General features: G+C 35.8%; 5 protein-coding genes and 1 long non-coding RNA gene across 8 annotated transcripts in view; 1 reads left to right on the top strand and 5 right to left on the bottom strand.

Annotated features, from left to right (window-relative positions):
- The window catches only part of usp16 (ubiquitin specific peptidase 16), a 24,972-nt gene extending 3,401 nt beyond the window's left edge, over window positions 1–21,571 (bottom strand). Inside the window, 17 exon segments of the mRNA XM_056474091.1 lie at window positions 311–458; window positions 2,289–2,375; window positions 2,464–2,558; window positions 6,069–6,675; window positions 7,273–7,443; window positions 10,607–10,752; window positions 11,365–11,416; window positions 11,418–11,447; window positions 11,539–11,626; window positions 12,174–12,304; window positions 12,387–12,482; window positions 12,572–12,780; window positions 14,652–14,767; window positions 14,878–14,978; window positions 17,314–17,498; window positions 20,836–20,916; window positions 21,445–21,571. Of these exon segments, the coding sequence (XP_056330066.1) occupies window positions 311–458; window positions 2,289–2,375; window positions 2,464–2,558; window positions 6,069–6,675; window positions 7,273–7,443; window positions 10,607–10,752; window positions 11,365–11,416; window positions 11,418–11,447; window positions 11,539–11,626; window positions 12,174–12,304; window positions 12,387–12,482; window positions 12,572–12,780; window positions 14,652–14,767; window positions 14,878–14,978; window positions 17,314–17,498; window positions 20,836–20,896 (2,323 nt within the window). The 5' untranslated portion in view covers window positions 20,897–20,916; window positions 21,445–21,571.
- A 1,067-nt stretch (window positions 21,572–22,638) lies between these two features.
- LOC130242351 (NACHT, LRR and PYD domains-containing protein 3-like) lies at window positions 22,639–49,085 on the bottom strand. 3 transcript variants are annotated; one of them, XM_056474434.1, is made up of 10 exons: window positions 48,939–49,085; window positions 47,594–47,675; window positions 47,063–47,176; window positions 43,169–43,282; window positions 42,864–42,977; window positions 39,319–41,124; window positions 37,838–38,008; window positions 25,799–25,969; window positions 23,510–23,688; window positions 22,639–23,294 (listed from the first exon to the last, which is right to left on the bottom strand). In XM_056474434.1, coding segments are annotated over exons 2-10 (2,721 nt in total). In that variant the 5' UTR covers window positions 47,644–47,675; window positions 48,939–49,085; the 3' UTR covers window positions 22,639–23,292. The 3 variants fall into 3 exon arrangements, with proteins under 3 accessions (XP_056330409.1, XP_056330410.1, XP_056330412.1); XM_056474435.1 differs by lacking the exon at window positions 48,939–49,085 and having other exon boundaries at window positions 47,594–47,719; XM_056474437.1 differs by lacking the exons at window positions 22,639–23,294; window positions 23,510–23,688; window positions 25,799–25,969 and having other exon boundaries at window positions 37,868–37,958.
- An 11,466-nt stretch (window positions 49,086–60,551) lies between these two features.
- LOC130242050 (NACHT, LRR and PYD domains-containing protein 3-like) lies at window positions 60,552–75,929 on the bottom strand. Its single transcript, XM_056474070.1, has 10 exons — window positions 75,925–75,929; window positions 70,993–71,106; window positions 70,655–70,708; window positions 68,736–70,538; window positions 67,552–67,722; window positions 66,790–66,960; window positions 65,186–65,356; window positions 63,279–63,449; window positions 61,024–61,201; window positions 60,552–60,767 (listed from the first exon to the last, which is right to left on the bottom strand). The coding sequence occupies exons 1-10, from the start codon at window positions 75,927–75,929 to the stop codon at window positions 60,732–60,734; spliced, it is 2,874 nt and encodes a 957-aa protein (XP_056330045.1). The 3' UTR covers window positions 60,552–60,731.
- A 10,491-nt stretch (window positions 75,930–86,420) lies between these two features.
- Window positions 86,421–87,416, bottom strand: LOC130241613 (uncharacterized). The gene is made up of 3 exons (XR_008838892.1): window positions 87,375–87,416; window positions 86,951–87,048; window positions 86,421–86,845 (listed from the first exon to the last, which is right to left on the bottom strand). It is a non-coding gene; the product is annotated as an uncharacterized LOC130241613 (long non-coding RNA).
- Window positions 87,417–92,435: 5,019 nt separating this feature from the next.
- LOC130242048 (NACHT, LRR and PYD domains-containing protein 3-like) lies at window positions 92,436–101,689 on the bottom strand. Its single transcript, XM_056474066.1, has 9 exons — window positions 101,629–101,689; window positions 100,840–100,894; window positions 100,513–100,626; window positions 99,808–99,921; window positions 97,916–99,721; window positions 96,558–96,728; window positions 94,211–94,381; window positions 93,558–93,728; window positions 92,436–92,637 (listed from the first exon to the last, which is right to left on the bottom strand). The coding sequence occupies exons 2-9, from the start codon at window positions 100,866–100,868 to the stop codon at window positions 92,436–92,438; spliced, it is 2,778 nt and encodes a 925-aa protein (XP_056330041.1). The 5' UTR covers window positions 100,869–100,894; window positions 101,629–101,689.
- Window positions 101,690–128,400: 26,711 nt separating this feature from the next.
- clstn2b (calsyntenin 2b) overlaps window positions 128,401–144,179 on the top strand; it is a gene marked incomplete at its 5' end in the record, with an annotated part of 106,412 nt that continues 90,633 nt past the window's right edge. The window contains 2 exons of the mRNA XM_056473731.1: window positions 128,401–128,515; window positions 143,741–143,936. Coding sequence (XP_056329706.1) covers window positions 128,401–128,515; window positions 143,741–143,936 — 311 coding nt within the window. The remainder of the gene's footprint in view (window positions 128,516–143,740; window positions 143,937–144,179) is intronic.

Raw genomic sequence — 144,179 nt, 5'->3', positions numbered from 1 at the left:
ACTATTGTATGTTCTATTCTTGGCAGGGCTGTGGGGTTTGTCAATGTGTATACTTGAATATCTATATAAAATACTCAAACAAAATACTAAAACACTTAGGATTTAAGATACTGATGACAGTGAAACACATCATCAAAAAAATAGAGGAGTGACCACTCAATATGCCCGCTCTGACCATCTGTTTTAGAGGAAATTAAATCAACACTGAACATCTTGTGCATTTCAAGGCACTTCAATGAGACTATAATAACACATGCTTATGTAAATTCATGAAGGTCATTAAAGTCTTTGTTTCAGCACTGATACTTACTAGCAGCAGCAGTCCCGTTTTGTACACAATTGTGTGTGGAGGGTCGTGATTTAACATAGGCAGTGTAATGTCCAGAGCGCATGGTGCCGCTGTGCTCCACTATGCCATAGAGACTGTACAGCACCTGCGTCTCGCCCTCTTTTACACCCTGAAACACAAAGAAAGTTTTAGCACAGCTGAAGTACACAATACATGATTTCATGTTTTCCTTTGTCTATGAAGGTGTTTTTGCATATTTAGAATTAGGGCTGCATGATATTGGAAAATACTGACACTGCAATATTTTGTTTTTTTTTTTGCAATATTCAATTATTCTCTAATCTCTACTTCTGCCCAATAGTATTTTTTTTTCAGCTCTGCTTTGAGGCTTTGAGTTCACCTTTAGGCTAGGCCTACACGGAATCTGCGCGCGCAGAATTCCGCAGATTTCCATAGATTTTTAGCCCATCATTGATTCTGTTCATTTACTTGTGTAAATGTGTGTAAATTTATATTTATTCAGTTTTTAAATTAATTTCAGTAATATTATTGACCAATATGTAAATGTTAATATAATTTATTCACAATACAGTTTGTAAAGTCATTTTTTGTCTCTTTTGGTAGATATATTATATAGAAGACCTGCTGTGTTTACCAAATAAAGTGGATCTAATTGGATTTGCATTGTAAACATTAAATACGAGTTAAAAAGGTATTACTTTTTAAGTTCTTATATTAAGGTTTCAGTTATCATACCCCCAAAATCATTCCGCATAAATACACAGATTATTAACAAAATTCTGCGCAGGAATAGCAAAAAATGTCCGCAGATTCCGTCTGGCCCTACTTTGGGCCTCTCTAGCCAATAGCAGAACAGCACTACAGCACTGGTGGGGTAGTAATCAGATAGTAATCTGTAATCATCATCTGATTGATTACATTTGGGTAAACTCTGCATGCAACACACAAATGTGTTGTACATAAAATACTTGGCAAATGCATAACATTAAAAAAACTGTGATAATTTATCATACCTCCCTGCAATACGGATATTACACATACTATCATCTAGGCATGAGCAGGTATAAGATTCTGATGGTATGATAACCTCGGATAAAAATATCACGGTTTAACGGCATGATGGTATTGTGCTCACAGCTCTAAAATATATTCTTTTTAAATGTCTGGGTAAAAAACAAAAACTTTTCCCCTTTGAAAACAACAGATTTTATTTTTTGAAAGATTTATAATATTGAGCTACAGTAAAACATGTCAGGCTAAATAATTCAAATGATTAATTGACTTCTGCTGTCTTCATGTGTTTCAAAAACACAGATTTCTTTACAATTTAAAACAGCATCTTTGAATATTTTTTCTGCCGAAGATACTGTTGTCCTAAAAACCTAAAAGAAATGCAAATAAAAAATCTTACACATACCTTAGGAAATGTAGAACAGTCAATTTTGGTGGTTTTAAAACCTTGACTTTTCCAAACCACGGTATACCTTGAAAACAGTTATCATGCCATGTCTACTATTATCACGATGCAGCTCTGCAGCTTTATCTTTTATACTCACATTACTTATTTATTAAGGGTTTTATTAAGGTAATATTAAAGTTTATTATAAATAAATCTTACAAATGTGCTTTGATCAGTTTTGTCATTGCATTTTCTAAATTAAATTCAGCCTTTAAATAGGTAAGGTAGTAAAAGCATGGGATTTCCATCACACGCTGGAGGTATTCAGCCAATCAACGAACACAGTGTATAAATGATCAATCAGAACTGCACTGTACCATTCAGAATGATTAAAAATAACAAACAATAATGTACAGTATGTGGGAAAAAAATTAAACCTCAAACCACATTGCCATAAATTAAGTACACAAAATAATGCTCTAGCTCTTAAGAATGGTAATATGAGGCCTTCGAATTGATTTACTCAAAGCAATAGCACGATGATGGATGACATGAAATGAATGATGATGATTTGCTCACCGTGCAGTTTAAAGAGCAGAATGGAGCGAGATCCAGGATCTGAGGGAACTGCACGTGTCTGTTGACCTTACAAACACTGTATGCAACCTGGAGAAAAATAAATGACAGGATGAAGGGTCTAAATGGCAGATTTATAAGTGATGAGATCTGGCAGAGCAGGAGTCAGGTGTTTTACCTGCTGGAATCTCTTCAGGTGGAGGGTGAGCACCGCAGGAGGATCAGAGATCAGCATCTGCTTCAGTGCGTCTCTGTAAACAGCTTTCTTACAACCTGAATCAGGAGAAAAATCACAGATGAGGCTTACAATGAATGCAAAATTCATCCAAATTCAAAACTAGATTAAAGACCTATCTGTTTAGTAAAGCATACACTCAGTGCACCACTTAGCGGGTTTCCACACAGGTTTCTGCATCTTGTTTATATACACTATTAACAGCAGCTACGCTAATTATTCTCTTTATTCTCCATTTCCACCTGGGGATACTCTTCCAGAGGCCCTCAGACTATGCAGAGTCACTGATTCGATCCATGACCAACGATGAGATGATCCCAAGGTTTCCATATCCTGGACCAGGCCGTATCCTGAGCAGCTACTGTGGTGGTCATGGAGGAGTGGAGAACATGAGACTGATTCCTGTGACGCTCCAGAGACAGACGAGTCTTCACTGAGGCCAGCTTCCAGCCTCCGCCGCTGAGACTGCAGCTCTGCACAAGACGTTCGGCCAGCGGAGAAATTAAAATGGTCGTGCCCAACTGAGTCTGGTTTCTCTCAAGGTTTTTTTTCCCTCTCCGCTGTCGCCTCTAGCTTGCATGGTTTGGGATCTGTAAAGCTGTGCATCGTTAGATTTGCTCTTCAGTGTTTGGACTCTCAGTAGTGATTATTAAACCACACTGAACTGAGCTAAACTGAACTTAAACACTGAAAACTGAACTACACTGTTCCTATTTACTATGACCTTTCATGTGAAGCTGCTTTGACACAATCTACATTGTATAAGCGCTATACAAATAAAGGTGAATTGAATTGAAAATGAAGATTTGTCTTCATAACTCATCACAGGCAATAAAAAACTAGATGGTGCCAAATACATATAAATCGTGTGCATGTTGTTCTTGTAACGTATCGTGATCATTTACATTTTCATCACATTTGAAAGTGGCTGGAATATTTTTATACACTTAGTGAAAGTAAATGTTTTGTTATAAAATAGAAATTTAATATATTTATCATAATAGTTACTAATAATTCACTAAACATTAACAGTATGTTTAATTGACTTTCCAATGCTTATCAAATGGGGTTTGGGAGTTCATGAAAAGAAATGACTATTAAATTAAATCTAATGTTTCATGAAAATTTCTAAATATGGAGAAACTATTGTTTAAAAAATAATACTGATATTTTTCAATCACAAAAATAGGCAGCGATTTTATTTTTTAAAAAGTATACCACAAAGTGCATTAAGTTCAATTTATCTGTGTTCCCATTCATGCAAGTGTTATATTGCCATAATATATTAATAACATTTTAATTTCTGGTAATTTTTTTTTATTGTGTATACTTTGTTAATTTCTTACTCATATTTTAGTTCTGTGTGCCATTTTCACTTTGTTTTCATTCATAAACTACATTTTAAATCATTTTTTTCTTTTAAGATTGATTTCAGGCTAAACTAAATCTCATCTCATTTTCATCTGCTTTTCCGGGGCCAGGTCGCGGGGGCAGCAATCATAGGAGAGAACCCCAGACACTTCCTCCAGCTCCTCCGGGGAAATCCAGAGGCATTCCCAGGCCAGCCAAAAGACATATTCCCAGCATATTTCCAGGATGTCCTGGGTCTTCCCCAAGGCCTCCTCCCAGTGGGACATGCCTGTACCATCTCCCTAGGTAGGCGTCCAGGAGGCATCTGAAAAAGATGCCCGAGCCACCTCAGCTGACTTCTCTCGATGTGGAGGAGCAGCGGCTCTACTCCAAGCTCCTGCCGGTTGTCAGAGCTCCTCACCCTGTATATAAAGGTGCATCCTGCCACCCTGCGAAGGAAACTCATTTCGGCCGCTTGTATTCGAGATCTTGTCCTTTCGGTCATGACCCAAAGCTCATGACCATAGGTGAGAGTAAGAATGTAGATTGACCAGTAAATCGAGAGCTTTGCCTTTCGGCTCAGCTCCTTCACCACAACGGACCGGTACATCAACCACATTGCTGCTGCAGCTGCACCAGTCCGCCTGTCAACCTCATGCTCCGTCCTTCCCTCACTCGTGAACAAAACCCCAAGATACTTGAACTCATCCAAGGTAAGGACTTTCCTCCAACCTGGAGATGGCAAACCATCTTTTTCGGTGGAGCACCATGGCCTTGGATTGGAGGTGCTGATTCTCATCCCAGCCACGTCACACTCTGCAGCAAACCGCCCCAGTGCATGCTGAAGTTCCATGTTCGATGAAGCCAACAGAACAACATCGTCTGCGAATAACAGATGAAATCCTGTGGTCCCTGAACCGGACGCCGTCCAGCCAAAGGCTGCTCTTTGAAATTCTGTTCATAAAAAGTCCAACAGAGTCCAACATGCACTGGAAACAAGTCTGACTTATTGCCGGCAATGAGAACCAAGCTCCTACTCTGTTCATACAGGGATGAGACAGCCCTTAGCAGAGCGCCTCTGACCTCATACTCCCAGAGCACCCTAAACTAAATGAAAACTAAAAATTAAATAACAACATTAAATAAGATTTATGTTTTACTTACTAACTTTTTTTAAGCAATGAAATTTTATAAAGTTTTAGTTATCAATAACAACCATAATAGGGGTTGATGAAGTCCTTAATTCACAAAATCACAATGCTTTTGATTATTACCAATAATTTACCAAAATAAAAGCCAAGGTATCTGAAGCTGTAAAACATAGCTAAACTGCAATATAACATATTATAACTGTGACATTTACACATAGATTTAGAAACAAAATGTCAAATAAAACAAGATTTAAAGAGCAAAACACAAGGTTTTTCAGAATAGCTGTTAAGAGTCTTCTCACTAATGGCATCTCTGATTTGTAATGAGAATAGCAGTGTATCTGACAAGAACACCATTAAGAAGATAATAAAGTCAGCTGAAAGGTCTGTTGGAGTCAAAATGACATATATCGAGAAACTGTATCAACAAGATTATCTATCTAGGGCGAAATAGCATTTTAAGGGACGCAACCCACCCTGGCCATAGTCTGCTCATTCTCATGCCATCAGGCAGGCATTGCAGAAGCCTGAGGAGCAAATCAGTGCAGCTTCATGATAGTTTTAATCCTGTCATTATATGACTTTTAAATAATACTGTATATTAAATACTATTAAATAGCTGGTGTGTTATAATAAATCAATCAATAGTTAAATTAGCACAAAATGTTAATATTCTAACTATTATAACAAACTGTGCAATAGTTATTTAAGTATTACTTTATTCTCTTAAAATTGGGTTATTATTGTCTTTGATGTTTTTTATGTTCTTGTTGGGTCAGATGCAACGTATTTTCCTTCTGCAATACAATTTATTGTGATGTTTTGAATGACAAAATAAAGGAAACTAAACTGAAACTGAACTGAAAAAATTATTATTAGACTAAATATTAATCGCAATAATAATTGGAGCAAATAAGAGGTCATGTAAATGTATTACTTCTAAAAATTCATCTGACAAAAAGACAAAATGCCAGTTCATAATGCAAATTTTGTTTAAAATAAATAAATAATTAAATAAATAAATAAATATATAAGGCATAACATTACCATCTTTATATCCCGGCTGTTGTTTAGTGCATGTAACGCACATCAGTCTGTTGTTCTCAGTCAGATGCTCCACCTCAGTGAACTGATAAAGGCAGGACTCCACTGAACACTCCTGTTTCACTGGTGCCGTCCTGAAGGCCAGCGCTCGAAAGGCCAACTCAGGGTCTCGATTTACCACTGTATACTCTTTAACATCCTCTGAGGCGTCTTCTCCATTCTCTACATCACTTTCTGATGGTGTTGTCAGAGACAGTGTATTCAGTTCTTCTACTAGCTCTTCCTCTTCAGCACAATTCTGCTCAGTTTCATCCTCATCTTCATTCACTTTTTCTGCTACATCTTCAGTTGTTTGGTCTTCAGATAAGGCAGTGAAGCGGTTGTTGACTGATGCAGGTTGTTCTTGCTCTGGTTCCTCATCATCTTGATCCCCATTTTGTTTCTCGAGGCTCAAATCCTCTTGGTTGGTTTCTGCTGGTTGTGCATCAGCGCTGCCATTTACTGAGACCGTCTGAGTCTGCATGGAGCTGTCTGCTGGATCTGTGGAGCTCTGATTGGTTATAGCATCTAGGGTGACTTTACCACCCTGTTTCTGCTGTCGTCTCTGATTCTGTAAATATACACAAACACAAATATGTAAATACATATATATACACATTTATCCATATATACATATAACATATACATATAATATAACATATATATATATATATATATATATATATATATATATATATATATATATATATATATATATATATATATATATATATATATACACATATATATATATATATATATATATATATATATATGTATTTATATATATATATATATAAAAATACATATACATATAATATAATATACATACATACATATGTATACATATGTATATATACATACATATCTATATATATATATCTATATATATATATATCTATATATATATATATATATATATATATATCTATATATATATATATATATATATATATATATCTATATATATATATATATATATATATATATATATCTATATATATATATATATATATATATATATATATATATATATATATATATATATATATATATATATATATATATTATATATATATATATATATATATCAAACATTTCTCAACCAATTACTATCACTCTCTCAAAACCTATATAAAAAATGTCTCCATCACAGTGCTTGTTTTACCTTGGCTTGTTTCTTGGCCTGCTTTTTGGCTTTCTTCTGCTGATATTTGCTTCCAGTTCCTGTAGGCATGTCTTCATTCCCATTGGCCAGAGAACTTGTGCTTTGGTCTTCATCATCACTGACACTGTGGCGATGCTGGACTGCTTTCTTCTGATTCTTCTTCCTGTAGGCCTAAAAGAGGCACTCAGATCAGTTCATTGCTCAAGAACACACACGTGCACACATACCAGCAACTACGAACATTTCCTCAAAGAGTCTCAGTGTTACAGCAGACATATGAACGTTATACGTTTTATGATGTCGGGCAGACTTTTCTATCTTTCAATAAATGCTCAGGAGTTACTATATCCTAATTGAAAGTTTACCCCCCAATTATCTATCAATAATAACTTTATAATAACTTGTTTTTTTTTTCTCAATTTGATTATTTTTCCCCCTGCCCCTCCTCTTTATTTATGGGGTGTATATTCATAGCCAAGTACTATGGTTAATATGTTGTTCAATATGTGTGTGTGTGTTGTGAAAAATTTATAATTGGTTATAAGTCTCTGATGCCCCTAGAGCAGGTGTAACCAACCCTATTCCTGGAGATCGACCTTCCTGCAGAATTCAGTTGCAACCCATATCAAACACACCTGCATGTAATTATCAAGTGCTGTTCAGGTCCTAATTAATTGGTTCAAGTGTGTTTGATGAGGGTTGGAGCTGAACTTTGCAGGAAGGTCGATCTCCATGAACAGGGTTGAGCACCACTGCCCTAGAGTGTGTATGTGAAGTCTTATCTCAAAATACCAAATAAATATTGTTTTATAACTCTTTAAATCTGACACTTTTAGGCTTTGATCTTAATTGTTATGTTTGGATGACTGTCGCTTTAAATTTTAATGAGATGCAAAAGAGGGTGGAGCTACAAATGCCTATGTGTCAGTATAGTGGCAGATTCAAAAACAAGACTAGTGTCCTATGTGCTATTGAGGCAGGTATGGTCACTAATGGGCGCTCTGATGACATGTAAAAAGGCAGAATGTCAATCAAAGTGTTTCTGCAGACTGTTTTTAATCAAGCGTGATTATACAAAATAAATTAAATACATTTTTACCATTAGAAGCTGGCTATATTCACAGACTGTTGCCCCACAACTGTGATTAAACCGCTTATACTTGTATGTTTGTAGCAAAGTACTATGTCAAAGGTTTAAGAAACCCTCAAGATGAACATGCTAACAGATTTGTGTGTGTTGAGCATCAGTTAAGATAGTGTTAGCCCCTGTCAGCTTTAATTGTGGGGAAAACTGGATAATTTTGAGCTTCTGTCAGCTAATTTCATCTTCCGGGTTTAAAATAATTGTTGGGGCGGATCAAAATTGGTGATGTAACGAAAAACTGCAAGCGGAGTGATGTCGGTTTCTCATTATTATTATTCATAGCAGAGTTTTCTTATCCTATGACAAGACCCTGCTTCTTAATTATTCATGACTGCACGTGCTTTCTGAAGGCAAAACAGACCTGCCAAGCTGTGAGACCCTTTGACAGGGCTATTCAATTGGCGGCCTGCAGGCCACATGCGCCCCAGAATCAACCTCCGAGCGGCCCAGCCCATGGTTCCACCCATAGATAATAAATTAATATATAATATTCATTAATTGTTATTTAATATATTATATTAATATAAATATAAAGTATTTATTATGTCTATGTCTAAACGCAAATTCCTATGTAAATTACGTAGCCTGCAACACGCAAACAATGCAGAGCGTGCCCGATTGGAAGCGGTGTGCCTGAGCACGATTCACTCGGGCTCAGGCGCGGTACACTTGTAGGGTGCAAAGCGTACCTGAGCCCGAAACTGAAGATGAGACGTGACTTTTAAGGGCCTGTTTCATATAAATTTATTAATCATTCTTACAGTTTAACGAACGCAAACTGTCGTAGATTATTAAAGATGCAAACCCCTCACTGCACCACAGCTGCACCTTCTAATTCCAGCAGTATGAGGATTTTATGATTGTTTATGAGCGTCAAAAGTGGCTGATCTGTTCGAAATATTTGACTGCGCGTCATTGCATCCTAAACCACTAAAATGATATAACGGTATAAAGAAATCTTGACTGTGCTGAGCGAGAGCGCTTCTTAAACTGAACAGCGTATCATCGATGACGTAAGCGTACTCAGGCCTGAATGCAACGTGAGTGCGGGCCGTCGGGGGAGACGGGAGGGGGGACAAGCGTGCTTCAGCCCAGTTCAAGGCAACTGTACATCGTGTGAGTACACCCTCAGATTCTGTTAATTCAGCTCTTTTTGTATGCACCTTTTGCTCTGCAAACTGACCAAAGTTTAAAAAGAAACAACAAATAAACCTTGTTTTTCAATAAATTTGTTTGTGTTGGTTTTAAAATTTGTCCATATGAGCTGCTTTGCCGCTAAAATGACTGGCCCAGCTAACCTTCTTGGTTTACAATCTGACCCAACTAAATTTGTAATTGAATAGCCCTGCCCTATGATGATGACTGGGTGAGACCGCATCCTCGGACTCTGCATACTGCACGCAGCATTTAGCCGCTCATAAAGGCTCGTATGTGTTTTTTTCCATGATCCACAGGGTTTGTTGCATGTTTTTTCCCCGCGATCCTGTCAGGGCCGATACAGCAAAGCTGTTTGTGTGCAGCAAGCAATCTTGTTGAGTGAGCAGTATGATAATCGGGGAATGGCAGACTTTGTCTTTTATCAGATGAGTTTGTTTACATTTAGACACATCGCCGTGCTGCTGTCTTCACCTAAATGCTCCAGATTACCAGCTAATAGTTAAAATAGGCAGGGCAAGAGACCTGCTGCACTGAGTCTGCATTCAGACCCGGGGATTGAGGGAGAAGTCCTCATTTATAGTGTTTATATAAACATGATTATCTTCATAATGATATAAATTGTGGTTATGTGTATATGAAATTACGAATGACAAATGTAGCAGGGCATTAAATTATTGGTTATTTATTTGCATTTTAACTTTGTAAACTATAAAATAATGCGTCTCCTCACGGTTTGTGATTCATTTTGTGAGCCAACTGACAACAGTTGTTCGCTCCCCTCCTTCTTCCCCGCTCTGCTGGCCACGTCCCACTCCTGTCTCTGCTCGCGGAGCTCCACGCCCATTATGATGCATTTTTTAAAAATATTCTGAGGTAGACTTGAACTAAACCAGGGGGGTTTCATAGCCCTTTAACAAGTTGTTTAATATGTGCGTTGTGGAAAAGTTATAATTGGTCATGGGGTTGTGGCCATTGAAAACTATTCAACAACAAATAAAGTAATATTTGACCAATAATAAATATGAAGCTCACCTCATCGGCTACAGGAAGAGAAAGATCCAGAAACATCTCAGTGACCAGAGACACAGTTTTGCACTCTTTACACATCACCGTGCTGCTCATCGCTCCACCAAACACTCGGTCCACAAAGTTCCTGGGCGCTCCATTTTTCTCATACTCTGATGAAAACGATGTGGGAATAAGTCAGTGTTATTGATTTTATATAATTCATTCCTTGTGTTTAATAATGACTTGTTACATTAAGGCGGACCTATTATGACCCTGATGTTCATAGAGTATGAATGTAAGGTTTCAGCTCAAAAATACCACACAAATAATGTTTTCTAACTCTCTCGGATCTGCCCCTTTTAGGCTTTGACACAAATTCTGTCATTTTGGTTACTGTTGCTTTAAATTCAAACTAGATTGTGCACTTTTCAAAAGAGGGCGGAGCTACAAATGCTAATGTGTCAGCATAGTGGCAGATTCAAAAACAAGACTAACATCCTTTGCTAATGAGGGAGGGATCATCACTAAATGGCGGGGCTTTCTCCCTCTGATGACACGTACAAGAGGAAAATGTCAATCAAAGTGTTTCTGCAGACTGTTTTTATCAAGTGTGATTATAAAAATTAACATTTATAAATTAACCATTAGAGGCTGGTTATATTCACAGACTGTTGCCTCACAACTGTGTTTAGACGCCTTATAAAAGTGATTTTTGCATAATAGGCCCCTTTTAAAGTATATAATTTTTCATTTTGTTAATCCAGCAATGATTGTAATTATACCTTTAATTATCTTCTTCATCTGCTCAGCCTCAAAGTTTTTGCCAGAAGGTTTTTAAAGCCTCCAGAATTCCTGAATTTACTCTCTGAAAAATAAAGGAAACAAATAAATAACTAAAGGATTATTCTGATATGAATGACAAGAAAACAATAAGCCATTAGCTTATTGGTTCATACTTTAGCTTCTTCAGCCCTCATGCCATCCAGAAGGTACCGCAGAAGCTCTTGACTGTCCTGCTGCTGGAAGCCTTTAAAACGTGGAGCTCTGTGAACAACCAATGAGAAGAATGTCAAAAATACAGTAAAGCCAATCAGATTAATCTTATCTATTTGTAAAATGTTGTTCTTCACTTTCACATGACCGTTCAAAAATAATTGTAATATTAATTCATTCATCCATTTTCCTTCAGCTTAGTCTTTTCTGGTATATGTTTTAAGCAGCGGATGCCCTTTCAGCCGCAACCCAGTACTGGGAAACACCCATACACTCTTGCATTCACACTACGGCCAATTTAGTTCACTCAATTCACCTTTAGCACATGTTTTTGAACTATGTGGGAAATCGAAGCACCTGGAGGAAACCCACGCCAACACAGAGAGAACATGCAAACTCCACACAGAAATGCCAACTGACCCAGCTGAGACTCAAACCAGTGACCTTCTTGCTGTAAGGCGATTGTGCTAACTACTGTGGCACTGTGTTGCCTTGTTCAGACCATATAGATTTAAACTATTATCTACAAATAATCAATCATCCATCCACTGATTATATGAAGTGCCTGTGCTGAGAACATTTTAATGCAACTACTTACTTTTTACACACTTGTGTGAAGAGCTCTTTAGGAGTCACAACACCTTTCTTGGTCTCCTGGATTTCATTCATTAGCTGACACATAGCCAGTGTGAGCGATCCAGGTCTGTCCAGCTGAATCTGAAGAGGATCCTGAAAACATGATGTGAACACGTCCTGTCAGATGAAGCTTTATGTATAAAATGAGGAACATGATGAGTGTGAGCTTCAGTACCAGCTCAGATGACAGTGCAGGAGTGATGGAGAAGCTGCTCTTCTCCTCTGTAATCTGCTTCAGCAGCTCCCGCAAATACTGTGTCTGTGATAAACTCTGAGAGGGAGACGAAAGAAAAGAGCTTGTTTACTCACAATAAGAGTTTGTGTTTGACATGTGTAGCGTCTCCCACTCTGACTCTGTACCTGCACGACTGCATTGAAGAAACAGGTGTTTCCCAGATTACTGAGACCCCTGACAGACACCACAGCTGAGCTTCCAGCGGCGGCTGAATTCTGGATTTTAGTACTGTCCTCTTGTTTCGAGCTGCTCTTCTGCTTCCCCTTCTTGCCCTTCTCTTCATCCTGTGTTTGCTCTGCAGGATTCATCACGGAGATCTCTTCTTTCCTACTTTCTGTAGAGTTAGCGTGAAAGGAAAATCATGTTTGAGGCAAAACCATTGTTATAATTCATTCACTTAGATCCATTTTACTTCCTAAAGCATGTCTACTTCAGACTACTAGAAGGAAAACATCCAAAATCCAGATTTATTTATTTATTATTTTCCTACTTCATCTATTTTGTATCACATTTTTACACGTATCCTTACTCAAACTGAGACAGACATCTCTATAGCAGCACTTTACAATTTTATTCGGCTCTATAAGTCCAAGTTTTTAGTTAATGTTAACAATTTAAATAATATTTAAGTACAAAAATAAGGCTGTTGACAGTTTTTACCGATACAGTGGGGAAACTAAGTATTGAACACGTCATGTTTTTCCTGGGAATAATATTTCCAAAGGAGCTGTTGACATGGAATTGAACCAGATTTTGGTAAAAACCTAAACAATACAAACATAAAAATATAACTTGAAAATCTGAAAAATGAGTAATAACAATGAAATGACACAAAGATGGGGCGAAGCAGTGGCGCAGTAGGTAGTGCTGTCGCCTCACGGCAAGAAGGTCGCTGGGTCGAGCATCGGCTCAGTTGGCGTTTCTGTGTGGAGTTTGCATGTTCTCCCTACGTTCGCGTGGGTTTCTTCCGGGTGCTCCGGTTTCCCCCACAGTCCAAAGATATGCAGTACAGGTGAATTGGGTAGGCTAAATTGTCCGTAGTGTACGCGTGTGTGAATATGTGTATGTGTGTTTCAGTGATGGGTTAGAAGGGCATCCACTGCATAAAATAAAATGCTGGATGAGTTGGCGGTTCATTCCGCTGTGGCAACCCCAGATTAATAAAGGGACTAAGCCAAAAAGAAAATGAATGAATGAATGACACAAAGAGAAAGTGTTGAACTACTGAAACATATTTAATACTTTATATAAAAGGCTTTTTTGGTGATGGCAGCTTAAAGATGCCTCTTATATGTAGAATGAAGTCATGCATTGCTCCGGTGTGTGTTTGTCCACAGACTTCAACAGAGTGTAAAAATCTTGATGGTTTTGTGTGTCTTGTCTGTCAAATCTGATCTTTATTTTGTATTTTATAATGAATCAGGTGACTGTCTGGGCCATTCTACAGCTTGATTTTCTTTCTCTGAAAGAATCTGAGAGTTTCCTTGGCTGCGTTTTGGATTATTGTCTTGCTGAAATGCCCACCCTGGTTTCATCTTCAGCATCCTGCTAATGTAGATGTTGAACTGAAATCAGCTGATATTCATTTACACTGAGTAAGGGCAGTTTCACAACCTTTCTACACCTTCCTTTATTCCTGTGTTCAATACTTTTTCCCTGCGTCATTTCATTTTATTACACATATCTTCATTTGTAAACTATTTAGATTTGTTTTCTTTGCATATATGGATTTCTTTGATTGTTACCAACATCCGGGGAAAAGTCAAAAGCACCTTTAGAAAAATGTTTCCTGAGAAAATTGGTGACGTGTTCAGGCAGATAAAAAATCCTCTCTGCTAAAAACCTTTAATATGACAGAATAAAACAAGATTTTTAAATCTGTTTAGGAAATGTATAGTAAACACTGATCAACTAAAGCTGACATAATATACAATATACAGTGCCTATAGAAAATATTCATTACTCTTTTGAAATAATTACTTTATTTGTCATACAGCCTGAAATTAAATCACATTCCAAATAACCTTTACAGTCTTAGAAATGTTTTTGCACCATTGTCCTAATCTGTGCCTTTCTATACATTTATCCTGGAGGACTCTTGATAGCAGGGTGTAATGAGAGCAAAGGTATTGATTTTCACAGGGCATGATGATTTTCTATAGGCACTGTCCATGCATACAGCATTAAACACTCTTCAACACCTACTTTTGCTGGCGTTCCTCTTGTCAGGAGCCGTCAGCACTTGTTTTCTGATATTAGTGATCAGCTGTGCCAGCTGCCCCGTGCTGGAATACTGTACTTCATCATCACAGATGTAACACCTGCAGCACATCAGAGCAGAAGATCAGAGTCTGAACACACACACCTGCACATTTCACTGAGGAGCACGTGTGTGTGTGTGTGTGTGTGTGTGTGTGTGTGTGTGTCTGACCAGACGCTCCAGACGTCCAGGCTGAGTACTAAACAGTGTGGCTCAGAGCGAGGGGTCTCGTAGTGCTTGATAGCGTGCTGATTCCCTGATCTCCCGCATCCCTGATGAGGAGCACAACAGTGTTTTCATGGTACATACAGACATCAGAGAGTGAAATTCAATACATTTTAAGAGTTTTCCATACATTTTAAAACCACTTTAGCGATTTTACATTTTGACCGGTAACATTGGTGACATTTTAACTTATATTTACTAAATACTAATCGTAAAGAAGCTAATCCAAAAGTAAAACGTTATTCATATACTAAGTAATGCTGATCCAGCAGGTGGCGTCTATAGAACAGCAGAAATAATAGTGAGTATGTTTACATGGACACCAATAATCTGATTTTAATATGATTAGGACAATACTCTGATTAAGAGTCTACCATGTAAACAGCGATTTTTGATGACCTTAATCCAACTAAAGTCATAATCGAACTAAACAGAAAACGAATTAAGACATGAAAGTCTGCTGATTTCAGTCGCATTATTGAAGTGCAGTACAGACATGTAAACACCACAGTCAAACTATTACTGTTGTGTAGGATTTTTGCCACATTTTGACAGGATATCCCATACACATGACTGTTTGACACTATTCTCTGCACCTACCGAGGCAGTGAAGAACCACAGACACCTACATCGCAAAATGTGGAGGTTTTTTCCCCATATGATATGCGGTATCAAATTCTACTAAACTACACTCTTCCAGCAGTTCATACTCGCATCCAATATCTCGTTTGTCGTGGGGGGCATGCATGAAATGTATCTGAATAAAGATGAAACTGCCAAACTGCTGTTAAAGTTGCCAAATTAAAAATGAAACACCCGAAATTACATGAAACTCCAGAGAAGGAAACGTGGATAGCACGATGACACAAAGATCGAACTATAGGCTATAACATGTAAAACTGGGTCATGAAAGGAACATTCAAAAATCAACTCATGTACTGTAAACACCTTAATCATATTATTGTCTTATTCCGATTAAAACAAATAATTTGATTACTGATGATAATATCCATGTAAACGTAATCATTGTCGCCTTGGGTTATAGGAGTAAACAAAGCAGCGTTGTGTCAAATCTAGCAGGATTTTATCGATTTCATAAACTACTCAGCATCCCAATAAATTAGGGCAAACTTTAGAATACAACTCTATATTGTATATTAAAAAAATGATACAAAATTGAATATCTTGTAAAATAGCATTTAAAACTTCTTAATACTTTTTAAGGGCCTTAAATTTCTTTAAATTGATTCATCAACGTTTAATAGTTTTTAAGGTCCCGCAGACACCTGGTACCCTGGCTACAGGTTTTAAGAAAGCATTTCTTTATGAATTGCATCATTAAAATAGCATTTAAATAACATTTCTAGTTACTTTATTTATAAACTACATTTAACAAAGCAGCCAGGCTGACCAAAGTGCTTTACAGCAGGGTAGATTTAAAATAAATATAATTGAAAATTCAACAGTGTTTTTGTGCGGCTGCTCAACAGTCTCATTATCAGAGTTACTCATATCATCATTTTTACATCATTAATAGATTATTGTATTTATATTAAATTTCTTGTTACTTTGTCTGAAAATTCATTTAATTACTGAATAATACTACAAATGTCAATGTATAGGTAACTGAAAATAAAGAGAGAGAATTTTGAGTTTATTGCCATATCAGCTTCTATGGCAATGTCATAGCAAAAAAAGAAAATATCAAGTTTACCACATTTTATAAATAACAATTCTAACATATAAAAGTCATCAACAGCAATAAATATTTACCATATATACCATAAATACCATATATTGTCATCAACTAACTTTTCACTCAATTCATTTATTTCCTTGCATGAGCAATGGTCTTGATAAATGTAAATTTCTTTGATTGTAAAATATATTTGTATAACAAAAAAATCAATTACTCCGCTTCTCTGAATTGATTTATAGACCATTTTGAGGGATGTAAATAATAACACTGGTCCTAATGTATTTCCTGTTTAACATTTTTATTTTCTATAGCTTCCGAGAATCCAAAAAAGTCCACATATTGATAAATAATCTTATGATAGATGTATTAATGTAAAAATATAATTGAATTGCCTCTTGTTGCAGTTATTATATAGTATGAGAACAAGCAGGAAATGTTCTAGGGCCAATGACATGACCACATTGAAATGGTCTGAACAGTAGAGTAAATTCAGGAAATTTTAGCCATTGATCCAAGGAAAAGTGTCTCAATTGACCTGAATTCACCTTAACTGTAATTACCCAAACATGAAAATAAATCCCATACTTTACTTTTTCAGTGGATAAGAACTTTCATTACAGTATTAAGTTATTTCGTGACTAACTCCACCAACACTGGTCACTAGTGAGCTGATGATCACTTACTCTGTGTCCGCATTTCAGACACATCCACACAGCTGGACTCTCTCTGTCAGTCTGATCCTCTAAGATCTGCTTTTCTTCAGGCTTGTCCTGCTCACAGTCTTGACAGGAGCTCCAGTGCTCATTCAGACAGGCTTTCTTCAGTACGCTGTGCTCTGTTCCTTTACGGATGTGAGTGCAGGAGGGCCCTGATAAAGCAGCAGGAGAATCATCAGTGGGGTTTAATGTTAACGCTTGTGTGCTGTTGGGGATGTGTTCATCCACTCTATGGGGATTTGCCACAACTTTCTCTGTGCTTCAGCAAACGGGATGATTTTTGCTGACTAATCTAATCTTGACACATATTTTGGAAAAATGCTTTGAAAATAGACTCTGGGCAAATTGACTACCATTTCATTATGTTCATGTCTGATTTTGTCCCATTGACTTTCATTATAACCTTGACACCATATAATCATGCATTCTTGATTGTTGGGAAGAGGTACAATTTTTATTTTTTTCCTGTTGATCATCAGTTGCAGTGCAAAGACTTTGAAGTTATAGAGATTATAGGGGACATTCTAAAACTTAACGTGGCTTAATGTACCTAAACATCAACCAGAGAAACCCAAATTTCTGTCAAACATTTCTTGTAATTATCCCTAACTACTGTAAAAAGAACGAGTCCGAATTCCATAGATAAAGAGAGAGAGAGAGTTTTAATTTTATTGCCATTTCAGCTTCTATGGCTATGTCATGGCAAAAAATAAAAATAGATCAATTTTACCACGTTTTATAAATACTAATTTTCTATAATTATAAAAATATTCTAACAATTAAAAGAAATCAACAGCAATAAATAATACACAAGGTGAAATACATAAATAATAACGATAATATATAAGATAAAAATCTAAAACAGTTTTTTAAGGTTTCCTTTTGATAAAAATTGTACAATTTTAGAAGGATTTACATTTAAAAATATTTCATTTAAAGTCTCTCTAGATAAAAATTGTTGTCTGATAACATTAAAAATGGGGCACTCCACAAGAATATGTTGACCAGTTTGGTTTCTGTTGCAATATTGACATTTTGGTGGTTCTTCTCCTTTCAGTAAATGTTCATGTCTTGACTTATAAAATAAATTAGATTTTCTTCCTATTTCTGGCTGAATTTCAAAAAGTTTATAATCTGGGCACTGATCCCATTCGGTTTGCCATTTGTTGAGAATATCCATAGATAAAGTAAAAAACCACCATGTTAAGCGTTTTCTCTCCTATTAAAATCTATTATAAGGAAAAAGCTTAACGTGGCTTAATGTACCTTAAACAACAAGCAGTGAAAAAAAAAAATCACATTTCAATCAGAATTTACCTATGGTTAGCACTAACCACAAGCAAAAGAATGAGATGCGTTTTCCACAGCTAAAGTGAACAATATTGTGTTAAGTGTTTCTGCCTATTTTGTTGTTGTGGGCGTGCCAATGACTACGTTTACATGGACATCAGTAATTGAATTATTTGCCGTAATCTAATTAAGACAATAATAAGATTAAGGCGTTTACATGAATTGCCTTTTTAAATGTTTCTTTCATGATCCCGTTTTACATGTTTGTTTTTTTTTTTGTTTTTTACGTGAAAAAAGAGAATATACAATCACAGTACATTAAAAAGAAAATGGAAAGACAAAAAGAAACCATTATTGGAAAAAGAAACAACACAAAAAACAAAAGGAAAACAAAAACAAACAGGAGGGGTATATACATTACACATTAAAACATGTTTTTAAAGCCTGTTTTGTAAAAGAGTTAGAAACTGTTTCAAAGTAATCCTGCATTTCAGTAAGCAAAATATAAAAAAAGGTTTTTAGTTTGAAAATTTACATTTGTGTATATAAAATTTCATTAATAAGATAAGAAGATTAAGAAAATATATTTTCTTTTTATGTAAAGCTTTTTTAAATAACAAAACCAAACAAAACAGTTTCCCATAGTAAGGAAAATTCTTTATAAACATTCTCAATTATAAAAAGAGAAAAATCTTTAAAAAACACCGTTTTACATGTTATAGCACATAATTAGATTGACGTCATTGCGTCAGCACGATCTTTTGCTAGTAGCTAATTACAGTAGTTAATTACAAGTAATTTCATAGATTTTTGATGTGCCCCAATTGTTGAGGTACAATAAGCCATGTTACGCTTTTTCCTTTAATAATGGACTTCAGTGGGGAAAAACATAATATTTGACAATTTTCACTCACTGAAATGAGAGCTCATTCTTTTGACATCGGAAAGTAATGGTCATGAGTAAAATTTGATAGAAATGTGACTTTCCCTGCTTGTTGATAGAGTACATTAAGCCATGTTTTCACTTTATATATGGAATTGGGACTTCTTTTTCCTGTAGGGTTAATTACAAGAAATGTTTGACAGAAATGTGGGTTTCTCTGGTTGATGTTTAGGTACATTAAGCCACGGTAAGCTTTTTTCCACGTTAAGCGTTTTAGAATGTCCCGATGAAAGAGTGTGATGTTTGTACACTTACTTTGATATGTCTGAAAAAAATCAAAACAAGCAGCTCAGCTTTCAGAACAAAGTAAACATATTAAGTGTATTTATGCACACTATAATTTGCTATTTTACTCCATATAAACGCAGAAACATTTTTTTGCACAGGCCTATCTAAACGGTTAGTGGTGCCAACTGATGATCAACAGTAAAAATTACACAATTTACTTCTTCCCTAAAGGGAAAACCATCAACAATCAGGAATGCCTGATTATGTGGTGTCAAGGCTTTGCGATCAAAAAATGTGATTATTATAATGGAAGTCAATAGGGCAAAAACAGCCACCAACATAACAAAAGTGGAATTAAGGTAAAGTTGGTTTTGTATTTGCACATTCGTTCAGTGACATTTTATGACATGCTGCTCACTATGTTGTTTACAATGGTACTTTAAATATTCGGACTAAAATCACATGTAAGTATGACTTCAAAACAACATTACTACTATTTAATTGACTGTGAACAATGTTGTACTTTGACAGTCATTGGCTGCTAATATGATTTCACTATGTAAAATTTGCAAATAATACATTTCTGAAATTATATTATTAAGGAGAAAGTCTGAGTGTGTAAATAAAAAACCAACTGTACCTATAGAGGCAAAGCTGGTTTTATATTCGCACATTCGTTTATTTAGGAGTCTCTATATTGTTTACCATGTTACTTTGAATATTCGATTGGAATTGGCACGTAATATATATATATATATATATGACTTCTAAACAACATTAACACAAATTCACTGTAAACAATGTTGTACTTTGATAGTGATTGCTGCTTATATGATTTCCCTATTTAGAATTTGCAAAGAATACCTTTCTGAAATTATGTTATCAAGGAGAATGTCTGAATATCCGAATATAAAACCAACCTAACCTCTATACTTTACCTCAATAAAAGAGGAGACAATGAGAACATTACACAAGAGTTAAAGTCACTCTTAGCATTTGATTGTTCATCGGTCAATCAAGTACTGTACCTGCAGTCTCAGAGCTGCTGTCTGCTCCAGCACTTCTGTCCTTCACCTTCTTCTTTCCCATTTCACTTCAAACAGCAGCTCCTGAATAAAGGGTAGAAATGTGACAAATATAAATAAAGAAAGCAGTAACACATCATAATACTTAATGAAGTTGGTTTATATTCTCACATTTGTTAAGTGACACGGCTCCTATATGATTCTACCATGCTACTTTAAACATTGGGTCTGAATTCGCATGTATTGATGACTTCAAAACAACATTAGCGTTATTAAATTGACTGTGAACAATGTTGTACTTTGATAGTCATTGGCTGCTAATATGATTTCACTATTTAGAGTTTGCAAATACTTTTCTGAAATTATATTATTAAGGAGAAAGTCCGAATGTGTTAATATAAGCCATCTTAACCACAATACTTCAAATAATAAACACCAACGATTAACACGTGTCATCTGTATAACACAAACTGATTTCAATCATATACAGAATTCAGCGACATTAATTTAAAGATGAAGTTTAAAGTGAGGAATATCAAATGAACACTAGACGACTAATCAGTTGAAACTATTTTTATGATGAAAACCATGAGTTTAAATCAACTTACGAACCAGCAAATCCCTTAAAACATTATATATTGAATTACATCCATTCAAGTAGCAGCAATTTAATAATTAGTGGTGAAATGTACTGCAATAAAAGCAACAGCATAAAGCATGTTCACCGACTGCTCTTAGTATTTCCGGATGACGCTGCACGCCGAGGACAAATTCAAAATAAGAGTCTTTGATAATAAATAAATAAATAAATAAATAAATAAATAAATAAATAAATAAATAAATAAATAAATAAATAAATAAATAAATAAATAAATAGAGCATGAGATAAGAGTAAAAGTAAAACGCTGTTTGAAGCATATATTGCTTCATAGTTCATATAGTTCATTTGTAGTTTACAAGTTAAATACTTTTCTTAAAACTGTTTCAGAGTCACAGCCACGGATTGATGCAGAAAAGAAAGTGAAAGTAAGTTATTGTTATAAACCAAATGTACAATTCGGTCTGAGCCTACAATTCACTCAGGCTCACCAAAATTGGACAATAGAAGATTGGAAAAACATTGCCTAGTCTGATGAGTTTCGATTTCTGCTGCGACGGTAGGGTCAGAATTTGGCATCAACAACATGAAAGCATGGATCTATCCTGCCTTGTATCAACTGTTCAGGCTGGTGGTGGTGGAGTAATGGTGTGGGGGATATTTTCTTGGCACACTTTGGGCCCATTATTACTAATTGAGCATTGTGTCAATACCTGAGTATTGTTGCTGACCATGTCCATCCCTTTATGACCACAGTGTACCCATCTTCTGATGGCTACTTCCAGCAGGATAACACGCCACATCATAATGCGTGAATTATCTCAGACTGGTTTCTTGAACATGACAATGAGTTCACTGTACTCAAATGGCCTCCACAGTCACCAGAGCTCAAACACCTTAAGGATGTGGTGGAACGATAGATTCATGTCATGTACGTGCAGCCGACAAATCTGCAGTAACTCAGTGATGCTATCATGTCAATATGGACCAAAATCTCTGAAGAATATTTCCAGTACCATGTTGAATCGATGCCACAAAGGATTAAAGCAGTTTTGAAGGCAAAAGTGGGTCCAACCTGGTAAGTGGCAAGTGAGTGTGTAAAGACATTAAGACAAAGACTTCACTTTTAATAAACAGCATTTAGTAAAAACAAACAAACAAACAACAACAACAACAACAAAACACTGAAAATATTTATTTGTAGCCATCAGTAAAAACACGTCTTTCAATCAGCTCAACTTTCCAAAATATTTTAGTCTTCAATCAACTCCAAATCTTTGGAAACAGATATCTGTAGATATTTATCAAGTCTTCAACAGTGACTGATTCAGCTCGTGTGTCCAATGCGGCATCTTGTATAAACAATCTCATCATGTCTTGACTTATAAAATAAATTAGATTTTCTTCCTATTTCAGTTTTGTTGTGACCGTCAGGGATGTTTGTCATCAAGAAAAGTAGAGCGGGAACATTAATAGATGAGCATGTTAAATCTGCTAAATGATTACAGATCTCTTCTGTAGTTAAAATTTGGACTTTCTCTGAGTAAACCAAGTTTAAACTAAAAACATAAAAATAAAAATCTTATTTTTCTAATATTCATATTTACATCTAACATTCATATTTACATCATGTCAATGGCTTACTGATTACAATAGGAGTGTTTTATTTTTTTTCAATATAATCAATATCTGGACAATGTGAAAAATAATGAGTAATTTACATTCTTCTGGCCATTTGATATAAAAACAAGCCAGTGTTGTGCAGTTAGTGTGAGTCTGTGTGTCTTCAGTGTGTTTATTGTGTCTGTGACGTTTCTCTTTATTCACCATCGGCTGATCCTGAGCAAATTTAACACTGAGAATCCTGCAATAAACACACACACACACACACACACACACACACACACACACACACACACACACACACACACACACACACACACACACACACACACACGTTAGACAAATCAGATCAGCACATCCATTTCACAAAAACTCAAGCAGATAGATAAGGGTTTATTTCACACATGAGTTACTGAACTTCAACCAACTTGACAGTTTATATAAAAACATACTCACAAAAGAAAAATGTGTTCAGTTTAAAATGTGGGTTGTCCTTCATAACAGAGAACAGCTTCCCTGTGGATTTTGATAGTTTATTCCAGGACAGATCCAGATATCCCAGGTGTTCAGGGTTTGATATCAGAGCTGAAGCCAAAGCAACACAACCTTCATCTGTGAGACCACAATCAATCAACCTGTGGAGAGCAATGACACACTCTTCACTCTCTCAGATCACACCAGTTTAAAAGAGAATCAGTTATTACAGCACAAACTAGCAACACAAATATATTTATTTTTTTAATTATTGGACTGACGTCTAAAATTTCACAAAATATGACCATAAAATTAAAACATTATACATCTGATTCAGGCTGAATAAATAGTTGTTCATATCTGTGCAGTGTAAACGCAATTTTTTGTTCAAATTTCTCCTATGTTAAGTCCTTTATAATTAATGGCACTGTTTACAGCACTGATATTTATATCTGTAGCAATAACTATTTAAAAGGTTGAGATATATATAGCATCATTACTCTAGTCTTCAGTCACACAATTTTTCTATGATCATTATAATATGCTGATTTGTGGCTCAAAAAAAAAATTATTTTTATGAAAGTTGAATCAGTTTTGCTCTTTCATATTTAAAATATAATCAGCATTCAAAAGTACCATTGAAGATGTAAATTTACATTAATTCCTTTAGCAGACACTTTTGTCCAAAACAATTTAGTGATTCAACAAGAAGAGGCAATACACAAAAGAAATGCTAGTTATACAAAGTAGCTTGTTTGTGTTAAGAGAATTTATTGCTAGAGGTTTTTTTTTGAGAGAGAGAGAGAGAGAGAGAGATTTATTTTATAGAGAGAAAGTATTTTCTACAGGTGGTTCGTTAAGCCTAGCCATCTGTGTGCGGCACCCTCAGAATTTATAGTATTTTGGGTTGGTGAATGAAGAGGTGGTGGAGAGAAGAGAGTTTTCGTTTCGTTTTATTCATCAGGGTTCAGGTGATCAGGTGAAGGTTTAGGAAAGTGACTTAAAGCTTTTATGTGATGGTACCACCAGGCGGTGCTCACTTCCCAACTGGAGGGGATGTAGATCTACAGGAGCACGTGGAGGTAGGAGGGTGCAGCGCCAGTGGCTGTCCTGCAAGCAGGCATTAGTGATTTAAACTTGATCTGAGCTTTAACCGGTAACCAATGCAGTGGGATAAAGAGAGGTGTTACATGGGCTCTCACTGAAGACCAGACAAGCTGCAGCATTCTGGATGATCAGTAGAAGCAAGAGCGTAGGATGGGAGACCAGCTAGAAGAGCATTGCTTGAAATGACAAGAGCCTGGACTAAAAGTTGTGCAGCATGATCAGTTAAGAAGGGTCTAATCTGTTGGATATTGAACAATGCCTATCTGACAAGAAGTTCAGCTTTTGTTGTAAATAATATTTTGATTCATTAAAGTCACACCAAATGCATTAAGAAACAACTGTAATAGCATTGTTGAAAATATTGTCAAACAGTTGTAGTTATTTTGAACTTTGTTCATCAAAGGATCCTGAAAAGTGAAATATATTGCAGTTTCCACTAAAATATTAAGCAGAATAAAATGTTTCAAATGTTTTCAACAATCAACTCTCAGATGATCAAAATCATATGAATAATTCTTTATAAAACAAGTAAACAACTTTAGTCTGATAATGTAAGTGATGATAAAACACAAATCATTCATCAGTTTAATTACTGCAGTCAGCCAATGGCGCTTGACTAAAAGAGCTTTCAGTCTCTGAGATCTGAAAAACAAAAGGCCTGTCTGATACTGAAGAGATTACAATGAAATCAAACTGGCTGCAATGTTGATTTGTCAATCTTGTCCACTGTAAATCTCTAGATGAGAGCTCAGTGCTGCTGTGTGTTCAGCTCTATTAGCATAATAACACTGAGCTCATGTTGATTGTGTTTCTCCAACAGAAACAATAATGGATATCAGTTAAATCAGCCTGTCTGAGTCACAATCTGGACATCAACACCTCCTGTATCCTACTGTACATTTACTGTATTATTCCTGCTCTTCAGTCACAGACTGTTGGATAAAATGCCCACTGATGAATTAAAACACTCTTATAACTAAAATAAACTCACCATCCCATTCCTCCTTCATCAGCAATTTGTGTTTTTATCATTGCTTATTTCATAAAAACAGACAAAAAGAAAATAAATGTTGCAATAATGAAGAGCAGAGAAGCTGCAGAAAGAGACTCAACACTTCAGATACTTTACACTGTTACACATGTGAAAATCAAATATGATCTTACCACAGTTTCTCCAGTTGACAGAAAGGATCCTCTAGTAGAGCAGAGAAAAGAGTCACTGAATCTCCAAGTTTATTCTCAGACAAATTCAGTTCTCTCAGGTGTTCAGGGTTTGATATCAGAGCTGAAGCCAAAGCAGCACAACCTTCCTCTGTGAGACCACAATCACTCAACCTGTAGAGAACAATGACACTCTTCACTCTCTCACATCACATCAGTTTAACATGTAAAAATTACAGTTCATTCACTCATTAATGTAGCCTTTGCTGTGACACTCCTATATTTAACTCAGGTGCTGTCCATTTCTTCTGATCATCCTTGAGAGATGGTTCTAAACCTTCAGCTGCGGTCACACTTGGCTTTTCCTCCCATAGACTTCCATTCATACGCACACGAATACGTCAGACCGGAAATGCGGAGTCATGCGTTAAGTTTTGCAGGTTGCAGCAGTGCAAAGTTCAAGCTTGGTGAACTCTGACCTGCGAAATCTCGCCACTTGACTGCGTGAGACCAATCGAGGATCAAAACAGCACCTCTCTGGACAGAAATTTAAAACATGGACCAATGGCTGGCTTTTTTAAATGTCTAATCATCATGTTTAATCCCGCCCCTTTTCGCAGCGCCGCACGACAGAATTTCGCACACACAAAGCCCGGTGTGACCGTAGCTTAAAGCTGCGGTCACACTGAGCTTTTCCTCCCATAGACTTCCATTCATACGCACGCGAATGCGTCAGACCGGAAACGCAGGGTCATGCGTTAAATTTCGCATGTTGCTGCAGTGCAAAGTTCAAGCTTGGTGAACTCTGACCTGCGAAATCGCATCACTTGACTGCGTGAGACCCATCGAGGATCAAAACAGGACCTCTCTGGACAGAAATTTAAAACATGGAGCAATCACTTGCTTTTTTAATGTCTAATCATCTTGTTTAATCCCGCCCCTTTTCGCAGCGCCGCACGACAGAATTTCGCACACACAAAGCCCGGTGTGACCGTAGCTTTAAGGTGCGGTCACACTTGACTTTTCCTTCTATAGACTTCCATTCATACGCACGCGAATGCGTCAGACCGGAAACGCGGGGTCATGCGTCAAGCTTCGCATGTTGCTGCGGTGCAAAGTTCAAGCTTGGTGAACTCTAACCTGCGAAATCGCATCACTTGGCTGCATGAGACCAATCGAGGATCAAAACAGGGCCTCTCTGGACAGAAATTTAAAACATGGAGCGATCGCTCGCTTTTTTAATGTCTAATAAGCTTGTTTAATCCCGCCCCTTTTCGCAGCGCAGCACGACAGAATTTCGCACACACAAAGCCCGGTGTGACCGCACCTTCACACCGGGCTTTGTGTGTGCGAAATTCTGTCGTGCGGCGCTGCGAAAAGGGGCGGGATTAAACAAGATGATTAGACATTAAAAAAACGAGCGATAGCTCCATGTTTTAAATTTCTGTCCAGAGAGGTCCTGTTTTGATCCTCAATTGGTCTCATGCAGTCAAGTCATGCGATTTAGCAGGTCAGAGTTCACCAAGCTTGAACTTTGCACCGCAGCAACCTGCGAAATTTAACGCATGACCCCGCGTTTCCGGTCTGACGTATTCGCGTGCGTATGAATGGAAGTCTATGGGAAGAAAAGTCAAGTGTGACCGCACCTTAAAGCTATGGTCACACCAGCGTTTGTGTGTGCGAAATTCTGTCGTGTGGCGCTGCGAAAAGGGGCGGGATTAAACAAGATGATTAGACATTAATAAAGTGAGCGATTGCTCCATGTTTTACATTTTTGCCCAGAGAGGTCCTGTTTTGATCCTCAATTGCTCTCACGCAGTCAAGTGATGCGATTTAGCAGGTTAGAGTTCACTAAGCTTGAACTTTGCACCGCACCAACTTGCGAAACTCGACGCATGACCCCGCGTTTCCGGTCTGACGCATTCGCGTGCGTATAAAGCTACGGTCAAGGTGCGGTCACACTTGACTTTTCTTCCCATAGACTTCCATTCATACGCACGCGAATGCGTCAGACCGGAAACGCGGGGTCATGCGTCAAGCTTCGCATGTTGCTGCGGTGCAAAGTTCAAGCTTGGTGAACTCTAACCTGCGAAATCGCATCACTTGGCTGCATGAGACCAATCGAGGATCAAAACAGGGCCTCTCTGGACAGAAATTTAAAACATGGAGCGATCGCTCGCTTTTTTAATGTCTAATAAGCTTGTTTAATCCCGCCCCTTTTCGCAGCGCAGCACGACAGAATTTCGCACACACAAAGCCCGGTGTGACCGCACCTTCACACCGGGCTTTGTGTGTGCGAAATTCTGTCGTGCGGCGCTGCGAAAAGGGGCGGGATTAAACAAGATGATTAGACATTAAAAAAGCGAGTGATTGCTCCATGTTTTAAATTTCTGTCCAGAGAGGTCCTGTTTTGATCCTCGATGGGTCTCACGCAGTCAAGTGATGCGATTTCGCAGGTCAGAGTTCACCAAGCTTGAACTTTGCACTGCAGCAACATGCGAAATTTAACGCATGACCCTGCGTTTCCGGTCTGACGCATTCGCGTGCGTATGAATGGAAGTCTATGGGAGGAAAAGCTCAGTGTGACCGCAGCTTAAATGGAAGTCTATGGAAGGAAAAGTCAAGTGTGACCGCTCCTTTACCAGTGGGCCGGTCTGTTTTTTGGCCACGAGGGCCAGTGTCCCTAGCTGCCTGCACTCTCAGCAGTCGCACTTTTTTTTTTCATTCTTTTATTTATTTATTTATTTTAGCATACCCTCCCTTTTTATCCATTATTTTACCACAGCTCCACTCATTTTATTTCCTTGCAGCATCAGAATGCAACCCGCAGGTTAATTACGTAATTATCATTCGACTCCCCAGCAGCAACACCTTGCTTATCAGCAAAATCATTTGTTAAGAGATACGCAAGAGATGAAAAACCACACAAAGGTGGTGCTGAAACGGACAGAATTAAAGAAGCTTACAACAACAGATAAAGACGATGAAACGATCGGAAAGTTAACGTTAAGCTAGTTAGGAGCAGTGCGAAACAACAATGTCTGCAAACCACCGTTTATGTACCGAACTTTTTCTTGTACGGTAGCTCTTCATTAGCAGAAGCCTCTTGTCCAGTTTGCTGTCAACAGTGAACCAAGCACATGTCATGAGCCCAACACAATGGGCGGGTATGATTATCACTGAATATAAGAATTTGAAATATTAATATTAATGAATATTACACCTGCTTGATGAAAAATGCCAAGAGACAATTAATGAAATCAGGTGATTCACGACACTAATAAATCTGACTTAACTTAATCAGAAAGCTAAAAAGTGGGAAACAGATGAAGCCATATTTAGAAAGTAAGACTGTGGTTTAAAATGTCAGATAACAGTGCAGTACTTGTTTTATTCTTTTTTTTTAATGTTTAAGGACTGGATATCTGTAAACAATTTTGCACAGAATATATATCCAGATATTGCAGGAAAGGACATAATTGTGTTTTAAAGAATCGTGTTGGAAATTTAGCTACCCTTTAATGTTCTTATATTTATGAAAAAATATTTGAAGTTATAAAGCAGCCATTTCCTTAAAAAAGACATGATAGTGTCATTAGAAAATTCAATACATTTAATTTGAATCTTTATTTTATACATATAGCTTAATGTGTATATATTGATTTGATATTTTTTCATTTCAAGGTTTGGATATTTATGAGCACTAATTCTTACAGAAAATAGATTCTGATACTGTTAAACATTACATTGTGTAAATATTTACTGTGAAGTACTGAAGTGCAAATGACTTTATCTTAATATAGTCAGTCATGAACTGAAGTGGGCCGGTCTAAGGCTTGAAACTCCAGGGCTGAAAAGGAGTCCCAATCGGGCCCTACCTAGAGCTGGCTGTCTGGCCAAACTGAGCTATTGGGGGACAAGAGCTTTGGTGAGAGAGGTAAAGAAAAACCCAAAGATCACTGTGGCTGAGCTCCAGAGAAGCAGTCAGGAGATGGGAGAAAGGAAAGAAAGTCAACCATCACTGTAGCCCTCCACACCAGTTGGGGCCAGAGGCGCAAAAAGGGGGTATGCACTAAATGTGGCACATGGGGGAGGAGGGTGCCAATTGTGCCAAAACTATTTTTGAATTTAAAAGTTTCAAATAATCAAAATAAATATTTTTTGTTAATATTAATTTAGCATTTTATACGAGTATAATATTGTATTTTATTAAATAAAAAAATCATACCACCCCTCCCCCTCCGTTTACCATTTGATTGATCCATTGCAGCTGGATAAAAAATTAGAAAATAATATTTGGATTTAAAAAAAATTTCTTTATAATTTGTATAATGATTATAATGTTTCTTAAGCCTGTTAAAACTCTAAATCACTAAATTTAGTGAGTCTAAATCACATGCATTTGTTTCCATGTCTTTTTAACCAAAGAAGGCTCACGCAAATTTCAAAGGCAGATACTGGTAAGATCAGGGCCTGGTATGTGGACTTTGGGGGTTTTACGATGTGGTCACACGTTGATTGGTCAGTTTGAATGTTTCAGCATTTGGGCTTTAGTCACATGGTCAAGAAAGATACAAAATAGGTGGTAAAACACTGCTCTGCCTCTTTTCTGTCTCTGCGCTTTCCTGCTCTGCTCCCCTCCTCCTCTGGAGTCTATCTTCTCTGATTCTACTGCAATCAGGCCAACTTCTGGGCCTGCTCTCTTTGTTTCTCTCTCCTTCTACCTCTGGTAACTTTAATTTTACATTTAAGCTGGATACAATTATTTTCACATGTTTTTTTGATTTCATATTTTATAATTTTATACAGTTATTTGTAATTAATTCAGCTGTAACCATAGAGAATTATTGTCATTAAATCATTTCATTTTCAAGTATTTGTGAATTACTTTAGATTTATTTATTCATTACATATTTATTGCCACATCAGCAACTTGTGGCTATTTCGTGGCCAAATGGATATACATTAAAATATTACATGATAAAAACAAATTCATATTACACTAAAAAAGTGACTCAGACAAATATATAAAATATGAATAGATAAAATTCACACAAAAATTTACTCAAAGTTAAATATGATTTCTCAGTTCTATTTTTGATACAAAATGTAAAACTCTTCCTGGTGGTACCTTTTTAAAAATGTCCATCAGAGTGCTCTCCTTATAAAAATGTTGTCTAATGGAATTTAAACTTTAAAATTTTTCAATTTTAAAATTCCAACAAAATATGTTTGAAGGTAAGAGCAGTCTGGCAGTAATTATATTTAGGTGATTCTTCGTTATTTAATAAATATGAATGTGTCAACCTAGAATGTCCAATTCGACATCTGGCATAAAGCGTCTGATCATGCCTGGTCTCAAAATTATAATTTGCTAAATGTCTTTCATTTATTTTCAGGTTAATTTCATGTAATTTGTTGTTGATGCAGTTGTCCCATTCTCATTGCCATGTTTCGTTTATGTACAAATTGATGGTGGGTTTTAATTCCTTAGGCGGAATTAAACATACGATTACATTCAAGGAGATAGCCTGTTTTGCAGCTTCATCTGCCAGTTCATTTCTACGTAATTCCATATGATCTGGAATCCAACAGAAGATAATGTTGAACTTCTGATTTTCTAGTGTTGTCATTTTCTTTAAAATCATGGACATGGTGGGGCGATCACACTTAGAAGCTTCAAGTGCTTGAAGACAGGATTTGGAATCTGTGCAAATTAAAAAGTTACGATGCTGTGTCCTTTCCATTCGATCTAAAGCCATATTTATTGCGTAAGCTTCTGCTGTGTAAATCGAACTTTCTCCTGGAATCTGAGTACCAAAGACATCATCTTTAAACAGTACTGCTGCTGTTACTCCTTTGTCTGTTTTTGATCCATCTGTATATATGTGTTCATGATGAGGGAGACTGTCTGTTATTTGTTTGAATTCCTGTTTGTATTCATTTGGGTGAGTCAAGGACTTCTTCTGTTTGGTTAAGTTCCATAAGATTCTTATTTTTGTGTTGCACCAGGTGGGGTTTCATACGAATTCCAAAAGGACTGTTATAATTGGGTCCGTCTTCATAAAATTCTAAATATTCAGGGTGGAAAACTGATGGATAAGCTGGGTTACCTCTTTTTGATTTCAGTTTAACAGCATATTGGAGTGCTAATTTTAAACGTCGTCTTTCAAGGGATGGTTCTTTTGCTTCAATATATAAACTTTGAACAGGAGATGTTCTGAATGCTCCCAATGAGATTCGTAGTCCCGTGTGATGTACAGTGTCATCCATACACTATACTTCCATAATCCATTTGGGATCTGATCATGGTTCTATAAAGGGGAAGCATTGTAGTACAATCTGCACCTCGTTTTGTTGAGGTCAGAATTTGAAGGATATCAATTTTTTTTCAAGGTTTTTGTTTTTAGGAGTTTAATGTGTGGAATAAAGGAGAGCTTATTATCCACGGTGAGTCCAAGAAATTGAGTTTCCTTTACAATTTTTATAGGTTCTTCTTCCAAGAAGAGACTTGGTTCTGGGTGAAGAGAACGTAATTGACAAAAATGCAGGCATACAGTTTTTGATCTGGAGAACTTAAATCCATTTTTGACTGACCAGTCAAGCATTTTATTAATACAGAGTTGCAATTGTCTTTCAATAGTATTCAAGTTTCTTCCTCTGTAACAGATGCACAAATCATCCACATAAAGACTACAGAATACATTTAAACCAATAGCATTTACAATACTATTGATTTTGATGTTAAATAATGTCACTGATAATATACTTCCTTGTGGCACACTAAGGTCTTGAATATATTTATTTGACAGAGTTGTTCCTATCTGAACTCAAAAACACCTGTTTGTTAAAAAATAAGAGATAAAAACAGGTAGATGTTCTCTAAAACCTATTTCATACAAGTCTTTTAAAATGCCATATCTCCAAGTGGTGTCATAGGCTTTTTCCAAGTCAAAGAATATTGCTACAGTGTGTTCTTTTTTAATAAAACCATTTCGCACATAGGATTCTAGTCTTACAAGATGATCTGTTGTGCTTCTTCCTCTTCTGAATCCACACTGATAATTACTAACATTTTGGTCCTTCTCCAGTGACCATACAAGTCGATCATTTATCATTCTTTCCTTTGTTTTACACAGACAGATGGTAAGGGCTATGGGGCGGTAACTATTGGCATCTGAGTGGTCTTTACCTGGTTTAGGTATAGGTATGATTAAAGATTCTTTCCAACAAGATGGTACCTTTCCAAATGTCCATATATAGTTAAAAGTATTTAAAAGGAGATACAACACATCATAGGGTAAGTGCTTTAGAAACTGATAATGGATTTTATCAGGACCAACTGCAGTGTCTTTTGAATTTTTCAAAGCTTTTTGTAGTTCTTCAATTGTAAAGGATTTGTTGTATATTTCAGCATTATCAGAGGAAAAGTCAATGTGGTTTTGTTGTTGTTGTATTTGTATTATTTGGAATTGAGGAAGACAATTTTCTATGGATGAGTTTCTCCACATTGTTGGCAATTTCTTGTTCGGTACTTAGTTGGGTGCTACCACTATTTATGTGACATATTTGTGATCCACCTTCTTTGTTCTTTATTTTTCGGATCATATCCCAGATTTTCTTAGTTGGCGTCTGTGATGTTAAATTTGATATATATTGTTTCCAGCTCTGTTTCTTGGTTTCATTAATAGTCCTTCTTGCTTTTGATCTTAATATTTTCAATTTAATGAGGTTTTCATTCGTAGGATGTTTGTTAATTTTTTTTTGCCTTTTTCTGTTCTTTGATGATCTTTTTGTAGTGTTTGTTTGTGTTGTCCTTCCTCTTGATGAAACGTTTGGTTCCATTATCTGCCATTGATCTTCATCCATTTGAGTCTGGTTTGAAGCATTTTGGGTTTTCTTTTTATTCAATTTTAGTTTTTTTGTTCAGGCATTGAGGTTTATCATTATTTAACCAAGTCAAATCTGTTTGGCATTCTATAGAGTTCAAGGTTGGTTTTACCACAGATGCATGTGATCGTTTGAGTTTAAACATTGGGGATTCTTCAATCTTTCTTCTTGCTTCTGTATAGCTTACGTTCTCTGTACATTTAACTCTATGAATTTCTTTTTCTTTTATCCATACAGGGCACTCTTTTGATGAAGATGGATGGTCCGCTTTACAGTTGCTGCATTTTGCTGTTTTATTACAGCTTGGTCCATGTCCTTCTTCTCCACAGTTGGTACATAATGGTTTATTTTTACATCCTGCAGAACCATGTCTGAATTTTTGACAGTTGAAACATCTTAATGGATTTGGGATAAATGTGTTGACTGGTACACTCTGGTATCCCAAATGGATCTTTTCTCGTAGATGTGGTTTATTGAAAGTCATGAAAGTCATTAAAAGTTTATTGAAAGTTCACTAATTACAAGACACCGTCCCCCAGTATCGACAGCAATAAACATATTGCAAACGAGCTGAATATGTTCTACTGTAGGTTTGACACCTATGCCCAGACACCTCACACCCGCCCGGACCATCTCCCTACACAGCCATCAACACCACATCAACACAGCCCGGACCGTCTCCCTACACAGCCATCAACACCACATCAACACAGCCCGAACCATCTCCCTACACGGCCATCAATACCACATCAACACAGCCCGGACCATCGCCCTACACAGCCATCAACACCTCCAGCCATCTTCCTCTCCCCCCCTGCACTTCAGATCAGTGAGGATGATGTGCGTCAGATCTTCAGTAAACAGAAGAGAAGGAAAGCACCAGGGCCAGATGGTGTCTCACCAGCCTGTCTGAGAACCTGCGCTGACCAGCTGGCTCCCATTTTCTCACATATCTTCAATAGATCACTGGAACAGCGCAAAGTTCCATCCTTCTTTAAGCGCTCCACCATCATCCCAATCCCAAAGAAGCCAAAGATCACAGGACTCAATGACTACAGACCTGTGGCCTTAACATCTGTGGCCATGAAGTCATTCGAAAGACTGGTGCTAGCATATCTGAAGGACATCACTGGACCCCTGCTGGACCCCCTGCAGTTCGCCTATAGAGCAAACTGGTCTGTGGATGATGCAGTCAACATGGGACTGCATTATACCCTACAACATCTGGACAAACCAGGGAACTACGCAAGGATTCTGTTTGTGGACTTCAGTTCTGCCTTCAACACCATCGTCCCATCACTGCTCGAGTACAAACTGGCCCAGCTCTCTGTTCCTAGCTCTGTCTGTCAATGGATCACCAGCTTTCTGACAGATAGACAGCAGCTAGTCAGAATGGGCAAAATCACATCCGACAGCCGCACTATCAGCACTGGGGCCCCCCAGGGATGTGTTCTCTCCCCACTGCTCTTCTCCCTGTACACCAATGACTGCACTGCAAAAGACCCCTCCATCAAACTCATTAAGTTTGCAGACGACACTACTGTTATCGGCCTCATCCAGAACGGTGACAAGTCTGCATACAGACAAGAGGTGGAGCGGCTTGCGTTATGGTGCAGATACAACAACCTAGAGCTGAACACGCTCAAAACAGTGGAGATGATAGTGGACTTCAGGAGAAACCCCCCTGCACTCCCCCCACTCACCATCATGAACAGCACTGTGGCTGCAGTAGAGTCATTCAGGTGCCTGGGCACCACCATCTCTCAGGATCTGAAGTGGGATATTCATATAGACTCTATTGTGAAAAAAGCCCAGCAGAGACTGTACTTCCTTTGTCAGCTGAGGAAGTTCAACCTGCCACAGGAGCTACTCGTACAGTTCTACTCAGCTGTCATCCAATCCATATTCTGCACTTCAATCACCGTCTGGTTCGGCTCAGCTGCCAAAACCGACCTCCATAGACTACAGCGAATAGTCTGGACTGCTGAACGAATCACTGGCACAACCCTTCCTACACTTCAAGAACTGTACTCTTCCAGAGTGAGTAAAAGGGCTAGCAAAATCACTCTGGACGCCTCACACCCAGCACACTACCTGTTCGAACTGTTACCGTCTGGTCGGCGCTTCAGAGCACCAAGCACAAAAACAGCCAGACACAGAAAAAGTTTCTTTCCTCAGGCTGTCTACCTTATGAACAGTTAAATATTCCCCTACTGTGCAATAAATATGTGCAATACTTTCTCATACGCACTTGTACACAGCACCTTATAACCTGTATATTTATAACAATCTGTACATACAACTTAACATCCAGGTTTCTTGACTAACCGCATCTGTTTAATGTTTATCTTTTTTATTTTTAAATTTATTTTGTGTTGTCACTTTATGTACACTGGAAGCTTCTGTAGCCAAAACAAATTCCTTATGTGTGTGTGAAGCACACTTGGCAATAAAACTGATTCTGATTCTGATGATGTAGGTTCCAGTTTTGATAATCTGCTCTTTTCTCCTGATTGTAATTCTTTTTACATGAATTACACCCTGTTGCATTAATTCCATTTGGATCTCATCCATCTCTTGCAGCTCTCTCAAACGTATTACACCTTTACTACTGTTAAGGGAAGGATGATAGAAAGTCTTCATAGGTACATTGGCCAGCATATTCGCATGTATCAAGTTTTCCGCTTGAGTTTTTTTCAAACATTCAACTAGTATTAGTCCAGAGTTTTTTCACATCTTTAACTGTTCCTGCAATTCCAGCGATACCTTTTTTTATAGCAAAAGGTTATAGTTTTGTGAGATGCATTTCCGTTTGGGTTGATTCTAAAATTATGAATCTTTGCCATGTATCACCTTTTTAAGGAGTCATTCATGATGTGCAGCACCTGAAACTACGGATACTGGAAGCCTGTGCTGGTATTTCTCCTGCGGTGTTGTGAAGTGTGGGAGAAGAGGATTTTAAATTTTTTTTAAAAACACTTTAAGGTCAAAATTATTATCCCCCTTGAGCTATGTTTTTTTCGATAGTCTATGAAGCAAACAATCATTATATAATGATTGCCTAACTACCCTAACCTGCCTAGTCTCTTTAAGCTGTACAGAAGTGTCTTGAAAAATATATAGTTATTAAAAATATTATGTTTAGAAATGTGTTGAAAAAAACATTTAACATTTCTGTTAAACAGAAATATATATATATATATATATATATATATATATATATATATATATATATATATATATATATATATATATATATATATATATATATATATATATATATATGAAGAGTTTAGATGCAGGCAACGCAGTGGCGCAGTAGTTAGTGCTGTTGCCTCACAGCAAGAAGGTCGCTGGTTCGAGCTTCAGCTGGGTCAGTTGGCGTTTCTGTGTGGAGTTTGCATGTTCTCCCTGCGTTCGTGTGGGTTTCCTCTGGGTGCTCCGGTTTCCCCCACAGTCCAAAGACATGCGGTACAGGTGAATTGGGTAGGCAAAATTTTCTGCAGTGTATAAGTGTGAATGAGTGTGTATGGATGTTTTCCAGAGATAGGTTGCAGCTGGAAGGGCATCCGTTGCGTAAAACATATGCTGGATAAGTTGGCAGCTCATTCTGCTGTGGCGACCCCGCATTAATAAAGAGACTAAGCCGAAAAGAAAATGAATAAATGAATGAAGTTTAGATGCAAAAACCTCTAAATGCCATCTGAAATTTTCCTCTAAAATTATCATTTTTATAGGTCTCCTGTCTGTATGTTCAGTAATATCACTTTTATGGCAAAGAATAAGTCCTTTTCCTGATCTTGAAAGTAAAATATCTCAACATAAACAAAGAATTAAAAAAAAGATATAAATAAAAAATAAAACAAATAAGACTTTCTCCAGAAGAAAAAATATTATCAGTCATACTGTGAAAATGTCCTTGCTCTGCTAAACATCATATGGGAAATATTTAAAACAGAAAACACAATTCAAAAGCTAATAATTCTTCAACTGTAAATACCCAAACCAGTATAAATGTGTTCACTTTATAACAAAGACAGTTATGAGATTTATTTTTTAAATAAATATGTTGTGGTAAATAAGGAGACAAAATGTAAAGCTCTCACAGATACATCAGACTGTTTCACATGTGTGAGTCAAATATGATCTTACCCCAGTTTCTCCAGTTTACAGTGAGGATCCTCCAGAAGAGCAGTAAGAAGAGTCACTGAATCTCTTAGTTTATTTTCAGACAGATTCAGTTCTCTCAGGTGTTCAGGGTTTGATCTCAGAGCTGAAACCAAAACAGCACAACCTTCATCTGTGAGACCACAATTACTCAACCTGTAAAGAACAATGACACACTCTTCACTCTCTCACATCACATCTGTTTATCATGTACAAAATCACAGTTCAAAACACAATAATTATGTCTACATTTCAACTTGAAATCAGTTTGTTCTGATCTGTATGACTTAAAGGGCACCTATTTACCCCTTTTTCAAGTTTTAAGATAAGTCTTTTGTGTCTCCTGAATGTGTCTGTAAAGTTTCAGCTCAAAACAAGGAAGCAGATCTCACGTACATTTTGTAAGAAATACTACCGTTAGAACTTTCCTAATGATTATTTGATGTGGAGTTAACTAAAGTCTTTCGGTGAGTCACACACAGTATCATTACAGAGTTCACGCACTCACAGAGTGGACACACACTACACACACAGAGAGCATGTGCGTTTAACACTGTTTTTGTATGGCAAATGTAACAGGATACATGTTAATATCCACTGCTGTATGGACATCAGTTATGTTAATGTACAATAATAAACCTGATTTAATGTCCACAAACCAGGATTGAAGCGTCTTCTTTTACAATTGTACTGACATGTGGCTGTGGTGATGAAGACAGTAAAATCGCTGTAATTCATTACAAACATGCACCGTTTTTAAGACGTTGTAAACTTGTAAAACTCATTCTTGGTCACATTTAATGATGATTGATGATCACAGAGAGCTGAATAGATCTTTTTTCCAGTTGCTTTGCGCACATCCTGTCTTGTTGATATGATTATGCGTTACTACGAAGACATGTTAATACATCAAAAAGGGACTTGTTGACTTTATATCAGCCCAATATGACTGTGGACACACTATAACTAGACACAGTTCTGTCCAAACAGCTTACAAAAGATGATTTTAGTAATAGGTGCCCTTTAATCTACCAGCTGTTGAACAGTTATAAAAATGAAGTCAATATTTAATCAAATATTACTTGTTTATGAATTTACTTGGCATTGCTAACCTAATAACTAACCTAACAAGAAACATGACAAGCAAAATGAAGAAAAGACTCAAATTCATAACGACTAAGTGTTATAAAGGTCCATGCAGTGCAGCTTGTAATCACTGTAAAGCTTCTGTATGCACAGACATTGTCAGAAACAGCAGATGAGTAATGTGGATTTAATGTTCACTACATCAGAATTTATTCAGCAACTGATTATCCATCGACCATTATTAAATCTGAGTCAATAAACAACTTGAGTGAGTGTAAAAAATGAAAGGGTTTATTTTGGCTCTTCCATTACTTGTTTCTGATGTGATACTTTAAAATGTGGATTAAAACAGGGATGAAAACAGAGCTGGTAATACTTACTGGACTGATCTGCATTCTCTAATCACAGGCAGCAGCTTCTTAAAAATGAACAGTTTTTCAGTTTTATTGTTTCCAGCAACAAATTCATTAATATCAAACTCCTCCAGCTTCTTCTCTGATGTCAACAACACAAAAACTACAGCTGACCACTGAGATGAAGAGAGTTTGGCTTCATTTAATGTTCCAGACTTCAGATACTGCTGTATTTCCTCCTCTAGTGAATGATCACCCAGTTCATTCAGACAGTGAAACAGATTGATGGATTTCTCTGGAGAGTCGATGGTCCTGATCTTCTTCTTGATGTACTCGACTGTTTTATTATTCTGGATTGATTTGCTTTTCATTTTCATTAGTCCTTGTAGGAGAATCTGATGAGACTCCACTGACTGACCCAGAAGAAACCGCAGGAAAAGATCCAGATGGCCATTTTTACATTGTAGAGCCTCATTTACAGCTCGCTGATGCAGCTCAGATAATGGAACAGGTTGTGAGGAATTTAAGTACAGATAGTCCCTAACTTTAGACCACAAATTCTGTTTGTTAATTTCCTCAAACTCATATCTGTTGTGGTTTATACAGGAGAGGTGCACATATAGAGCTGCTAGATGTTCTTGAATGCTCAGATGAACGAAGCTGAAGACTTTCCCCTGATACAAGCCAAACTCCTCTCTGAAGATCTGAGTGCACAATCCTGAGTAAACTGAAGCTTCTGCCACATCAATGCCACACTCTCTCAGGTCTTCCTCATAGAAGATTAGATTGCCTTTCATGAGCTGCTGAAAAGCCACTTTCCCCAGTTTGAGGATCATGTCTTCATCCGTCACCTTCTCCTCATAGTCCTTCTGATGTTTGTTGTTGGTCTGCAGGATTAGGAAGTGTGTGTACATCTGAGTGAGAGTCTTGGGGATCTCTGCAGTCTCTGCTTCACTCAACATCTTCTCCAGAACAGTGGCTGAGATCCAGCAGAACACTGGGATGTGGCACATGATGTAGAGGCTCCTGGAGGACTTCAGGTGTGAGATGATTGTATTGGCCAGACTCTGATCACTAATTCTCTTGCTGAAGTATTCCTCCTTCTGAGGGTCATTGAAGCCTCGTACCTCTGTCACTCGATGGACACACTCAGAGGGGACGAGATCTGCTGCTGCTGGTCTGGAGGTGATCCAGATGAGAGCAGAGGGAAGCAGATTCCCCACAATCAGGTTCGTCAGCAGCACGTCCACTGAGGCGGATTCACTGACGTCACACAACCTCACAGCACTCTGAAAATCCAGAGACAGACGACACTCGTCCAGACCATCAAAGATAAACAGCACTTTATATTTGTCACTGGATATTTCCATTTCTTTAGTTTGAGGGAAAAAGAGCTGAAGAAGATCTGACAGACTGAGTGTTTTGTCCTTCATCAGATTGATCTCTCTGAACGGAAGTGGAAATATGAGCTGGACGTCCTGATTCTCCTTCTGTTCAGCCCAGTCCAGGATGAACTTCTGCACAGAGACTGTTTTTCCAATGCCAGCGACTCCCTTCGTCAGCACAGTTCTGATGGCTTTGTTTTGTCCAGGTAAAGGTGTAAAGATGTCTCTGCATTTGATCGCTGTGTCCTCTGTTGCTGATCTCCTGGATTGTGTCTCAATCTGTCTCACCTCATGCTCATGACTGATCTCTCCACTCTCACTCTCTGTGATGTAGAGCTCTGTGTAGATTTCATTCAGGAGTGTTGGGTTTCCCTGCTCCGCTGTTCCCTCATACAGACACTCAAACTTCTTCAGCAGATTTGATCTAAAAGCGTTGATAAGATTTTGTCTGGAAAATACCACATTACAACATGAGTTAGTAAGCATTTTATCTACTAATGAACTACAACAAATACAATCATATTCTCATTTTCAGAAAATTACATTCTCTGTCATAAATAAAAGCTTATTTCAAACAACAGTAAATTGTTGATGTGGGATTGGATGTTCGCAAGACCTTTCTAATGAGCATTTCTAAAAATGTTTTTAAGACAATCTCAAATTTGTTCTTAAGAACATTTTTTTCTTATAAAAATTTAAATCAAGTATAGCTACAACACATTCACAATCTCTACATTTTAATATTTTATATTTATTATCCTGTTTAAAAAGTAGCAAGCACATCCCCCGGACGAGTTCTTCAATGTAAGCATCAAAAGTCAATTTTGCTCACAGGAAAGAGTAAACTGTTCATCTGTGGTAAAATCAGTTGATTGGACATGATTTGAAAAGGCATACACCTGTCTATATAAGGTCCCAGGGTTGACAATGCATGTCAAAGCACAAACCAAGCATGAAGACAAAGGAATTGTCTGTAGACCTCCGAGGCAGGATTGTCAGCACAGCGGTCTCCATCATCCGTAAGTGGAAGATGTTTGGAACCACCAGGACTCTTCCTAGAGCTGGCCAGCCATCTAAGCTAAGTGATCAAGGGAGAAAGGCCTTAGTCAGAGTGGTGATCAATAACCTGATGGTCACTCTGTCTGAGCTCCAGCGTTCTTCTGTGGAGAGAGGAGAACCTTACAGAAGGACAACCATCTGTGCAGCAATCCACCAATCAGGCCTGTATGGTAGAGTGGCCAGACAAAAGCCACTCTCCACCTAGAATTTGCCAAAAGGCATCTGAAGGACTCTCAGACCATCAGAAACAAAACTCTCTGGTCTGATGAGGCTAAAATGGAACTGAAGTGAATGCCAGGCGTCGTTTGGAGTTTGGAGAAATCTAGGCACAGCTCATCATCAGGCATCAGGTGGTGGCAGCATCATGCTGTGGGGATGTTTTTCAGCAGCAGGAACTGGAAGACTAGTCAGGATAGAGGGAAAGATGAATACAGCAATGCACAGAGACATCCTGAATGAAAACCTGCTTTAGAGTGCTCTTGACCTCAGACTGGGGCGACGGTTCATCTTCCAGCAGGACAATGACCCAAAGCACACTTATATCAATGGAGTGGCTTCACAACAACTCTGTGAACGTCCTTGAGTAGCCCAGACCTAAATCCTATTGAACATCTCTGGAGAGATCTGAAAATGGCTGTACACTGTCGCTTCCCATCCAACCTGATAGAGCTTGAGAGGTACTGCAAAGAGGAATGGGCAAAAACTCCCAAAGACAGGTGTGCCAAGCTTGTGGCATCATATTCAAAAAGACTTGAGGCTGTAACTTCTGACAAAGGTGCATCAACAAAGTATTGAGCAAAGGCTGTGAATACTAATGTACATGTGATTTCTCAGGTTTTTATTTTTTAATAAATTTGCAACAATTAAAAAAAAATCTTTTTTTCTACATGGTCATTATGGTGTATTGTATGGAGAATTTTGAGGAAATAAATGAATTTAATCCATTTTGGAATAAGGCTGTAACATAAACAAATGTGGAAACAGTGAAGCACTATGAATACTTTCCAGATGCACTGTATATGTTAAAATATTAGAAAACAATAAAAAAATATAGAGATAACATAATATATAACATAAAAATACTGTAACAAATAAGTTTCTATAGTATCTTTAGTAGAACTCGTATACCTAAGATTAGTCTGTTTCTCTCTACATTTAAAATGTACTGGATGACCCATAGACCCGTCACTCCTCATAGACACACAGCTGAGCTCTGGATCTGATCTCTTCTGATGAAACGAACTATAACACAGTTAGATCAAAGTTAGTGGTTTGATATTGATATTGTTTAACATTCAAACTATTTGTCCATGTGTAAGAAATATAACATGCACAAAAAAAATCAATTACCTAGATAAAATGATATCACAAACATAACACAAATACACTGAAATATAGAAGTTTCTATGGTATCTTATGTTGAAATCTTATACCTGAGATCAGTCTGTGTATCTCCACTGTTAAAATGTACTGGATGACCCATAGACCCGTCACTCCTCAAAGACACACAGCTGAACTCTGGCTTTGATCGCTTCGGATGAACTGAACTATAACATAGATTGAAGTTAGTGGTTTGAAATTATTAGAGTTTAACATTAATTTTTCTTAAAAAAAAAACCCCAAAAAACAGTTTTTTGTTACAATATATTAATACGAAACAAATAAATTATGTTAATGTGGTCCAGGCTCTGATTTTTTTTTTTTTTTTGTTCTTTATAAAAACACTTTACCAATGTACAAACCCTATCATTGTCCTTGTTCTCAGCCTAATTAAACCTACAGCTTTAAAAGCTTTATTATGCCCTGTCATATTTTTATGAGTGAAAATGCACATTTCTGGTAGAATGTACCTTCGGCTTGTTAATTACGTAGTTATGTTTTGGATGATGGCATTTGTCTGAAGTTATACGGGTACAAACCAACAAAATGAAACAATAACCAATCAGAAGCAATCCTGACATAAGGTATAGAAGCAATGGGGCAGCACAAAGTGAAATGGATTTGGACAACAGAGACGGAGGATCAGCTTGTTGATTTGTGACAATACTTCCCAGCAAGCATTTTTTTGTTTTTAAAATATGTCTAATAGGCATCTAAACATAGTCGTCTTGGTTAAAACAAGGCTAAATTTGGGCTGTCAGTGAAAATCTAATAGACATCTAAAAATAGGCTAAAACTAGACTAGACATCAATTAACCAGAAATGAATGACTACGCATATAAAGTCTGACTTATCTTTCTATTTGATGATTAGTCTAGTTTTGGGCTGTTCTTAGATGTCTTTTAGATTTTCACTGACAGCCCATGTTTAGCCTTGTTTTAGCCAAGCTATCTACATTTAGATGACTATTAGAGGTCTATTAAACACAATTTTTTGCCAGGGATCTGTGAATAATTATGTACACTGTAAAAAATGCTGGGTTCCACAAAATTCCTCCATGTTTTCCCAACACAAACCGATAATGTTAACTAAATTGTTTTTACAAATGTAAGTGGATTGAACAAAAAAACAATTCAATGGAGTATAGCAATTATTATATTTCCATGAAATGCAAGATTTCCCCATTTGAGACTATGGTTGACAATCAGAAAATGATGAAATCAACTATTTATTGTCCTCATGTTTGCGGTCTCTGACATTTTAAAAATCTTATAAAATAATCTCTTAGTGTGTATCCCGAATTAGTTATATTTTGTAGTATAAAAGATGGTCTTCTTGCATGAACTCTGTTTGCTTTGATTTGCCTGATGCAAATGAACAAAGCCGCCAGCAGTTTTGCATTTTAGACAAATAAAAAGCTGAATATTTCTCACATGACAATTCACTGCGATGGTGACACCTCAGACGAGGTGAACCAGTGTTGATGAAAAGCATTGGCCTCAAAGTACAAACCAATAACAATCAGGGGCCCCATAACACGCGTGAACTTCGCTGGCAATTGAAAGTGTGAGAGAGGGAAGCTGAAGAGTGTGAATGAGAAATGTATTTTATAACATCCTCGTTTTGGTAGACATCTTCAAACATTCAGCCCAAATGCTCCGGAGAGACCTAAACCATATAAATTTTTCCCCAGGCTCTATGACACGTAATAGGTGATTCCCCTTTTCTTTAAGGATGTTGCATATTATTATGATCTTATGTAAAGGAAAGTGTTAAGTGTTCAGCACATAAGAGCAATTACTTGATTACAGAAAAGGTCGTTTCCGCTTTTACTCACCCAAAAAATGCTCTATTTGCACAATTTGATTAATATCATCATATCCAAATACTTTAAAAATAATATTTTAAACCTCCTCCGTTGTTTATTGTTTTTAGAAAATATTTAAAATCTTATTTTTTCAGATAGGCCTTTGTATGAATGTATGTATGGCTTAAAACGTTACACAAGTTTATACACCTTTTAAACAAAACCTTTACTGGCTGCTGTGTCTTTAATATGGTGTAAAGATTATTATGCGTAATTGAAACAGCAAGGAGGACGCAGCAAAGAAAAGTCACTTATAAATTAAAACTTTTTTATTTTATACAACATCCTTACATTTAAAAGAGAAACATAAGTGGAGAGAGATTAGACTCAATAATAATTCACGCAAAAGACACGATGTACACATGCGTAGCCAAATTCACGTACGTAAAATATTTATTTATACTTACAAAAACAATTCACATGCACAAAATAAAAATACATTTTCATAAAATACGTTTCACAAATGCAAAACACCATTTGCAAATATATAAGAGTGTACAAAAAGTTTTGAATGTTTAAAATTCACGAGTTCATCCTGAATGAGAATGTGCAAATCCTCTCTCACGTACGACTCACCCTGAATACGAGTGTGTGCATTTTTGAGACTTTCCTGCCAGCACACACCTCCCACGTGAGTCACTCGTGCCCTGTAGCCAATAAGATGCGAGCTTACATGTTGGTTAGAGGAACAGACTGCGCAAAGGGAGCGCAGAGTGGTTGACATCGAGTACAGCTCTCATCTGATTGGCTGAGCGGTACGAGTTGCCCGTTTCTGGCAGGAAAGTCTCAAAAATGCACACACTGGTATTCAGGGTGAGTCGTACGTGAGAGAGGATTTGCACATTCTCATTCAGGATGAACTCGTGAATTTTAAACATTCAAAACTTTTTGTACACTCTTATATATTTGCAAATGGTGTTTTGCATTTGTGAAACGTATTTTATGAAAATGTATTTTTATTTTGTGCATGTGAATTGTTTTTGTAAGTATAAATAAATATTTTACGTACGTGAATTTGGCTACGCATGTGTACATCGTGTCTTGCGTGAATTATTATTGAGTCTAATCTCTCTCCATACATAAGGGCGATTATAAGCAAAAGACCCCTAGCCTATAAGGTGTTTTATGGAATAGCCTATCTCAAACTGACCAGCTATATGTTTTCTTTCCCTTATTTATTTATTTATTTATTTATTTGTTTGTCACATATACTCGTGTGCGATCGAAAAACTAGTGTATTGACTGAATGCCATCTTTACCAGACTCGGGCAAAGTCGGCCTCTCCTTTCACTCCACCCCAAAGCCCCAGCTGGCCCTCTTTGGCCCAAGGTATTTGGCGGGCCAAAAACAGGCCGGCCACTGGCCCTGAGAAAACCCCGCTTTGGCCAGATCAGGCCCCGGAAGTGACAGCGGACACGCGACTGGCCATGGCTCGCTCGCTTTAGGCGCTGTGGAAACACGGCATTGACTGCTAGTCACAGAGAGCTATTTCGTGGTGCGACGGTTGCAGGGAGTGGTAAACTCTTGGATTACCCTACCCCTCCAGCTGACAACCAAACTTTATTATTGTCCACATGTCCATGTATGCTTGCAACTTTTGAGAGTTTGAGCGTGTAGAAGAGGCCTGCCTATTTATTTTGTTTACTTTTGACTGTATGTATAGGGAGAAATGCAAGCTACCAGTATTTTTCTTTAAAGACCTACAGGTAATTTAGTTTATTTACTTTGCAGATTATTTTGTTTGTTATTTTGGCCAGTGGCCACCCTCAAGTGATGCTCATATAAATTGTTACTTTTTTCTACAATAAATCTATTAAATTACTCTCAACGGAGTGTCCGTATTTGGTTGTCGACCGAAGAGGTTATTTTTTGTTTGTTTGTTTCCCTTGGGAAATCCACCACCCACAACTTTATCTCATTTGTAATGCCCATAGTTGTTTTCCCCTAGACTTAGGGCGTAATACTGTGTGAAAAATATAAAACGCCAAAAAATAAATTATATGTATAAAATGATATCACACATATAACACAAAAACACTTTAACATAAAAGTTTCTATATATTCTGTAGAAATCTTATACCTGAGATCAATCTTGGTATCTCCACTGTTAAAATGTACTGGATGACCCATAGACCCGTCACTCCTCAAAGACACACAGCTGGGCTCTGGATCTGATCTCTCCTGATGAAGTGAACTATAACGCAGTTAGATTGAAGTTAGTAGTTTGATATTAATACGGTTAATAAATATATATATACACACACACACACACACAGACACACACACACACACATATATATATATATATATATATATATATATATATATATATATATATATATATATATATATATATATATAAACATATAAACATGTATATATTTTAAAAAACACTTTGCTTTTTTGTTTTGTTTTCTTACAATATACGTTGATACAAAATGTAACTATTAAGCTATTTTAGTGAGATATAAAATGCAGAAAAAATTATTATATGAATAAAATGATATAACAGATATAACGTTAAAATGGCAATAAAGGTTTCAATGGAATCTTCTGTAAAAATCTTATACCTGAGGTCATACGTGTATCTCTATATAGATTATCACTGTACCTGAATCCTGGAGAATAATCCTCATTGTTAGTTGTTTTAGTGTCTTCCATGATGAAACTAAATCTGATTTACCGCACTGACTCTGGATTTAAGAGACAAACACAATAATTCAGCTGAACGAATCCTGTGAATGTAAACAGTATATTGGCAGAAATACTACCAGAGGAACCACAATATGCCAACAATGCATACACACATTTAAACACACATACATGTATTTCAGGAAATATTTGGCCTTTTCAAAAGCAAGCAAAGGAAGTTTTAAAGAGATAGTTCACCCAAAAATGATAATTACCTCATCATTGACTCTCTCATGTTTTAAATCTTCAAAAGTTTCTTCTGTTAAACACAAAGGAAAAAATGTGAAGAATGCTGGGACCCATTGACTTTAATAGTAGGAAAAACATTACTGAAAGTCAGTGGGTGCAGGACACCAGCATTCTACAAAAATATTTATTTTGTGTTTAACAGAAGAAAGAAACTCAAAATAGATTTTTGTGAAGTGAAAGGGGTGTAAATGATCATGAGAATTTTCATTTTTGGGTAAACTATCCTTTTAAAAGCAGAAGACCAAAAGCAGCCCTACGCGACTTGTCTTATAAAAAAAACATAACAATGTAACATATAAATAAGTTATTATTATTATATAAAAGCAATTATTAAACTCACTGATGCTGATACAGAAAATATCAATGTCATTTAAAATGATTATTTATGCCCTTTAAAAGTTAAAGCGAAGACATCTCTGTCACGCTCTCTCTTTGTGGACTCACAATCAGCTTTAGTTTTCAGGTCTTTTGATCAGAAATGTAAACATCATCCACCTTTTGTATCAAGTAGCTAAATGTAGGCTAAACTTATGGCTTAGCTTTAATAAAGTGAAATACTGTGATACTTCAAGCAGTAGAATCTTGCTAGAAACTTCATTTTCACAAGCTCATACGCACTTATTATTTTGTTCTACTTCCCTGTCTGAAAGACTGATGGTGGCTGGGAACCATATTCAATAGTAGAAAAATTTTATGAAAGTCAATGGGTCAATCACCTAGCATTTTTCACAAATTCTTCTTCCGTGTTGAACAGAGGAAAGAAACTCTAATAGATTTGAAAGTGAAGTTTGAGTAAATATTGACATAATCTTCATCTTTGGGTAAACTATCCCTTTAAAAAACAGCAGAAGACCAAAAGCAGCCCAAACTGACACGTCAAACACATCTTAATAAAATAAACATTAAAAAAATCTTACTCGATGATGATACTCATTCAGTATATATAATGCCATTTTAAAGGATTATTAACACCCTTCTGGCACTTCATATCTCTCTCTCTCTCTCTGAGTACTCACCTTAAACAGCCTTTTCAGACATCCGCCTTTTCTATCAAGTAGCTACACATATAGGCTAAACTCATGGCTTAGCTTTTATAGTACTGTGATAATCCATGCAGTAGAATCTTGGTGTTAAAATGCTAAAACATTATTGCTGAACTTCATTTTCACTTCATTTCTCACGCGAACTCATGCGCACTTAGTGTTTTTTTTTTTACTTCCCTGTCTGAAAGATAAACCAGTTAAACAGGCTAAACAGTGTTAGTACACACAAAATGAACATTTGCTCAGCCTCAAGTAGTTCCAAACCTCAAAGAGTTTCATTCTTCTGTTGAACACAACACTTACATTATATTTTGAGTAAAGCTGAAAACCTGTAACTATTGACTTCTACAGTAGGAAAAACTAATACTATGGTAGTCAATTGTTACAAGTTTCAGCTTTTTAAAAAATATCTTTGGTTTAACAAAATAAATAAATTATAAATGTTAGAAACAAGTAAAGGATAAATGAATGATGACAAAATGTTCATTTTTTGGTGAACTATCACTTTAAAAGTTGGAAATTGCAATGTTTTTGAGTGATATTATAATTCAATTCAATTCAATTCAATTCACCTTTATTTGTATAGCGCTTATACAATGTAGATTGTGTCAAAGCAGCTTCACATAGAAGATCACAGTAAATAGGAACAGTGTAGTTCAGTTTGTAGTGTTTAAGTTCAGTTCAGTTTAGCTCAGTTCAGTGTGGTTTAATAATCACTACTGAGAGTCCAAATATTGAAGAGCAAATCCAACGATGCGCAGCTCTACAGATCCTGAACCATGCAAGCCAGTGGCGACAGCGGAGAGGGAAAAAAAACTTCACTAAAGGCGGAAGTGAAGAAAAAAAACCTTGAGAGAAACCAGGCTCAGTTGGGCACGACCATTTTAATTTCTCCGCTGGCCAAACGTCTTGTGCAGAGCTGCAGTCTCAGTGGCGGAGGCTGGAAGCTGGCCTCAGCGAAGACTCGTCTGTCTCTGGAGCGTCATAGGAAACAGTCTCATGTTCTCCATTCTTCCATGACCATCGCAGTAGTTGTTCAGGATTCGGCCAGGTCCAGGATATGGAAACCTTGGGATCATCTCGTCGTTGGTCTTGGATCGAATCAGTGACTCTGCATAGTCTGAGGGCCTCGGGAAGAGTATCCCCAGGTGGAAATGGAGAATAAAGAAAATAATTAGCGTAGCTGATGTTCACAGTGTATATCAGCAAGATGCATAACCTGTGTGGAAGCCCCCTAAGTGGTGCACTAAGTGTATGCTTTACTGAACAGATAGGTCTTTAATCTAGTTTTGAATTGGGAGAGTGTGTCTGAGCCTCGGACGTTATCAGGAAGGCTATTCCAGAGTTTAGGAGCTATAAATGAGAAGGCTCGACCTCCTTTACTCGACTTTGCTATTCTAGGTACTACCAGAAGTCCTGAGTTTTGAGATCTTAAAGAGCGAGTTGGATTGTAGCGAGACAGAAGATTGGTTAGATAAGCAGGAGCTAGATTATTTAGAGCTTTATATGTAAGAAGCAATATTTTAAATTCAATACGAAACTTAACAGGCAGCCAGTGTAAGGAGGATAAAATTGGGGTGATGTGATCAAATTTTCTAGACCTGGTAAGAACTCTGGCAGCTGCATTTTGTACTAATTGAAGTTTGTTAATAGAGGATGCTGGGCAGCCAGCAAACAGAGCATTACAGTAGTCCAGCCTAGAAGTCATAAAAGCATGGACTAGCTTTTCTGCATCTGAGATGGATAGCATACTTCGTAACTTAGCGATATTTCTCAGATGAAAGAAAGCAGTTTTTGTGACATGGGAAATATGATTTTTAAAAGTTAAATTGCTGTCTAATATGACACCCAGATCTTTTATAGTAGAGCTAACGCTAACTTTGAATCCCTCTAATTGTAGATCGAGTTGTGAGATCTGCTGTGTACAGGAATTAGGCCCAATAAGTAATAATTCTGTTTTGTCTGAGTTTAAGAGAAGATAATTGTTGGTCATCCAGTCTTTAACATCTTTAATACACTCAGTTAGCTTGGACAGATTAGACGTCTCGTCAGGTTTAGTTGAAATATATAATTGAGTATCATCTGCATAGCAGTGAAAGCTGATCCCATGTCTTCTAATAATGTCTCCCAGGGGTAGCATGTATATTGTAAACAGTAAAGGGCCTAAAACTGATCCTTGAGGCACCCCGTATTTTACTGGGCTGATTTGTGAAGGCTGTCCATTTATATTTACAAACTGGTAACGGTCAGATAAGTATGACTTAAACCATTGTAGGGCCTGTCCCTGGACACCTGTAGACTTTAAGCGATTAATAAGGATACCATGGTCAATGGTGTCAAATGCCGCACTAAGATCGAGTAGAACTAATAGCGAGATGCACCCTTGGTCAGCAGCTAAGAGTAAATCGTTGGTTATTTTCACTAATGCAGTTTCTGTACTGTGATGAGCTCTGAAACCTGACTGAAACACTTCAAAAACATTGTTGGTCTGCAGAAAGGAGCATAATTGAGCAGAAACAACTTTTTCTAGTATTTTAGATATAAATGGAAGGTTTGAAATAGGCCTATAATTAGCTAAGTTGCTGGGTTCCAGTTGTGGTTTCTTAATAATAGGTTTAATAACAGCTAACTTGTAAGGATTTGGAACATGGCCTAAAGATAAAGAAGAGTTGATAACGTTAAGAAGAGGTTCTCCTATAACAGGTAGCAATTCTTTCAGTAACTTTGTTGGAATTGGGTCCAATATACACGTAGCTGATTTAGAGCTATTTATAATTTTGTCTAGCTCTTCCTGTTCTATGATTTTAAAGCACTGTAGGTTATTTAGATTCAGAGGCGTGTTTACTGGATCTGAAGTATAAGGCGGTGCAGAAAGTTTAATATCTCCTATTTTCTGTCTAAAGCCTTCTATTTTATCACTGAAAAAATTCATGAAGTCATCACTACTAATTTGTGGTGGAACGTTTTGTTCCAAAGATGACCGATTATTTGTTAATTTAGCGATGGTGTTAAATAAGAATCTAGGATTGTTTTGATTATTTTCTATCAGTTTGCGGAGGTGCTCAGCCCTGGCAGATTTTAAAGCCCTCCTATAGCTGGACATACTGTCTTTGTATGCAATTCTAAAGACTTCTAAATTAGTTTTTTTCCATTTACGTTCCAGGGCACGGGTTGCTGTTTTGAGAGCGCGGGTATGACTATTATACCATGGTGTAGTTTTATTCTCTCTAGCCTTTTTTAGTTTGATGGGTGCCACAGTATTTAAAGTGCTAGTAAAGATGGCATCCATACTGCTGGTTACTACATCAAGGTCATTTGCGTTTGCGGGTGCATTTCGAAGTAGAGAAAGATCAGGTAAGTTATTTATAAATTCATCTTTAGTGGATGGAACAATAGTTCTACTAGGACGATATATCGGAGCGGATCTGCTAATTTCAGGTAAACACAGCTTATATAGTAAGAGGTAGTGGTCTGTAATATCATCACTTTGTGGTATAATGTCTACATCAGTGACCTCAATTCCATAAGACAGAATTAGATCTAGTGTATGCTTTAGGCGATGAGTTGGACCAATAACATTTTGCTTTATTCCTAGTGAGACCAGCAAGTCCGTAAACGCGAGCCCTAATGTGTCGTTAGCGTCATCTATGTGGATGTTAAAGTCTCCTACAATTAGTATTTTATCAGTTTTAACTAGTAAGTCAGAGATAAAATCAGAAAACTCTTTTAGAAAATTGACATAGGGTCCTGGAGGTCTATATATGGTGATTAGAGCGAGAGATAACATAGGTTTTTGCATAGTGTTTGGAAGGACAACATTAAGCGCTAGTACTTCAAAGGAGCTAAACATAAGTCCGTTTCTCTGATTAACATTAAGAATATCACTAAAGATTGATGCGACTCCACCACCACGACCAGTTTGACGAGCCTCATGTTTATATAAGAATCCTGGAGGAGTTGCCTCATTTAAACTAATATAGTCATTTTGTTTCAGCCAGGTTTCAGTGAGACAGAGTGCATTAAGATTGTTATCTGTTATTATTTCATTTATGATAAGTGCTTTAGGTGCTAGTGACCTGATGTTTAGGAGACCAAGCTTCATGAAATTTGTATTTTCACTTTTTAGTGTTTTTTCTGGTTTAATTCTTAATAGATTATTTCTGGAGCACACAGTACGTTTGTTTCTTGATCTAATAATACGAGGAACAGACACAGTCTCTATGTGGTTAGTTAGGTATGCATTACTGTTATTTATGTGGGACGAATAGGAGTCTGTGTGGCTAAATTGTGAATTTTGTGAATTTTTACTTACTAGTCAGATAGAAAAAGATAAAAAAATTATAACAACAGCAACAACAACAACAATAATAATAGTCTAATAATAATAATACTTCTGCTAAAACTTACATATTAGGATAAAAAAAAATTGTTGTAATAAAATTAATCTAATAATTACACTGTAAAAATAATATGATCAATGACATGCTTTTATGTTGATAATAACTAAGGCAATCATGTTTTAGCTGTTTTAAGTCAGTTAAATGCAAATTAAGTTTAAATGTCTCATAAGTTTGTTTTGATTCAATCTAAAAATTAAGGCAAACAAGTAATTCATACAGTCTACAAATAAATGACATATGATGAAAATTATGCAAAGTTATATTCAATTAGATTTTAAAAAATAGATTAAAACAAGCAAATATACATATTAGATGAAACCAAAGACATAAAAAAAGTCTAAACAGTTGAACACGTACAGTATTATGAGCGAAATAAAATGTTAAAATGGCAACAAATTAGAAAATAACACTTTAGACACCTTGATCTATTTAATAAACTTTTGGTTTATTTTATTTGATCATTGTTATTTTTCACAGTATAATCTGGGTGATTATATACAAGAGACCGTACAGTAGCCGTTTACATGAAAACCCTGGTGTCAAATACAATATAGCCATAACCTTTACTGTTGTAACAGGGTTGAAATGGTGTCAAATACAATATAGCCATAACCTTTACTGTAGTTCATAAAAACGGCCACTAGAAAGAGCAAAAGCTCAACTTTTCAACAAACAGAAACAGCATCTGCAACGGAACAATAATCTACATATTATTTCTCATCTGTTGATTATCTTTGTGGTAAACTCAAACTCATTAATATAAACGCGACTTCTTAAATCTCTGCTTTTTATTTAGGAAAATATGAAAGGCACCTCATGGTGATGAATGAACAGTGTTTTGTATGAATATATGCAGTGCTCAGCTGCTTCCCCTCAGCACTTATATTTACCTTCTCTTCAACTCGTTTAATATGGAGCTAATAATATGCCAAAAAATCTGAATTTGACTTGTGTTCATTTGAATTATTGACAATTGTAATTTAATAAATCTGAATTTGTATATGCCGTTAAAATTTGTTTTGAATTTCTTAATTTGAATTAGAACTTCATAAGGTAAATTAGTGAATATCTAAAGTTTAAGACAACTGAATTTTTCAAGGCTGGAATTTTTTATAGACATATTTTAAAAATTCATATTTTTTGTGTTCTGAATTCCAAGACTGCAGATATTCAGTTTGTAAAAATGCAGTTTCAGCGTCATTCCCGGCATTCGGTAATATTTCAGCTTGAGCAAATTTATTTTTAAAAGTGTATTAATTATATTTTTAAATAGCCCACATAATTAGGCACAATTTAAACTTAAAAAAAATCATATTTTCCACCTCAGGCATTAAAGCCTTTATATTATTTTCTGTTTTATTCCTATTTGGACACCCATTATTCTCAAGCCCATAACAGACAAAACTGAGTCGTTAATAATAGTATTTTAAAAAGCTTTTGCTATAAAACTAACATTTACCTATTGCTCATATGTCCCTCAAATCAGTTTAATGGCTAAAATATAACATTTTTGATGAGTTTTAGATTTAGATGTGATTTAAGTTACAATTTAGGCATTCTGTGGTCTCATAATTTCTCTAAAAAAGTTTTAAATTTAGATGTTTTACCCAAACCCCATATTTACAATGATAGGCCTTAACATGGTGGTTGATACTCAGCAAGAATTCTTCCTATATTTAATGGTTTTCCTTGTTTTATTTTCCAAAAAATATTAATTTCACAGGGTTGAGAATACAGTGAAGGAGTTGAAGACAGGGTTGTAACAGGGTTGAGGGGACACTTTAATTTCAATTTTAATTTGTTTTAATTAATTTGAAATTACATCTAAGACTTAACCAAAACACTTATTTATTTTAGTAAAACATTTAGCAAAGGCATTAATCACACTGAGATTAAATTAAACCAAACTACAATCAAAATTCAAAAAAGTAAAATGCTGCAGGTAACTGGACCATTAGTAACCTTTAAAATGCTGATAAAGGCCTGTGTTACCAAATATATTGCTGAATAGAACCTACAGTAAACAGGAGCAACAGGTAAATCATGTCTAAAACATTATTTCCTGGAACATAAATAAAAACTGCAGCAGAAAAAGATATTCTTAATGAAATTGTTATGGAAAATTCTTAATAATAATAATAGTAAAATAAAATTATATAGCCAGATGGGCTGGTCTGAGTATTTTAGAAACTGCTGATCTACTGGGATTTTCGCGCACAACAATCTCTATGGCAGAAAATTCTATAGTGAGCGGCAGTTCTGTGGGCGCAAATGCCTTGTTGATGTCAGAGGAGAATGGCCAGACTGGTTCCAGCTGATACAAAGGCAACAGTAACTCAAATAAGCACTCGTTACAACTGAGGTATGCAGAAGAGCATTTCAGAACACACAACACATCCAACCTTGAGTCGGATGGGCTACAGCAGCAGAAGACCACCAGGGGATTTAAGCAGGGATTCTTAAACCTTTTGATAGCTTAACCCTCTTTATCTATAATATTAATTTGAATTATGTCCTTAATGAATCACTCTCTAAAGTTGGGTAATTGTCACAGGACATAGATATAAACAAATTAACCATTTACATAATTGAGGTTTTTTTTACTTGTTCTGATTTTTGTTAGCTTTTCATTAATTCATGATGAAACTCGTGACGCATTCAATATAAAATCTGCTGCTGATACGGGTGCCATGTCTGACATAAAATTGCAAAGTTTAAGTGAAAACACTGCTTCAAATATACTATCAGTGACAACATTTTTGGTAAGTATATATTTACTGAAATGTTTTTTTTTATTAAAATTCTTGATAAATTAGGTGAATATCTCAATCCTGTTACAAGTTTACAACCCCAAAACAATGGCATGTAACGGGGTTGAGTGTGATGGGGTTGCATTTTTAAAACAAAAGGACCTCTGCTCCTCGTGTGGTTTAAAAGAGAAGGCCCACATGGCAGCAATTAAACAACAATATGTTATATTGTTTGGAAAAAAAAAATGTTTTATTTAAACAATCATATTCCATCTTAGTTTTACGTTACGGGGTTTAAATGTTAAGCTTGACCGTACCCTTCCTATCTATAATAAACATCAAAAAAAGTAGGTAAATTAAAATATATCTTTTCTTCTTTTGCACCATGCTGTTAAAGAGAGCTGAATGATGTCACTTTCTGCCTGTGATGTCATATAAGAGTGGCATCTGAATTGTTGTAGGTGGAGAATTGCTGGTGTGACGGGGTTGAGTTTATATTGAGGGGCATAACTTTTTAGCCTGTTTTTTTAATTTTTTTATTTATCACAAGAACACTAATAAATAGTTGTAATACTAAATTTAGACACTGTGTGCATTTTATAAAAAATTTTCTACATGCAATTTTAAAGAAGTGCCTCGGGACATGACAAATGGCTTGGTTTGTCACAGAAATATGATTTTTTTTATGCTAAAAATGCTTTAAATGTATTTTTTTATTATAATGTACAAACTAAATCAATGAAAATGCTTTTAAAATGTAATTTTAGTCAACAACCACTTTAAAAAATATGAGGGACTGAAATATTACCGAATGCCAGGAATGACCCTTCAAGTTTCAGAACATCAAATTGAATATTCTAAAATTCAAAACCAGAAATTCAGATCGTGAAATTCAGATACAGCAGAAAGTTGGTCAGGGGTCATCAACAGGGAAGAGTAGACGATCACCTAAAAAGTCAAACTAAGCATTTTGGCCAATCACAGAGCTGTGTTGAGTTTACTGGTGTATGTGAGGCTCAGGAGGACACAATTCTTCTGCAAACTGACTATCAGGGATCAGCTATTTTCAGTTTTTGTAATAAATACTTGCTTCAGTGAACCAAATTCATATATTTTATTCAATTACATCTCATTTGTTATATAATTTTTGGTGTTTTGAGGGATGATTCTGACCTATACTGTAACCTCTGATGAGTTATTTCAACAGACACAGGGCTCTTATACCTTTAAGTCACATTTAAGGACTTTTCAAGCTCTTTTCAAACTCTTTCCAGGTGCATTTTTAAACACACGTTTTCATCAAACTATATAAGATGCTATTTGTTACAATATTCTATAGTACAGCACAGCATATAGTACAGTATTTTAAGGTAAATTTTAATTATATGTTTGCCCAAAGCCCATTATCAACACTGAAATGCCTCTTCTAAATAGCATTATTCACATCTAAGATATCATATTTAACCTTACATTTATTTGAATAATCTGATTTTCCCATCTATTAAAAAAATTACATAATTTTTGGAAAAACACCAAAAATTGGAAACCAAAATGTCCAATATGTCCAATAATCCAAATTAAGAAATTCTAAACAATTTTTAACAGCATATAAAAATTCAGATTTATTAAATTACAATTGTCAATAATTCAAATGAACACAAGTCAAATTCAGATTAATTTAGCATATTATTAGCTCCGTAGTTTAATGCTTGAACTAAATGAATGCTCCGCTCTACATTCTGAACATAATAGTATTACACTATCAGTGCTGATAAAGGAACAAATTAAAACCAACATTTTACCAGACATAAACTAGTAAACTACTGCAGAATTCAACTTTTCCTGATCCATCACTGCACAAATATTCAAATAAACAAATACATAAAACATTTTGAGGTTAAACTTAGCACAGGAGACACGATGCTTAGCTCTTAAATGAACTAACCAGGTGCTGGTTTTTGGGATAGAGTGTTGTCTGGTTACTTTCTTCCTTTGCCACAATTTGTGTAATATGAAGTCAGTGACAAAGTCTGAGAGTGTTAAATTTGAGGTTGTTTTTGTTAATCGAGTGTGTTATTTAAGGCCATTTGAAATGTTTTATGATTTATTGACAAAATGATAGCGATGCCTCAACGGCTTTGTGTACTACAGTGTACTTCTGCTGTTTCCTAAAACGAAACAAACAAATAAAATCTCTACAAATCTTTATTTGAACATTAAAGTATAAACACAACCTGGAGTTCATTGGAAGAGTAAAATAAAAGTGTATTATCAGAGTCTCAGATTGTTTAATTGACTGATACAAGTGACCCAGGCTGCGGCTCCTCTCCACTATGAGTGTGTGTGTGTGCCGGTTTAAGTGGCATTTCCTGTCTGAATCTCCTTCTACAGCGCGGGCAGGGGAACAGTTTTTCTCCTGTGTGAATTCTCTGATGATTTCTCAGATGAGCAGCTGCTGTAAAGCTCTTCCCACACTCAAAACACAGGTGATCCCACATAGCATCATGCAGCGTCTGGTGCTGCTTCAAATTGTCCAGCCGTGAAATACTCTTCACACAAAGAGCACTTGTGGAGCTTCTCACCCATTTGCACCATCAGGAGTTTATTTAGAAGATGATGATGGTGGTTTTGACCACACTGTTCACAATTATAGGCTTTTTCTCCAGAGTGACACTGCATATGATAACGGAGGCCTGACAGTTCTCTTCCCACATTGACAGCATGTGTGCGGCTTCTCTCCAGTGTGAATCCTCATGTGTTTGTCAAGGTGGGCTTTCTTTCTGAAACTAGATCCACACTGAGGGCAGGTGAAAGGTCTTTCTTCAGAGTGAGTTTTCAGATGCTTTCTGAGAAGTTCACGTGTAGTGAAAGTCTTCCCGCACTCCACACAAGCAGGATTATTCTCAGAGGAATGGATCTTCTGCCGTTTTTTGCAGTTTGCGAGCTGTGAAAAACTCTTTCCACACACTGGACACAAGTACGGCTTCTCCACCGCATGAACTGTCAGGTGTTTGTGGAATTATGAGGAGGACCTGAACTTCTTGCTGCAGTGATCACAGCTGAATGGTTGATCATGACGGTGCAGGTGATGAATGAGATGAATTTCTGTGAAAAACTCTTTCCACATCCATCCATCCATCCATCTATCTATCTATAATTAGTCTAGTTTGTTTTAGCCTTCTTTTTCCCCTGTAAGCAGTTATGTAGATTACTGTTGATCCTTTTAAATGTTTTCCTAAATATGTTTATACAATTTCTTAATTGGCTTTTAAATTAAAAAGAAAAAGTATTAAAGTGACTGTGGAATGTGTGTGTAAAATAGTGGTTAATAGAATATAGGCACACAACTTAAAATAAGTGCATACTTTACAGTTTTTCTCCATTGGTTTGACTCATTTCTTGAAACAGAAATTACATTCTCAAAGTTCTAAGATCATTTGGCAAAACAGTTTTACAGTTTAACACAACAATATAGCTCACTTGCAACAGCTCCTACCTTTCCCAAAACAGTTCACTCATTCGTCAAAACTAAATTTCCTTCTCATTTAAACAGTCAGTGCCCCCAAAATGCTTCATCCCTTTGGCATTGTGTAAGCACTGCGAGTCAAAATGTTTAAATGTTTTGTCACTATCGCAGAGGACCATTGAAATATCCCTCATGTCCACCTTACAGTCTTAGGTCACTGTACTGATTTTTTTCTAGCTAACAGAATACAATAGTAGGGAAACTAAAAGAAATAGGATTTTAGGGTAAGAGTATCCTCCAAGGTTTGACGCCACACATTGCACTCATACTGCCAAGAGAATGGTAACTCCTTTTTTATCGTAATGATCAACCACACACAAAGTTACTTCCATATATCAGAGCAAAAGGAATAAATAGCTGTAATAAATTGTAATCAAATGTTCCAAGAATTCACCAACTGTATGATATTCATGGTATTATGGTCTTGACTGATTTTGACAATTGAACAGACTATTATGCATGTAATGACTTATACAATGAATTGACGCGGACACATTTTGAAGAGAACAACCATTAGACTGAGAATTAACAATCATATTAGATCAACAAGATCTGTTCAGATGGTAATTGTGCTAAATGTAGACTATCTGTACTTAATCATTTGCAAAGATGTACTTAGACATTTGCAATTTGATGAAATTAATGAGAAATTCAATGTTGTTTTGAGAATGTAATTTCTGTTTCAAGAAATGAGCCAAACCAATGAAGAAAAACTGTAATTTAAAATGAAATGTTTTTTATGTGTAATTAATGAATAATTATTAATAAACAGAACAGAACAGTATTGCACTGTACACAAATGTTCGTATTTTGTCGTCTGGATAAATGTATGCAGTATTACTTCAATAAACAAGCAATAAATTCATTAGCTTTTACATAATTAAAGTTGTATTTCAATAACTTGTCTGACTTACTGATTACAATAGGAATGTTTTAGTTTTGTCATTTTCAAATCCTCTTTTCCAGTATAATCAATATCTGGAAGATTTGAAACAATATAATGGTCATTTTCATTTTCCTGGTCATTGACTATAAAAACAAGCCAGTGTTGTGAAGACAGTGTGAGTCTGTGTGTGTGTGACATTTCTCCTTATTCACCATCAGCAGATTCTGAGCACCGGGAATCCTGCAATAAAACACACACACACGCACGCAAGCATGCACGAACACACGCACACACACACACACAAGACATTACTGCTGTCACATCACATCAGCAGATCCATGTTAGAAAAACTCAACTCAAGCAGATATAAATAAGGGTTTACAAACTCAACAGACTAAAGAGAAGCTGAATTATTATCAGATATTCTGCATTTACACACATGAGGCCTGTTACTGAACTTTAGTCAACTTTACAGTTCCAATAAAGACATACTCACAATGTGTAATGTTTCCAGTTTATTATATGGGTCGTGCTTCAGATCAGAGAGCAGCATCACTGTAGATTTTGATAGATTATTCTCAGACAGACTCAGATCTCTCAGGTGTTCAGGGTTTGATCTCAGAGCTGAAGCCAAAGCAGCACAACCTTCATCTGTGAGACCACAATCTCTCAACCTGTAGAGAACAATGACACACTCTTCACTCTCTCAGATCACATCAGTTTAACACTGAATCCATTATTAAAGTACAAACTAAAAGCACAAAAAAAAAAAAAAAAAATATATATATATATATATATATATATATATATATATATATATGTGTGTGTTGAATTATTGGACTGAGGTCTGAAATGTCACAAAACACAAAATATGATCATAAAAGATCAAACATCTGGTTCAGGCTGAATAAAAATCTGTTCATATCTGTGCTGTGTCTTTTTTTAGTCAAATTTCTTTTTCATGCTAAATCTTCTATAATTAATGTCTCTGTTTACAGCCCTGATTAACTGAACTGTTATTTATATCTGTAGTAATATGTACACTACAGGTTAAAAGGTTGAGATCATTATCACTTTAGATGTTTTTGAAAGAAGTTTCATTTATTAGATAGTAAAATTATTATTTCAATTTAAAATAACTATTTTCCATGAGACTAAACTCTAGACTACAGTCATTATAATATGCTGATTTGCTGCTCAAAAAACATTTAATTTTATCAATGTCAGGGCTTGCTAAATTTATAAATCTCTGGGAGCCCTTGGTCAGGCACTCTTTAGTTTTTGGTAGCCGGAATAAAAATTTAAATAGCTCAAATACAAAATGCATTGCTTATTAAATTAAAACAAAAACATACATTTACAAAATAAAAAAATGAAATATATATACTGGCATTTATTATAGGCTACATATTTATTTTTAAAATGAAAAAAATATTATTTAACATTTTTATTTGATTAATATTTTTTTAACCAATGTGAGCATTGTTTCAGGTTTTTTTTTTTGCAACTATAAAACTTTCCAGAATGTTACAGGGTAGTTATTTTAAAATGATAACAATAATATACAAATATACAGAACATTCCTCCATGGTTATTTTTGGTTAATTAATATATATAACTAACTTGCTACTACCTGTCAAATCTGAATGATTTTAGTATTGTGCTGCATCACATTATTCTGTCATTATTTACTCATGCTTTGCAATTCAGACCGGTTTGTGTCTCTTTCTCTTTTTTTGGTGAGCACGTAGAAGATATTTTAAAGACAGCATAAAATGCTTCAAAATATCTTTATCTGTGTTCAAAAAAAACTAAAACCGGTTTGAAACATGTAAAGCAGTGTTTGTGTGCTTTAGTGCTGCGCATTGATTGAAACACTGCATTATTTAAGAGGTAATTGTTTTCATTGTGTCTTTTCTCAAGTAAAAAAAGTGAATTTATTGCTGCCGTATCAACAGCACAACACATACATGATTATCAATTTTTTGAGTGAATGTAAAGACATTGATATATATATTTACTCCCACTTGCCCTTCGGTAGCCCGACTGGAAAAAGCAGAGCCCCGGTACGCCGAGCTGGCAGATTTTGTAAACCCTGAATGTTGAAACAGTTTGTGCTCTTTCAAACTTAAAATATAGTACTATTCAAAAGTGCCAATAAAGTTGTAAATAATATTTTGATTCATTACAGACACACAAAAATGGATCAGAAACAACTGTAAAAATATTGTATTGTTTAAAAGATTTAGTCAAACAGTTGCGGTTATTTTTTCTGTTCATCAAAGGATCCTGAAAAGTGAAATATATTGCAGTTTCCACTAAAATATTAAGCAGAATAAAATGTTTCAAATGTTTTCAACAATCAACTCTCAGATGATCAAAATAATATGAATAATTCTGATAATATATATCAGTCAAATCAGCCTGTCTGAGTCACAATCTGGACATCAACACCTCCTGTATCCTACTGTACATTTACTGTATTATTCCTGCTCTTCAGTCACAGACTGTTGGATAAAATGCCCACAGATGAATTAAAACACTGTTATGACTAAAATAAACTGACCATCCCATTCCTTCTTTATCAGGAATTTGTGTTTTTTATCACATTTTCATCTTTGCTTATTTCATAAAAACAGACAAAAAGAAAATAAATGTTGAAATAATGAAGAGCAGAGAAGCTGCAGAAAGAGACTCAACACTTTACAGATACTTTACACTGTTTCACATGTGAGTCAAATATGATCTTACCACAGTGTCTTCAGTTTACAGTGAGGATCCTCCAGTACAGCAGAGAGAAGAGTCACTGAATCTCCAAGTTTATTCCATGACAGATTCAGTTCTCTCAGGTGTTCAGGGTTTGATCTCAGAGCTGAAGCCAAAGCAGCACAACCTTCATCTGTGAGACCACAATTAATCAACCTGTAGAGAACAATGACACACTCCTCACTCTCTCACATCACATCAGTTTAACAGAGAATCAGTTATTAAACAGAAAGTAAAAGCACAACTGAACAATTTTGATTCATTGGACTTAGGTGGACTTTATTGACTGCAGATTATAAGATAAATATATATTTGTGTCTGTGCAATGATTGTAGTAAACTTCTTTGTACTGTGCTAAATCATTTTAATAATGACACTGTTTACACTATCAGCATTGATGAATTGAATCTATATCAATATGTACACTATCAGTGAAATGTTTGAGATAATTATGATGTTTTAGTTTTTTAAAAGAAGTCTCTTCAGCTCCCCAAGGCTGCTTATATCCCATCAAAATACTGAAAATGACACTTTTTTTTTTACTGTCCACTAGTATTTTTACCAAAAAAGGTTTAAAGTCAGTTATTTCTATGTTATTTTGTAGGATGTCAGTTTGAAATATCAATTTACTTTTCCAAACATTATTTCTGTCATTAATTGTAATTCTAGAGTGAGATTATTGTCTGCACAAGATGTCTGACAATGGCCAGTGCTCCACACACACAAAGATCTGATCATCATCCCGTCTGTCTGGAGTGACTCCCTGAAAGACTATGGGCAAGTGTTTTAAATGCAAAGTGTAATCACACCAAATGTTGACTTCATTTAGTTAATATAAGTTAACTGATAAACAAAAAGTATTTCTGCATTATTTTTGAAATCATCCTCATGTTGCCAGAGTTCTTGTGGACTGAGTTTGTCTCAGATTGTTCTGTTTCTTCATGCCACTCCAGACAGACGGGATGATGACCAGATCAGATCTCTAAGTGGAGCACTGGCCATTATCAGACTACTTGTGCAGACAATAATCTCACTCTAGAATTACAATTAATGACAGAAATAATGCTTGGAAATGTAAATTGATATTTCAAACTGATATTCTACAGAATAGTAATAGAAATAACTGACTTTAAACCTTTTTTGGTGAAAATACTAGTGACCTCAGACTTTTGCACACTACTATATTCATTCATTTTCATTTTGGCTTAGTCCCTTTATTAATCTGGGGTCGCCACAGCGGGATGAACCGCCAACTTATCCAGCATATGTTTTACGCAGTGGGTGCCCTTCCAACCGCAACCCATCACCGGGAAACATCCATACACACTCATACACTACAGACAAATTTAGCTTACCCAATTCAACTACACTGCATGATACGCCAACTGACCCAGCCAGGGCCCGAACCAGCGACCTTCTTGATGTGAGGAGATTGTACTACCCACTGCGCCACCGTGCTACTGAGAGAGTATATATATATATATATATATATATATATATATATATATATATATATATATATATATATATATATATATATATATATATATATATATATATCACACTACTATATATATATGTATATTATTTATAATATTATTACTAATCCTTAAAGGAAAATGTATTAAAAATTTCACACAAATATTTAGAAAACAAATGAACTTGGATAATAGTCTAATTAATATATAAATTTTTAAAATATTGAAAGGCTTTTTAACTCGTATTGTATGTATATTATTAATGTGTCAGTGAGAGCTGATTTGTTTTTTTTTAAAAGATTAACATTATTTGATTTTTGTCTGTACAACTAAAGCATTCTTATGGAAAAAACAAAAACACTTTACATCTTTTTTATATTGTGTTTCCCATGTGAGAGTCAAATATGATCTTACCCCAGTTTCTCCAGTTTACAGCGAGCATCCTCCAGTACAGCAGAGAGAAGAGTCACTGAATCTCCTAGTTTATTAAATGACAGATTCAGTTCTCTCAGGTGTTCAGGGTTTGATCTCAGAGCTGAAGCCAAAGCAGCACATCCTTCATCTGTGAGACCACAATAACTCAACCTGTAGAGAACAATGACACACTCCTCACTCTCTCACATCACATCAGTTTAGTGAATCTACTTTTAAAGATTAAGAAAAGCACACATTAACATATCTGATGGATCATTAGACTGAGGTCTAAAATGTCACATAAAACAAAACATGATCATAAGCAGAAAGTTTTATTCAAGCAGGATAAACATCTATTCAGTGTAAATAATAAGATAATAGCAAGATAGTTTAAATAATGACACTGTTCACACTGTTAACATTGCTGAAATGTGCTGTGCTGTTTATATCAGTAAAAATATGAACACAATCAGTGAAAACTTTGGGATAATTAAGATTTTTAATGTTTTTGACAAAAGTCTCTTCGGCTCAATAATGAAGTGTTATCTCATCAAAACAAACAAAAGAAAAAAGAAAAAAAAGACTTCAATATTGTGAAATATTATTGCAATTTTAACAATTATTGGTAACACTTTAGTTTAGGTCCCAATTCATGCTATTAACTGCAGGCGAATTACCAGCCTATTATTAAGATATTAACTGTTCATTAGATGTTATAAAGTATGATCTTATTCTGCATCCCTAAACATACCCAAAACCTAAACCCAACCTCTACCTTAATAACTATTAATAAACAGCTGATTAGTGGTTTATTTAAGCTAATGATGCTAGTTAATGGTTTGTTAATATGGTGAATTGTGAAATGCTTTCAACTGACACTAATTAAAATTAGTAAAGATTGAAAAAACTTAATGATGCTAAACTTTTTACTGAGAGTGAATGTGTTGTTTATGGTGAGAGCTGAGTTTATTATTAGTTAAAAGAAAAAAACACATTATTTGATTACAATCAGCAAATTCCAAAAGAAGCCAAACAAACATTTCTTCTACTTTGTTTAATAAAATGGAAGACTTTCTGACAAAAGTCTCTACAGCTCAATAAGAAAGTGTTATCTCATCAAAACAAAAAACTTCAATATTAGGAGATATTATTGCAATTTAAACATATATTACTATTATTATTGTCATATTTTACTTTTTAAAAAACACAAATTTTCATTCATGAAGACACATTAATTGATTAAAACCACTGTAAAATCTATATTTTTATTTACATTTTATTTTGTTTTTCAAGTAAATCGAAAAATAAAATGCTTTCAACATTTACATTAGATTTATTTTAAATGTAAAATTGAAAAGTCCTAAACTTCTGACTGAGAGTGAATGCATTGTATTATTGATTGTGAGAGCAGTTTAATATTAGTTAAAAGAAAAAAAACTATTTATTTTTTATTCAATGTAATCAGCAAATTGCAAAAGAAAGCCAAACAAACATTTCTTCATTTAAAATGTCCAAGAATAAAAACATAGACAATGACATTTCAATTAAAGCAATATACATCTACTTAACATTGTGTTTCACATGTGAGTCAAATATGATCTCACCATAGTTTCTCCAGTTTACAGTGAGGATCCTCCAGTACAGCAGAGAGAAGAGTCACTGAATCTCCTAGTTTATTCCTAGACAGATTCAGATCTCTCAGGTGTTCAGGGTTTGATCTCAGAGCTGAAGTCAAAGCAGCACAACCTTCACCTGTGAGACCACAATCCCTCAGCCTGTAGAGGACAATGACACACTCTTCACTCTCTCAGATCACACCAGTTCAGTGAATCTATTATTAAAGTGCAAGTAAAAACTAACAGCACAAATGAACATATCTGATGGATCATTAGTTTGAGCTCTAAATGTTACAGAGAAGATAACATGATCATAAGCAGAAAGTTTTATTCAAGCAGGATAAACATGTATTCAGTGTAAATAATAAGATAATAGCAAAATCACTGAAATGATGACACTGTTCTCATTGTTAACACTGCTGAAATGTGCTGTGCTTTTTTATCAGTACCAATATGCACACAATCAGTGAAAATCCTGAAAAGTAAAAAAACAAATCTATGTTTCCAAAAAAAGGAAATTACTTTCAACATTGACAATAGCTTAAAAAATTGTTTGGAAAATCTTCATGATCCTTAAATTTGACTGATAGTGAATGAGTTTAATATTAATTTAAAAAAATCATTATTTGATTCTTTGTAATCAGCAAATTGCAAAAGAAAGTAAAGCAAACACTGAAATTTCAAATATAGCAATAAACATACATCTACTGTATATTGTGTTTCACATGTGAGAGTCAAATATGATCTTACCCCAGTTTCTCCAGTTTACAGTGAGGATCCTCCAGTACAGCAGAGAGAAGAGTCACTGAATCTCCTAGATTATTCTCAGACAGATTCAGATCTCTCAGGTGTTCAGGGTTTGATCTCAGAGCTGAAGCCAAAGCAGCACAACCTTCATCTGTGAGACCACAATCTCTCAACCTGTAGAGAACAATGACACTCTCTTCACTCTCTCACATCCCCTTTGTTGCCTCACGTTGAATCGCGTCTGTACCAAACAGCTGCTCATGAACAAAACTTTAACAAAGCAGCATTTAGTACCATTGTCACAGTAATTGTCACTCACCACTGAGGGATTTACTCCTGCAAATATGTCTGATAATCTAATAATTGTTTGCAAATACTTGAGAAATGTATTAAAAATACAGCGCGAAATTACAACCGTCCTCTTTGTGACCCTTCTTGGCTTGAATTGTTTACTTACCATGTACAAATCACAGTTCAAAACAATATAATTTTGTCTACATTTCAACTGCAGATTAGTTTGTCCTGATCTATTTAATTTACCAGCTGTTGATCAATTATTAAAATGGAGTCAGTATTTAAGCAGAGCTTCAGAGACAGAAACACTATGGTTAATTAACCTTCCTCACAGCAGTTTTCTTTTGTTCGTTGTTTTGGCTTTACCCGCTCATGTACACTCGGCTTTAATTCATTTATTCTGTTGTGTTCATTAATAGTTTCCACCAATGGAGGCTTTTATTCACAGTTCTGCTTTTTCTGTTTTAGTCATCATTCATACTTACACATTTATACAAATTTTACTTGTTTATGAATTTATGTGGCATTGATAACCTAATAACAAACAGCAAATAAAAGATGGCAAGCAAAAAAGAAAAGACTAAAATTCATGACAAATTAGTGTTTTAAATGTCCATGCAGCGCAGCTCATAATCACAGTAAAGCTCCTGTATGCACAGAAATTATCAGAAACAGCAGATGAGTAATGTGGGTTAATGTTCACTAATGTTCACATTCAGCAAATGATTATCCATCGACCATTATTAAAATGAAGTCAAAAACCAACAGGAGTTAGCATGAAAAATATTTAAGGTATTTTCTTTCTGAATGTGGCACTTCCAGCACTTGTTTCTGGTGGGATACTTTAAAATGTGCATTAAAACAGGGATGAAAACAGAGCTGGTAATACTTACTGAACTGATCTGCAGTCTCTAATCACAGGCAGCATCTTCTTAAAAATGAGCTGTTTTTCAGTTTTATTGTTTCCAGCAACAAATTTATTAATATCAAACTTCTTCAGCTTCTTCTCTGATGTCAAAAACACAAAAGCTACAGCTGACCACTGAGATGAAGAGAGTTTGGCTTCATTTATTCTTCCAGATTTCAGATACTGCTGTATTTCCTCCTCTAGTGAATGATCACCCAGTTCATTCAGACAGTGAAACAGATTGATGGATTTCTCTGGAGAGTCGATGGTCCTGATCTTCTTCTTGATGCACTCGACTGTTTTATTATTCTGGATTGACCTGCTGTTCAGTTTTATTAGTCCTTGAAGGAGAATCTGATGAGACTTCACTGACAGACCCAGAAGAAAGCGCAGGAAAAGATCCAGATGTCCATTTTTACTCCGTAGAGCCTCATTTACAGCTCGCTGATGCAGCTCAGATAATGAAACAGGTTGTGATGAATTCAAGTACAAATGGTCTTTAACTTTAGACCACAAACTCTGTTTGTTGATTTGCTTAAACTCATTTCTGTTGTTGTTTAACCAGGAGAGGTGCACATATAGAGCTGCTAGATGTTCCTGAATGCTCAGATGAACAAAGCTGAAGACTTTCCCCTGATACAAGCCAAACTCCTCTCTGAAGATCTGAGTGCACAATCCTGAGTAAACTGAAGCTTCTGCCTCATCAATGCCACACTCTCTCAGGTCTTCCTCATAGAAGATTAGATTGCCTTTCATGAGCTGCTGAAAAGCCACTTTCCCCAGTTTGAGGATCATGTCTTCATCCGTCACCTTCTCCTCATAGTCCTTCTGATGTTTGATGTTGGTCTGCAGGATCAGGAAGTGTGTGTACATCTGAGTGAGAGTCTTGGGGATCTCTGCAGTCTCTGCTTCACTCAACATCTTCTCCAGAACAGTGGCTGAGATCCAGCAGAACACTGGGATGTGGCACATGATGTAGAGGCTCCTGGAGGACTTCAGGTGTGAGATGATTGTATTGGCCAGACTCTGATCACTGATTCTCTTGCTGAAGTATTCCTCCTTCTGAGGGTTATTGAAGCCTCGTACCTCTGTCACTCGATGGACACACTCAGAGGGGACGAGATCTGCTGCTGCTGGTCTGGAGGTGATCCAGATGAGAGCAGAGGGAAGCAGATTCCCCACAATCAGGTTCGTCAGCAGCACGTCCACTGAGGCGGATTCACTGACGTCAAATAACCTCACAGCGCTCCGAAAATCCAGAGACAGACGACACTCGTCCAGACCATCAAAGATGAACAGCACTTTATATTTGTCACTGGATATTTCCATTTCTTTAGTTTGAGGGAAAAAGAGCTGAAGAAGATCTGACAGACTGAGTGTTTTGTCCTTCATCAGATTAATCTCTCTGAAAGGAAGTGGAAATATGAGCTGGACGTCCTGATTCTCCTTCTCTTCAGCCCAGTCCAGGATGAACTTCTGCACAGAGACTGTTTTTCCAATGCCAGCGACTCCCTTCGTCAGCACAGTTCTGATGGCTTTGTTTTGTCCAGGTAAAGGTGTAAAGATGTCTCTGCATTTGATCGCTGTGTCCTCTGTTGTTGATCTCCTGGATTGTGTCTCAATCTGTCTCACCTCATGCTCATGACTGATCTCTCCACTCTCACTCTCTGTGATGTAGAGCTCTGTGTAGATCTCATTCAGGAGTGTTGGGTTTCCCTGTGCCACTGTTCCCTCATACAGACACTCAAACTTCTTCAGCAGATTTGATCTAAATGTGTTGACTTGAGGGCTGTAAAAACTTAACAAGTTAATAAGCAACATATCCAAACATCTTTTGTTGATATGTTATACTTGAAATCATCCTTTGTATCATGAATCTTGAAATGTATTACTAAACTCACAAACCTGTCACTCATCACAGACACACAGCTGAACTCTGATCTCTCCTGACCAGATGAACTATAAGAAAAAAAAAATCAACATAAAAATGTCAAACTATATGGACACCATAATGCCACAAATATTAACATTATAGGACAACATTAAAAAAAAAAGTCAAATGTCTTGTGTTAGGAAAAAGAAAAAGCCAGTGATATTTTGTGTATCTCCACTTTACAGTTGAAAATAAAACATTCCACAAGATAAAATTAGATAGTATGAAGTAATAACAGAAATATGAACATTAGAAGACATTAGAAGATATAAAATGGCAAACGTATTGTGTAAATAAAAAAATGATATGCCTGAGTTCATTTCGGTTATCTCCATTCTTAAAATGTTTTGGAGGATCCATAGACTGGTCACTCCTCATAGACACACAGCTTGGCTCTGGCTCTGATCTCTCCTGATGAACTGAACTATAACAAAAGATAGAATAAAGTTTGAGTTAAGTTCTGTTTATAAAACTATTTTTGCATTAAAGTGCACCTTTTGATTTTTGATTTTCTTACACGTGTTGACAAAAACTGTAAACTGAATAACGTACTGTTAGATAAAATAATTTGATCCATTTCCATATATTTTATTATATTCTTATTATACATGTACACTTTTAAAGCAGCCCAAAGTTAATGTTATAAATGTAGGTGCTTCTTGACATAATCACACGCTCAACTGTAGTTTTCTATCAGTTACTGACAATGACTTGATTATATGATCAATAGGATTCTACCAAACAAACTGTTTAGATCAATGATTAAAGACATACTTCATTATCTGTTTTCATGCCTGTTTATAAACTGACCTCGAAGAACTGCCCTTTATGCAACCAGAATGGAACCTCTTGTGTTTCTTCTGTACTGATCCCTTGCTAAAAGAAAGTTAGATATTTAAAATGAATCTTCCTGGGTCTTACGGGCCTATTTTATTTTCATTATACATGCTGCCGTTAGGGTCAATCATGATAAATTATAATGTCTACTCTCATCTGTATGCTAACGATGTTCAAATCTATATCCCTGTTGCTTCAGACTCTTCAGGTACACTAGAATCTCTGCACGGATGTTTAGTTGACATCTTTGACTTTGACTGTCACAGAACTTTCTTTCTCTGAACGAAGACAAAACACAGTGTATTGTGTTTGGCAACTCTTACCTGCCTAATGAGTTACTCTCAAATTATCTCAACTTTTCCCCACATTTTTGCCATGTAGTAGTAAACATTTGGGAGTGAATTTGGACAGTAGTTTACAATTTGATAAACAGGTAAATTCAGTGATCAAAGCAAGCTTTTTCCAGCTTCGCTGCCTTGCCAAAGTCAAGCCATTTCTAAGTCAGTGTGATCTAGAGAAAGCCATTCATGCTTTTATCAACTCTCGTCTTGACTATTGCAATGCACTCTATGTTGGAATTAACCAAACCTTACTTCATCAGTGCAAAATGCTGCTGCTTGCATGCTGACGAATAGTCGCAAACATGAGCACATTACACCTGTTCTTTACTCTCTTCACTGGCTCCCTATGAAATTCAGAATTGATTTTAAACTATTTTTGTCTGTTTTTAATGCAGTTAATGGTCTTGCAGTGAGATTTTAAAGGTTCATAAACCGAACGATTAGCAGGCCAGCTGTTGCTGAAGGTCTTCAGATCCATGGTGTAAACAATGGAGTAATCATTCATTTGCAGTGGCAGGTCCGAAACAGTGGAATACCCTGACGTGACACGGTTTAAAGCAAAACTTAAAACCTATTTATTTATACTTGCTTTTGATATTCGTTAGTACAAAATGCTGTTTTATTGTTTTATCGACACTTGTGCTTTTACCATTTTATGTGTTAAATACTGTAAAACACTTAAGGCAGCCTGCTGGTTGTAATAAGGTGCTATAGAAATAAAGGTTGGTTGGTTGGTTGGTTGGTTGGTTGGCTGGTTGGCTGGTGCACTAATCTGGTTTGGATTTTTACCCAGGAAAGTTTGTGTTTAGTTTGAGCAAACAAGTTTTTGGGGCTCAAGAAGGTCAACTGTGTGTAGGTTTCATTGCCATAGTAACTTACGCTACACAGGTAACCAGCTCCGGTGCAGGTTTCATTCTGGGTTAAAGACCCAAACTGGACCAATCAGCTATGAGTAAAGTGACATATAGGCTTTCTGATGCAACAAAGACACTCCCAGACCCAATGTGTCTTTTTGATCCAAATTATAATCTTTTACAATAAAAGGATTTTTGAGTCAAAATAGTTTTTTGTTCCTTATTATTTATTTATGACATAATTTATAATTATTTATATTTTATATTATACATTTAATCATGCAAGGTCATGTTATGATCTTCTATTGGTCTCATGCAATCACATGATGTAAAATTGTAGGTCAGAGTTCACCTAGCTTGAACTTTGAAATGGAGCAGCATTTGAAACTTGACACATGAGCTTGTGTTTTCATTCTGTCACATTCATGCATATGAAATGAAGTTAATGAGGTGAAAAGTCCAGTGTGACCATGACTTTAATCCAAACTCTGGGTTAAAACCTTGACTTAGAGTACACATGAAATCAAAACTAACCATATTGATTTTGTTAGCTCACATTGCTAGTTTCGAGATGAACAATTCATCTATTCATGTCATTAAGAAAAAAAATTAATGAAAAATTTAAATATGGTTTTCAGTTAACTTCTCAATTATGTCTTTCTGATGTATTGACTAACATACTTAACCACGCCCCTCCAACAGTTTTGACAGCGCTAGGAGTTGTCTGTTAGGTTGTAATAACACTTCTAAAACCATTTTCCCAATCATTCTAAATGAACATCTACTTTACTACATCCAATCAGCTAGCAGCAGAAAAAATAAGCCACGCCCAATGTTTTCTCATTTAATATTGCGTTTCTATAGGAACTGCAAGACAATACTAGTTGCAGTAATAGTTGCAGCTTCTGGTTCATGTGGACATTAACATAAAATGCTTAGATCAACTCAAGCACTTAAGTTCACTTAACCTGATCTTAATCAGTTTGCATTCCTTAGGATTTGTCAACCAGAAACTCACTCTGAAACTCAAAGATTGTTCAACAGACTCAGATGTGCAACAGACCTCAGATGTGTCTAAATAAAATAAAATAAAACATCAAGATAAAATTGCATAGTATATGGACACCATAATACCACAAATATTAACATTAGAAGACAATACTAAAACATGTCAAATGTCATTTGTTTGAAAATAAAAATCTTATACCTGATACCATTCTGTGTTTCTCCACTTTTAAAATGTATTGGAGGATTCATAGACTGGTCACTTCTCATAGACACACAGCTGGGCTCTGGATCTGATCTCTTTTGAGGAACTGAACTATGACAGAGAGAGAATAAAGTTAATGGTTTAAGTTCTGTAGACACAACACGTCTATTTTTGCTTTAAATTGCACCTTTTGTTTTGTTTTTCTTTTACTTTCATTGGTGACATAAAACTATAAATTGAATAACAGTAAAGCAACTACTTTTACAGATGTGCCTCTAGGTTTGGGGAAAAAAAACATTAAGATCAGATTAGATAGTATGAACACCATAATAACACAAATATAAACATTAGAAGACATTAGACCTCAGAAGATATAAAATGCCAAATGTCTTTTGTAAATAAAAAAATACTATGCCTGAGATCATTCAGTGTATTTCCACTCTTAAAATATATTGGAGGTTCCATAGACTGGTCACTCCTCATAGACACACAGCTGGGCTCTGGGTCTGAGCTCTTCTGATGAACTGAACTATAGCACAGAGAGAATGAGTAATGAGAATTGAATGGTCTGAGTTAAGTTCTGTTCGTTTTAATTGACATTGTTGACATAAAAACCTTGAATTGAACTACAGCAGAGTAACTAACCTTACAGTTGTGTCTCTTGGTTTGAAAAAAATGGATATAACACAGCATAATAACATGCAATAGACATACAATTGGAAACTACATGGACACCACAAAAAACACAAATATTAATTTAAGACAATATAAAAAAAGTCAAATGTCCTGTTCTTAAAAGAAAGGGAAAAAAGAAAGAAAGACATGCCTGAGATAATTTTGTGTTTCTCCACTCTTAAAAAGTATTGGTTGATCCATAGACCCGTCACTCTTCATAGACACACAGCTGGGCTCTGGATCTGATCTCTCCTGATGAACTAAACTATAAGAAAAAGAAGCTGAGGTTATTGGTTTGAAGTATTAACCATAGATAAAACATTTATTTGTGCATTATAATGCATTTTTTACACTACGCTGACATAAAAACTATAAATTGAACCAAGGTAAATGCAGTAATTCGTACAGATCACAGTTTGGAAATAAAACATCAACAATCAGATGATATAATCACCATAATACTATAAATATCAACATTAAAACACATTAATAAAATGTCAATATAATATTTAGCAAAAAAAAGAAGAAAACTGCTACACCTGAGATCAGTTTGTGTTCCTCTACTCTTAAAATTTGCTAAATGATGGTTTGCATTAATTTATAAAAAAACATTTAATTCTTAATTAACTTCACATTCTGTTGGTTTACACTGTTGACATAAAATATAAACTAATCTACAGTACAGCAACTACTTTACAGATGTGTCTCCAAGCTTGGAAATATTAAGATAAAATCAGTATGGACACCATCACACAAGAAAAGAGCCCACAATATTAATCATAATCATTTTAATATACAATATAAAGTAATAAAAGGTATAATTTTCCATCAAAAAGCCCACTGTGAGGAATCCAAATTTTTACTTTTTAAACATTTTGATCCTAGAGAAAAGCTCTTTTGGAAATTGTCAATAACTGCTGAAAACCAGCGCTGCTTTTAAGAGAGAGCTTTTGTTTGTCATCCAGGAATAAAATTTGATGCACCACAACTGAATGATGGTAAACAATACAATCCAGAGATACGTTCAAATACACAATATGCTTGTAAAATAAACACAGAAACACTGATAAAAAGTTATCAAGTTTAACGACTTTAAAGTGAGATTCTAAACCTTAAACAAACTAAATTGTCACGTAGACTAGTATAACATACTCAAGCGGTTCTCTGCGTTTCTCAACAGTAACGTTAGGCTAACTGTAGTCATAAGAAAAGTTCATATTAAACACTTTAATATTCGATGTTCAAACCAAAAACGATATAAAAAACGTATTAAAATGAGTATTAACATCCTACAGATATCATTTTAATACGCCAGTCGCACTCACCTCATATCAACGTTTGAAGCTTTTTGACTTGATTTCTAAACAGCCATTCTGTCACGTAACCACACGTAAATCTCGACTGGATTTTAGAGATTGTTCAGAAATACATTTATAACTCCGATAAAGAGTCGATTAACTCTTAAAATGGCGAAGTAGCGGAGTGTTTATGTATATCTCAAAATATAACGTTCTGCTGTTGGAAGGTATTTCTGACTCTGCCCACTAGCACCGAAAGTGAAAACGAAAGTGACCCGTATGCAAAGTGAGGACCGGGGTGGGTTGGGGGATGTCGCGGATAAAATTGAAGACTGGGGTGGTCGCGGATATAACTGAGGACACGGGTGATGACGGAGGTGTCGCGGACGCCGCCCTCTCTATTCTGCTGCCCTCAATGGACGCGCCGGCACTGGATGTGTCTAAAACATTTCGAACAAAGAAATATGAGAACAATACTTATTTTTAAATACAAGTGTTACATCATATACCATTAGGAAAAAAAAAAAAAGGAATCTGTTAAAGTTTTAAATTAACCTATTGCCTTTATTAGGCAAATAACAACCCAGCAAGCAATAGCCGTCATTTCACCGGCTAGGTGAAGTATAGACCAGATCTAGCCCGGCTACGTGTAACCCAATTTTAGCCCGAATAACCTTAAATTTGGTTGCATGTTGTTTTTTTGCTAAATAAAGCTTATATATGTATGATACTTCATCATGTAAGAAAAGTCAATAACGTTTATGAGGTTCCTGTAAGTAATAGACGTAGTTTCAGTTTCTCGGTGAAGTATAGACCCAATCTAGTCCGGCTATGTGTAACCCATCTCTAGCCCAAAAAAACTTAAATTTGATTACCTGTCTTTTTTTGGCAAAATACCTTGTGATATGTATGATATTCCTTCAAGTAAGGAAAGTCAATCGCATATAGGGTGTTTGGGCTTTTAAAAATATATGCTATTTTCATAGTCTGAGCGCAGCCTTGAATTAGCTCGTCATCCGTCATATTTATAGCCCACTGATAGCCTAAACTGATTCACTGTATTTGGCCGTGCAGCGCGTGCATCACGCATGCATTATCAGTAAGTGTTAAGGTGTAATTTCGTGACATGTTCTATTTGTACCCAGCAAGCATTTTTTGGTCTAATAGACGTCTATTAGACGTCTAAACATAGCCTAGACGTCTAGGCTAAATCACGGCTAAATTTGGGCTGTCAGTGAAAATCTAATAGACGTCTAAGCATAGCCCAAATTTAGACGGCTACATATATACGTCTATTAGACGGTGAAATTTGGTCTAGGCTAAATCACGACTAAATTTGGGCTGTCAGTGAAAATCTAATAGACGTCTAACCATAGCCCAAGTTTAGACGGCTACATATATACGTCTATTAGACGGTGAAATTTGGTCTAGGCTAAATCACGGCTAAATTTGGGCTGTCAGTGAAAATCTAATAGACGTCTAACCATAGCCCAAGATTAGACTAGACGTGATTTAGACGCCTTTTCAATGGCTACATATTTACGTCTAAAAGCCGGTGAATTTTGGTCTAGGCTAAATAATGGTTAAATTTGGGCTGTCAGTGAAAATCTAATAGACGTCTAAGTACAGCCCAAGCATAAACAAGTCATTAAAATTTCAGCTAATGAATGATTGTTTATACATTTAATAAACAACACAAATACACATATACATATCAACATTTTTGATCAACAGGTTTTCAAAAATGCAATCCATTCAAACTAATTAAACAAAGCTTTTATTAATAAAAGCAACATTAACAATATTAAAAACATTAAACAATACAAAATAAATAAATAAATAAATATATATATCAAAGTTATGACAAAACAAATAAGATAAAAACTAAGACTTTTTTCCCTTTTTCCACAGAAGATATTTTAAAGAAAGCTGAAAACCTTTAAAAAACATACCATGGAAGTACAGGTTATACACCAATGGTTACAGGTATTCAGCTTTCTTCAAAATATCTTGTTTAACAGAATAAAGAACTCAAAGGCTGTTATTTTTGCTTTATATGCACTCAAAATTATTCTTGTAGCTTAAAAATATTCTGATTGAACAACTGAAAGCATGTGGTCTGTTTTGAGGATGTTTAAGGTTTTTATCTGGACTTTAAACAAGTTGGGACCATTGCTGTCTATAGAGAATGAGAGCTCTCAGATTTCACCTTAAGTATCTTAATTTGTACTTCGAAGACAAATCAATGTTTGGTATGACACGGATAATTAAACGTTTTCAGTTCTGGTTAAAAAAAACCCTTTAAGTGTACATGAACCCAAAAAGTCCATCCAATCTATATGTGACACTCAGCAGGTTCAAAACTTCTACACTAACATCTGTAGGTCTGTCCCCAGGACCTGCATCCTCAGCCCAAATGATAAAGATCTCCACTGTTGTGTGTGCGATGAGATTCTGCCACTTTCAGTCCTGCAGAAAAAGGAGAGAAAATACTGAGATGTGTTCTAAACTCAGTCCTGTGACTGTGAGATTTACAAATACATTTATGAAAGGAGGGTGGGTTGACACACTCACCACATATTCCTTTAAGTCTTCATTGAGGTAGATGCACAGACTCTTCAAATGAGGTAGGTCTTCAGGACACAATCACGCTTGATGGTTACGTATTAAAACTAGAAGAAAAAAAACATCTATTAACATAAAAAATAATTAGTCACAGGTTTACAGCTTAAAGCTTTTTACTTATTTACACATTTAAATTCAGTTATTTATTCACTTATTTTAACTATTTTAGTATCAATGTGTTATATTCAATGTTTCTTTGTCAACAGCAGTTATATGGATAATGCATAAATATTGTTTACAATTTTCATTCTGTGTGTTTGATGCTACTCGAAAGCTTCATCCAGCTTGTGAATGCACATGGGCAATCTGCATATGGACAGGGAAATTAGCAAATGTGGTCATAGTGTAAATGTTTTAATCTAAAGTGTTTAAGCAACTCATACCTGCTAGACTTCTCATTTTACACAGCCACACTCAAATATCTGCGGAGGAAAAAAACAAATAATTACAAATATTAGAGAAGCATTATAATAATAATAATAACAATAATAATAATAATAATAATAACTTCATAGTAATCAGCTTACTTTATACTAGATTTTACTGTGACAAGTCAAAATACAGTTACTCATATTACAAAAAAATGACATTTTCCATAACATAGTAAAGTTTATTTATAAAATATAAATCAATAAAAAAATCAGAAATGAACTTGAATAGATTTTCTAAAAACAGAATTAACTTGGTTCTTGTGTTTAAAAGTCTCTTGTTATGAAATCACAATCAAATATGATTTAAAAGTCAGAACTGCAGAAGTTTCATCTCATGACTGATTTTTTTATTTGACTTCATGAGGCAATTTAATTAGGAAGACTCGCATTATACACAATAAATGCTCTTGATCACCGAACTTTGCTTAATAAGTGTTTAATTTTGCGTGTTTAAAATGTTGTAACACTCCCGCACACCGTTTTTGTTTGTCTAAGATTTTTGGAATAAATGGTGCCTGTTCATTGATATTAGCGTAATACTATATTAAAACTCGCACATATAATAAAAACATTGCTAAACAACATGATATTAAAGCAGATTACACTTACCTTGCTGGGCACTCGCGCTCGCAATCCAACGCGCTACAATTTTCAAACCACAACAGCTTCTTCTTCTTGATTTGTTGGTCCATTTCAGCCGAGCCGACTCGACAAATGTGCAATACCGCCATCTATCGTGTGGGGTACAGAACTGCATTGGTTTTTCTTAACTGATTAGATCTGGCTTGTTTTACCGTAAGATATATGTAATATATTATAAATAAGATATATTATACCATATTCGTTTTTAATTATAAATAAAATGGCAGTAAGTCTGCAATAAATTTTTATTGTCAATTTAGCGAGGTGGGTAAAGAACATCTAATTCAAAGCTAAATTATGGCTACAAATAGAACATGTCACGAAATTACACCTTAACACTTACTGATAATGCGTGCGTGATGCACGCGCTGCACGGCCAAATACTACAGTGAATCAGTTTAGAATATCAGTGGGCTATAAATAGCCGGCCAGATGACGAGCTAATTCAAGGCTCAGACTATGAAAATAGCATATATTTTAAAAGCCCAAACACCCTATATGCGATTAACTTTCCTTACTTGAAAGAATATCATACATATCACAAGGTATTTTGCCAAAAAAGACAGGTAATCAAATTTAAGTTTTTTTGGGCTAGAGATGGGTTACACATAGCCGGACTAGATTGGGTCTATACTTCACCGAGAAACTGAAACTACGTCTATTACTTGCAGGAACCTCATAAACGTTATTGACTTTTCTTACATGATGGAGTATTATACATATCATAAGCTTTATTTAGCAAAAAAACAACATGCAACCAAATTTAAGGTTATTCGGGCTAAAATTGGGTTACACGTAGCCGGGCTAGATCTGGTCTATACTTCACCTAGCCGGTGAAATGACGGCTATTGCTTGCTGGGAAATGATATAGAGCAGGTCACCGGCAAACTGCCCTGTTACTTTTCAAATCAACACCCCAAAACAGAGCTAGTAAGATATTCATGGTTTTCATTATTGTCTAAACAAATGAATTAAGAGACCAAATTATGAAAAACTTGTTGTATCAGATAATATTTAGCTATATACATGAACTTAATATGAACTGATGGTAAACATAAGATCATAAGCTTTTTTTAATATTAACATACTCTTAAAGGGATATTTTAATGTATACCTTTTTATTAACAGCTTAATTAATGTTTACTTACACATACACTTATGTACTTGTTTGTGGGTTAGATAACATGACCAAACAATAAACAACATGTTTATTCAGTAATAGTGAATCTTGGTTAATCTAAACGTATTAATATTGTAATATGTTAGTTACTGCATTAGTTAACATGAACAAATAATGAACAGTGATCCAGATTCAGTGCTACACAATGTTCAACTTGCATGTTATTCATGTTTGAGGAATCTTTACCAACACAATTTTTCACTAACAAAGCATTAATTAAGGGAATTAGGATTCTTTTAGTACATTGTACACTACTTTAACATTAATAAACTGTGAAAAGTCTTTACTAGCATGGTTTATCAGTAACAAACCATCTGTTAAGGGAATCAGAAACTTTAATGTAATGTGTACATCACTCCAACATTATGTGTTACTAGCATTTGTAAACTCTTTACTGATTTGAATTTGACATAGCTCTTGTTCTTACATTCTAAACAATTCTTGCTTATTTTTTACATTTTAAAATCTGGCAATGTTCTCCCTGTTATGTAATAAAGGATCTGAAAGAGATGTGTAAATGGTTTTCACTGATTTGAGATACAGTACAATCATTAATCACTGCTTTGCAATAAACCCATAGATGTTAATAACACATCAGTTATAATGTTGGGTTAGTGGTAAGTCAGCATAGAGTTTACAAATGTAACACTTTGAAGTAGTGTAAATTTTACAATAAGGTTCCTAATTCCCTTAACTAATGCTTTGCTAGTGATCAATCATATTAAATAAGAGTCTACAAACATGAATAACATGCCAGTTGAAGATTGTGAAGTGTTGAACCTGAGCTATTGTTTATTATTTGTTCCTGTTAACTGCATTAAGTAACACGTGTATAAGTTTACATTAACAACGTTTTAGTATTAACGAATAAATGTGTTGTTCATTGTTTAATCATGTCATTTAATCAAAGAAGAAATACATTAGTCTATGTAAAAGTAAATATTAGCTAATTATGTTAAGCTGTTAATGTAAAGAGATACAATACAACAATGAGAAACTTTTTAACTGATGCATATGTTTATTTATGTAACATTATTAATAACTAAATGCACTACAGAATGTTACGTTTACACACATCCACAAATTACATGTAAACGCATCAGCTTTTAACAGCGTAATACTCACTAATCTTGAGTACTTTTGAAATGTCTACTTTTACTCCATCCTTTGAGTACTATTTACGACAAATACTTTTACTCGCACTACATTTTAGGCAAGTAATGGTACTTTTACTGAAGTGATTTTTCAGTACTCTTTCCACCACTCCATAGTGATACTCCCCCTGCGAGTCAGCATTACTTTCCTAATTTCTTACAGTTTTGATCCACTTCACATGTTGACTACTGTACACTGATATATTTGATCAGAAGGCTTATTAAGTTCATTCATTCATTTTTCTTCGGCTTAGCCCCTTTATTTATCACAAGTCGCCACAGCGGAATGAACCCCCAACTTATCCAGCATATGTTTTACACAGTGGATGCCCTTCCAGCTGCAACCCAGTACTGGGAAACACACATTCACTCTCGCATTCCCACACATACACTATGGCCAATTTAGTCAGTTCCCCGGTAACGCATGTGTTTGGACTGGGGAAAACAGAAGCACTCGAAACAACTTGCAGACTCCTAGGCATGGGCTGGTATAAGTTTCTGACGGTATTGTAACCTTGGATAAAAAATACCTCGGTATCATGGTATTGTAATTACTGCTCTAAAATAAGTTATTTTAAAATGTCTGGGTAAACAAATAAACAAACAAAAATTAATCTATTTTAAGAAACATTTATAATATTTTGGAACAGTAAACTGTCAGGCTAAATATGTCAAATAAATCATTGATTTCTGCTCTCTGCATTAGTTTCAAAAACACAGATTTATTTACAACAAATAAAAAATACATTTAAAAAACTTGCATATATCTTGGGGACGGTATAACAGAACATTTTAGTGGTATCAAAACCTGAACTTTTCCAAACTGTGGTATACCTTGAAACCAGTTATCATCCCATGCCTACAGACTCCACACAGAAATGCCAAATGCCAACTTCAGCATATGTTTTTTTTACGCAGCGAATGCCCTTTCAGGTGCAACCCATCACTGGGAAACATCCATACAAACATCAATACACACTCATTCACTACGGACAATTTAGCTCACCCAATTCACCCATACCACATGCTTTCGTACTTGTGGGGGAAACCGGAGCACCTGGAGGAAACCCACGCAAGTGAGAACATGCAAACTCTCCACACAGAAATGCTAACTGACCCAGCCTGGACTCGAACCAGCAACCTTCTTGCTGTGAGGCGATTATGCTACCCAGTGTGCCACCCTGTTCTCCTATTATATTTCACTAAAATCTAAATTGTTAATACCAAAAAAGTTATTAACAGTGTATTTTGAAAATCAAAAATCATGCTTTAATTGGTTTTTAAAATATATTCACACACAAAAATATTTTAATTATATGTTTATTTTAAATTAATAGACATATCACCTTATACTTTAAAGGAGATGTATAATGTTTATTTTTTTTATTGTGTATTTGACCAGTTTTCTATAATTTCACAAATATAACACAGTTAAAAACACATTACTCAACTTCAAACACAGTCTCAGTACTATCATGACTTATTTTGATCGAAAGAAGATCTAATGTATCCCAAAAAAACTAGCACACAGCATCCAATGAGAATTCTGATTAGTAGATCATCTCAAATCTGACATTCAGCATTTGATCTCAATACAACTATTAAAACTCCACATTAAGAAGCTGCCAAGTTGTGAAGTAAACAGAAAAGAAAAATGCCCAAAACAACACATACTTTGATTAAAAGATAGCAACATTTAAAAGTAACACATTTAGTTTGACCAAGACTGTTTCCAATCAGAAATTACTCTTTGGAACCAAGGATGAATTTACAGCTCGTTCACGGTCATGTTATAAACCCTCTCAGATTCTACTAACAAAATTTTACCCACTGATTTGTTAGGTTTAATGTGTTTTGTGATAATAAATCAGTCATATTTTGTTGACATGTGCAAATACATGTTAAAGGCTGTTGTCTTACCTCTGTGCGTGCGCACGCAGGACAGCCCGAGCGCGAGCAGCATCAGCATCAGTTTGCGTTTCATTGTAGTAAAACTCCTCCGGTCTGTCTGTTCTTTCAGTTCTTTTTGATCTCTTTCAGGTCAGCGAGAACATGCAGCAAGATGTTTATAATATTCCTGGTTTAACAGCAGAATCAGTGAGAGTCCATCAAAGAGTATGGTAAGATGCTCTGTCGCGCACAAGAGCTCGATACTCTGAGTAAAGAGAGAGAAAGAGAGACAGAGAAAGATACTAGGAAAGAGAGAGAGAGAGAGTTTCCTCAACCAAAAGCTTTCTTTGACATGTCTGAGTTTAATGACATGCAAAATTTCACCATGTATGTTTTCCAAATCGATTATCCCATATCGAGTCACAGGCCTTTAGCCACTGTTTATTAAATATTATTTTAAAAACAACTTTATTTACGTTAAATATATTTTATATTTTACGGTAAGATCTGTTTTATAAAAGATTGTGGCCCCACCTGGTGGACATTTATTAGAAGTACAGACTGGTACATTCAACACCAAAGGTTTTTTCAATCTTTTAGATGCCTCCGCCCTCCAAACAAATCGTCCAGCGAGAGACAACCAATATTATCCAAAATGTAAAAGTTAATCTGTAGATTTGTAGATTGTTTCAGTCATTTAGGACTTAAATATTTGTGATTTCAACTGTATTTGTATAATTTTACGACGATTAGAGTTTGATCCAATTTGTTTACGTGTGTGTGCGTGTGTGTGTGTGTGTGTTTACAGGACATGCCTAAGCTTGAACGTCCTCTAGTGGCAACTATTGTGATTTCCAAACCTTTTGAGAAACAATGTTTCAAGCGCTGATCAGTATATGTTTGGCTAACTAAATAAAATAATTATAATGAAGGTGAATGCCTTTTTTTTATTAACTTTTATTTAAAAAAGAAGAATGTACAATATAAATCAGGAAGTAATCTGTAGAGGACTGGAACACAAGAATATACAATTACAAAGTGATGAGAACAATGAGTAAAAAGAAGTAATAGAAAGAAAAAAAGTGAACAAAATAAAGAAAGGGGAAGTACAAAGTTAAATAAAAATGTTAAAAATACAGAAAGCATTAATTACTAACACACTGGAAGCATGATATTTTCATAAGTTTCTATTAACTTGCAGAATTGTTTGTTGTTAGATAGATGTATAGCTTTAAGCAATGAGTCAATTTCAATTAGAAAATGAGCAAATGAGGGAGAATGAAGGTGAATGCCTAACATTACTGCGTCTAACCGCTGTGCGTCATTTGACGTCACCCTCCCGGCGTCACAAGTACAAAGTGAAAGCAAAGTTTATCCGTCGAGTCGATCCGTTAGTCTTCATTATGGAGCATTCAATAGTTCATAAGAACTCTTTAAAAAAAACAAACCATGTGTTTACGTGTAGCTACTGAAAGACATGATTGAACTAGTTAAAGCTAAACTATTTAAAAGGATTATAACTATCAACTCAGTATAACACTCAACGCAGATCTACAGTTTATAACAAGTTGATGAAGGTGAGTTAAACAGGAAACTGCGACTTCATGCTGTTTTTTGAAGGCAGGCTCGTAGCCAGGAGGAGTTCGAGTGGTTCGAAAGGCCACCCCCTCACTGACACGTCCAGAATTTGTTTAATAAATGAACTAATTTGTCCTATTTTTACGGCTCTGTAATAATAAATTGTGAAAATAACTCCATTGAAGAAGACTTTAAGACCAAGCGGAATATTGGCTGTTTGCTGGCCAGTTACCCAGCAAGCATTTTTTGGTCTAATAGACGTCTATTAGACGTCTAAACATAGCCTAGACGTCTAGGCTAAATCACGGCTAAATTTGGGCTGTCAGTGAAAATCTAATAGACGTCTAAGCATAGCCCAAATTTAGACGGCTACATATATACGTCTATTAGACGGTGAAATTTGGTCTAGGCTAAATCACGGCTAAATTTGGGCTGTCAGTGAAAATCTAATAGACGTCTAACCATAGCCCAAGATTAGACTAGACGTGATTTAGACGCCTTTTCAACGGCTACATATTTACGTCTAAAAGCCGGTGAATTTTGGTCTAGGCTAAATAATGGTTAAATTTGGGCTGCCAGTGAAAATCTAATAGACGTCTAAGTACAGCCCAAGCATAAACAAGTCATCAAAATTTCAGCTACTGAATGATTATGTTTGTACATTTAATAAACAACAAAAATACACATATACATATCAACATTTTTGATCAACAGGTTTTCAAAAATGCAATCCATTCAAACTAATTAAACAAAGCTTTTATTAATAAAAGCAACATTAACAATATTAAAAACATTAAACAATACAAAATAAATAAATAAATAAATATATATATCAAAGTTATGACAAAACAAATAAGATAAAAACTAAGACTTTTTTCCTTTTTTCCACAGAAGATATTTTAAAGAAAGCTGAAAACCTGTAAAAAACATACCATGGAAGTACAGGTTATACACCAATGGTTACAGGTATTCAGCTTTCTTCAAAATATCTTGTTTAACAGAATAAAGAACTCAAAGGCTGTTATTTTTGCTTTATATGCACTCAAAATTATTCTTGTAGCTTAAAAATATTCTGATTGAACAACTGAAAGCATGTGGTCTGTTTTGAGGATGTTTTAGGTTTTTATCTGGACTTTAAACAAGTTGGGACCATTGCTGTCTATAGAGAATGAGAGCTCTCAGATTTCACCTGAAGTATCTTAATTTGTACTTCGAAGACAAATCAATGTTTGGTACTACACGGATAATTAAACGTTTTCAGTTCTGGTTAAAAAAACCCTTTAAGTGTATATGAACCCAAAAAGTCCATCCAATCGATATGTGGCACTCAGCAGGTTCAAAACTTCTACACTAACATCTGTAGGTCTGTCCCCAGGACCAGCATCCTCAGCCCAAATGATAAAGATCTCCACTGTTGTGTGTGCGATGAGATTCTGCCACTTTCAGTCCTGCAGAAAAAGGAGAGAAAATACTGAGACGTGTTCTAAACTCAGTCCTGTGACTGTGAGTTTTACAAATACATTTATGAAAGGAGGGTGGGTTGACACACTCACCACATATTCCTTTAAGTCTTCATTGAGGTAGATGCACAGACTCTTCAAATGAGGTAGGTCTTCAGGACACAATCACGCTTGATGGTAACGTATTAAAACTAGAAGAAAAAAAACATCTATTAACATAAAAAATAATTAGTCACAGGTTTACAGCTTAAAGCTGATTACTTATTTAAATTCAGTTATTTATTCACTTATTTTAACTATTTTAGTATCAGTGTGTTATATTCAATGTTTCTTTGTCAACAGCAGTTATATGGATAATGCATAAATATTGTTTAATATTCATTCTGTGTCTTTGATGTGACTCAAAAGCTTCATCCAGCTTGTTACTGTACATGGGCAATCTGCATATGGACAGGAAAACCAGCAAATGTGGTCATAGTGCAAATGTTTTAGTCTAAAGTGTTTAAGCAACTCATACCTGCTAGACTGCTCATTTTACATGGACACACTCAAATATCTGTGGAGAAAAAACCCAAATAATTACAAATATTAGAGAAGCATTATAATAATAATAATAATAATAATAATAATAATAATAATAATAATAATAACTTCATAGTAATCAGCTTACTTTATACTAGATTTTACAGTGACAAGTCAAAATACAGTTACTCATATTACAAAAAAATGACATTTTCCATAACATAGTAAAGTTTATTTATAAAATATAAATCAATAAAAAATCTGAAATTAACTTAAATAGATTTTCTAAAAACAGAATTAACTTGGTACTTGTGTTTAAAAGTCTCTTGTTATGAAATCACAATCAAATATGATTTAAAAGTCAGAACTGCAGAAGTTTCATCTCATGACAGATTTTTTTATTTGACTTCATGAGGCAATTTAATTAAGACGACACGCAATGAACACACTAAATGCTCTTAATCACCGAACTTTGCTTAATAAGTGTTTAATTTTGCGTGTTTAAAAGATTGTAACACTCCCTCACACCGTTTTTGTTTGTCTAAGATTTTTGGAATAAAGGGTGCCTGTCCATTGATATTAGCGTAATACTATATTAAAACTCGCACATATAATAAAAAACATTGCTAAACAACATGATATTAAAGCAGATTACACTTACCTTGCTGGGCACTCGCGCTCGCAATCCAACGCGCTACAATTTTCAAACCACAACAGCTTCTTCTTCTTGATTTGTTGGTCCATTTCAGCCGAGCCGACTCGACAAATGTGCAATACCGCCATCTATCGTGTGGAGTACAGAACTGCATTGATTTTTCTTAACTGATTAGATCTGGTTTGTTTTACCGTAAGATATATGTAATATATTATAAAATAAGATATATTATGCCATATTCGTTTTTAATTATAAATAAAAAGGCAGTAAGTCTGCAATAAATTTTTATGTCAATTTTGCGAGGTGGGTAAAGAACATCTAATTCAAAGCTAAATTATGGCTACCCAGCAAGCAATAGCCGTCATTTCACCGGCTAGGTGAAGTATAGACCAGATCTAGCCCGGCTACGTGTAACCCAATTTTAGCCCGAATAACCTTAAATTTGGTTGCATGTTGTTTTTTTGCTAAATAAAGCTTATGATATGTATAATACTCCATCATGTAAGAAAAGTCAATAACGTTTATGAGGTTCCTGCAAGTAATAGACGTAGTTTCAGTTTCTCGGTGAAGTATAGACCCAATCTAGTCCGGCTATGTGTAACCCATCTCTAGCCCAAAAAAACTTAAATTTGATTACCTGTCTTTTTTGGCAAAATACCTTGTGATATGTATGATATTCTTTCAAGTAAGGAAAGTTAATCGCATATAGGGTGTTTGGGCTTTTAAAATATATGCTATTTTCATAGTCTGAGCCTTGAATTAGCTCGTCATCTGGCCGGCTATTTATAGCCCACTGATATTCTAAACTGATTCACTGTAGTATTTGGCCGTGCAGCGCGTGCATCACGCACGCATTATCAGTAAGTGTTAAGGTGTAATTTCGTGACATGTTCTATTTGTAGCCATAATTTAGCTTTGAATTAGATGTTCTTTACCCACCTCGCTAAATTGACAATAAAAATTTATTGCAGACTTACTGCCATTTTATTTATAATTAAAAACGAATATGGTATAATATATCTTATTTATAATATATTACATATATCTTACGGTAAAACAAGCCAGATCTAATCAGTTAAGAAAAACCAATGCAGTTCTGTACCCCACACGATAGATGGCGGTATTGCACATTTGTCGAGTCGGCTCGGCTGAAATGGACCAACAAATCAAGAAGAAGAAGCTGTTGTGGTTTGAAAATTGTAGCGCGTTGGATTGCGAGCGCGAGTGCCCAGCAAGGTAAGTGTAATCTGCTTTAATATCATGTTGTTTAGCAATGTTTTTATTATATGTGCGAGTTTTAATATAGTATTACGCTAATATCAATGAACAGGCACCATTTATTCCAAAAATCTTAGACAAACAAAAACGGTGTGCGGGAGTGTTACAACATTTTAAACACGCAAAATTAAACACTTATTAAGCAAAGTTCGGTGATCAAGAGCATTTATTGTGTATAATGCGAGTCTTCCTAATTAAATTGCCTCATGAAGTCAAATAAAAAAATCAGTCATGAGATGAAACTTCTGCAGTTCTGACTTTTAAATCATATTTGATTGTGATTTCATAACAAGAGACTTTTAAACACAAGAACCAAGTTAATTCTGTTTTTAGAAAATCTATTCAAGTTCATTTCTGATTTTTTTATTGATTTATATTTTATAAATAAACTTTACTATGTTATGGAAAATGTCATTTTTTTGTAATATGAGTAACTGTATTTTGACTTGTCACAGTAAAATCTAGTATAAAGTAAGCTGATTACTATGAAGTTATTATTATTATTATTATTATTGTTATTATTATTATTATAATGCTTCTCTAATATTTGTAATTATTTGTTTTTTTCCTCCGCAGATATTTGAGTGTGGCTGTGTAAAATGAGAAGTCTAGCAGGTATGAGTTGCTTAAACACTTTAGATTAAAACATTTACACTATGACCACATTTGCTAATTTCCCTGTCCATATGCAGATTGCCCATGTGCATTCACAAGCTGGATGAAGCTTTCGAGTAGCATCAAACACACAGAATGAAAATTGTAAACAATATTTATGCATTATCCATATAACTGCTGTTGACAAAGAAACATTGAATATAACACATTGATACTAAAATAGTTAAAATAAGTGAATAAATAACTGAATTTAAATGTGTAAATAAGTAAAAAGCTTTAAGCTGTAAACCTGTGACTAATTATTTTTTATGTTAATAGATGTTTTTTTTCTTCTAGTTTTAATACGTAACCATCAAGCGTGATTGTGTCCTGAAGACCTACCTCATTTGAAGAGTCTGTGCATCTACCTCAATGAAGACTTAAAGGAATATGTGGTGAGTGTGTCAACCCACCCTCCTTTCATAAATGTATTTGTAAATCTCACAGTCACAGGACTGAGTTTAGAACACATCTCAGTATTTTCTCTCCTTTTTCTGCAGGACTGAAAGTGGCAGAATCTCATCGCACACACAACAGTGGAGATCTTTATCATTTGGGCTGAGGATGCAGGTCCTGGGGACAGACCTACAGATGTTAGTGTAGAAGTTTTGAACCTGCTGAGTGTCACATATAGATTGGATGGACTTTTTGGGTTCATGTACACTTAAAGGGTTTTTTTTAACCAGAACTGAAAACGTTTAATTATCCGTGTCATACCAAACATTGATTTGTCTTCGAAGTACAAATTAAGATACTTAAGGTGAAATCTGAGAGCTCTCATTCTCTATAGACAGCAATGGTCCCAACTTGTTTAAAGTCCAGATAAAAACCTTAAACATCCTCAAAACAGACCACATGCTTTCAGTTGTTCAATCAGAATATTTTTAAGCTACAAGAATAATTTTGAGTGCATATAAAGCAAAAATAACAGCCTTTGAGTTCTTTATTCTGTTAAACAAGATATTTTGAAGAAAGCTGAATACCTGTAACCATTGGTGTATAACCTGTACTTCCATGGTATGTTTTTTAAAGGTTTTCAGCTTTCTTTAAAATATCTTCTGTGGAAAAAGGGAAAAAAGTCTTAGTTTTTATCTTATTTGTTTTGTCATAACTTTGATATATATATTTATTTATTTATTTATTTTGTATTGTTTAATGTTTTTAATATTGTTAATGTTGCTTTTATTAATAAAAGCTTTGTTTAATTAGTTTGAATGGATTGCATTTTTGAAAACCTGTTGATCAAAAATGTTGATATGTATATGTGTATTTGTGTTGTTTATTAAATGTATAAACAATCATTCATTAGCTGAAATTTTAATGACTTGTTTATGCTTGGGCTGTACTTAGACGTCTATTAGATTTTCACTGACAGCCCAAATTTAACCATTATTTAGCCTAGACCAAAATTCACCGGCTTTTAGACGTATATATGTAGCCATTGAAAAGGCGTCTAAATCACGTCTAGTCTAATCTTGGGCTATGGTTAGACGTCTATTAGATTTTCACTGACAGCCCAAATTTAGCCGTGATTTAGCCTAGACCAAATTTCACCGTCTAATAGACGTATATATGTAGCCGTCTAAACTTGGGCTATGGTTAGACGTCTATTAGATTTTCACTGACAGCCCAAATTTAGTCGTGATTTAGCCTAGACCAAATTTCACCGTCTAATAGACGTATATATGTAGCCGTCTAAATTTGGGCTATGCTTAGACGTCTATTAGATTTTCACTGACAGCCCAAATTTAGCCGTGATTTAGCCTAGACGTCTAGGCTATGTTTAGACGTCTAATAGACGTCTATTAGACCAAAAAATGCTTGCTGGGATAGTTCTCAAACTATTCACGCAGAAAAATGCTGCGTCATTATCACTACACGTGAATATACACGTGAAAGATCACAAACACATAACATAATAAACGTGTAGTTCTAATACAGTTGCAAACTATAAATATGCATATCGATGTATGTAAATACACATCAAAGGATAATTAAAGTTTAATAATGAACTATGAACACTCACGTTCTGCAATGACGCACATCATAAAATTCTGTCGAACTCCGAAGCAAATCACACCACATCTACATCTCATCTGATAATATTCAGCCAAACTGCTTGCTCTGGGAATGCTGTAGTTGCGATCCTAACAGTTTTTTGGCTGTAATGCTCCAAACTGGTGACTGAGCATCACAATGCGCACCTGCCTTTTCCTCTGTTCGTCTTCCATTTCCGTGTCCAATACTCTCACGCTATTCATTGAACTCGCGAGCGGACCTCTTAACCACGCCCACATAATAGCGTAACAGGTAAAGAATGAATTAACAGTTATCAAACAGAATAATTAAACAATCTTTTGTACAGTTTACAAACTCAACAGTTTAAAACACAGACTAAAGAGAAGCTGAATTATTATCAGATATTCTGCATTTACACACATGAGGCCTGTTACTGAACTCGAGCCAACTTTACAGCTCAAAAACATACTTACAAAAGAGTAATATTTTCAGTTTATTCAGTGGGTCGTGCTTCAGATCAAAGAGCAGCTTCAATGTGGATTTTGATAGTTTATTCCCAGACAGATCCAGGACTCTCAGGTGTTCAGGGTTTGATTTCAGAGCTGAAGCCAAAGCAGCACAACCTTCATCTGTGAGACCACAATAACTCAACCTGTAGAGAACAATGACACACTCCTCACTCTCTCAGATCACATCTGTTTAACACTGAATTCATTATTAAAGTCCAAACTAAAAGCAGATAAATATATGTGTTGAATTATTGGACTGAGGTCTGAAATGTCACAAAACAAAAAATATGATCATAAAAGATCAAACATCTGATTCAGACTGAATAAAAATACTAAAACATAAAGCAGAATAAAATGTTTCAAATGTTTTCAACAATCAACTCTCAGAAGATCAAAATAATATGAATAATTCTTTATAAAACAAGTAAACAACTTTAGTCTGATAATGTTAGTGATGATAAAACACAAATCATTCGTCAGTTTAATTACTGCAGTCAGCCAATGGCGCTTGACTAAAAGAGCTTTCAGTCTCTGAGATCTGAAAAACAAAAGGCCTGTCTGATACTGAAGAGATTACAATGAAATCAAACTGGCTGCAATGTTGATTTGTCAATCTTGTCCACTGTAAATCTCTAGATGAGAGCTCAGTGCTGCTGTGTGTTCAGCTCTATTAGCATAATAACACTGAGCTCACGGTGATTGTGTTTCTCCAACAGAAACAATAATGGATATCAGTTAAATCAGCCTGTCTGAGTCACAATCTGGACATCAACACCTCCTGTATCCTACTGTACATTTACTGCAGTATTCCTGCTCTTCAGTCACAGACTGTTGGATAAAATGCCCACTGATGAATTAAAACACTCTTATGACTAAAATAAACTGACCATCCCATTCCTCCTTCTTTATCAGCAATTTGTGTTTTCATCATTGCTTATTTCATAAAAAAAGACAAAAATAAAGTAAATGTTGAAATAATGAAGAGCAGAGAAGCTGCAGAAAGAGACTCAGCACTTCACAGATACTTTACACTGTTTCACATGTGAGTCAAATATGAGCTTACCACAGTGTCTTCAGTTTACAGCGAGGATCCTCCATTACAGCAGAGAGAAGAGTCACTGAATCTCCTAGTTTATTCCAGGACAGATCCAGGACTCTCAGGTGTTCAGGGTTTGATCTCAGAGCTGAAGCCAAAGCAGCACAACCTTCATCTGTGAGACCACAATTAACCAACCTGTAGAGAACAATGACACACTCTTCACTCTCTCACATCACATCAGTTCAGTGAATCTATTATTAAAGTGTAAATACAAACTAAAGCACAAATGAACATATCTGATGGATCATTAGACTGAGGTCTAAAATGTCAGAGAGAACAAAACATGATCATAAGCAGAAAGTTTTATTTAAGCAGGATAAACATCTATTCAGTGTAAATAATAAGATAATAGCAAAATCATTGAAATACTGACTCTGTTCACACTGTTAACATTGCTGAAATGTGCATGTCTTCATGAAATCTTGATGATCCTTAGATTTGACTGATCTGACTGATTAATATTAGTTAAATGAAGAAAAAAAATTATTTAATTCTATGCAACCAGCAAACTCCAAAAGAAAACCAAGCAAACATCTCTTCTACTCTGTTTTATAAGATGTCTTTATATTATCGACTTTATATTGTGTTTCACATGTGAGAGTCAAATATGATCTTACCACAGTGTCTCCAGTTTACAGCGAGGATCCTCCAGTACAGCAAAGGGAAGAGTCACTGAATCTCCCAGTTTATTCCAGGACAGATCCAGTCCTCTCAGGTGTTCAGGGTTTGATCTCAGAGCTGAAGTCAAAGCAGCACAACCTTCATCTGTGAGACCACAATTATTCAACCTGTAGAGAACAATGACACACTCTTCACTCTCTCAGATCACACCAGTTTAACAGAGAATCAGTTATTAAAGAGAAAGTAGAAACAAAAAGCACAAATGAATGTAGTAAATGTGTTTGTATTGTGCTAAATCACCTTGATAATGACACTGTTTACACTATCAGCATTGATGAATTGAATCATTATGATTTTTTAGTTTTTAAAAGAAGTCTCTTCAGCTCCTCAAGGCTGCTTTTATCCAATCAAAACTGCTGAAAATGAAACGTTTTTCACTATATATATATACACACATACATACACACACCACGTAATCCTTAAAACCATTCACAAAAAATGTTTAGAAAAAAATTAACTTAGATTTTTTAAAACAATATATAATTTAAATAACATATAATTTCTTTTTTTAATATTGAAACAAAAATGGACTGAAAACAAATTATTAATGGTTGTGAGAGCTGACTTTTTAAAAGATTCATATTATTTGATTGTGTGATCAGTAAATTGTAAAAGAAAGTCAAGCAAACATTCATCCTGCTTTGTTTTGATATTTACAACTAAAACCAGGGTTCTTACACCTTTTCCAACTTCAAATTCCAGCACTTTTCAAGCACTTTACGGCACCTAACAACTACGGTAAATTACGTTTATATTTGCTGTATGCACTTTTTCACAATTAAATCCATTGTGCTATTTTAAAAAACACAATATGAGACTTCAACCTAAATTATTCAATAATTTGGAGCATAGATTTATTGGGAAAGTTCACCCAAAATGCTAAAAATAAATAAATAAATTTAAAAAAGTTCAGTTATTGGATGAAGTATCTTTTTTAGTTTGGTCTCGTTCTACCTAAAGTTGATGTCTCAAAAATGAGCTAACAGTCAGATTTTGTTTGAGTGTAGTACCAAACTTTCAAGACCAAATGTTCATAATATTTCATGCGCATTGCTATTCAAAATTCATGTAAGAAATTGAATCCTTGTCACACAGCCCGAGAATATTCTTTCTGCAAATTAATCAACTGTTCCTATGTCAACTCTTGAAAATCATTCACCAAATATGGAAACCACAGTTTGCAAGCTTTCATTAATATTACTTTTTATTATTTGATTTATTTACTTTATATTACTTTAGGTTAGGACTAATTAAGGGACTGTTGTAACTGTATGCAAATGCCCCACCTGTCAAAGGGTGACAGTTAAGGGGTAAAAGGAAAACATGTTTAATGGTTGAAAATGTATCACCTCTCTGTAAGTAGTCTTGACATTCTATATAACCTATATAGAAATGACAAATAATCACCAGACAGATAAATACAATTTCAATAAACACTTTAATTGTGTAAAATAGGAGCATTTTTTGTTCATTTTTTCTTCTGCTTATCTTGAGCAGCCCTCACTTGGCATGGCGTGAATAACACGATCAATAACTTAAATTGGCAAGGAAGTGCCCTTTAGACTGTTGAGTTTAGGAAAAAATAAATGAAAATAAAAAAAATTAAAAATAAAATAGTGCAAAAATGAAACTGCACTGAACAAAATATAGTGCAAAAATAATAACTAGCTGATTCAGGTTTAGGCCAAACATAATATAACCTAATAATTGCAAATGTCATTTTAATACCAGTAACGGTCTTTTCATGAGCTGCAATATTAGTTTAATCTCAGTGAATGCAGCAATCTGAAAAGTCGCTAAGTTGGACTCTTTCATTCTCTCGTACTCAGACCTTTACATTTTTGCTCCTGTAGCTCCCTGTCATTTGAAGAAAGGGTTGACTGAGTGATTGACAGCTGATATTAACCAATCCATTTGTGTTCAGTTTCAGAGTAGTGGGCCAAACAGAAGAGCTTTAAGGTGGCCCAGGCATTGCCGGCTTTGTTTACTGCAGCAAGTTGACACGACTGTTTTAAACTATTTCTGAGCACTGCGTTTGGCGCTTTAGGTGCAAATATGCATTCTGCATGAATGTCTCCTAAATCTGCGCATCCGGTGAACAAATTTCGAGCCCTGCAATTTCAAGTTCAAGCAGGTTCAAGAACTTTGTCCAAAATCCAAGCACTTTTCTAACCTTGAAATCACTATATTAAAAATCAAGCATTTTCCAGGATTTCCAGCACCTGTACGAACCCTGTAAAACACAACTATGCAAAAAACAAAAAAAAAAACACTTGATCTTACCTCAGTTTCTCCAGTTTACAGTGAGGATCCTCCAGTACAGCAGAGAGAAGAGTCACTGAATTTCCCAGTTTATTCCAGGACAGATCCAGTTCTCTCAGGTGTTCAGGGTTTGATCTCAGAGCTGAAGTCAAAGCAGCACATCCTTCTTCTGTAAGACCACAATCTCTCAACCTGTAGAGAACAATGACACACTCTTCACTCTCTCAGATCACACCAGTTTGGGACACACAGCTGACGCCAAACAACTAGCATCAATGAAACCCAACTGTGTTGTTGCCTCGCATTGGATTGCGTCTTAACCACTGAGGTCTGGACCAAAAAGCTGCATGTGAACAAAAAGGCATAAAAAGCAGCATTTAGTACCATTGTCACAGTAATTGTCACTCACCACGGAGGAATTCGCTTCAGCAAATATGTCTGATAATCTAATAATTGTTTGCAAATATTTGAGAAATGTAACAAAATTACAGTGTGTGACCCTTCTTGGCTTGAATTGTTTACTTAGAGTAAAAATCTGTTGTTAGTTTACCATGTACACAGTTCAAAACACTGTAATTTTGTCTACATTTCAACTGGAGATCAAAGTTTGTCCTGATCTATTTGACTTAATCTATCAGCCGTTGATCAATTATTAAAATGGAGTCAGTATTTAAGCAGAGCTTCAGAGACAGAAACACTGTGGTTAATTAACCTTCCTCACAGCAGTTTTCTTTTATCTTTTGATTTCGCTTTACATGCTCATGTACACTCGGCTTTAATTCATTTATTCTGTTGTGTTCATTCATAGTTCTGTTTCCACCAATGGAGGCTTTTATTCACAGTTCTGCTTGTTCTGTTTTAGTGATCATTAATAAATATACATTTATTAAAATTTTACTTGGAATAATTTTACTTGCTTATGAATTTACTTGGTATTTGGTATCCTAATAACAAACAGACAATAAAAGAGACTAAACAACTGAGTGTTTTAAATGTCCATCCCGTGAAGTTCATAATCGCAGTAAAGCTCCTGTATGCACAGAAATCATCAGAAACAGCAGATGAGTAATGTGGGTTAATGTTCACTACGTCAGAATTTATTTAGCAAATGATTATCCATCGACCATTATTAAAATGAAGTCAAAAACCCAACTTGAGTTGGCATATTCAAGATATTTTCTTTCTGAATTTAGCACTTCCATTACTTGTTTCTGGTGCGATACTTTACAATGTGCAATAAAACCGAGCTCAGGGGTGCCACAGGAAAGATAGGACAATTCTAAGGGCCCATGTTATTTTGGGCCCCCCAGAGTTACTAATTATTATGTACATTAAGAAACAGAGGTTCTAAGAGCAAAAACAGAGCTGGTAATACTTACTGAACTGATCTGGATTCTCTAATCACAGGCAGCATCTTCTTAAAAATGAGCTGTTTTTCAGTTTTATTGTTTCCAGCAACAAATTTATTAATATTAAACTTCTCCAGCTTCTTCTCTGATGTCAACAACACAAAAGCTACAGCTGACCACTGAGATGAAGAGAGTTTGGCTCCCTTTATTCTTCCAGATTTCAGATACTGCTGTATTTCCTCCTCTAGTGAATGATCACCCAGTTCATTCAGACAGTGAAACAGATTGATGGATTTCTCTGGAGAGTCGATGGTCCTGATCTTCTTCTTGATGCACTCGACTGTTTTATTATTCTGGACTGACCTGCTGTTCAGTTTCATTAGTCCTTGTAGGAGAATCTGATGAGCCTCCACTGACAGACCCAGAAGAAACCGCAGGAAAAGATCCAGATGTCCATTTTTACTCCGTAGTGCCTCATTTACAGCTCGCTGATGCAGCTCAGATAATGAAACAAGTTGTGAGGAATTTAAGTACAGATAGTCCTTAACTTTAGACCACAAATTCTGTTTGTTAATTTCCTCAAACTCATTTCTGTTGTAGTTTTTACAGGAAAGGTGCACATATAGAGCCGCTAGATGTTCCTGAATGCTCAGATGAACGAAGCTGAAGACTTTCCCCTGATACAAGCCAAACTCCTCTCTGAAGATCTGAGTGCACAATCCTGAGTAAACTGAAGCTTCTGCCTCATCAATGCCACACTCTCTCAGGTCTTCCTTATAGAAGATTATATTGCCTTTCATAATCTGCTGAAAAGCCACTTTCCCCAGTTTGAGGATCATGTCTTCATCTGTCACCTTCTCCTCATAGTCCTTCTGATGTTTGATGTTGGTCTGCAGGATCAGGAAGTGTGTGTACATCTGAGTGAGAGTCTTGGGGATCTTTGCAGTCTCTGCTTCACTCAACATCTTCTCCAGAACAGTGGCTGAGATCCAGCAGAACACTGGGATGTGGCACATGATGTAGAGGCTCCTGGAGGACTTCAGATGTGAGATGATTGTATTGGCCAGACTCTGATCACTGATTCTCTTGCTGAAGTATTCCTCCTTCTGAGGGTCACTGAAGCCTCGTACCTCTGTCAATCGATGGACACACTCAGAGGGGACGAGATCTGCTGCTGCTGGTCTGGAGGTGATCCAGATGAGAGCAGAGGGAAGCAGATTCCCCACAATCAGGTTCGTCAGCAGCACGTCCACTGAGGCGGATTCACTGACCTCACACAACCTCACAGCACTCTGAAAATCCAGAGACAGACGACACTCGTCCAGACCATCAAAGATGAACAGCACTTTATATTCGTCCCTGGATATTTCCATTTCTTTAGTTTGAGGGAAAAAGAGCTGAAGAAGATCTGACAGACTGAGTGTTTTGTCCTTCATCAGATTGATCTCTCTGAAAGGAAGTGGAAATATGAGCTGGACGTCCTGATTCTCCTTCTCTTCAGCCCAGTCCAGGATGAACTTCTGCACAGAGACTGTTTTTCCTATGCCAGCGACTCCCTTCGTCAGCACAGTTCTGATGGCTTTGTTTTGTCCAGGTAAAGGTGTAAAGATGTCTCTGCATTTGATCGCTGTGTCCTCTGTTGTTGATCTCCTGGACTGTGTCTCAATCTGTCTCACCTCATGCTCATGACTGATCTCTCCACTCTCACTCTCTGTGATGTAGAGCTCTGTGTAGATCTCATTCAGGAGTGTTGGGTTTCCCTGCGCCGCTGTTCCCTCATACAGACACTCAAACTTCTTCAGCAGATTTGATCTGAATGTTTTCAGCAGGTTTTGTCTGGAAAATACCACATTGTAACACGAGTTAATAAGCATGTTGTCTTTTTAATTTCTGTGATAAAATCTTTTACAGATATAATTTACCTGATATTAAACTGTGCATCTCCATTCTTAATATTTATTGGATCATTCATAAACGTGTCACTCCTCATAGACACACGGCTGGACTCTGCTTCTGTTCTCTTGTGATGAAATGAACTACAACAAATACAAATAAGCAAAGTACAAATATTTTATTTTAAATTGGTTTATTCACATAATTTAAGCTTAATTTTACACAGAATTTACTGTTCTCACGTTGTGCTGGGATTGGGAGTGCAATTCTAGAAAAAAAAATCTTAAGATAACCTCAAATTTGTTCTTAAGAGCCTCTATATTTATTCATTAAAATAATAAAGTACCACAAATATCTAAAACAAATTCATTACTGCTGCATTTTAATAGTTTAACTTTATTATCCTGTTTAAAAAGTAGCAAGCACATCCCGGTCGAGCTCTTGTATGAAATTAACCATCAAAAGACAATTTACTCACAGTAAAGAGTTAACTATTTAGCCAAGGATGACAAGGAAAGAAACAAAAACTTCAATAGATAAAACCTGGAAGTTCTTATAAAAAACAAATGATAAATAAATTACTCCTCGTATAATAATAGTTCATTTTTTTACTGATCATACCAAACAGTGAACTACTTTAAATATTAGAGAACAATAAAAAATATAGATATAATATACAACAAATACACTGTGGCATTAATGTTTCTATATTAGCTTCTGTAGAAATCTTATACCTGAGATAAATCAGTGTATCTTCACTCTTAAAACGATATGGATGCTCCATAGACCGGTCACTCCTCATAGACACACAGCTGGGCTCTGGATCTGATCTCTTCTGATGAACTGAACTGTAACAGAAAAGACAGACAAAGTAATAAACAGATAAAGTAATAAACAGATAAAGTAATAATAATCACTTTAATATTTAAATAGAGTTTTTAAAATAGCACTTTTTAATCAAACAATACACTGTAAAGGATCTGGTCTACATTTGTACAGTACAATAACTTCACAGCAGTTTTCTACCCTCTCCATTACTTGTGTAATTAAGCTCAAAGTACCTGCATTCTGGAGAAACATTTTCGTCCATTATGAAACAGGATCTGATCTGCACCACTGATTGGACAGAAAGGACAAAGAAACAATAATTCAGCTGTTTGAGTACCAAGAGCCATTAAAGACCAGAAAATAAAACTGGTTAAACTGCTTTCCAATGAACAATTTTACAAACATATCCAGGAACCACACCTAAATATAATCCACAGGGCTAACACGGCCTCAGAGCAAACTGCATTTCCTGCAGACGAACAAACTCCACTCTTGATGAGAGCAGGCTAACTCTAAATGTTTTAAGGTTTAAAAAGATTTATGTTAAACACTTTTATAAACACAACATAGCAAACACATTACAATTTAAAATAAAATTTTCATTTCAGGCCTGTAGCCAGCCTGGTGAAAGAGGTGGTTCTTTTTTCTTAAAAAGTGGACCTATTTGCAGTTATTCACCTCATTTTCTATTTAATAATAATCTATTTTAGGTTTAAATCCTGAATTTTAGAGACATTTTAAGCATCTTTAGCTGGATTAGCTTGTTTGATGGTCATCATAACTACACTTTGTGATATGTCCAGGGCCGGAACTGCCGCTCTAGGCAAAGGACGACCATGCCGCCCTCAACCCGAAAGTGAAAACGAAAGTGACCCGTATGCAAAGTGAGGACCCGGGGGGTGTGAGGGGGGGACAAAACTTATTTTTGAGAACAATACTTTTTTTAAATACAAGTGTTACATCATATATAGCATTAGAAAAAAACAAATAGGAATCTGTTAAAGTTTTAAATTAAAACTAACCTATTGCCTTTATTAGGCAAATAACAAACTGGCCAGCAAACAGCCAAGATTCCGCTTGGTCTTAAAGTCTTCTTCAATGGGGTTATTTTCACAATTTATTATGGCAGAGCCGTTAAAATAGGACAAATGAGCTCATTTATTAAACAAATTCTGGACCTGTCAGTGAGGGGGTGGCCTTTCGAACCACTCGAACCCCTCCTGGCTACGGGCCTGCCTTTAAAAAACAGCATGAAGTCGCAGTTTCCTGTTTCACTCACCTTCATCAACTTGTTATAAACTGTAGATCTGCGTTGAGTGTTATACTGAGTTGATAGTTACAATCCTTTTAAATAGTCTAGCTTTGACTAGTTCAATCATGTCTTTCAGTAGCTACACGTAAACACATGTTTTGTTTTTTTAAAGAGTTCTTATGAACTATTGAATGCTCCATAATGAAGACTAACGGATCGACTCGACGGATAAACTTTGCTTTCACTTTGTACTTGTGACGCCGGGAGGGTGACGTCAAATGACGCACAGCGGGTAGACACAGTAATGTTAGGCATTCACCTTCATTCTCCCTCATTTGCCCATTTTCTAATTTAAATTGACTCCTTGCTTAAAGCTATACATCTATCTAACAACAAAAAAAATCTGCAAGTTAATAGAAACTTATGAAAATATCATGCTTCCAGTGTGTTAGTAATTAATGCTTTCTGTATTTTTTACATTTTATTTAACTTTGTACTTCCCCTTTCTTTATTTTGTTCACTTTTTTTCTTTCTATTACTACTTTTTACTTATTGTTCTCATCACTTTGTAATTGTATATTCTTGTGTTCCAGTCTTCTACAGATTACTTCCTGATTTATATTGTACATTCTTCTTTTCTAAATAAAAGTTAATAAAAAAAGGCATTCACCTTCATTATAATTATTTTATTTAGTTAGCCAAACATAGTACTGATCAGCGCTTGAAACATTGTTTCTCAAAAGGTTTGGAAATCACAATAGTTGCCACTAGAGGACGTTCAAGCTTAGGCATGTCCTGTAAACACACACACACACACACACGTAAACAAATGGGATCAAACTCTAATCGTCGTAAAATTATACAAATACAGTTGAAATCACAAATATTTAAGTCCCAAAAGACTGAAACAATCTACAAATCTACAGATTAACTTTTACATTTGGATAATATTGGTTGTCTCTCGCTGGACGATTTGTTTGGAGGGCGGAGGCATCTAAAAGATTGAAAAAACCTTTGGTGTTGAATGTACCAGTCTGTACTTCGAATAAATGTCCACCAGGTGGGGCCACAATCTTTTATAAAACAGATCTTACCGTAAAAAAATATATTTAACGTAAATAAAGTTGTTTTTAAAATAATATTTAATAAACAGTGGCTAAAGGCCTGTGACTCGATATGGGATAATCGATTTGGAAAACATACATGGTGGAATTTTGCATGTTATTAAACTCAGACATGTCAAAGAAAGCGTTTGGTTGAGGAAACTCTCTCTCTCTCTCTCTTAGTATCTTTCTCTGTCTCTCCCTCTCTCTCTCTCTCTCTCTCTCTCTCTCTTTCCTAGTATCTTTCTCTGTCTCTCTTTCTCTCTCTTTACTCAGAGTATCGAGCTCTTGTGCGCGACAGAGCATCTTACCATACTCTTTGTTGGACTCTCACTGATTCTGCTGTTAAATCAGGAATATTATAAACATCTCGCTGCATGTTCTCGCTGACCTGAAAGAGATCAAAAAGATCTGAAAGAACAGACAGACCGGAGGAGTTTTACTACTATGAAACGCAAACTGATGCTGATGCTGCTCGCGCTCGGGCTGTCCTGCGTGCGCACGCACAGAGGTAAGACAACAGCCTTTAACATGTATTTGCACATTTCACCAAAATATGACTGATTTATTATCACAAAACACATTAAACCTAACAAATCAGTGGGTAACATTTTGTTAGTAGAATCTGAGAGGGTTTATAACATGACCGTGAACGAGCTGTGAATTCATCCTTGGTTCCAAAGAGTAATTTCTGATTGGAAACAGTTTTGGGCAACTAAATGTGTTACTTTTAAATGTTGTTACCTTTTAGTCAAAGTATGTGTTGTTTTGGGCATTTTTCTTTTCTGTTTACTTCACAACTTGGCAGCTTCTTAATGTGGAGTTTTAATAGTTGTATTGAGATCAAATGCTGAATGTCAGATTTGAGATGATCTACTAATCAGAATTCTCATTGGATGCTGTGTGCTAGTTTTTTTGGGATACATTAGATCTTCTTTCGATCACAGTAAGTCATGATAGTACTGAGACTGTGTTTGAAGTTGAGTAATGTGTTTTTAACTGTGTTATATTTGTGAAATTATAGAAAACTGGTCAAATACACAATAAAAAAATAAACATTATACATCTCCTTGAAAGTATAAGGTGATATGTCTATTAATTTAAAATAAACATATAATTAAAATATTTTTGTGTGTGAATATATTTTAAAAACCAATTAAAGCATGATTTTTGATTTTCAAAATACACTGTTAATAACTTTTTTGGTATTAACAATTTAGATTTTAGTGAAATATAATAGGAGAACAGGGTGGCACACTGGGTAGCATAATCGCCTCACAGCAAGAAGGTTGCTGGTTCTAGTCCAGGCTGGGTAAGTTAGCATTTCTGTGTGGAGAGTTTGCATGTTCTCACTTGCGTGGGTTTCCTCCAGGTGCTGCGGTTTCCCCCACAAGTCCGAAAGCATGTGGTATGGGTGAATTGGGTGAGCTAAATTGTCCGTAGTGAATGAGTGTGTATTGATGTTTGTATGGATGTTTTCCAGTGATGGGTTGCACCTGAAAGGGCATTCGCTGCGTAAAAAACATATGCTGAATAAGTTGGCGGTTCATTACGCAGTGGCGACCCCATATTAATAAAGGGACTAAGCCGAAAAGAAAATGAATGAATGAATGAAATTAAATACTCTCCAGTAGCAATACTGCTGTAATATAATGAGAGTACAGTAAGAGTTTAGTATACATTGTATGTGTTCACTTAATAAGCCGATGGTATGGTGGCTCAGTGGTTAGCACTGTCGCCTCACAGCAAGAAGGCCGCTGGTTCGAGACCAGGCTGGGTCAGTTGGCATTTCTGTGTGGAATCTGTAGGGATCGGATGATAACTGGTTTCAAGGTATACCACAGTTTGGAAAAGTTAAGGTTTTGATACCACTAAAATGTTCTGTTATACCGTCCCCAAGATATATGCAAGTTTTTTAAATGTATTTTTTATTTGTTGTAAATAAATCTGTGTTTTTGAAACTAATGCAGAGAGCAGAAATCAATTATTTATTTGACATATTTAGCCTGACAGTTTACTGTTCCAAAATATTATAAATGTTTCTTAAAATAGATTACATTTTTGTTTGTTTTACCCAGACATTTTAAAATAACTTATTTTAGAGCAGTAATTACAATACCATGATACCGTGGTATTTTTTTATCCAAGGTTACAATACCGTCAGAAACTTATACCAGCCCATGCCTAGGAGTCTGCAAGTTGTTTCAAGTGCTTCTGTTTTCCCCAGTCCAAACACATGCGTTACCGGGGAACTGACTAAATTGGCCGTAGTGTATGTGTGGGAATGCGAGAGTGAATGTGTGTTTCCCAGTACTGGGTTGCAGCTGGAAGGGCATCCACTGTGTAAAACATATGCTGGATAAGTTGGGGGTTCATTCCACTGTGGCAACTTGTGATAAATAAAGGGGCTAAGCCGAAGAAAAATGAATGAATGAACTTAATAAGCCTTCTGATTAAATATATCAGTGTACAATAGTCAAATTTTGAAGTGGATCAAAATTGTAAGAAATTAGGAAAGTAATGCTGACTCACAGGGGGAGTATCACTATGGAGTGGTGGAAAGAGCACTGAAAAATCACTTCAGTAAAAGTACCATTACTTGCCTAAAATGTAGTGCGAGTAGAGTAAAAGTATTTGTCGTATATAGTACTCAAAGGATGAGTAAAAGTAGACATTTCAAAAGTACTCAAGAGTAGTGAGTATTACGCTGTTAAAAGCTGATGCGTTTACATGTAATTTGTGGATGTGTGTAAACCTAACGTTCTGTAGTGCATTTAGTTATTGCCCTGCAGGTACACAACGTTAGAAGACGTTAATATTAGATAAAATTTAGGTTGTGAATGTCAGCTGGCCAAAACTCAATGTTTAGCCAGTGTCTAAGGATTTAGGTTGTGCTAGAAAGTGACCAAAATCCAACGTTGAACCAACATCTTAAACCAATGTCATATTGACATCAAATACTGACATTTATTCGTCAGGTATGGCAACCAAAATACGACGTCTGATAGACGTCATAGTGGTAATGTCCACACAATGTCAAGCTGTAACATAATTAGACGTTGATATTTAGTCTGAAGTTGGACATTGGGGTTCTGATGTGATTTTAGGTTGGATGTTGGGTTCTGATGTCAACCCGATTTTCATTTCAAAACAAAATGCAACATCCCCACGTTGAGGTACAACATCAATCTGACATCATGTTGACATCTTGTGCCTTCTGGGAGTTTAAGGCCATTTGGGTCATCATACAGTAAACATCCAACACAATCTCACGGCAATTCGTAACTTTTTGATTTAGTGGCTAATTCGTACGAATTTGTACGATCTAATTCGTACAATTTAGTACGATTTGCTCATCCCCCAATGACGGTTGGGTTTAGGGGTGGGGTTAGGTGCCACGCCTCCTTTTTAAAATCGTACAATTTCGTACAACTAAACTCGTACGAATTTGTACGAATTAGCCACTAAACTGACAAAACGTAAAATACTTACGTTTTCTCGTGAGATCAGGCTGAAACATCCGTCATCTTCTCATCAGTGACATGCATCTAAACAGTCTTTGGGTCAATGCGTGTAAAGATTTTGGACATCTTGGACAATGAGAGATCTTTTTGAGAAATTGTTATAACTTTTCTTGAAAGTCAAGTTTACACACAATAAGATTATTACGCCTCTGAAAAAAGCTCAGATGATGATGTCAAGGTTTTGGAAGTTTCTGATTGGCTAATTGACAACATTTGAGTTAATTGGAGGCACAACTGTAGAATAGTATTTAAAGTAAACCTCAAACACACTGCTTCCCTGTGTGACAACATGGGAAAATCAACAAGCCAGAATCAACAAAAAAGCCAGATTACTATTAGCTCAATTACACTGGGAAAAAGACTGGGAGACATGGGAGACATGTCCTGTGGTGTGATGGAACTAAGATTAAACTGTTTGGCCATAATGATCAGTGTTACATTTAGAGGACAAAGGGGAAAGCTTACATGCCTAGGAACACCATCCCAACTGTGAAGTATGGGGGTGGCAGCATCATGTTGTGGGGCTGTTTTGCTGCAGGAGGGACTGGTCCACTTCACAGCATAGATGGCATCATGAAGAATGAACATTATGTAGAAATACTGAAGCAACATCTCAAGACATCAGCCACGAAAGTAGAACTTGGCCACAAATGGGTCGTCCAAACAGACCATGACCCTAAGCCAGGCATGGGCAAACTCGATCCTGGAGGGCCGGTGTCCCTGCATAGTTTTGCACCAACCCTAATCAAACACACCTGCTTGTAGCTTTCTAGTGATCTTGAAGACACTAATTAGGGTGTTCAGGTGTGTTTGATTAGTGTTGGAGCAAAACTCTGCAGGGACACCGGCCCTCGGGGATCGAGTTTGCCCATGCCTGCCGTAAGCATACTACCAAATTAGTGAAAATGTACTGTAAGGACAACAGAGTGAATGTTTTGGAGTGGCCATCACAAAGCCCTGATCTCAATCCTATAAAAAATTTGTGGGCAGAGTTGAAAAAGCTTGTGCGAGCAAGAAAATCTGACTCCGCTACACCAATTCTGTCAGGAGGAATGGGACAAAATTTTTGCTAATTATTGAGAGAAGCTTGTGGAAGGATACGCAAAACATTTGACTTAAGTTCTACAGTTTAAAAGCAAAGCTAAAAAAATATCAATGAAATGTGTGTAAACTTTTCACTGTCTAGAAATTAATAAAAAATTCTCTCATTATTCTGGCATTTAGCAAATGTAAATCATTTAGGTAATCCTAAAGGCCCTAAAATAGTAAACATTTAGTATGATTTACCATCAGACATTAAAAAAATGGTTATGTGTGTGTATAAGTGTATGTAAACTTCTGGTTTCAACTGTATAACTTATCTCAGAGTTTCCCAAAATGAAACAGTGAGAGTAAACATCACTATGAAAATCTTAATAAAGAAATAAACACATTAATGTTTATTTGCTGAAATTTAAATTAAAATTTAAAAGTTTTATTTATATTGTGCAACGTATATTTGTAAAGTCTTTACGCATAGAATATATTTTGAAGAGGGGGAAAACAATAAATTGTTGTATGAATGTTGTGATGTTTAAATAATTTTCCATTAAAATGCATGAAGGTCATGTGACAATCAGGAACAGCGCAGCATCTTATTTCTCACAGGACGCATTCTCTGTCCTCGCGGTCTCACGAGTTCGTTCTTCTGAGGTGATCTGGCAAGACCGGTCTTCACAAAAACGCAAGTCCGTTCTCTGCATTCTTGGAATTGAGAAACAGCCAAACAGAGAGCAGGTCTTTAGTGAGCATGTCAGAGATATTCTACAAAAACCTTTCATCAAAGTTGTCTTAAAACTATTGAACAACACCGATTCTTGTCTTAGGATAATTTATAAAACCTTTTGGATCTTGGAAATCTTTTGGATTGGAAATGTTAACCACTGTATAACTGCACACAAAATAGAGAAGATTTTAAGCTCACGATAATTTATCAATCCACAGCTCTTCTCTCTCATCTGTTTTCTTGTCCTGCCATATGAAGCGTGTTCTCGTCTTGCTCTTTCCATTTTCAGTGTTTATCCATCCTGTGCTTCCACTTTGCTTGTTTGTGTATTTGATGATTCAGTTCAGTAGCTGCAGACTCCTCAGGCTGTTTGTCCCTGTCAAGCAATAAACAAATCTCTCTTCCTCTCTTATGAGGCAAATTTAAAAGCTCTGCGTGTCAAAACTGATACTGTATATGATGAATAATTTGGCCTAATGATCTGAAAACATCGTCAAAATCCTCAAATGTGCCCAACTTTAGTCTGTGAATCAGATCAGTGTCAGCAAAAATCTGAATGATTAGTATTGGTAGTTAGACAACACACACATTCACACACACAAACACAATGCTGAACTCTCAGGTCAGTCTATTGCGTTACGTTTCCAAGCAACAAAGGGCAATGTATTATTAAAAGGAGAAATAAACCTATGCAGACCTTGGGTTTTCAAATCAGTGATATTATGGACTTCTTTCACTTCATAGTTTATATATCAGATTGACATGTATTTTAGCTCAAACTCAAGAGTTCAGGTTTAGTGTGATGTAAATATGGAATATGTTTCTGTGTTCGGTTCATCTTCTCTATGTTTTCATTGTTTTATATAGTTATTAGCATTTAAAGGCAATTCATTTAAAATGCACAACTTATATGGGCCGACTTCGCTCATTTTTCTAGAAATTAACAGTAACAGCACTGGTTTCTAACCTTTTATTTCATCGTTATTCTAGTGTTCACAAAGTAGCACTGTAAACTTCATCCTACAATATATAGAGCATTAATACATGCTATTATGTCTCATTTAATACTATGTAAAGCTGTGTAAATGTCAATCGAAGGATACTTTGAAAGGTTGTGCATTTGAAAACAAAAAACAAACAAAAATCCCAAATTTCGCACTAATATTTAATATAAATGTGTCAAATGCTGGGTTCACACTAGATAAAGCATCTCATCATTTACTCTAGATTACTGGTTGGATTTTTATCTTTTTTTTTGCCTCGTGAATTTTCTGCTCAAGTTAAATTTTCTGAACTTGACGGAAGACGCAATTTATAATAATAATAATAATAATAAAAATAATAATAATAATAATAATAATAATATAAATAACTCCTTACATCTACAGTATAGAGTGCTTTTCTTGACACTCAATCCACCAGTGTGGATGATGTGACGGCAGCCATATTGTGCCAGACCGCACACCAGCTAATTGGTGGAGAGGAGACAGAATGATGAAGCCAATTATGATATGGGGATGGTTAGGAGGCCATGATGGACAGAGGCCAGTGGGCAAATTTAGTCAGGATGCCAGGGTTAAATCCCTACTTTTTTTTTTTTTTTTTTTTTTTTTTTTTTTAAAGGACATCCTGGGATTTTTAACAACCACAGAGAGTCAGGACCTCGGTTTAATGTCTAATCCAAAGCACGGTGCTCACTGAGCAGTATAGAGCCCCCATCAACATACTGGGGCATTAGGACCCCCACAGACCGCAGGTTGAGCTAACACCACTTCCAGCAGCAACCTAGCTTTCCCATGTGGTCCCCCATCCAGATACTGACCAGGCGCAGTTGCAGAGAGCTAGCTGCTGGTTAATTTAGACACAATTTTCACCCATTCCACATCATTCCCACCTCCCAGCAGAAACTTGCTTCTATTCATGCATTTGCATTGACTATACTTTTCACGCAAATACTTACATTTGCATTTGGTGTAAACCCAGCTTAACACTTACAGTTTAGTCAACACGATCAGGTTTATGGCAGACTCACTGTAGCCCCTCCACCTCACCCGATTGAACAAATATAGGCACAAGTTTTTGTGATTGTGATGCCAAATTGAACATTATTATTAAATTCATTCATTCATTCATTCTCCTTTGCATTAGTCCCTTATTTATCAGGGGTCACCCTAGTGGAATGAACCGCCAACTATTCCGGCAAATGTTTTACATAGTGGACAATTTTGTTTACCCAATTCACCTATAGCGAATGTTTTTTGACTGTGGGGGAAACCGGAGCACCCGGAGGAAACCCACGCCAACACAGGGAGAACATGCAAACTCCACACAGAAATGCCAACTGGCTCAGCCGGGACTCTAACCAGCGACCTTCTTGCTGTAAGGCGACAGTGCTAACCTTACCGTCTATATTATAATTAATTCATTAATTTTCTTTTCGGCTTAGTCCCTTTTTTAATCTGGGGTCGCCACAGCAGAATGAACCGCCAACTAATCCAGCATTTGTTTTATGCAGCGGATGCCCTTCCAGCTGCAACCCATCACTGGGGAACAAATACTTATTCACACACATACACTACGGACAATTTAGCCTACCCAATTCACCTGTACCGCATGTCTTTGGACTGTGGGGGAAACCGGAGCACCCGGAGGAAACCCTCGCGAAGGCAGGGAGAACATGCAAACTCCACACAGAAGCGCCAACTGACCCAGCCGAGGCTCGAACCAGTGACCTTCTTGCTGTGAGGCAACAGCACTACCTACTGCGCCACTGCGTCACCCCTATATTTAAATAATAATGCTATAAATACAAGTCCTTACAAAATGTACCACTTGAAATTTGATGATATTTTACCTAGTATTCACAATGAAATATCACCTGTATAGCAGAAAACTTGATCTTTATAGGATACCGGTTTGAACTAGAGAGAAGATGGTTGAACAGACCCTGTTAGGCTCTTGGGTTTGGGTTTGCTGAAGCAGCGTTTTACACACATTTGATTAATGTGGCGAGGGTCTAAACCTGTGTGGTTCTGACAGCCCTCTGATTGATTGTTACCCGTGTATCATATATATTCATTAGCAGAGTGTGTGTGTGTGTGTGTGTGTGTGTGTGTGTGTGTGTGTCATTATCATCATTACCATCATGAGACAGAAGAAGCTAGTGCATGTTCTTCTCCTCTCAAATGTGTGTGTGTGCGTTTGGACACTCTCGGGAGGCCCACACCATATGTTCTTCACTCGTTTTTTTCATGCATGCACAACTCTCTATACTCCCCTCATGAAGTGCAGTGTGTGTGTGTTATAGTTTTAGGAGCTCTTACATCAGGTCTATGTAAGTGTTACAGCAGTATTGCAGAGCATTCATCATGTTCCTCAAGCCAGGCTCTGATGGATTTCTAAGAGTGAAAAAAGATGGAGGAAAAGAAAGAGAAAAAGTATTAAAAAAGAATTTATTTTAAATATTTCTATGCACAATTTAATTCACATGGTAAATATTATATTATATTATATTATATTATATTATATTACATTACATTATATTATATTATATTATATTATATTATATTATATTATATTATATTACATTATTATATTATATTACATTATATTAATTATAGTATTATATTACATTATATTACATTATATTATATTACATTATATTATATTATATTACATTATATTACATTATATTATATTATATTACATTATATTACATTATAGTATATTATATTACATTATATTATATTACATTATATTATATTATATTACATTATATTACATTATATTATATTATATTACATTATATTACATTATATTATATTATATTACATTACATTATATTATATTATATTACAGTATATTATATTATATTATATTACATTATATTACATTATATTACATTACATTACATTACATTACATTATATTATATTACATTATATTATATTACATTATATTACATTATATCAAATTATATCACATTACATTACATTACATTATATTATATTATATTATTACATAATATTATTACATTATATTACATTACAAGATTAACACAAAACCCAAAATAGTATAAACATTGACTGTTGCAAAATATAGCTTCTGTGTAATTTGAGGGTCTAATTTGGTTTATAATGAACTTTTCATGTCATTCAATATTAAATGTAATTAAATAAAGTATTTACAATGATTTAAAGTTACCCATTTTTGAAAAATTTAATTCTCTGCTTTTATTGGTTTAGATTTGAGAGTATTGTGCACAGCCAAAACAGAAACCTTTATTTTATAGAGAAAATATGGCATTATATAATACAGATCTTAAAAATAATTAATAAATACACACTATCAACAAGGATAATATGCCCAAACATACCTTTATTCTAGCCCCTTTCACACATACAGACCTTTCCTCTTTCGCCACTCAACACTCCCATCTAAACAAAGCTAGACTCACCCACTTTACTGACATTTTTCAAGGAAGATGTGTGAAAGGACCATGCAGAGCCAAGGGGGGGGGGTTCATGGCTTATTATTATTTATTGGTGTCTGTGATGTTGCAAGTCCAGAGACTGTTGTCTACACCATGATTTTTTATACAGTAGTAGCTCAACATGTTCTTTGGCAGACTTGAGATGCAGGGCAAAGTTGACCGCGACAACGGGGTTCAAATCCGGCGAAGAACAGTTCCTGAAAGCAGGTAAATCAAAAACAAAAGCTAAATAACCAAGTGAGAATGTGGTAAAATCCGAAAACATGGTAAAAATCAGAGGGCTTTTCTTTTTCTGGATTGCTTTTTAAAACACTACAGTTGGATTTAGGGAAGGGGGTGCGCGGGTCACTTGGTGCTTTTTAAAATACGATTGGTTGGGTTTAGGGAAGCAGTAGGGTGGGGGAATCGGTCAGTCATCAGTCAGTCAGTCGACAGTGACCTCTGATGGATTTACGCAAAAAGAGCAGGTGTGAATGGCACTCGTGAGAGAAATTTGAGATGTGAAAACGTAGACAGCAGCCTCTGGCGGATTCTCGAAAACAAAAACTGCAAAAAAACCATGGAATGTATTTTGCTTTCTCCAGAAATCTACAGTACGTAATCAGAATGAACCTGGGTTGACAGCTCTACAGGTGTAGTTGAAAGCGTTAAAGTTTGTGATGCAGTTTGCGAATGTTGGAACGATGGATTTGGGAAACACCTAATCAACAAACTATGTTTGTAACAATGGAACTAGCGACCTTAGTTGGCTAACGATGGTTTTTAGAAATGTACCCCAGAGCAACAAAAATACAAAACACTGAAGAGAACAAAGGGGCAGCACGGTGGCGCAGTGGCTAGCACAATCCCCTTACAGCAAGGTCGCTGATTCGAGCCCAAGCTGGGTCAGTTGGCATTTCTGTGTGGAGTTTGCATGTTCTCCCCATGTTGGCGTGGGTTTCTTCCGGGTACTCCGGTTTTCCCCACAAGTCCAAAAACGTGGTATAGGTGAATTGGCTAGGCTAAATTGTAAATAGTGTATGTGTGTGAATGTGTGTGTTTGGATGTTTTCCAGTGATGGGTTGCAGCTGGAAGGGCATCTGCTGCGTAAAAAATATGCTTGATAAGTTGGCGGTTCATTCCTCTGTGGCAACCTCAGATTAATAAAGGGACTAAGAAGAAAAGAAAATGAATGAATGAATGAATGAATGGAGAGTACAATTTGGCCAAACCTGATTACTAGATTGCATGTGGTTACAGCTCTGATGCGCTACTGAAACTTGTTGAAAACCTACTTGATTTTCCATTAGACATCATTCAAAACATGACATGATTTGTATATGTGTGTCTAGAGAGTCTGCTGAACTATATCTTATCCCCAAATCCTCTCATCTCCAGTAATCTTTGCAAAATTTAGCTCAGCTCAGTCCATTAGTTGAGCCTAATGGACCAGTCGGAGAGTTAAGAGTCACTTAATCAGGCGTCTTCACATTACGTGACCATGGATTTGGACGCCACCGGCTTCACAATCCTAATGAATGATCAGGGCAGAAATCTCAGGTCTTGTACTCATCCTCTGTTCAATTCAGGCTTTCAGCTGGTCTTGCAAAGCTCTTTAATAAGTCTTATTTCGCTCGTCCACAGATGAAAGCCTTTAAAAGGTCTTAAATCCGAGCAGATCATCTTCAGTTCATAAAGTTGTGCTATTAAATGTTGTGTGCTCTGCAGAAATGATCATCTTCTTGTGTTTTTGTTTTGTTTTCCAATGCAATTATCTAAATATACAGTAGTTAAATCAAGATACGTATACATGAGATGCAAAATGAAGTCGTTTTCTGTCAGATTTAATAAAAGTAGCTGAAAAGCGAGGGTGAAATGCAACAACTTCACAAAGAAAACAATACATATTTATGATGTTTTGTTTTAAAGACAAAATAATAACTCAAAACACTTACCATAATAGTTCCATTCATTACAATGATTCCTATAATATGGTAATTTTTGTGAAATCAGTGCAATCATATTCATATTAATTAATTGGTTATGTAAATTAATGCAAAGAAATAAGCAACGAGCAGCAAGTATTTTTGGTCACACTTTAGAATAAGGTTTCAATAATGTATTTACTAACATGAACTAACACTGAACAATACTTGTACAGCAATTATCATTCATAGTTGAACATTTACTAATGCATTATTAAAATCTAATATTGCTAACATTAATTAATGCACTACTAGTTAAACAATTAACAACGTTATTTTCATGAACAAGATGAATAAATATTGTAATAAATGTTTTGTTTATTGTTTGCCTTTTTCAGCAAATACACTCACAGGCCACTTTATTAGGTACACCTTAGGTACAGGATCCGCATTGGATCCTTTTTTTGCCTTCAGAACGGCCTTAATCTGTCATGGCATAGATTCAACAAGGTACTGGAAATATTCCTTTAAGATTTTGGTCCATGTTGACATGATAGCATCACGCAGATGCTGCACATTTGTCAGCGGCACATCCATGATGCGAATCTCTCGTTCCACCACATTTCAAAGGTGCTCTATTGGATTGAGTTCTGGTGACTGTGGAGGCCATTTGAGTACAGAAAATTCATTGTCATGTTCAAGAAACCAGTCTGAGATGATTAGTGCTTTATAGCATGGCTCGTTATCCTGCTGGAAGTATCCATCAGAAGATGGGTACACTGTGGTCATAAAGAGACGGACATGGTCAGAAACAATACTCAGGTAGGCTGTGGCGTTGACACGATGCTCAATTGGTATTAATTGGCCCAAAGTGTGCCAAGAAAATATCCCGAACACTATTACACCATCACCAGCCTGAACCGTTTATACAAGTCAGGATGGATCCTACCATCTGAATGTCGCAGCAGAAATCTAGAATCGTCAGACCAGGCAACATTTTTCCAGTCTTCTATTGTCCAATTTTGGTGAGCCTGTGTGAATTGTATCCTCAGTTTCCTTTTCTTAGCTGACAGGAGTGACACCCGGTGGGGTCTTCTGCTGCTGTAGCCCATCCACCTCAAGGTTAGACGTGTTGTGTGTTCTGAAATGCTCTTCTGCATACCTCAGTTGTAACGAGTGCTTATTTGAGTTACTGTTGCCTTTCTGTCAGCTAGAACCAGTCTGGCCATTCTCCTCTGGCATCAGCAAGACATTTGCGCCCACAGAACTGCCACTCAATGGATATTTTCTCTTTTTCTGCCCATTCTCTGTAAACCCCTTGAGATGGTTGTGCGTGAAAATCCAAGTAGATCAGCAGTTTCTGAAATACTCAGACCAGACCGTCTGGCACCAACAACCATGCCAAGTTCAAAGTCACTTAAATCACCTATATCTTCTCCATTCTGATGCTCAGTTTGACCTGCAGCAGATCGTCTTGATCATGTCTACATGCATAAATGCATTGAGCTGCTTAACAAGCAGTTGGACAGGTGTACCTAATAAAGTGGCTGTGAGTGTACAATAACTTTAGTTGAATCTTTTCGTTAAGGCTTACCATGCTTATTACCATAAACTGTTGATTTCAAATATTTTTATCATGCTGAAAATACACACATGCAATTGTCACAACCTTAATCATCATCTACATAGACAAGAGATCTCCAAACTAGGGCCCATGGGCCAAAGTTGGCCTATGGTAACCTTTGATTTGGCCCACCATCCCATCTGAAAAGAGAGGGAGAAGGATGGGGATGCTTTCGAGATTGTCCATTCAATACTGCCAACGACAATGCAGAGACTTTGGTGAGCAAATCAAGTCAAAGGCAGATTCTGCTTGACCAGTGTATTCAGCATTAAACTCCACTGTGTTATAAATGTGAGTATGTTTTTATTGCAATAAGCTACTTAAAAGGTCATAATGCATTAGTTAATACTACTTAAAGTAATGTTTCCTATTTATTTTGAAGTATTTTTTAAATAAGTCAGGAAATTACCCATGGTAACGGTAATGTAACATAATTTGGTATGTTTACCTTTGGCCCAGGCTCTAAATGATATTTGGTCTTTGGCCCTTCATACAAAAAAGTTTGGGCACCCCTGACATTGGCGAACACACTAATAACAATTTTTCATAATTCAAGTTAAATCATAATTCTGACATCGGCTCAATGATCTGAGCTCATTCTCCTCCAGAAGAGATGAGATGAAAGAAAGAAACCATTTTAGCTCTAAGTGTACAGTACTGCAAAGGATCCATTGTGGCTGCGGGCCCCCACAGCGCCTCAGTGTTCCAGACACAATGAAGCTGCAGGAGACCCGTCGCTCTCCTTCAGTGCCTGCTGCTTTGAGAGCTGGAAACGGTGATTATCGTGAGCGCTGTGGTTGGTATTGAACCACGAGCTTCGTTAACTAGTATAAATGCTAGCTGGCCTCATGCTGCGGAAAGCTTCAGCCAGAAATATGCTATTAATGTCATATCTCAAAGTTGCAAGAAAAGCCAAATATTCAGGTCACTAACCACATTAAGCAAATCCTTTATTACTAATGTATTCAGGGCTATCCGTTAATGCTAAATTTGTAATATTGTGATTAATTTGGTGAAATTTTATTTTAAATATTTATTATTTATCTCTTAGCTCTTTACCAGGAGTCTTCTAAGCGTTATTAAAGGGATGGTTCACCCAAAAATGAAAACTACTTTATCATTTACTCTCCCTCATGTGGTTTACACAAGTGGTCCACAACCTTTTTATCACTGCGAACTGGTCAACGCTTGACAATTTTCCCGCAGACGGGGGGTGGGGGATTGCTAGACGACCATCAACTGTTTTCTCAGAGTATGACAAACTGACAAAACATTGCTGCAACTCTGATACAAGTTTTATTTATAGAGAAAATTAAAAGCACTCCAGTGTTGTTTGAGATGATTAGTCTACCTTAGTCTATTAGTCTAATTAGTCTATTAGTCTGTGTTTATTCCATACAAAATATGCAGCTGATTGGTTAGTTCTTGTCACATGACTCGCTGGTGAGCTTGCAGCATTCTGAAGATGTTTTCAACTGGATCGCTCCCAATATGCGTGCGCAAGCTGCGTGCCTCCATTGGAAATAACAAACTTGCGTGCAGAAAAGACGCGATATGTAAATGGCAGCCGTCATTTGGGATCTCCAGCAGTCGATCTTCTCGCACAGACATGCTGGATTCACCTGATTTGTTGACAAATGGATTGCTGATCCATTCTTGGCAGTTCACGGGTCCTTCACGGGGCCTTTTCCCCTTCACAAAGAAACTTTCCACAGACATCTGTTTCTTACTCATTTTGCTCATTCTGGGTTAAATTTTGGCACTCAAGTGACCGAGATGTAACCGAAAGAATATGCCAATTTTTCTAAATAAAAGATTCAGACTAAAATAATAAATAAAATGTGAATAATTTATTATTTCTTGCGTGGCCTGTGGATACCAGTCTGCAGCCTGGGGGACCACTGGTTTACACCTTTATGAGTTTCTTTCTTCTGTTGAACTCAAAAGAAGATATTTTGTAGAATGCTGCTTGCTGGGACCCATCGATTTTTATATAGTAGGAAACAAAATGATCATGGAAGTCAATAGGTACCAGCTAGCATTTTGTAAAATATATATTTCTGTTTGTTTTCAATGGAAGAAACTCAAAAAGGGTTTCTGGCAAAACACCACTTGCCTTTGACAGCAAAAGCAGAAATATCCCGAGATCCAATCAGAAGGCGCGAATCGAATCATATGTTTTCAATTAAGCAGCACTGATACGCCGGCTTTTATAAGGAGACTGTTTTATTTCGCTTTTGATTTCAATTTCAAAAGACGGAGTTTGATGAACTGGATGAGCCTGTCCGACTGTCAGTGAATGGCAAATGAAAACGTCTCTTACCTCAAAACTCATTATAAGGAAAAGAAAACACACTTTACAGTTGGAAGTGTAGCATGTATTCATATTTTTTTTGCGCAGCGACGCTACTTTGAATGAGTCCGATTTACTATACATTAAACGGCAACTGCATTTCACGAAAGACGAAGTTAAGATGCCGTTCTTTTATCCTACATGGATGCTATGAGGATAAACAAGAGACAAAAAAAGAGACAAAGACTGTGAAGAATGGTGAAAATGAATGAATGACAGCTTCTAAAATTGTCTGAGAGACATCCCCTTTTTGCCCAGTAGGCCTACCTTGTGTTTTATTTGCTAATTTAAGCTATTTTTTTTAAAAGATAAACATATAAAACTATATATTATTTGTATTACTTCATTCGCCTCGTTGTTCCATCCCTAAGAGGGAAGAAATCACTTTCCCGAACTCTCGCATTCAATCTGCCCAGTTGGTGGAATGAACTCCCTAACTACATCAGAACAGCAGAGTCACTTGCTGTCTTCAAGAAACGACTAAAAACTCAACTATTTAGTCTCCACTTACCTTCCTAATCTGCAACTGCCTCTCTGGCTATACCACTAACTGTACTCTCTCTCTCTCTCTCTCAAAAAAAAAAAAACATTAATAATGCTTTGCTTCTTAGACTTTACACGCCTGAAACTTGTTTTTAGCACTTATTCACTGCTGCTCTTATAGATGTGTAAATTGCTTCCTTGTCCTCATTTGTAAGTCGCTTTGGATAAAAACATCTGCTAAATGACTAAATGTAAATGTAAATGTATATAATACCAATACATCTGATAAGCTTTTTATATTAATGGACAATGCACAGATGTTGATGTTTCATAATGTTTTTACGCTACACTGAAAAAAATTATTCAAAGATGATTCCTTGGATTTACTAAATTTTTTTTACGTTAAGTGGTTGTAAACAATTTATTTGTGTTGAATTTAAACAAACAAATTAAGTTGAATATTGCTCAATTTAATTTGTTTGTTTAAATTCAACACAAATAAATTGTTTGCAACAGTTTTGCATGCAACACTTTTTTCAGTGTACATTATTTGAATCTACCAAGCTTAGCTTACAATGTTTGCAATGTTTACATTGCTCTACTTACATCACATCTAAATCCCAAATATCAGAAATGACAACAGATTGTTAAGATTTAATTAATGTCAGTTTTAATGTTATTGATTAATGCACTTGACCGATTTCAATCATTCATTTTTCTTCAGCTTTTTCCCTGGTGGAATGAACCGCCACTTGCTTGACAGATTTATGTATTTTTAATCTTAGATGGTTTGTGTATGTGTTTTATGTTTGGTAAAATAATCTCTAATTGCACTTTTTAGTGATTTTTCAACTAATTACACTGTCTTGTCCCAATAGATGGATTTAGAGGGTTTTGCAAAAAAAAGCAGAAGTGGATTCAGCTGGTTTTGACACCAAAGAAAATTTACCTTGTTAAAAGCCAATGAATTGTCTAAAGTGACATTTATGAGTTTATTTACTAGCTAATAACCCTACACTCTCAGAAATAAAGGTACAAGAGCTGTCACTGGGGTGGTACCTTTTTGAAAGGTACATATTAGTACTTAAAGGGTACTTATTAATACCTCAAGGGTACATACTAGTACCAAAGAAGTACAAAAGAGTACCTCTGAGGTACCAATAAATACCTTTTAAGTACAAATATGTACCTTTCGAAAAGGTACCACCCCAGTGACAGCTCTTGTACCTTTATTTCTGAGAGTGTATCATTACCTATAAAATTAAACTTCTGAGCCTAACTATAGGAGTCTGATAGATAATGCTCATTTACAAGAAAAGAGGTCTGATTGTTTTAAAGGATTTTGCATCTAAATTTAGAGGGTTGTGCTTCTTCATATACAAATATTGAAAAAAATAAAATAAATCATCCTTTAAAACTGTCCAAATTCTATTTTTGGCAATGCACATTACTAATGCAATTATTATATTGCAATGTTCTGATATACAGTAGGAAATGAACTGTCTTTACTTTACTTACACATTCATAAAATAAAAATCAACAATTTTAACTCATGCAATCTATTTCTGGCTATTCTCACAAATATATCCATGCAACATAAGACTGGTTTTGTAATCTAGAGTCACACATTGCTCGTTAGCCAGAAATGTTGAGATTGATTGACACTGAGATAAAAAACAGTGATTAACTGGGGGGATAATGTGTTTCTTGTGTTATTCATAACATTGAAACCTGCAATAAATACCGAACATGATGGCACTCGTAAGTAGAGAAGGAAAACGAGAGAAAGCAAGCGTATGCATTGGGTTGGAGATTGAACACTCGGGATGCAGGAAATCCCACAACAGCTGCCAGCAGATTAAAACAGCTTTAAGACAGATTAACACTTTATTTCCTCTGCTCTGGATGAGAGAAAGAGAGAAACAAAGACCTTTATTTGGGTTTTTTTCCCCTGCAAGCTCTCTGACTGACCCAGAATGAGAATCTATTACAGTGCAGATTTACTGTATTTATTTTTACCAGGTTATTCATCTTAATAAATATGCTTCCCTCTGTACAACGTGTATTGGAAGCTGGGGGTGAAATGTGGTGTTCATCAGTCAATGAAACTACCACTTGCTTTCCGTGTCTTTTAAGTCGATTTGTAGTCTATTCGATCTCACACTCTCCATTTCCCTCGTCTTTCTTTCCGTCCTCCATTCTTTACCTCGCGCCCCTGTGCTTCTCTCAGGTTCGAGCAGCTTTAGTTGGTCTCTCTGGGACATAAAGCAAGTAAATGATATGGCCCTGACCTTTAGAGGGCATGCTTTATTCCTTATAAGAAGAAAAACTGTGAAAGGAGAGAGCATATCAAGAGCACACGTGGGTTGACCTTTGCAGAGAGCAATTCACCAGAGGCCGTAAATTAATTACAATGATCATATATTTTCATTCGCCCTGTTTCTGTCTCTGTTCCACTCGCTGAATTTGATTATTAAACAATATAGCTGCTGTGTTCTTACAGATCAATTAACATCTCATATAGAGAGTTGAAAACGTTTGCCCTGGTGTGATATATATATATAATTCCCAAGTGATGTTTAAGAGAGCAAGGAGTTTTTGTTTTCCACAGTATGTCAGTATTTCACTAAGGTCAATATTATTAGCCCCTATAATATTGTTTTCTACATTAGCTTCAGAACAAACCACTGTTGCCAATGAGTTGCCCAATTAACCTAACTTGCCTAGATAATGTAATTATAACTTCACTCTAAGCTGACTAATCGTATCTTGCCAAATATCTAGTAAAATATTACGTACTGTCAACATGGCGAAGATAAAAAAAATGGTTAGAAACTCACACAGGTGAGTGTGCTTGACAAACCACCTGTAGAAACACTCTTCTCTCTATTTGGACCACACACTTTACTGAAACTATCTTACAAGGACTATGTTTACTTGTGATTGTACCACAAATCATGCTGCGCTACTTGTTTTCTTCAACCTTAAATACCTCTTTTGCACAGTATCTTGCTCAGTATCGTATAGTCTGTCTTAGGTTACGTGTACTGTATAGTTAAATATGTATAGTACATCTATAGTTAGGAGTTAGTGTAGTTAGAGTAAAGCTCCGGTGTGTTATGTATAGATTTAAAATAGCTGTTGTGTTCATATTTATGGTTGTTCATTGATGGGGCCTATTGAATGAAGCATTAACTGTCTAAATCAGTCATTTTGTCTTGTGATGGCACTGGCTGTGCCTTAAGTCTTTGAATCACAAAAAGAACTAGTTAATAAGGCATCATTTTCACAAATCAAACTATTGAGGCAAGTGTATGGGGCTTATTGAATGAATCTTTAACAATAAATTGTCCCAAAGAGTCATTTTTCATGATGATTCAATGAATTTGAGGGCACTGGCCACTCTATGTTTTAAATCCCAAAAAGAACCAGTTCACAAGAGTCATTTTCTCATGAATCAAGACTATTTTGGCAAGTGGGCATTATTGAATGATTCATTTCCATAGAATAGTCGCAAAGAGTAGTTTTTCCTTGTGAATATGATGACACTGGCTGTGCACTCTATGTTTTTGAATGTTTTGAACAAAAAGAACCAGTTCACAAGAGTCATTTCCATGAATCAAAGTATTTTAGGTATGTAGGCCGTACTGAGTGATTCAGTGAAATTAAAGGGTCTTAACATGACATTCCATTCCACTGTATGTTAACACATGTTGTGGATTGACAAAGTTCAACTTTAAGTATTACACCTATTATGTTTAAAAATGAGGTCGTCACTGTGGCACAGTGGGTAGCACATTGCCTCACAGCAAGAAGTTCGCTGGTTCAAGCCCCAGCTGGGTCAGTTAGCATTTCTGTATGGAGTTTGCATGTTCTCCCCATGTTGGCATGGGTTTCCTCCGGGTGCTCCGGTGTCCCCTACAGTCCAAAAACATACAGTACGGGTGAATTGGGTAAGCTAAAGTGTGTGAATGAGAGTGAATGGGTGTTTCCCAGTGTTGGGTTGCGGCTGGAAGGGCATCCACTGCGTAAAACTGTGCTGGATAAGTTGGCGGTTCATTCTGCTGTGGCGACCCCTGATTAATAAAGGGACTGAGCCGAAAATAAAATAATGAATGAATGTTTAAAAATGTGTTGGAAAAAAATTATCTTTGTTAAGCAGCACTTAAAAAATAATTAAAAAAGAATTACCATTTCCCAAGATGGCTAATAGTGTTGTCTTTAAAGGTCCCATAAAATTAAAATAGTAAAAACAAAAAAGTTTTTTTAGGATGTTGGTATCAGTATTGCTAGTTTTTAAGGATATCTATAAACTAGTATGCTCCAAAACAGAGACAAAATTGGCTTTTAGACCTGATATAAACATCTAAAGCTTGTAGTTTGTCACTTCTGCCTAAATGGATCAACGTTTTTTTCACGTCAGCTCATACTTCAGTTTCTCATCAAATCTTCAGACCAATCAAATGCTCTCTAGTGTCTGACATGCACTTGAGCTCAACCACTCTCACTGCCAGAGCGGTGATAAAATGCTATTGGCTCTTTTTTTTTAAGGGGGAGGAGCTACACTATGTCCCACCCTCTCTTTGTGTTTCGGTAAGATTACGTAAACAACCAATAAAAATGCATATTTCAAAGTGCTTCACGAGACCTTTAACTCTAAATTCATATTTAGAATGCACAGAATTTAGAATGGAACTGGCAGAATTTAATCCACATTTTCAAATCGCCTATTCTTCTTAACTGAAGCTTGGTGTGTCGCCAAGGTAACATTAATGGAATCAGTTCTAAAAGTTCTAAAGATGTTTAAAAACTTCAGAGAGTCAGTTGAGATGTTCTAAACCTCCCAGTGAAACAGTTAACCAGAACTCACGTAATTTATTGTACACCATAAAGAACTGATGACAGCTACAGTATGAGTCGCATCAACATTTAATGGTCACAATTCACTTGAGTAATATTCAATGTCATTCAGAAGAATGATTCTGCAAGGTGTGTTTGGGTCCATTGTATTTCTTTACCTCGTTCTACATGATCAACTTGAGCATGCCTTTTCTCCACAAGTGCCTAGAGAGCCTTGAGGATTTGAAAAACTACACACATTCAAAGACCATAATCCATAAGGTCGTAACCTCTTTTCAGACAGGGTGATTGATGTTTCCATGCAGACTTTGACTTGGTTAATAAAACTGAATATTGCTTAAAAAAAATAGTAAATAAAACACTGTTTCCACACCAAAACCATCACCTTCTGGAAAACCTGCGGAAATTATCAATAATAAAAATGGAAGTTGCTGCAACCGGCGAAACACTCTAGCTGTCTTACATAATAAATAAGTTGCACCTCAGACACACACACACACGCACACACACAATAAAAAGCAGTGTTCTTACCTTGGTTCAGATGCACTGTATTTGAGAGCACAATCCTTTAAGAAAGTACTATTATGAGCTTTTTGTGCATTTCTGAATGACTGAAATAACCAAAACACCTAAAATAAAAGGGATAGTTACCACAAAAAATTCAAGTCTGTCATTATTTGCTCACCATTTACTTGTTTTTGAGGTTTAACCTTTTTGAGGTTCTTTCTTCTGTTGAACACCAAATAAGTTTTCTTGAAAACCTGTAACCACTGACTTCCAGAGCTTAAATTTTTCTACTATGGAAATAAATGGTTACAAGTGTTTAATTTTCTCCACAATATCTTAGTGAAGTTTATTTATAAACTAATTTCGAGAGGATCACGTGCTTATGATTGTTAGCTGCTGGATCCGCATTATCCAATTCTCAATGCACCAATCAGACGACTCCTAAGCAATTACAAATACCCTGGGTTACATTCCACCGCTATCTTCATTTTGAAGAATCCCCCCATCCACCCCTACTCCTCCTTCTTCCTAGATGGGTGACACAGTGGCCCAGTGCTTAGCACTGTTGCCTCACAGCAAGAACGTCTCTGGTTCCAGGCTTTACCAAACCAGCAGACGTTTCTGTGCGGAGTTTGCACTTTCTCCCTGTGCTCACGGGGGTTTGCCCCGGGTTCCCCGGTTTCCTCCCACCGTCCAAAAAACATGCAACTTTAGTTAATTGACTAATCCAAATCGGCACCATAAACATGCTTCTAGTAAGTAGTTATCTCTTAAGGGCAATCACTATCTGTTCATTAGCTACTACAGCAGGGGAGTTCTCGAGCTCAAACTCCCCTCTCGCCTTGCAACAGGAGGGAGCCCCGGGCTCAAGGATCTTATGAGCTCAGGGCTCTCTCCTGGGACAGCATGCCAAACAAGCTTTATAATCAATCATCAGCTAAGTGTGAACTCTTGAACTTAGTGTTAAAAGAAACCGATCAAAGGATGAGTAAATTATGACAATTTTCATTTTTAAGCAAACTATACATTTAATATCAGTAGATGTTGTTTGCACATCCAATTAAAGGAGAGTGAATAGTGTAAAGTTATAGTCTTAGGTGAACTATGTCTTTAAGAAGTGATCTCTTGAGGAAAATCACAGTAGTAACAACACATATTCAAAATCAGACAAATTCTTTTTCCTATGATTGAATACCTTTTCTTACAATAGGAACTATATAAGAGTAATTCAGGTCACACAGTACACATATTCCAGGACAAAACAAAAAGCAGCATCCAGAACATCCTGAATGTAGCTGTCCACTTTAACCCAAAATTCCTGTATTTTAGAACAGGACCTCAGGGCATGCATAAAGCCTCCTTCTCTTTCACATCTCCAGTACTCAGTTCTTCAACCGAAGACTGAAAAGCCTACTCAGAGTCCAATAAAAATGATAACATTTTTTTAAAATGGGTAACACTTTATATTGATGGTCCATTAGAGAATTAGTAGACTGTCTGCTTAATATCTGTTGATACTGCTGCTAAACAGACATTTAATTGACTATAAGAAACTTAGCAAGTACATGTCAACGTACTCTAACCCCAACCTAACAGTCTACTTATAATCTAATGAGAATTAGTTGGCATGTAGATGCAATGTAACTTAAATTCAACAAACGGACTACACTGTAAAATGGCTGTGATTTCAATGGTAAAAAACGCTATAGTAAAATCTGTAACCCGGTTAGCCGTATGTTTCCTTAATATATACGCCGAATAACTGTAAACTAACTTTCCCAGAATTCCCTGCATCACTTTTTATGCATTTTGTTGACATTACTATGGATCTTTTTAGTTGTTTCCCCATCAGTGATGTACATTAGAGATTTATGTTACATCTAATGGTGAATTTTATTATCTTTAATTTTATTCGTGTTACCATACTGGTGTTTAGAAGCTGTGTGAATGACACTGAGCACCTTCTATACACTTATACACTTTTGTGCTTGTGGGAAAAGTTATTTGTGATTGGTTAATTATGTAACTCTCATCACCACCAGCATATGGCTGTGTGACAAAAGATGTGTCGATGGTGGTAATTCAAAATACAGACATATTACATCTATATACAGTATTAATTAGTGATGGGAAGTTCGGATCATTTTACTGACTCGGGATGAACAAATCTTTTTTCGAGTTGTTTCATTCATTTGGTTCAATTTGCCAAAATATTATTAAAATGTTACGAATTGCTTCCAAACACATCTAAAACGAGCCCAAAAGGTTGATCACACGACAAATAAGTCATAAATAGAATACTATAAGAAGGAGAAAATAATAATTCAATGTTTACCTGCTCTTTTGTCTATGATGGTAGTTTTGTCTCTTTGCTCAGCTCACCTCTTCATGTCTTCAAATGTCAGTGGTTCGTTCACGTTACACTGACAGTCACATATAATCTTAACCAATGTACACAGTCTGAGCCGATAGGAGCCATGATGATTAGTTCACCTTTCGAGTCTTCTGGTTCTTTGAGTCGTTTGTTCATCACGTGATAGAAAGACTCAAACCCGAGGACTCGAGAGGTGAACTGATCAAATCTCTTTCCGGCTCTAAATGCATGCGATTGGCTTCTGTCTTTCACGTGATGAACGACTCAGACCGAGGACTCGAGAGGTGAACGGATCAAATCTCTTTCCGGCTCTAAATGCATACGATTGGCCTGTGAGGAACGAATGACTCAAACCCGATAGAGGACTCGACAGATGAACGGATCTATTCTCTTTCCGGCTCTAAATTCATATGATTGGCCCGTGAGGAACGAATGACTCATACCTGATAGAGGACTCGAGAGATAAACGCATCAAATCTCCTTCCGGCTCTAAATGCATACGATTGGCTTCTGTCTTTCACGTGATGAACGACTCAGACCAAGGACTCGAGAGGTGAACGGATCAAATCTCTTTCCGGCTCTAAATACATATGATTGGCCCATGATTAATGAATGACTCAAACCTGATAGAGGACTCGAGAGATAAACGGATCAAATCTCTTTCCGGCTCTAAACGCAAATGATTGGCTTCTGCCTTTCCGCGATAAACAACTCAAAAGACTTGAAATGAACGATACCACCTGCACAAATGTGCGCAGTCTGCACACGCACAGATGAACGAATCACTCCCTGAGAGGACTCGTAGTTCCCGAGTCATATTGAAGATTTGTTCAAAATGAACGAATCTTTCAAGAACGACCCATCACCAGTATTAATGAAATACGGTAGTAACTGTAAAAACGAGGAATTACTTTTACAGTTTATGCCATATTTTTAACGGTAAAACACTGGCAACCACAGCTGCGTTTTTTTACCGTAAATTTTATAGATTTATTTTTTACAGTGCATCAAAATAAAGTGTGACCTTAAATTGTATTAAGCGTACTCCTAAACTTCTTGACATTATTTTACAGCTTTTGGCTAATTTTCTTTCAATGTTCGTCGCTAAATGTACAAATGATATCTTTGCTCCAAACAGTTTTAAGCACAGAATGGAAACTACAGCACATCTTATTCATTAACCATTTATAATACACTGAAACTTCATGCCCTCTGCCTATATGCTTCAAGAATTACCGATAAATTATAGTTCTCATCAGGAGCTTGACTAGCAGTCTTAAAAGTACTATTTAATAGATGTCTAATCTGTTTCTATAGCGTGTATAAAAATACTCATGTACGTGTGGACATAACCTATATGGACCTGAAGCTGCTGTGAGCTGAATGTTTACTGCTGCATGTATGTTAGTGTAGACGGGCTCGATGTGAATTTAAGAATGGATACAAACTATTTTTAGACATGCGGGCATTTCTATTTCAGAATAGAATCTTTTCTAAGTAAATCAATGCTCATTTCTCTCTCTCTCTCTCTCTTTCATCTTTTAGTGAAATAAACACAAGCCGTGGATCGAGACCTCGTATCATGGCGTCATCACAGAAAATACAGATGAGGTTCTGCTGGATCCACCTTTAGTGGCTCTGGATAAAGATGCACCAGTTCCATATGCAGGTACATGAGGGCTTTATAGGCTACTGGGTTTATAGTACAGCACTGCACACACATCTTTCCTGAGGCCGTCTCAGTTGAAGTGTGTGTGTGTGCTCCATCTGTTCTTTCTGATTATTAGATGCTTTGTGCCTTCCCAGATCCCCCACTGGTTGGCAGATCACACTGCCAGAGTATCAGAGACTCAACCAAACTGTGTTTCTCTAATACAGTTGTCCATAGACACACACACTTGCACTGCTATCTTTATGGGGACTTTCCATAGATGTAATGATTTTTCTACTGTACAGACTGTTTATTCTGTCCCACTACCCATAAAACCAAACCTCACAGGAAACAATCTGCACATTTACATTTTTACTTCAACCTGTGATTTATGCGCTGTTTGCCTATATATCTATCTATCTAGTCCATCCATACATCAGCCCGTCCATCCATCCATCCGCCCATCTGTCAATCAATCAATCAATCAATCAATCAATCAATCAATCAATCAATCAATCAATCAATCAATCAATCTATCTATCTATCTATCTATTTATCTGTCCATTTCTCCATCAATCAATCAGTCTCTCCATCTATCTACCAGTCTATTAATCAATCAACCAACCAACCAATCAATTAATTCATCCACTCATCCATCTACCTGTCAATGTCAATCAATCACTCCATCCATTCATCCTTTTGTCACTCGATCTGTAGTATCTCTATATCTAATCATCAATCAAATCAATCAATCAATCAATCCATCCATCCATCCATCCATCCATCCATCCATCCATCCATCCATCCATTTGTCAATGTCAATCAATCTTTCCATCTATTTATCCGGCTGTGTGTCTATCCATCCAGCTATCCGTCCACCAATCAATCAATCAATCAATCAATCAATCAATCAATGAAATCAATCTCTCCAATCATCCATCTGTCTATCTGTCAATCAATCAATCAATCAATCTCTCCATCCATCTACCGGTCCATCTCTCTATCAATCGATCAATCAATCCACCCATCACCCATCTGTTTATGTCAATCAATCAATCAATCAATCAATCAATCAAGTCTCTATCAATCAATCCATCCATCAGTCCTTCCATCCATCCATCAATCCATCCATCAATCAAAACGTCTTTCCAACAATTAATCCATCAAATCAATTAATCAGTCTCTACATCTATCCATTAGTTCTTCCGTCCGTCCATCCATCCATCCATCCATCCATCCATCCATCCATCTGTCAATCAATCAATCAATCCTTCCATTCATCCATCTTCCTGTCAATGTCAATTCAATTAATATTTCTATAGCACCTTTACAATGTAAATTGTCAAAACAGCTTAACATAGAAGATTCTAGTAAATTGAAGTCGTGTCAGTTCAGTTTTTAATCAATCAATCTCTCCATCCATCCGTGCATCCATCCATCTTTTTTTGTCAATCAATCAATCTCTCCATCCATCTATCTGTCCATCTCACTCTCAATCAATCAAGCCTCTCTATCAATTAGTTCATCCATTCGTCCACCCTTCCATCCATCCGTCCATCCATCCATCTGTCAATGTCAATTAATCTCTCCATCTATCTATCCAGATCTCTCCATCCATTCACCAATCAATCAATCAATCAATCAATCAATCAATCAATCAATCAATCAATCAATCAATCAATCATTGCATCAGTCAATCAATCTCTCCATCCATCCATCCTTGCATCTATCAGTCAATCAATCAATCAATCAATCAATCAATCAATCAATCAATCTCTCCATCCATCCATCCATCCTTGCATCTATGTGTCAAATCAATTAATTAATCAATCAATCTCTCCATCCATCCATCCTTGCATCTATCAGTCAGTCAATCCATCCATCCATCCATCCATCCATCCATCAATCAATCTCTCTCTCTCCCTCCATCCATCTATCCTTGCATATATCAGTCAGTCCATCCATCCATTCATCAATCAATCAATCAATCAATCAATCAATCAATCTCTCCATCCATCCATCCATCCTTGCATCTATGTGTCAAATCAATTAATTAATCAATCAATCTCTCCATCCATCCAACCTTGCATCTATCAGTCAGTCAATCCATCCATCCATCCATCCATCCATCCATCAATCAATCTCTCTCTCTCTCCCTCCATCCATCTATCCTTGCATCTATCAGTCAGTCCATCCATCCATTCATCAATCAATCAATCAATCAATCGATCGATCGATCGAATGAATGAATGAATCAATCAATCAATCAATCAAATCAACCAACCAACCAACCAACCAACCAATCAATCAATCAATCAATCCTTGCATCCATCTGTCCATCAATCAATTAATCAATCTCTCCATCTATCCAGTCCAATTGCTCTCCCTTTAAGCTGTAATTCTTCATAGTGCACACTAGTATATGCCACTGCATTTCAGCTAAAATAAGGCGTCTCAGTTCAGTTCTGAATGATGCCGCCCTGCAGCCTCAGACTGGAATCAATAAATAAATATATAGTAATTCAAAAGCATCTCATATAAATTTAACTCGATTCTGGTGGAATTAATTTTAAGATAACAATTAGTGTAGCTCAGCATAGCTCTTTTTCACTCTACCTCTAGCTCTTATTCTTTCGTATCTTCCTTCTCTGAAAATGTAGTGCTACTGGCGGTTTTATTTTCTCTCTGTAAAATACGATCACATTTAACAATCCCTGCTCTCTTTTTTATTCCTTCTAAATAAATGAGTTCTTTGGGGAGGGTTGGTGGAGTTTATACTGGAATTCTAGTCAGACAGCTGCTGGAGAAAGAGAAGAACCCTATAGAAAGACAGCGAGATCCCTGCACATATGAAAACACACACACACACACACACACACACACACACACCAAAATATACAACATTTATATGTACAACCAATTGGTTTAATACATTACATAGCCACTTTTTTATTGCTTTATTCATCAGGGGTCGCCACAGTGGAATGAACCACCAACTTCTTTCATTCATTTTCTTTTCGGCTTAGTCCCTTTATTAATCTGAGGTGGCCACAGCGGAATGAACCACCAACTTATCCAGCATATGTTTTACACAGCAGATGCCAGTAACCCAGTAATGGAAAAACATCCACACACACTAATTCACACACATACACTACGGCCTATTTAGTTTATTCAATTCACTTATAGCACATGTGTTTGGACTGTGGGGGAAACCAGAGCACCCGGAGGAAACCCACACCAACACAGGGAGAACACAGAAACGCCAAATGACCCAGCCTCGAACCAGTGACCTTCTTGATTTGAGGCGATTGATTGCTAACCACTGAGCATAAAACAATTATTTTGTCCCCCCCAAAAAGTTGTTTCAACTCATTTTAAATAAATAGCTTGAATAAACAGCAACATGACTGAGCTGAGAAGATATTATTCATGCATGCACAAGCACATGTCTGAGTGCATTAGGTTTAGTTTGACACTCAACTAGTCTCGGGTGTGATGTAACAGGTAATGCATCCATAAAACGTAATGCAATATAAAGTTTGATTAATGGTTCTCCGGCAGCCAGCGATAATTAATTAAGAGGGCGTAATTTATGTTTAAGTGAGATCGGGTTTGTTAAGAGGGTAATTGCTGGCAGGTTACAAAACAACATGCTGAATAATTGATGGCTGTAAAGCTCCAGTGATTCAACAGCGCTTTATATGAAACTGTGGACAAAAACAGCCATGGGTTCTCCAAGTCAAAGGTTGTTGAGAATGAGAAATCAAATGCAAGATTTGTCACTTTGTTGCCAAGTAATGCTTTGATAGGGTTTAATATTAAATATTATTACCAGATATGGACAAAAAATAAGTATCCCATATTTGTTTGTCCATATTTGACCCAATGCTGGGTTATGACAACCCAGTGTGCACTGTATATGGTGCATACTAATAAATAACAATAGCAGACAGTACATAAACCCAAGGGACAGTCACTATTTATACTGTAACAGGACAAATTCAGTTATTCTTATTGATATATTAAGATACGTATTAATATTTTAAACACCTCTTATTCGTTTTAATCCAGCAGGGTATAACATTCATATTTGTTCAGATGAAATATATATACTCTAAATATGCTGGATTATTTCAACCCAATTTTAAAATATAAAATAAGATGCAAAACCAACTGGTGGGTTAAAAGCTTATGTTAAAATAATACCACTTTGTTAAAATTTTACCAAAACATTTTGAAATAACCCAGCATTTTTAGAGTTAATTGATCAATTAATTGATCCATTTTGATTAATCTCATTCGAGTTTTTATTTACATAATACAGTACATGCATGGTTACTGTGTATATTTATATATACACATGTATAAATACACACACATACTGTAAACAAAAACATTTTTTACATATTTTATTATATATAAATTTTATATATTGTAAAGTATTTCATGCAATACAGGCATGCATGTATTTATATACACAAAAATATACAACGTACACAAATATTTTGCAAATATGAACCTATTTTGAATGCAATGAATCATTAGACAGCATTAATACCTGTACATATACAGTTAAAGTCAGAATTATTAGCCCCCCTTTGAATTTATTTTTCTTTTTTAAATATTTCCCAAATGATGTTTAACAGAGCGAGGAAATTTTCACAGTATGATAATATTTTTTCTTCTAGAGAAAGTTTTATTTGTTTTATTTTGACTAGAATAAAAGCAGTTTTTCATTTTTTAAAAGCCATTTTAAGGTCAAATTATTAGCCCCTTTAAGCTATATTATTTTCGACAGTCGACAGAACAAACCATCATTATACAATAACTTGCCTAAGTACCCTAACCTGCCTAGTTAACCTAATTAACCTAGTTAAGCCTTTAAATGTCACTTTAAGCTGTATAGAAGTGTCTTGAAAAATCTCTAGTCAAATATTATTTTCCGTCATCATAGCAAAGAAAATAAATCAGTTATTAGAGATGAGTTATTAAAACTATTATGTTTAGAAATGTGTTGAAAAAAAATCTTCTCCCCGTTAAACAGAAATTGGGGGAAAAATAAACAGGGGGCTAATAATTCTGACTTCAACTGTATTTAAAATATACACTCACCGGCCACTTAATTAGGTACACCTGTCCAACTGCTCGTTAACGCAAATTTCTAATCAACGAATCACATGGCAGCAACTCAATGCATTTAGGCATGTAGACATGGTTTGAACTGCAGCAGACCATCTTGACCGAGCATCAGAATGAAGAAGAAAGGTGATTTAAGTGACTTTGAACATGGCATGGTTGTTGGTGCCAGACGGGCTGGTCTAAGTATTTCAGAAACTGCTGATGTACTGACATTTTCACGCACAAACAACTCTAGGATTTACAGAGAATGGTCTGAAAAAAAGAAAATATCCAGGGGCGGCAGTTCTGTGGGCACAAATGCCTTGTTGATGCCAGAGATCAGAGGAGAATGGCCAGACTGGTTCCAGCTGATAGAAAGGCAACAGTAACTCAGATAACCACTTGTTACAACAGAGTACGCAGAAGAGCATCTCTGAATGCACAACATGTCCAACCTTGAGGCAGATTATCTACAGCAGCAACAGACCACACTGGGTGCCACTCCTGTCAGCTAAGAACAGGAAATTAAGGCTACAATTCACACAGGCTCACCAAAATTGGACAATAGAAAATTGGAAAAACGTTGCCTGGTCTGATGAGTCTTGATTTCTGTTGCGACATTTGAATGGTCGGGTCAGAATTTGGCATCAACAACATGAAAGCATGGATCCATCCTTCCTTGTATCAACGGTTCAGGTGGTGATGTAATGGTGTGGGGGATATTTTCTTGGCACACTTTGGGCCCATTAGTACCAATTGAGCTTCGTGTCAACGTCACAGCCTACCTGAGTACTGTTGCTGACCATGTCCATCCCTTTATGACCACAGTGTACCCATCTTCTGATAGATACTTCCAGCAGGATAATACGCCATGTCATAAAGCGTGAATCATATCAGACTGGTTTCTTGAACATGACAATGAGTTCACTGTACTCAAATAGCCTCCACAATCACCAGACCTCAATCCTATAGAGCACCTTTGGGATGTGGTGGAACTGGAGATTCACATAATAGATGTGCCACCGACAATTCTGCAGTGATGCTATCAGGTTAATATGGAGCAAAATCTCTGTTAATGTACTAACAAATCCTCTAAATAACAGCATTTTCTTTGGAAGAAAATGTCATCAGTAGTACACAGAGAAGCTAAATATGCATTTCACTTAAAAACAAAACTAAATAACAATCTAAATAAACTCAAAGCAAATTCAGAAGCTGAAAATGTCTCATAATCTATATATCAATAGTCTATAACAAAATAATCCTTATAACATGTTTTTAAATATGGTTTATATAGCAGTGGCTGTTCTGTCTGTCAGATGTAGCGATGGTGGAAACCTTACTTGCCGTTTTATTGTTAAACCCAAAGTGACAAGAACAAGTGACTGAACAGAAAGAAAGAAAGTGAGTGACGGATTGAAAGCTCCTCATCACGTCAAAGCTCACTAGACACTTCAGTGATGAAGACGACTTCTGAAAGGTCACTGTGAGTGCAGGTGAACACGAGTCCCTCAAGGCCTGTAAACGCTCGTCTGTAAGAGGAACACTGACAGACCGAGTAAATTATCACCACTTTACGAGTCTCTATCCTTCGGCGGGCTGTAAACATTGATTAAACACATGTCAGTATATGAGAGACAGCACAGGCTATAGCTGAATAACTCCACCTTCATATTATACTTATAATAATTCAACGGCACATCATCAGCTATTCCTCCTTACACACTCTAATCCCTTTCACTTGGTCACACTTTATTTTGATGGTCCATTTGTAGAATTTAAGTTACATTATATTCACGTGCCAACTAATTCCCTATAGATTATAAGGGCGTACTTAAACCATGTACAGTTGCCTTGAACAGGGCCGAAGCACACTTGTCCCCCCCTCCAGTCTCCCCCGACGGCCCGCACTCACATTGCATTTGCTCCTGAGCACGCTTACATCATTGATGATGTGCTGTTCAGTAAGAAGCGCTCTTGCTCAGCACAGTGGCCATTTCTTTAGTTATATCGTTTTAGTCATTTGGGATGCAGTGACACGCAGTCAAATATTTCACTGAACAGATCAGCCACCTTCAATGCTCATAAACAATCATAAAGTCCTTGTGCTGCAGGTATTAGGGGGTTTGCGGAAGGTGCAGCTGTCGTGCAGTGAGGAGCTTGCGTCTTTAATAATCTACGACAGTTTGCATTCCTTAAACAATAGGAACGATTAATAAATCCACATGAAACAGTCCCTTAAAAGTGACATCCCGGCTTCAGTTTCAGGTCCAGGCCCACTTTGCACTCGCATTAATTAAGATTCACACTGCTTTTGGACAATCAGTTTTTTCAGTTAAAGCAGCAGAAAGATGGAATAAAATACCAGTGTATATCAGAGAGAGTACACTGAAAAAAGTGTTGCATGCAAAACTGTTGCAAACTATTTATTTGTGTTGAATTTAAACAATCAAATTAAATTTAATAATGTTCAACTTAATTTGTTTGTTTAAATTCAGCCTAAATAAATTGTTTACAACCACTTAACGTAAAAAAAATAATAATAATCGAGTAAATCCAAGGAATCATCTTTGAATCATTTTTTTCAGTGTACCACTTTTAATCATTTTAAAATTGTTCTTAAAATTTGGCTTAAACAAAATCAGATATGCAGCCACTGATTTGATTTCATTTTATTGACAATGATGTATTGTATGTATTGTACTGTAAGTGTATATAGCATTATTTTTTGCTGTTAAATTTGTTACAACTTCTTGCCCAGGGACTACAGATATGAATTAGCTTTATAGGTAACTCTGGCACAACATGTCATGTTTTACATTTTTCCTGTATAAATAAATAAACAAACAAATAAATAAATAAATAACAAGCGTACTGCTCCAAAGCCCAAGTGTAAAACAAAACAAAAAACAAACTAAATAAAATAAAATAAATAAAAAATAATAAGAATAAAATAATAAAAAATTTAATTAAAAAAGAATAATAATAAGAATAAAATAATAAAAAATAAATAATAATAATAAGAGTAAAATAATAAAAAATAAAATAAATAAAATAAAATAAAAAATAATAAGAATAAAATAATAAAAAATAATAAGAGTAAAATAATAAAAATAAAATAAAATAAAATAAATAAAAAATAATGAGAATAAAATAATAAAAAATAAAATAAAATAAATAAAAAAATAATAAGAATAAAATAATAAAAAAATTTATAAAAAAATATTAAGAATAAAATAATGAAAAATAAATAATATAAATAAAAATTATAAGAATAAAAAAATAAAAAATTTAATAAAATAAAATAAAAATAATTTGCTTATTTGAAATGCTAATAGTATTTTGTAGAATTGATTTTATCCATAAAAAGTTGTCTAACTGTGGATCAAAAAACTAGCAGCATGCAGACACAACAACAAATACATGGAGCGTAAAATAAATGTATGCATCTAAAACTAATAATGCATAGCAACTTCAATTTAAATGGTAATTTGCAGTTGAGGTCAAGGGTCATGTGCCTATCATTCACTTAGGAGAAGCCAGTTTAATTGGACAGATACTGACATATACAGACAAAACACACTCTTAACCTCAAAACTATGAATAAAAGATCACAAGGTTAAAAAGAGTTTGAATTATTGATTGCAGAAAGCAGCAAGAGAGGTTTAGACCACAAATATTTTCCTTTTCAGCTTTTTTTAAACACTACTCATGTTGCTACAACCTAGTTTATTATTACTATTAATAATAATAATAACAATAATAATAATAATAACAACAATAATAATAATAATAACAACAATAACAACAACATTCATTCATTCATTCATTTTCCTTTTGCTTAGTCCCTTAATTATCCACTATTCCATCATGTGTCTTATGCAGTGGATTCCCTTCCAGCTGCAACCAGGTACTGGGAAACACCCACACACTCCCACATTCACACACTACAGCCAATTTAGTTCATGCAATTTACCTATAGTGCATGTGTTTGGACTGTGGGGAAACCAGAGCACCTGAGGAAATCCCACACCAACACAGGGAGAACATGCAAACTCCACACAGAAATGCCAACTAGCCCAACCAGGACTCAAAACAGCGACGTTCTCGCCGTGAGGTTACAGTGCTAACCACTGAGCCACCCTGCCGCCCAACAATAACATTATTATTATTTTATTATTAACAAACTAGGTTGTAGCAATATGCATATAATAATAATCATAATCATAATAATAATAATAATAATAATAATTATTATTATTATTATTATTAATATAATAAAATTATTATTATTATTATTATTATTATTATTATTGTTATCATCATCATCACCATCATCATCTTCATCATTTAAAATAATTGTTATTATTATTAAACATTTTATTATTATTATTATTTAACAATATTATTATTATTATTATTATTTATCTATCATTATTATATAACATTATTAAATATTATTATTATTATTATTGTCATTTAACATTATTAAATATTTATATTATTATTATTACCATTATTATTATTTAACTATTACTATTATTATTATTACTTAACATTATTATTATTATTATTATTATTATTTAACATTAATAAATATTATTATTATTATTATTATTATTATTATTATTATTATACATTTAAAATGAAACAAAAGGTTTTTAAAAATAATAAATATAATTTTCAAATAAAAATCTAAGATAAAACCTTTTAAAATATGTATTTACTTATAAACAAGTATGGGGGAAAATTAAAAGGCCACTTGACAATTCTTTGGAAGTTTAAAATATGATTGAGTAAAATGTTTATATTTTGTTTGTCTGATTTACATTTATTCCAAATTTCTACAACATTATGCATTTATTTACAATTGGTCAGAATAACAAATGTTTTAATTATTTAACTTGTGAAAATATTGATGTTTTATTTTATGCAAAAAAATGCTTTAAGTGACAATTTAAATGTAAAAGAAATGTTATTAGTAGATTAACATTTTAAAAAATGACATTACACAAACGCATAACTATAAATGACAAATCAGTATATACAGTTGAAGTCAAAACTATTTTTTAAATATTTCCCAAATAATGTTTCACAGCAAGGAATTTTTCACAGTATTTCCCATAATATTGTTTCTTCTGGAGAAAATCTTATTTGTTTTATTTCGGCTAGAATAAAAGCAGTTTTTAATTTATTCAAAACCATTTTTAGGTAAATATTATTAGCCCCTTTAAGCTGTATTTAATTGTCTACAGAACAAAACATCGTTATACAATGACTTGCCTAATTACACTATCCTGCCTAATTAACCTAGTTAAGCCTTTAAATGTCACTTTAAGCTGTATAGAGGTATCTTGAAAAATATCTAGTCAAATATTATTTACTGTCATCATGACAAAGATAAAATAAATCAGCTATTAAAATATGCTATTAAAATTGTTATGTTTAGAAATGTGTTGAAAGAAATCCCTCCGTTGAACAGAAATTGGGGGAAAAAATATACAGGGATGGCTAATAATTCTGACTTCACCTGTATATAGCATTAACATCAAGATACAGGTATTTGAACCAGGGTCTGGTTATATATAGATAAATATATTCTGTCCTGAAGCAGTGACCCTGTCAAAGTTGAGAGACCCTGGTTTAAAGGATATCCTGACATTAATGCAATGAGAGAAAAAGTGAGAGAAGAAACAGATTGTCTGGGGAAGAGAAAGATATGAGCTACAATTCTTTTGTTCAAGAGCTCTGTCTCTCTTTCTCTCTCTCTCTCTGAGCTGTCAGCTTATTGGAAATACTGGAGAGCATGTCAATCACAGACATACTGAGTTAGTGTGTGTGTGTGTGTGTGTGTGTGTGTGTGTGTGTGTGTGTCTTTTTAGTGGTCCAGCCTTCAATTCATGCGCTCCATACTTATTTTTCATTCCTCTATAACCAGCGCCGCAACGTTCATCTCTATATCCATATTTATGCATGTAATCAGATCATATTTTTGCCCAGGCGGTGCATGAATATATATATATATATATATATATATATATATATATATATATATCACAAATATGAAATATTGAGATGTGTTTATACTGAGGTGTTATACAGTAGGGTTTGTGTGGTTTCTATTCTACTCAGAAAAACTTCATTCATTGCTCTCGTATCACTTTACAGCCTCTAATAATAAAATCATTTCAGCTCAGATCAAAGTTTCAAGTGCATTTATTTATTTATTTGGCAAGAACATGGGCAGTTTGCCATCATTATAGCTAAATAATCTCTTTTAAGTTGTCAAATTAAGTTCTGTGGTTATTTTAGCAATAATGGCCAGCAAAGAGAAGACATTTTTCTTGAAATGTGATCAGATCACAAGTGCTCAGCTGAGATTAATTGATGTTCATGACTAATATTAATATGCAGCTCATTTGCATATTCTCTTACATTAAGCATTTAGCACACGCGCTTATCCAAAGCAATGTATATTAAAGGATTTAAGCAATTACATTCATACAAAAAGCATTTAAAGCAAGCACTGAAATAAAAATTCACAACAATGTAAATTCAGGAAAATAATATTAACTTTTCAATATTTGTATTCTGTGTAATGATTTCTGCAATTAACAGTGTGTAAACTTCAAGAACAGCCCATTTATTTAAGAATTCAAAAGTGACAGACTAGTTAAGAATTAAGTGAAGAATTAAGCTGCGGTCTCTAGAGTTTGAGCTTGCAAAATTATGTTGTATGACGCAGTAAAATGAGGTGTGATCAAACAAGATAATTAAACATTGACAAAGCAAGCGATACCTTGATACCTCCATATTTGACATTTCTGTACAGAGAGGTCATGTTTTGATCTTCTACTGGTCTCTCAGAATCACAGGATGTGATGTGTATAAAGTTTGAACTTTGGAAAGCAGCAACATGCGAAACTTGTTGCATGAGCTTGTGTTTTTATGTCTATAGCATTCGCATGGGTTTGAATGAGAGTTAGAAGTGCAGTATGAACACAGCTTAAGGTATGACTGAATTTCAAGCAGATCATTCACACAGAACAGACCAGAATAAAGATAAAACAAAATAGAGAGTTAATGCATCTTATGCGTGTCAGTATGCAAACAGTGATAGAGCCAATTCAGAGGAAGGGGATGATTGGGAGGCCATGATCGGTAAGGGCCAATAAAGGGAATTTGGCCAGGACACCAGGGTTACACCACTACTCTTTACAAGAAGTGCCATGAGATTTTTAATGACCACAGAGAGTCAGGACCTAGGTGTAACGTCTCATCCGAAAGACGGCGCTCACTGACAGTATAGTGTCCCCTTCACTTTTCTGGGGCATTAGGACTCACACAGACCGCAGGTTGAGCACCCTCCGCTGGCCTCACTAACACCCCTTCTAGTAGCAACCTAGTTTTCCCATGTGGTCTCTCATTCAGGTACTGACCAGGCTCAGCCCTGCTTAGCTTCAGTGAGTAACCGGTCTTAGGCTACAGGGTGATATGGCTGATACAGGGTGTAGGTTGCCAAGAATGAGCCACATGCCAGTCTACAACCACACTGCATTACTGGACTGACTTATAAACTCAACCCCTCTCCCCCCAAAAAAAATAAAAAATTATCAAATGCATGCTTTTTTTTTTGGAGACAATCATCAAAAGAGAGAGAGAGAGAAAAAGCTTTGAAACAAAATCTCTGTGTGGACGGAGGGCCAAACAATACATAGTCAAATGTATCTGGATTGATGCAGATTTAAGCCTAAATGCAAGAATCCTGCTTGAACGCCCACTAGTTAAACCTTAAAGTCTGTCGCTGCATTTTGATAAAACCAAAGCTAAATAATAATAATGAAAGCACACACACAGGCTTACTTTTTCTTTTTTTTAATGCATGTCTGATGCACTTGAGCATGCGCCAAATACGAAGCCAGTGAAACATTCTGAAATACTGTATTACTCAACAAAGGGATTGCTGCTGTTTGCTCCATCTCTTTCTCTCTGTTGTTCTGTATATGTGCTGAGAGTGGGATTATTCACAAGATGAAAGAGTGGAGAGATGGAAAAAAAAAAACTCTTATCTGTGCCAGACAGCAGTGCTTTTTACAAACACACAGACACACAGACACAAACACACACACACAGATTAATAACTACATTTCATAAATAGTCAGTGTTCATCTATGCAAATCTCACTAGCACTTTCTGGATTATCTTGGGTAGTTTCTCAAATATGATTAGCTACAAGAGATTATTAAAGATGAGGTGAGATTTACCAACATTATTGGTGATTGGCTATTTCTATTATGCCTTTATTTATGCAATGCCCAAATATATTTACAAAAGGAAGAAATATTTACAATAATAATAATAATAATAATAATAATAATAATAATAATAATAAAGTAGCAAATAAAACAAAGTATCAAACAAAGTTCAGTCAACTCAAGAGTAAGGGGACGCTAGTGAAGCCAAAATCAAAGAAATAAATATAACAAAACAATTCTAACTCATAAACAAACCCCTTACCTCGCTAGAAGCATGAAAAGAAAAATCTTCAGCGCCAAGTGCCATAATCTTACCTATGCTGAACTAGATATACAAAAATATAAATACACAGATGGCGTTCACTTCTTACCTGGTGTTTGTTGTAGTTTCTGGCTTTTCTCTTAATGAATCAAGCTCAGACTGGGGTTATGAATATCAGAAGAATATACTGTATTGGAATATTTCCCAAAAAAGCAGAGACGTCCATAAGCAGACCCATCTCTAGTCTCGCTCCAGGACAATCCAGTGTCCCTCAAATTTGCTATCCCCTTTATCCTTGCTTCCTCCCACCTTTGTGTTTTCACAGCTGTTTCCCAGGAGGCCTCTCTCCTTTACGACCCCTATTAAAAGACCCCTCTTTTTGTTGGCCCTTATAATGTACAGATCTATTAGAATCATCACCGTTTTTCCACAAACAGTTCACATTTGGTAATCATGACTAGTATCTATGTTTCAAACATCTACTGGACTCTTCTCTCCCATACAGTATGTGTCTTTTCAAATATACATGACAGTTTCAACATATGTTGTATACATTTCATGCCTTTCTGACACAGAGGGTTCTTAATGCATCCCCAAGTCCTCTCTCATTCTCTTTTATGACCCCTTTGCCTTAACCTATCACCTGTTTTCAAAGATATATAATGGCAGATTCATAGGGCCCTCCACTCACCCAATTAAATGTGTCTTCATATAGGTTTAGTAAATAAACATCTTCTTCATGTTTTAAACAATGGATTGACTACATGTTTGAAATGGAAATCGTAGGACATCTTCCCTATCCACCTTACTCTGTGGACAAAGTCAACTCTCAATACAATCTCTTGATTTTGCCAGGTAAGAGCTGGACCAAGAAGTAACAAACAAACAATCAAAATTAAGATGTACAAAAATCACAAAGTAGTTCAAAAATGGGCAGAAATAATCCGAAATAATTTTATCCAAACGAAAGTAAGCAAAAACAACGAATCACAAAATCATGTCGGGAAAAACACACAAAAACGGGGGGATCAAAGGAAAAGCGCTCTCTCGTGCGCTCTCCCTGGCGTCCTTTTATGCGATCGCGCCATGTCACCCAATGATGAGTGACTGGTCTCCCAACCAATCGGCTGTCGCGAAGGCGGACCTAAAGGATATGACAGGCTGAGAGGGAGAGAGAGAGAGAACAGGAGGCAAAAATCCTACCAATATACGGCAACCGTAACAATACTATGATTTGGGACACAATAATTCTGTTTTCAAATACTATTTAGGATGAATAGTATGTGAATTGGGACACAGCACATGTGTTTGGACTGTGGGGGGAAACCCACGCCAATTTGGGGAGAACATGCAAACTCCACACAGAAATGCCAACTTGACTCGAACCAGCGAACTTCTTGCTGTGAGGTGACAGTGCTAACCAATGAGCCACCATGCCACCCCAATTGTGATGAGTTAAAACAATAAATCGTGTCTCCCTTTAGATCATCTCACTGAGGAGCTTTTTGTGGGATTAAAAGAAAAGCAATAATCCAGAGATTACAATCCGAGCGTTTGCTGAAACTAAAGTCCTAATCCGTCATCTTCTCTCTTTCTCTTTTGTAGGAGAAATCTGTGGTTTCAACGTGCAGGGCCTCAACGCTCCATTTGAGGCTGTGCTTCTGAACGGGACATCTGGAGAAGGCCGGCTGCGGGCACGAGGGCCGATCGACTGCGAACGACACCGAGAATTCAGCTTCATCATTCAGGCTCACGACTGTGGCACAGGACCACAGGGCCACGGACAGAAGAGATCACACAAGTCAGTGTGTGTGTGTGTGTGTGTGCGCGCGTGCTGAAAACAGCGTGATTCATGTTTGTCAGATGTTTTTAAGCTCAAAAAGGAACACAGTGAACTAATTCGCAAATGAATCATGCTTGACTCACCTTTTTCCTTACTCTCAGGGTTCATCTTAGATTTGTTGTTTGACTACTTTTAGAAACCCCCTGCACTTAGAGTTGGGTAGATGAAGCTTTTGAAATATATAGTAGTGTGCAAAAGTGG

The sequence above is a fragment of the Danio aesculapii genome, chromosome 15 (genome assembly GCF_903798145.1).
Source record: "Danio aesculapii chromosome 15, fDanAes4.1, whole genome shotgun sequence".
In the NCBI taxonomy this organism is placed as follows: Eukaryota; Metazoa; Chordata; class Actinopteri; order Cypriniformes; family Danionidae; genus Danio; species Danio aesculapii.
Note: the sequence above shows the minus strand (reverse complement) of the source record. Positions and strands in the feature narration are given on the sequence as shown.

Coding starts and splice junctions, on each gene's coding strand:
- LOC130242050 (XM_056474070.1), bottom strand. Junction 66,961..67,551: donor TGTAAACTGGAGAAACTGGG/GTAAGATCATAT, acceptor TGTCCTCTACAG/GCTGAGGGATTGTGGTCTCA. Junction 61,202..63,278: donor TGTAAACTGAAGACACTGTG/GTAAGATCATAT, acceptor TGTTCTCTACAG/GTTGAGAGATTGTGGTCTCA.
- LOC130242048 (XM_056474066.1), bottom strand. CDS start 100,868: ATGGACGAAAATGTTTCTCCAGAATGCAG. Junction 100,627..100,839: donor AATGTTTCTCCAGAATGCAG/GTACTTTGAGCT, acceptor TTTCTGTTACAG/TTCAGTTCATCAGAAGAGAT. Junction 96,729..97,915: donor AGAGAATCCAGATCAGTTCA/GTAAGTATTACC, acceptor TGTTCTCTACAG/GTTGAGAGATTGTGGTCTTA.
- LOC130242351 (XM_056474434.1), bottom strand. CDS start 47,643: ATGGAAGACACTAAAACAACTAACAATGAGGATTATTCTCCAGGATTC. Junction 43,283..47,062: donor GATACCAAGATTGATCTCAG/GTATAAGATTTC, acceptor TCTATGTTATAG/TTCAGTTCATCCGAAGCGAT. Junction 23,689..25,798: donor TGTCAACTGGAGAAACTGTG/GTAAGATCATAT, acceptor TGCTCTCCACAG/GTTGATTGATTGTGGTCTCA.